General features: G+C 42.8%; 1 protein-coding gene across 2 annotated transcripts; it reads left to right on the top strand.

Annotated features, from left to right (window-relative positions):
* The first annotated feature begins 34,847 nt into the window (after positions 1–34,847).
* KLF7 (KLF transcription factor 7) lies at positions 34,848–122,073 on the top strand. 2 transcript variants are annotated; one of them, XM_015085417.3, is made up of 4 exons: positions 34,848–35,572; positions 78,140–78,770; positions 112,316–112,439; positions 119,810–122,073. In XM_015085417.3, the coding sequence occupies exons 1-4, from the start codon at positions 35,471–35,473 to the stop codon at positions 119,859–119,861; spliced, it is 909 nt and encodes a 302-aa protein (XP_014940903.1). In that variant the 5' UTR covers positions 34,848–35,470; the 3' UTR covers positions 119,862–122,073. The 2 variants fall into 2 exon arrangements, with proteins under 2 accessions (XP_014940903.1, XP_053071666.1); XM_053215691.1 differs by having other exon boundaries at positions 35,021–35,572; positions 78,140–78,568.
* Positions 122,074–144,179: the final 22,106 nt, after the last annotated feature.

Below are 144,179 nucleotides of genomic sequence, written 5' to 3'. Positions count from 1 at the left end.
ACATGGAACTTAGGAGCTAGGAGGAACCAATTACATCATCTACTCTACCTTGTTGTGAATGAGGAGACTGAAGTTCCAAGAAGTTAGGCGACACTGTATGAGGCAATTCAGTGAATGGACAAAGCTGGTGTTACAATCTGGGTTTTTTTTTTTTTTTTTTTTTTTTTTTAATTTCTCAAGGATTTCATGAGCCTGCTGGAACTATATCAGAGGTGTTTTGAATTTAGTTTTTAAAAAAAAAAACCTTTTTTTTTTTTAAACCACCTTTTCACAGTTTTCCATGGAAGGAGGGAAACACAGTGGAAGAAGAAGAACCATCTTCTTTTTAAAGCTATCAGTTAATATGGAAGGGAATCTCCATAATGTTTGTGGTGTAAACCTGAATTTTAGGGCCGGTTCCCAGCTTTGGATTTGGACACGGTTGGGATCCCGACTCCGTGATTTGTAATCTCTGTGACCTCGAGCAAGTCACTCAACCCGTATGAGCCTGAGCATGTCTCATCTGTGAGGTTAATTATTATACAGACTCAAAAAGTTGTCATGAGGAGGATTAAAGGAAATATTGTGACTAGAGCACTTGGTACAGTTCTGGCACAGAGTAAGTTCTGATTAAGTGGTAGCCATTATTGTGGATCGGGTTGATTTTTTTCTATGGAAGTTCTCGCTTAACTATTTCTTGTGGGGGTCCCATCCTAGTATAGTTCCTGAATCTACTACTGCTGTAATACCTCATTTCTCCCCTCTTTATGCCCTACGACATATGGCTCCTAGCTTTGTTAAATACTCTCCCAAACTGTCCATTGGTCCTGAAGTTTCATCTCTACATAATTTAGACCTTCTGACTTGTTTCTTACTTTTATTTTCAAAATCTTTTAATTTAAATTTTATTTTTGTTAATTTAAATTCAAATTATTTAACGTATAGTATACTACTGGTTTCAGGAGTAGAATTTAGTGATCACTTACATATAATACCCAGTGCTCATCCTAACAAGTGTCCTCCTTAATTACCATTTAGCGCCTCCCCCCCACCCACCTCCCCTACAGCAACCCTTAGTTTATTCTCTGTATTTAAGAGTCTCTTATGGTTTGCCTCCCTCTCTGTTTTTATCTTATTTTTTCCTTCCCTTTCCCTATGTTCATCTGTTTTCATTCTCAAATTCCACATATGAGTGAAATCATATAAAATTTGTCTTTCTCTGACTGACTTATTTCACTTAGCATAATACATTCTAGTTCCATCGATGCTGTTGCAATTGACAAGATTTAATTCTTTTTGTTGGCTGAGTAATATTCCATTGTGTGTGTATGTCTGTGTGTGTGTGTGTGTGTGTGTGTGTGTGTGTACCACATCTTCTTTATATGTTCATCAGTCGATGGGCATTTGGGCTCTTTCCATACTTTGGCTACTGTCGATAGTGCTGCTATAAACATTGGGGTGCATGTGCCCCTTCAAAACAGCACACCTGTATCCTTTGGATAAATATCTAGTAGTCCAATTGCTGTGTCACAGGGTAGTTCCATTTTTAATTTTTTGAGGAATCTCCATACTGTTTTCCAGAGTGGCTGCACAAGTTTACATTTCCACCAACAGTACAAAAGTGTTCCCCTTGCTCCACACCCTTGCCAACACCTGTTGCTGTTGCCTGAGTTAATCTTAGCCAATCTGACTGGTGTGAGGTGGTATTTCATTATGGTTTTGATTTGTATTTCCCTGATGATGAATAATGTTGAGCACCTTTTCATGTGTCTATTAACCATCTGTATGTCTTCTTTGGAAAAGTGTCTATTCATGTCTTTTGCCCATTTCTTCACTGGATTATTTGTTGTTTGCGTGTTGAGTTTGATAAGTTCTTTACCTGATATGTCATTTACAAATATCTTCTCCCATTCCATTGGTTGCATTTTAGTTTTGTTGATTGTTTCCTTCACTGTGAAGAAGCTTCTGATCTTGATGAGGTCCCAATAGTTCACTTTTGCTTTTGTTTCCCTTGCCTCTGGAGACATGTCTAGTAAGAAGCTGCTGCTGATTTATTTTTTAAAATCCTCGTCGTAAAGCCTCTCTTTGCCTCTCTTACCTCTTCTTGCTACTCCTTTCCAAGTGTATTTTTCCATTGGCCCATCTCTGCTCTGTCCGTGGTCCTGACTTCTCAGGTTCACATTCTTGGCTTCTCCCCTCTTTTAGGCTATCCAAATCCTCTTTATGTTTCAAGAAACAGCTGCAGTGCCAGCTCCTCCAAGAAACCTTCTCTGATTATTCCAGTCTTCATTGTATTGCTATTTTGAGTCCTGACAGTGCTTTTGAAACCTGTTAGGATAGTGCCTGATTTTCCCTGCAATGGGTGATCATCAACTGTGACTGAAGGTAAATTACTGTAAAGTTTTAAGTGCAGTGTTGTATTTGCCAGTTGCGTCTGATCAAGAACTACAACAAATATATTATTTTAATACCAATCGATCATATTGACATAATAATATGTCAGTAAATTATACAGAATAATAGTAAATATAGGCATGAATTTCTGTAAAATAGGTAAAGATGAATACCTGACATTAATTTGCTGAAAGGAATTTGTAAATATTTAAATAAAGGTACTCAAGAAAGTACATTTTTTTCTTATTAAAATATTCATGTCAGTGGGAAAAATGTACAGAGATTTTTTGGTAGCAGTGTTTAAGATGTCAAAACATTGAAAACACTCTAAGTATATGTCAATAAGGCTTGAAGTTATGATATATCTATACACAATGCTACGCACTTATTGAAAAGAACAAAATAGATCTCTATATATTGATAAGGAATGATACCTTTGGCACAGTATGTACAAACAGCAAGCTGTAGACTAGTCCATATGACTAAATTTTTGTGATACAAACATATATTTCATATATATTTTATCTTTATGGGTAGGAAAAAATCTAGGTACACGATAAACTGTTAAAAGTGCTTATCTGTGAGAAGTTAGATATTGGAAATTGATTGGGGAAGCTGGAAGAATAGTTACTGTATTTTTTAAGTATCTATACAACAAATAAAAAATCTAAGGTCTCTATGTCCTAAGTTTAGACCAAAGCACAAGCCAATTATAATAGGTTCCAAAATTTTTATACAGGGGCAAATGGATGGCTCAGTTGGTTAAGCGTCTGAATCTTGATTTTGGCTTAGGTCGTGATCTCACTGTTTGTGGGTTCAAGCCCCATGTTGGGCTCTGTACTGGCAGTGTGGGCCTACTTGGGATTCCCTCTCCCTCTCTGTCTGCCCCTCCCCTCATTCATGTGCACGTGCATGCTTTCTCTCTCTCTCTCTCTCTCTCAAAATAAATAAACTTTTTAATATAAATAAATTTTTTATTAAATAAAATTTTTATATAAACCTTAAAATAAATGAAGTATATAAACTATTTAACTAAAAGAATTAGCTTTTCCTTGGTATAAATTTTCTCCTAGCAAAGAGTGTTATTCATATTGCCTTCCTTTAACCTTAGAGCTGCTTTCAGATTTGACATTATTCTTCTGAAAAAACAATATTCAGCATCCACAAATTTCAGGGACCCAGTAAGTAGTTAAGGGAGATGATATTTTAAAATATGTCACATCCTCAATGACTTTTGAACTGACCAGTTAGGACAGATGCAGACTGGTATGCTGGACTGGGGTATCCTGACAGAAGACAAGCCCTGGCCAGAGCTTTGAGCAGTGGTAGAAGGTAGTCCCTTGAATATGTTTTTCACCTTTGTCTTCTTGTGTTGATCTCTCCTTTTTCCCACCCCACCCAGAATCAGGGGCCATTTTGAAGAAGACTATTCACAGGCAAGGTGGAGGTGACAACAGGTATAGGCATGATTTGGTCAAGATGATAGAAGATATGATGGGGGCAGTGACAACTGGAAAGAGTGTGAGCTTTGGAGCAGACAGATCTGGGTTTGAGTCCTGGCTCATCTTCTGGTTGTGTGGCCTGGGGCAAGGCAAGTAATCTCTCTGAGCTGCTACTTCTTTATGTGTAAAATGATGATGTTGATCCCTATAGAGCCCATGTTAAGGGAAAATGTGGTCACCTGTGAAGTGGCTGGAGATATACTTGGAATTTATAAATGTCAGTAATTCCTTATCTCTTCTCTTCTCCCCGGTCCTCCTTCTCATATGCCCTTAATTTACTCTAAGCATGTAAGGTCAGGTTTTTTCGGCATCTGCTGATAAATCCACTCTTTGTCCTGCTATGCACTACCTATCTGAGTTATTGCTCGGTGTCAGGTGTAACGCTGAGTGAGGTACAGGTGTTTATCAGGCAGCTTTGAATGTATGATTATCAAACAGTCCAGAGCACCAACCTAGCAATTTAGCCATAAATACACATGGGTTCACATGGGTCAGTTTCACCTCTTCTAACTCAAACAGAAGCTCCTTGAAGGCAGAAGCCAACTATTATCCTACATCTACAAAAATGCCTTGCACAATTATGAGCACATTTACCAATTCTTTGTTGGCTGACTGGTCCAGGGGTAGCTGAGTCTCCTTAGGTGTGGACAAAGCAGCTTCCAAACTGGTTAACTGGGCTTGATAAGAAATAAAGCCCAAATCTGACTGTTGGAGCTTAATTACACTTTATAAGCAAACACATCTACACCTGCATCATTGCAAAGTGGGGAAAATCTTCCATCTGTAGCTATTTTTCATTTTCTCATTGGCTTTGTAGCAGCTCATTAGTGTAATGGAGATGCCTTAAGGCAAGCTTCGATAGCCTTAGAACACAAGCAGACATCCCTGAGCTCAGGAAAGTACCTGGACAGGCCCTGAAAGCATGAGGGAAAGCTTTGGAAAAGGCAATTGAGAAACCTCCCGGCGAGACATTGTCTGCAGATCACTGGCCCGATATCACATAAAGGCCCCATCTGAGCCATTACAGCCTATTGTGTCAATGTGTTTTCTGGGAGGCTGTCATCCATAGATCACAGTCGGCAGTGAAGGTAATGCCTCCACGGGAACTGTTACTATTTCCCATTGGTGAATTCTATTAGAGGTCCGTGGGTTACTGCCACTGGAGTTCATATTAACTCGGTCAAAGGGATGGTGATTGATTCTGTGGAATTTTGTGAATACACACAAAATACATTTCATACTGTCATCTGAGTTTTGTATTGCACTTCCATGATCCTTGCTACATGGTAAATCCAATATCATCTACTCCAATTGCCACAGAGAAAAAAACAAATTTCCCATGCCATTTTAAAGCTAAAATACCTGCCCATTTCTTTTCTTCTCCAGTCAGAAAAGATTTAGACCTGGCTATAAACCACTGACTTCTCTTCTGACTTAACTACTTGATCTGATGGGAAGGGCATTTATAGAATGCCCACTGTGTACCAAGAAATAGCAGTGGTTACTACAGGATGATGTCAGAAAATTGATACAGTGGGTTTGTGTCCCCAGGGAATTTACAATATAGTTAGACAGAAGGCACTTACAAAATGATTAAAGAATGTAATTACGAAACAAATAACAGGAAGTACCAGATTAATACATATTGTATCACAAACATAGGGCAACAGCCATATTCTTGAAAAGATAAATTGTTACTGAAGCTTGTGAAGCACTGAAACAAAAAATAGCTATTTATAGGGGTCCTTTGTGGTAAACTGTGATTATTTTATAGCCTAATTTATTGATATTAAAATTTCTAAAGTTTGTGAAACTCCCTGTTCTTTGAAGTAGGTTATGTACTTTAGACTCCTGGGCCAGGAAAAACACCAAGTTTAGGAGTAACCTGAGAAAGTTTCCTAGATAAAGTGAATTTCAGTTGAGATGCTGAAAGTGAAGGACATGAACTGGTAGTGATTTGAGAGAGGATCCACCTTCTCATATGCTCAAAGCAGAAAAAAGCACGTCAGGTCTCCCTTTCCTTCCTGAATGGATGCTGCTCAACATAGGAAAAGCTAGTGCTGAAATGCTCATGCTACGTGCAGTGGAGTTTTGTAACTGATGTATGAGTCCTTTTACGAGCCTTTCTGAACTGCATTCTGACATATTCTATGTTCAGTGCCTTGACCACCTGAGACCTTATGTGTACCTTATGGATAGATAGTTGGTGGTCCATTGACCCCATATCTGGACTCCTAAAGGAGAGGCAGTTACTCTCAGGGCATCCTGTGTTATTGTAATCGGTGGCACACTGAATGGAAGGGCCCAAGGATCTCATTCATTACGGAAATTCTTTTGTTTGCATGATCCCTCTCTCTGAAGGTCTTCAAAAACAGCCGTACTGGTGGGAGCTTCATTAGATTGAGGTCTCCATTTGGAAAATGGAATGATGATCTGGGTGGATAAAGTTCCTTTTAATTCCTTCATAACAATTCCTACAATATCCCTTGAGTTTGTACCTCCTTTTAATTTTCAAACTCTTTGTTGTTTGGGCTTTCTTTGCCAGATAGATAGATAGCCGATAGATAGCTGATAGGTAGCTGATAGGTAGGTAAGTAGGTGATAAGAGAAAGGTAGGTGAATAGATAGGTATATAGATAGATAGCAACAGCTCTTAGATTATTCTAACATTCATCTCTCCTTTGTCCAACCCATTCTAAAGTCAGCTGGAATGCAACTGTCCTCAAGTTCAGAAACCACCATGTTACTCCACTGACCAAGAATTCCCTATTGCTTATATTGATGGGTCCAAGTTCTTCACTCAAACACCAAGGTCTCTCACAAACTCCCTCTCAGTGCAACTAAACCCCTCTCTCTATCCCTCTCTTTAATCACCAGCATCTTTCCTTCCTTTGTACTCTCTGCTATCTCCAAGTAAAGTTGGTTCCTTCCTCTTCTGTTGTTTTCTGGGAGGTATCCCACGGCTCAAAAGCCCCATTCACTTCTCCCTTCCAAGCCACATCCTTTGAAGCACAGGTTTGTTTTGTTTTGTTTTATTTTGTTTTGTTTTTTAATAAATTTAAAGAACTGCTTGGCAGGTAGACACCTTATTTCCATGACACAATGGTTGTGCAGCCTGAAGAGACAGGATCATGGAGGACTGAGGAATGCTTCTGCAGCAGTCCGAGACTTGGGGAGCATGGGATCCAATCTCCAAACATCTGCTTTGAAGGGAGCCCGCATTGGCCAAATGCAGACATTAGTTCTGCAGAGCTAACAAAGAATAGGGGATAGCTGCCTCAGGCAAGACCAAAAGCTGAGAGCAACGGACAGGGGAATGATTTAAGCTTGCAAATTACAGGAAAGCTGGGGCTCAAGCCCCAAACAAAATCCCAACAACCAGGTCTGCGGTCAGAGGGCAAGGTTCACACAGCTGAGAGTTCAGAGGCAAGAGGAAGTCAGCCACAGAGTCTGCAGGAGCTTATGGCATCTTTCAGTGGAAGTGGTGGGGCCAGGAGAACGAGGTGTTGGCAGGTGTGTGGTATGGGAGAACTCAACTTCTGTCTCCCAAGGGCAGTGGAAGCAAGGAACAGAGTAGTGGGAGGTTCCCTCTCTCTTGGCCTCTGGGGATTGGAGTGCTCCCCTGACACAGACAACATTTGTTCAGGGCATGTAAGCATTCATCATAGGCATTATTACATCTACCTGCATATAGCTAAGGGAGCTTAGCTCTATGAGAGTAAGGGCAGATCTGTTTTGTTCGCTATGTCTACATAGCTTAGCGGGCTGCCTGGAACCATTTCGAGGTAGGATATAGCTGCTGAATGGGTAAGCGTGTTGAGGAAATTAAATGAAGTAATATGTAGAAATTGGCTGAGTGTTTGTATTCCCTCAAAATTCATACACTGAAGCCCTAACCCCCAATGTGATGGTGTTTGGAGATGGGGCCTATGGGAGGTAGTTGGTTTGGATGACATCATGGGACCAGAGCTCTCACAAGAGGATTAGTGCCCTTATAAAGGGAAGAAGAGACTAGATCTCCCCTGCCCCCCCCCATCTCTCTGTCGCTCTCTCTTTCTCTCCCTCTCTCTTCCCTTCTCTTCCTCTGCCCTGTAAGGATACAGTAAGAAGGCAGCTGTCTATAAACCAGGAAGCAGTTTCTCACCAGATACCAGATCTGCTATTATTGTTATAGCAGTGTGAATTGACTAAATCCAAAGGACTTAGCCAAAAGTGAATCATATATTGCAAGGCTGATTTAATTATACTAATTAATTGGTGAAAAGATCTAACTTGAAATCCTGCATCCATATCATAATAAGGGGTAAAACACTTTTGCTGTAATATGATATGCATATGCCTGAAAAAACAACAAAAAAGCTTGTGTTCTGCAAAAGCCCACACTGAAAACAGCAGAACCTTTGGTAAAAATAATATTGAGGCAGACCAACTAACACTGAGACAATATTGTAAACAGAGTACCGAAGAAACAACAATTTCAATTAAATTCTCATATTTTTAGGGGCTCCTGGGGGGCTCAGTTGGTTGAGTGTCTGACTTTGGCTCAGGTCATGATCTCACAGTTCATGAGTTCAAGCCCTGCGTCAGGCTCTGTGTTGAGAGCTCGGGGCCTGGAGCCTGCTTCGGATTCTGTGTCTCCTCTCTCTCTGTCCTTCCCCCATTTGCGCGTGTGCGCTCTCTCTCTCTCAAAAATAAATTAACGTTAAAAAATGTTTTTAAAATTCTCATACTTTAAAAAATCAAATCACATCAATTTCTTAATAAATACATACTATGGTATTATATATAAGACTTTAAAAATAAGGTGGCTTGATAAAAGGGATATTAAAGGAAACATTGAGTCTGCAGATGATGGAGACAAGGCCAAGCAAGATACAAAAAGATTGGGGGAAATTGTGTAAATGATCACTTCTAAGACAGAGCGGGGTGAACAGAACAATGCTGTATTCCTCTGTGATTTGCTGCACTGAGCTAGGCGGATGTGCTTTGTATCCAACTGCCATTGCTTTATGACACAAAGCATCCATGCACTGGCAGAAAACTCTGTGTGAACCAACGTGTCGTTTATGTTAACACAGTTCTTTTATTTTCCAATCATAGATTAGGTCTGTTACATTCTGGAAACATGTTTAGAAGTAAAACAGACAAGGTTTCACATTCTGAATAAAGATGATCTAGAGAATTATTCCTTTTGAATATCCTGAGTTCCTCCGCCGAAGAAGGTTCATGACGATTATAGAAGTCTTCCGTGTGGCTTATGCAGTATGTTTAAGAATTTTGAATTCGTGTGTTCAAATTCAAATATTCAGAGGTTTTTTTTTTAAAATAAAAATGTGGTTTTATGCTTCTTATTCCCACATGGCAATAATTTGGTGGCCTGCCTAGTGGCTTTCTCCATTTAGAGACTGGTTGTATTCATTTATGTTACCTGCATGTTCCTATAGGTATTGGGGTTAGCAAGACTGGTTATACTTTTCCTTTGCCGGGGCTCTGCTCTTATGTATGTGTATTCATAAGTTGGATATTTGTAATTTAGGGAATGCCTGCATTTTATTTATATCCACAGTCCTTTTGTGGACTTCTCATTACCCTAAAATGCATACTCTTCAATTTAAAAGTGACCTAGATCCATACTAAACAGGTCACAGGTAAGAAAGATAAATGAATCCCAGAAATAGAATAAGAAATAATGAGTTTTATGGGCAAATCAAACATTACCCTCCTAATTATCACAGTTAGCTGCTTAAGGAAGATCTGTTGATCACCTTTGAATAGTATTTTAGTAACTTCTTCTAAATTTAATTTGATTTGATTGCTGTGGTTCTTCTGGAAAGACAAGTATATATAATGTCAATGTAATTTTATTAGCTACCTCCCACATAATTGCTTTAAAATAAGATAATTTTTCATTGCTACACCTTGAGGTTCTATTATTATTATTATAAACATAAACAGAACATAAAACCTTTAATTTTGGTGTGACAACTCTCTAGTAGTTTTACTATTGATCTTGTTATTGAGGTGAAATCAATACACATTTACATATTAGGTCTTTGTTTTTTCAAAGAAGATGATGAATATTTCTTTATATTGATCTAGAAAATATGACTGGTACCAGGCTACTCCTCAATGTAATTTTTATGTTTAGAATGTTTTGCTTTGGAATTTGGCATTTCTTTACATCTGAGTCCCATGGTATGTAATCACTCCCCCACATACACTCTAATGAAGTGAATAATTAAGAGCTTTGTTCCTGTGTTTGACCATGGAAGGGTTTGTGTTATGCATAAGCTTCATTTAAAACAGTTCATATTCCTTGACTTGGCATTTAATGGATGTGTGCTCACTGCCTCAAATTCACCCTGTCCTGTTCCAACAATGATTGACAGCCTTGATTTAAGACCAGTGAGTTAAAGGCAGATTGTTCAAAGGACGGCTACCATTCCCTATCAGGATGTGAATGGTCTGCAGACAGTACACAGTCCACAAACTTAGAGCTTCTCAAACAAAGAGCGGGAAATATAAGTGTATGAAACTATTAACGTAATAGGTTCTCTTCTCCTTATGATTTTACTTGGTTGAAAGATTATCGACACTAGGGGCACCTGGGTGGCTCAGTGGGTTAAGCGTCTGACTTCAGCTCAGGTCATGATCTCACAGGTTTGTGATTTCGAGCCAGGCATCAGGCTCTGTGTTAACAGCTCAGAGCCTGGAGACTGCTTCGGATTCTGTGTCTCCCTGTCTCTCTGCCCCTCCCTTACTCTTGCTCTGTCTCTCTGTTTCTCTCTCTCTCTCTCTCTCTCAAAAAAAAAAAAAAAAAAAGATTATTTACACCAATCATGAGCAGTCATCTAGCATGAGATAATTAAGTGAACTATAACTGAATTGTTAGAAGTCATCGTTAATTTCACATCCTACCAGACCTGGAAGCTCAACTTACTGCTCCTTTTGGTGCTATTGCTAATTAATTATGTTTTCACGGTCAGAAATATTCAGTGTATTTTTTCCTGTCCTTCTACCACTCAAGTGTTACATAGATAAATATTTTTATGGGGTTTAGTTGTTCATTCTCTAGTCAGTCAAAGACCTTGTGCTGTTCTACCTCCCTGTCTTTCTGATAGAGTGGTGTATTTTCATGGAAAGTTGTAGAAGATCAAGAAATAGAAGGTTCTTTTCACGTCCCAGAAAATGATCTCGCTTACCTCCTCTGCCTCACCTACTGTATCTACTGTGGTTGTTGTCTCAGACAATCTTTACGAATGTTTATTTTTTATTATTTTTTATTTTTTATTAAAAATTTTGTTTCAATGTTTATTTATTTTTGACAGAGAGAGAGACAGAGCATGAGTGGGGGAGGGGCAGAGAGAGAAGGAGACACAGAATCTGAAGCAGGCTCCAGGCTCTGAACTGTCAGCACAGAGCCCAACGCGGGGCTCGAACCCATAGACCGCGAGATCATGACCTGAGCCGAAGTCGGATGCTCAACCGACTGAGCCACCCAGGCGCCCCGAATGTTTCTTTATTAGCTTTTATCTCTGAGTTCCTAAGTCAACACAAAACTACTTCACACAAATCCCCCTGCCCCCAAATAGGTGCTTATTTTTCATTCTCCAAAGCTTCCAATTGTCATGGTACCTACCAAGGATTTCTACTCTCACCTTTGGTAATTTTTATTCATCATTATTAGATAAGTTACTGAATAGACACATGAATTGCCTCGGTTTTTACCTGCAAAAACATTTTAAAAATTCATTTTCAAGGAGTTTCCAGTTAGGAAGGAAGCCTGTAAGCGTGCACAGCATGCTGCCCCACTACTGCCAGTGTTCGTGGCCCTGGGGACCCGGCAGACGTTGTCAATGACCGTGAAGGAACAGTGAGCCTCAGGCTTCTGACACGCTACCTTCTTTGGAAGGAGCACTGGGATTGGGGGTTAGGAGAGCTGTCCTGACCTTTACAGTATAAATATTTAGCCCCCCACCTCTTACTACAAATGGTTTAAGACCACTTATAACAATATCGCAAGATTAGTGAAGCCATGAATGGAAGTAATAAGGCAGGATAAACGCGAAGAGAACCAGAAATATGCCAAGCCTACAGTCACGAGGGTTGCTGTGGAGCTTGCGGCCAGGGCAAGGTTACAGTCCAGGGTCTATCTCTAACATCCTGGTGACGTTTTTTTGTTTTTTTTTTTTTTCCAACGTGTGTTTATTTTTGGGACAGAGAGAGACAGAGCATGAATGGGGGAGGGGCAGAGAGAGAGGGAGACACAGTATCAGAAACAGGCTCCAGGCTCTGAGCCATCAGCCCAGAGCCCGAGGCGGGGCTCGAACTCACGGACCGCGAGATCGTAACATCCTGGTGACCTTGAGCAAGATGCTGCATCTCTCTGGAAAGTACAGGGATTACATTATAGGATGATTTCTGAAATATCCTCCATCTTTGAAATTCCAGATTTCTACAGTTTGGGGCTTGCACGAATCAGTCATCTGAATATAAAGAAAAAATGGTTTTAGGGCCAATGGAGTGTCTAGTAAGTCTAGCTAGTTATCTTGGAGATGGGGTTTCTCTTGCTTATGGTGTAGACAGTGCAAGAAAATGCAGAAAACAACAGCCTGTCTCCACTGAGGGGTTGGAGGGTGAGCCTCAAAGCTGACCATGTTTTTATTTTCATAGGGATAGCCTATGCAGTTAACCCCCAAAGTACAGTATTTTCTACTGTCTTCTTCTCTGCAAAGTGTCCCTTCAGCTTTAGACACAACCAATTTTTCAGATTTATTCATTCATTCACTTATATATGAATCTGACATTTCTTTTAAAGGAAAATTACTTTATAGTTTTTACACAATATATCTTTTTACAGCACAAAGAGATTTTAAACAATCAGGAGAGTAAAAGCAGAAGGCTGAAACGGAACCAAACAGCAAAGAAAAACCAGACTAAATCCTACAACCCAGAAATCATCATCACTGATTGTTCAAATGAAGCTACTTTGAGAGAATAGGTAAATAGAAATGTTTTTATAAAACTGGGTAATATTACACTTACTGTTTTAAACCCCTTGAATTGATTTTAGGGGCACCTGGGTAGCTCAGTCGGTTAAGTGTCTGACTTTTGATTTCAGCTCAGGTCATGATCTCATGGTCGTGAGATCGAGTCCCACGTCGGCTCTGCACTGGGCGTGAACCCTGCTTAACATTCTCCCTCTCCCTCTGCCCCTCCTCTGCTTGAGCATGTGTGCTCTCTCTCAAAAGAAAGTTGATTTTAATTCAATTTCAAATGCAATATAAATAAATGTAAACTGAAGTGAAACTAAAGGAATTACCTAGTTTAAAATAAACGCGTGCTCCCCATCTGTTGTGGCAAGATGACTTTCATCGCATACATTTATCCCACACATTTATGTTCACTTACAAGGGGGTACGGAGACCAAAACATTTAATGCCGAGCTCATTCTCATAACTTTATCATTTTCTTCTACTGTGATAGTTAAGTGCAACATATGTCTCTACCTTAGAGTGTAATTCCAGTTAAACTTGAGTATTTGGACCAATGGTTCCATGGGATAGGTACTGCTTAGCCAAAAGAAAAGAAAAAAGTCCACGTGTTTGTGTTTAATGGCTAATCCGCAGGGAGTTTCTAGAGAGATGATGCTGTGGCCCTGAGTATAAGCAGTGCATGGCATGAGCTCCTTTGCACCCTCAGAAGTGCATACTTCTTAAAACTGGAGAGAGGCAGGATGACCATATAGATGTGTGGAAGGCAGCCCAAGGATCTGGCCCCCACTCCCACACCGCCGTCAATCATCCAGTGGTTTCCAAAGCAGAGAGAACGCAGCCTAATCCGTGAGAAGAGAACAAATTTTAAACTCGTCCTTTCCCAATGTCTATTTTTGGTGTATGCTTTACAATGTACCTCGTGCATTACTGCGGTAGTACAAGTATATCACTTACAAAGAAATGAATACAAAGGTATACTTTGAGGGCACGTGCTTAAAATTTGCGTAGCGATAGGAGTGCCCAGTCACGACTTAGAGATCCTGCATTAAATGGAAGTCTCCATTCATAGGTTGCAGTTCCTCTCCCCTCTGTTCCCGCCACCTCCTTTTCAGAGAAGTTGGGAGGTCCAGAGAGAACTCTGTTGCCCTAAAGAGCAAAAATGCCATAAACATTCTGCATGAACTGGGGTGATTTAATTCAGATTTAAAAAATCGTTTCATAGGACTTATTTTAGATCGTATGTTAATGGTTTTCACTTCCTATGTTTAATTCATGCTTGTGGGCATTCTCCCAAACATATATTCTGAATTAAATTAAGAAGCCAAAAAAAGAAAAATGTCTGGAAGAAGCTTTTGACTATACCTGACAGATTCAAACTGAATCCCCGTGCCTTAATAGACAACTGAGGGGTATAACGTAAGCGGACTCGGAATTTCTCCCATGTAGCTCATTTACGAGAGTACCTCGGCTGCTGAGAATCTGCCTCTTGTTGGCCATCAGAACACTTACTGGGATATTTATTAGTTATTAACACGGAAAGTGTGTTTGCATGTGTGTGTGCACATGCTGAAAGAAATGTCGCTCTCCAGCTGCTTACTGTTCGGGCTAGTTTAGATTATAATATGTTATATGTGGTGGTGGTGGGGGGGGGAACAACAACTAGATCCAAGAGTGAATGGAGCTGAGACTCAGGAAGAGAGGGTGATGGGCTGATGGGGGCAAAAGCAGAGAGACCCTCTCTGTATTTCTGGGATTCAGAGGCGCAGTCCCCTGTAAATCTAGCTGCAGAGCTCTTTCTGCCTAACACTGTGGCTGTACCAATCTGCTTGGGCTACTTTGCAAAGCACCTCGGGCTGGGTGGCTTCCATGTCAGAAATTTATTTTCTCACAGTTCTCTGGAGGCTGGAGGGCTGAGACCAAGCTGTCAGTAGGGTTGTTTTCTTCTGAAGCCTCTCTCCTAAACTTGTAGATGGCTACCTTCCTCCTATGTCTGTACGTAGTCTTTACTCTGTGTGTACCTGTGTCCTAATCCCCTCTTCTTATGAGGGCATATATAAGGACATACCAGACATATGGAAGTAAGGTCCACCCTAGCGGTCTCATTTTATCTCTCCTTTCACCTGTTTAAAAGCCTCATCTCCAAATACAGTCATTATGAGATACTCAGAGTGAAGACTTCAACATACGAACTTCAGGGGCCACAATTCAACCCACAAATAGTGACATTCCCCAAGGTGATGGCCGGACAGTCATCCTAACATGCCAGGTAAGTTACAGCTAAATGCACACTGGACAGTAGCTTTCCCTGGCTTGGACTATCTTTACTTACTATTGTGAAATGCTTTATTGTGTAGCTGTTAAATAACGTTTGTTGCTTTCCATGTCAGAAGTGGCTATATTCCGGATATGAATGAAATGTTTCCTGTGCTTTTTCTGTAATGAGAGATGGTGAGAAGAGAAAATTGGGGACATTAGTACTGTCAATTATTTTCATAAGTGTTCAGGAGTGCATGTTTTAATCTTATTTGTAGGTTTCATTTTCATGGAAAGAATTTGATTTATAAATCAACATAAATTTGGTTTATTTTCCTCCTGATTCAATTCCGCTTGAAGAGACCTGAACTTGAATTCTTCAGAAGAGAGAAGAGGGTCAAAATGCAATTGGTTTGCTAAGCTGCCACACAAGATTCTCTTGTTAACATTGGCAGTATTTTCCTTGGCTGACCAAACACTTTTCTCCCTGGAAAGTAAACAGCAAACAGCTATTTATGAAACAGGTCAGAGCAAATATATTTGGTCAGGTGCAGGATAAATAGATCATAGATTGACTAAAATAGTCCTAAACAAAACAGAACAAAACAAATCTCTAAGCCACACAGATCCAACCTGAAGGCTTTCAAAGTTAAAATAGGCAAACAAAACATCTAATATATTCACGATCAGTTCATATTTCTATTAAAGGTATGTTTCCTAAAGCTTTATTCTGTTAACTATAGATGACCAGAGTACCAATGAACCAACCAAAAACCATGAGCTTAACAGAATTTTTAGTCTATGGTATCTCATGATGTGGTAGACCAGAGAGGTGGTCTAAAGATTCTGGAACTTTCAAAATCATAGAGAATGGAATGATTGCTGCCTCAAAAGATAGGAGAATATAAGAAGTTATAATGAAGCCGGATATTCCGGATAATGATGAGTATTCTTTTAATGCCCAGGAGAGCCTATGAGGAGCTATATGGACAGAATTTATAGGGAAAAAAAATACTCAACTTGTAAAACAAAATAAACAAAATCTATCACCTCCACCAAAAATAATTCAGACAATGAGACATTTAACTAATCTGTGAGATATTGACTTTCAAAGACTTTTGGATTTTTCCTGTTCTATGTCAATTACATCAGTCCCTTAGCAAAACCCAATATCATTACAACTGTCAATGGGGATCACAGAATTCTAGATTTCAGTGGGAAATTAGAGATATTCCTTCCTTAAAACTCCCTTGGTTTTGACAATATTGCTCTAACTTGGCTTTTCTTCCACATTTCTAGTTGATTTTTCTTAGTCTTCTGTGCAACCTCTTCATGCTCTGTCCATCCTCAGGTTTTGGTGGTTTAGTCCTTTGTGTTTTTCTCACTCCATCTGGGTGATCTTAATCACTCCTGTGTTTTCAGCTGCCATCTTTGTGCTGATGACCACAGGGCACATCTCTCTTCTGAATCACAGTTCACAAATCTAGCTCTCTGCTGTGCATCTCCACCCACCTTGACACTACATAAGTACTTTATGTTCAAACCTGAACACCCCAGATTGAAACCTTCACTGTCCTCAGTTGAGATAGCCAGCTGACAGAATGACCTCCCTATGATCCCTGCCTCTTGGTTTTTATGCCTTGTTGTATCCCTTCTCACATTAGATAGGGCTGACCTGTGTAACCAAGAGAAAATTGTGGAAATGATGAAGTGTGGATTTCAAGGCTTAGTCATAAAACTGTGGCTTCTTTATTGCTCTCTCTTGGATTGTATGCTCAAGGGAAAGCCTGCTGCTATGTCATGAGGACACTAAACAACCCTAGGAAGAAGACCATGTGGCATGGACGATGCCTCCTACCAACGACCAGCACTAACTTGTTAGGCCTCTGAGTGAGCCAAACTAGGAGCAAATCTCCAGCCCCAGTCAAGCCTTCAGATGACTGCAGCCCCACCCAACATTTTGACAGACACTTCTTGAGAGACCCTGAAGCAGAACCATCTAGCTAAGTTACTCTCGAACACTGAACCATAGAAATGGTGTGAAAAAAATAAATGTTTACTGTCATTTTGGACCACTAAGTTTGGCAGTCATGCAGCAAATATATGACCAATATTCCAACCAAACCTAAAACTCCTCCCGTGTTTCCTTCTTCAGACATGTATGCCAGCGTATAATTTCAACACATCATGCAAGGAATAATGAGGACCTGGTTTAACGTAGTGATAATGGATATGGCAAGAAGTGAATGGACTATGTAGACATAAAGGAAGCATCGGTAACAGGAGGTGGGGGGTAAGAGAGTGATAGGCATTTATTCACTTGGTTTTATGTTTTGCTGAATTCAGTTCCAAAGGAATGAAAGAAAAATTAAGCCAAATAACCTTCAATGAGTTAGGTCTTCTTTCATAAATCAGTTTGCCCAATTTCTTCACAGGAATCAGATTTTAAATATCATGACTGAAAAGAGAAAATGGCAAGAGGAGGGTACCTTTATGGTCAGCCAACGATGATCTTCTAGGGGCACCTGGGTGGCTCAGTTGGTTAAGCATCTGACCTCGGCTCAGGTCATGATCTCACGGTCTGTGAGTTCGAGCCCCGCGTCGGGCTCTGTGCTGACAGCTCAGAGCCTGGAGCCTGCTTCGGATTCTGTGTCTCCCTCTCTCTCTCTGCCCCTTTCCTACTCACGCTCTGTCTCTCTCTCTCTCAAAAGTAAATAAACATTAAACAATGATCTTTTATGCTTTCATATTTCTGTTTATACTCTTGAAATTTCCTTTATATGCATTAGCTCATTTGCTGTTTACAACAATATTATGTATTAGCTCACTCAGTGTTTATGCAAATAGAAGCAGTGAGAAAAAAATGAGATAATGTGCCAGTTAGTGCATTTTTTATTGAAATTATGGCACAAGACTCAACTCAAACTGGCTTAAGCTAAAAAGAGAGTTTATTACTAAATTTGTAGGAATAGATACAGCTTCAGATCAGTGTGAGTCATTCCTCAATGAGGCCACCAGCATCCGTTTCTTGGCTCTGCTTTATTTCTTCCTCTGGGATTGCTCCTTCTTAGGCTCTGTGTAGTGTGGCTCAGTGACATAGGCTCCCAACGGTCAGACTGATAGAGCTAGAACAAGTCTCTTCATGTCACTTCTGGTAAAGTCCCAAGATTCACTTTGATTGGCTGTTTACCTCTGAATCATCCACATAAATCCAAGGAAATATGAAATGCTGACGGGGCAGGCTTAATGCACATGCTTCACTCCTAGACCTGAGAAAGGATTTACTCCATCCTGAAGCTCAGAAGAAAACCAGAGTGGGGTTAGCAAAGCAAGCGACTCAGGATGCTGGAACAGAAACCAGTAACTGCCTAATAGTAATATTACATGGAAAAGCCGGGAACATGTACCCAATGCATAGTCATTATCAAGAAAAAAAGTTGTTAGGTCTAAATGTGGAAATTGAAGCGAAGGATGCACCTAAGTAAAACTAGAAACCGGAGAGCCTGAGTGTTAGATTGATTTGAGCTACTCGTACCCGGCCACTGCTGAGATGAGTGTTAGCTGTCGCCCAGGTTGCACATAGTGGATGGTTGCTCTCGTAATGCCAGCACCCCGCCTCCCATCTTCTCATTTCTTAGCTGGGCTGAGTTATCCCATATTCTTAATGCTGACAGTGGAGGTCATGGCCATGCCCATATATTGTCTGAGCCTCCTTTGACTGCAAAGATCCCTGAGACTCGCAGAACAGAACCAAAGCTGGGGCGGGAGGGCGGGGGGGTGGCACCAATGAATCAAGCAGCAAACTGCAGAGAAGGGACACCTCTACCCAAAGCAGGAAATCGGGCCAGATAGCAGAGCAATAGACATATTGAGCATCCTTCATTGGCGCGGAGACCACTTCCGGCTTGGAGTCCTGTGGGAGGGAAGCTTTCCCTCTAGCCCCACAGCGGGGACGCCGTGTCAAGTGGGGACACTGCAGCAGAGTTGCAGCAAAACCTCTCAAGTACTGTGGGCAAGTATGTTTCCAAGGAGGGGCCAAAGTGAGTCTTCATAAACAAAGTGCTGAGAAAATGTGAGTAAGAGGCAGATGAAGCAGTCAAGGCATGATCACTTAGTCATGGCATCATAAGAATGCTACTCAAGAGTCCTTAAAAGGTTGTCCACTAAATTCCCTGACTCAGGTAGGTCAGCTTTGAAATCATCCAAATAGCCGATCTTCTGTGTTATGTTTAAAGGCATTTGGAAAGGAAGATCCCTAGTTTGGAAACGTGTTCTTACACTGAAGCACCGTCTCAACCAAAAATTCCTCCTTACATATTACTATATTCCATTTCTGGTCTCTAAAGAGAGCTAAATAATTCGAATCTGGGAAGTGAGTTGAAGGACCAACTTTTCACGACTATTTGACCTCACATTTTGTCCTCTTGCTTTCCAGTGCCATAATTTTTACATCTATAAATCAGAAATGATAAATAACCTCCTTTGTAGGAACATAATGAAGATGAGAAGATACAATATGAAAAGTATATTGAGCCAGAAATACAAAAAGCTCTATTTAAACAAGTGTATTATTCTAACCTGAATTACCACTAACAATGATAGTTGTAGTAATATGCCTCTGTGCAGAAAAAAGAGAATTGAGTATTTTCTGGTTTGGTAAACACATGCCCTTGAATTAAGAAAAGAGGAGCAGTAATATTTACCTATCACTTGATTTTCCATTTGTTGTAAGAAAACAATTGAGAATTTCTCTGAGAGAGAGAGAGAGAGAGAGAGAGAGAGAGAGAGAGGGAACCATACAAAGAATAAGCAATATTTTGCATTGGAGGCTGAAATTGGAAATCAGTATGGCTTCAAGTTTTGTTCATTAATTTTCATACCTTTCTACAATAGCCCCCAGATATGTTAAAACCAACCTTTTCCTTTCTAATCTGGGGGCATTTTTGGGTGCAGATGGTCATAAATCTCGAAAGGAGTCCTGCTCACTTCTTGTAAGAATTACTGGCGATTTCTAGGTGGGAGCACACAGTCATGTATCATGCCCATGAGCATTAAGATTTTCCCAGCAGAGATGCTCAGCAGAAGTCTGGCAGCTTTCGTAGCTGCCAGCAATTTCACGGTTACTGTCCGAAGCAGAAAGGGCACATCATCAAATTCTTCCTTCTAATGCAATCTTGTCTTCCTGGAATTTGTAATAGTTTTCTAATATGAATAGGGAATATTTTTTTGAGAGTGCACAGTCATGTTAAAGTAAATACCCCGGAGAAATACTTTCAATTAAAATTCAGAAGGTTTAAGAATCCAGGCTAGAGAGGATTTCCCTGACCTACAAAACCTAATAAGATTTTTCCTTTCCATTTCCTCCCGCCCCGTCCCCTCTAAGTGTGTGGAGCCGTCCTGCTTTTTTACCTGGTGGCCCCATTTAGCTCTGCCCTCTAGACATTTAAGTCAGAATATGGCTTTAAAGAATGTTTTGAGAAAACTTGACATACTGATCTACTCTCAAACTCAATGAATTTTTTTTTTTAAGCTGGAAAAGAGGAAGAAACCGCAAAAGCAAAGCAACAATAATATCTTTTAGTTAAGTAAGAAAAATCTGACCAGGAGACGAAGAGGTAGAATTTGTGGTGATTGAGGGAATTAAAGTAAGAGAAACAGAGAGGGGAGATTTTTAGGCCTGAAGGGAGGGCAGGATGCAGGCAGTGAACGTAGGAGTGGAACAAGGTGGGGGGCCAGGCGTCAGTCATTTCATCTGTCTTGGTCTCAGCTGCAAAGTGGGACCCGGATGGTGCCTGCGTTGCAGAATTTCTTAGTATTACAGATAGTACATGCACAATACCTATACAGTTTGAGTACATAGGTACTTGCTTGTTTGAGGTATCACTGTAAGAAATGAAATGCCTGGCTATGAGGGGGAGAAAATCTCGTTTTCTGTGAATGTGTTCTTATTAAGAGTATAGCTATTCAACTGAAAGTAATAACAGATCATAGTGTCGATTGAAGATCATTCTTAGCCAAAGGCAGGGCGAACACAGGAGAAATGCCCAGGGTGAAACTTACGAGGTGCTGGCCCTGTACTGCACGGCACAGAGAGTGAGCGCCTGCTTCAGTTTCACTCCCGAGGAGACTCTCCTGCTTTCCCCGAGTCCCCGTCCTGTTCAGAGGACATCCTCCCTGGTTCATCGGCAACTGCCTTACTTTCCTCCCCGGCACTTTCCTTCCTACTTACAATATCTGGAGTCACAATAGCCACTTGTTGTCAGACTCCTTTGGCTCCCCAAAGGGCCCCAAAGAGATCATTACAAGGCACAGCACGTGAAAGGGAACCTAGGTGCATTTAAGACTATAAATTTTAACTGCAGAGAGGATCCCACGTTCAGTCGTCAAAGAAGTACATGGAGGGACTTACTAAAATTTCCACTGTTGAGGGCAACAAGTCATGACCTCATTCTCTCACGCCAGGACCTTGCTATAAATGCTAGGAATAGCAAGCAGGATCTTTTTTATTGGCTTGTCCAGAACAGCATTGGAGGGTGGGAGACGCCCGTCTCCTTCGAGAACTAGAGACAAAGGGGAGCTTGAAGGCCATTGGTGGACAGCCTCCAACACACATATTCTTCTTAGACGTTGTTTGCAAAATGTCTAAAAAGACACGATAACTTCCACTATTCAATTCCTTCAACCTCCTTCTCCATCTAAATCGTTTATAAGCATAGCCTGTAATAATTAGCTCTTTTACTCTGGCTTATTGTATAATTTGATAAAATCATGTAATGCCAGTTATTGGAGAGTGGTAAAGTATACTAAGAACGTGTTTGGCTATAAGCCAGGGAAAGCCCCACTACAAGGACTTTTAGCAAAGGGGTTAATTTTCCTCCTGTAACAGATATGAAGAGTCAGGCACCTCCTAATGTCGGTTCAACTCCGTAGTTCTCTTGGTCTTTCTCTCCTAATCCCAATAAGGCAGAGCAGCTCCAGCTATGGAGGCAGAATATAAAGCAGAAAGGACAGTGGAAGGAGAGCACCCCGTGGCTGTCCCCTTTTGTGAGAGAAGCCAAAGCGCCCCAAGAACACCATACTCCTCCCGTGTGCTGGGGTTGAATTGTGTTTTTCCTCCCAACCCCCCCAAGAATATGTTGGAATATTAACCCTCTAGTACCTCAGAGCGTGATCTTATTTGGAGATAGGGGCTTTACAGAGGTAGTCAAGTGCAAACGGGGTCACTGGTGTGGGCCCTAGTCCAGTATGACCGGTGTCTTTATAAGAAGGTGAAATTTGGATACAGAAACGTGCACACAGGGGGAATGCCATGTGAACGGGGCACAGCCATTGACAAGTCAAGGAGAGATGCGGGGAACAGACCTTTCCTTCGGGAAAGGAACTGACCTTGCATCCACCTTGATCTCAGACTTCAGCCACCAGAGCTGTGAGACAATACGTTTCTGTTGTTTACAAGCTATCGCTTGTGACACTTTGTTACCACAGCCCCAGCAAGCTCATACCTCCCACACACTTCCATTTACAGCTCACTGACCAGAATTGCCATGGGCCACCCCTAGCTACAAGGAGCAAGTATGTATATAGCTGAACATATTCTAACGGAAACATTAGGTTTCTGGTAGCAAATTTAAAAAGGAGTTGGCTGGGCAACTAAGAGCATTTTCCACAGAGGAGCAAGTGTTTGCGCTTGGTAAATGGTGCTAGGATGGGTCGCTCTCCCTCCAGCACTGCTCAGAAATTTGGAGCAATACATTGGAGATAGAGTTGTGCGGTGGAAAGAAAGCAAAGGGTCTGGATGCTACCACGGATATTGCCACTAGTTACTATATGATTTCACCAAGGTTGCTTTAAGCTGTAAGCCTCAGCTTTCTCACCCGACAAATGGGAATAATAAGCTATGCTCTGATAGGAATACAAATTTATATAAATATAAGTGTAGGAAGCCATTTATAACAAGTTCAGAAACAGAGAGGTCACGAGCCCTTGGCCTATGACAATGCTTCTCAAGCTTTGTATGCACATAGATCCCATGGGCATTTTGTTAAAATGCATATTGGAGTTCAGCAGGTCTGGGGTGTGGTTCGCCAATGTGCAATTCTAACAAGCTTCAGCTATATCAAGATAGCTGGTCCAAGGAGCACACTTTTAATAGCAAGGTCTGTATCGCTGAAAGAGAAACTGAACCCAAGAGTAGGAACCTTTCAGAACTGAAACTCTCACAATGTATTGATGAATGACTCTACTGAGGAAAATATGTAAAGTATCTAAAGACTCTGCCCTGTTTGGGGGATATCTTCAATAAACTTAGCTTCTAGAAGAACGTATAAAAGTTGGAAGCAGAGACATAAGACCAGGGGCAATTACAAACAGTGTAGACTTGTCTAGAAGGTATTAGAACAGAGTAAGCTATGTTATCTATAAATTACTTAAATTTATAAAGCAATGGGAGGGATGCCTAGGAGGTTGGCCTGTGGCTAAGAATCCTATTTTTCTTATAGTAACATCTTGTTATCCTTATAACAATCTATTTGGGGGCCCACCAAAATCCCCTCCTGGGTCAGGTTGTATTTTGATTCTTGACATCATTTCTTAGTCAAATCCCAGACTTAATTATTAAACTGATGACTTCCACGGTCCCCAAAAGGGAAGCCACCGTCCCCAGGATCCAGCATCCATGCCACAAGATGGAGTCAGGCCAAGCCAGACCAAACAATATCCCTGTTTGGGGGATGACCTGGCCGGAGGCAAAGGGCTCGTGGACATGGTTCATCTAAGCAAAGCAGCCAGCGAGAACTTTCATGGTATCCTCGTGGACAAGCTGACAAGATATAGAATGTGTAGAATGTGCGACAAGTAGTCCATCGACTTCATGGTCCCCTCCCCCCAATAAAGACTCAACTTGGAAGGTAGTCTTTAGAAGGGTTCGGCATTTTAGTCTCATCTATATAAATTGCCCTTAGAAATCTGAAAGGACAAAGCATGAAAGTTAAGCTGAAAGTTAAGCATGCAGGCTTTGTGTTTGATTACTTGGCCCGTCACCTAGAAGCTGTGTAGCCCACAGCTTCACCTATCTATGCCTCAGTTTTTAAGTGTGTATAATGGGTATATGATTAGTCCCTCACTCAGAGGGTGGTCGTGAGTATGAAATAATGCATGCAGACACTCAGAATGGGGCCCGGTATATAGGAAGGTTTACACACATAAGCGGTTATTATTAGGCCTATCCAATTTGTAGGTGACATGTAATTGAGAGGGAAGGAAGCGTGTTACATGGCAAAATCAGGAGCCTAAAAAGATTTTTGACACAAGGGAAATCTGAGCTGAAAGTAACAAAATTTTCCAGTGAATAACCATATACTCACTGTCTGTATTCTACCATTAGTATTTTACTATGCTTGCTTACATATCTGTCTACATACCATCTTCAAGTAGTTCAAAATATATTCAATTTTTTCCTGTGATATTCTCTTTAACTTACAGGCTATGTAGTAGTATATGTCTTCATTTCTGAATGCATGGGAACTTTACACTTATCTTTTCGTTAGTGATTTCTGGCTTAATTCCCACTACAGTGAAATCATCTATTTTGTCTAGTTTTCACTCTTTAGAATTTGCTGAGACTTGCGTATGGCACAATATATGATCCGTTTGGGTCAATTTTCTGCATGAAGTTGAAAATGCGTTTTCTATGAGCATTGTGTCAGGTTCTATATTTGATAATTAGGTAGACATCTTTGTGCTCAAATCTTTTATATCATTACTGATTTTTGTCTGTTCTGTCAGTTACAAAAAAAAAGTTAAACTCTATCAGTATGATGGTAGATTTTTCTAGTTCTCTCCTACTTCTTCCAGCTTACTTTACCATTTTGAGTCTATATCGATAGATCTAGAAGTGCTGTATCTTTTCGTGTACTCTATTGTATTATAAAATACCTCACTATCTGTACGGCGTTTACTAACCCAAATCTCATTTGTTGAGCATTCTTAGAGCTAAGCCAACTTTGTTTTAGTTATATTTGCATAATTTATCTTTTTTCTTCCTTTCATTCTCTCTATGTTTAATAAGTATCTTTTCTAAATAGCATTCATTTCTGATAAAAGTACTTCAAGCTGCCAGTATTAGACCATTTCCAATCTATAAAAATGGGAATTTCATTATACTTGAGTTTTGTTTTTTATTTAGTTATACACTGTCTTTTAATTGGATATTTTAGTCTGTTTGCAAAACTGAAATAACTGAAAATTTTGGGTTTAAATATGCCATCTTACTATTTATTCTCTATTTTTACATCTTATTTCTTTTGCTATCCTTTCCTAGATTAATAATTTTATTTCTCCCCTTTTACTAGCTTGTTATTTAAGATTCTTAAATTATTTTCTTTAGGTTGCCTTAGAAATGACAACATTTTTCTGATTTGTTAAAGCCTAATACATATTACTACTTTTCCATGTCTTGGGACAATGCAAGGGTATTAGACTATTTTAACTCTATTTCCCTATTTTTGTGTTATTTTATATTTCACATCATTTAAAACCTCATAGATCTTCTTATTATTGTCTTATACAATCAAGATTTATATTCCTTTCTCCCACCCATCACCATACCTTCTTCTGGTACCATTATCTTCCTGGTGAACATCTGTGCTTAGTATTACTTTAGAGTAGATCTGCCCCCAGCAATTTTTGGAGGATATTTTCACTGGGTATAGAAATCTAAATTGGCACTTATTTTCTTATGGCACTTTGAATATGTCATTCCATTGTCTTTTGCTTCCAATGTTTCTGATAAGAATGAAGCACTATGTCTTATCCAGGCTTGGTGAGTTTTTGTTGCATTGCTACTTCTCCAATACCTTCATGTAATTTTAATATTTTTTCTAGATTTCCTAGTTGTTCTGGGGATGGGGGGCACTCATCCAATACAGCTAGTCTACACTTGCTGGAAGCCATATCACTCGATGGTATTTTTTAAACTTTTTCTAATATACAGCCAGTGCTTGGAATATTGAGTTTAAGAGTGCTCTGTGCCAGAAGTGATGTTGAATCTCACTGTCACTTAGATTTTAGCCCAATGATTCCTTATTATCTTGTCCGCTCATCAGTGCTTAGGTCCCAGAATTTTGGCCATTTTTTACAAGGAGGAAGTATGTCTCAATAATCTAGTATGCCATATTATCCATATTATTTTTTATTTGTATCTCTCCTCATTTAACATATCAGATGTAGAAGCGTAAGAATCACCTCATTATCCTTATAGTCCCAGCCCCCAGCCTCCTGTTTGACAGAATAGGTGCTCAATAAATGTTAAGTAAATGAAATTATGTGGCTTTAAATAAGACTACCTGGGCATCTTAGTGGAGCCACCAGAACTGAAAAATATGAAGCTCAGTGTTGCCAGTTCATAAACCAAGTAACTTGTGCTCTGGGGGAATTGGTTCACACAAGGCAAGTTTACAAGGAAATAATATCTAAATAACAACATAGCTGGATCAGTGTTGACTAGGAGACACAGCTGGAATGATAATGGATCCTTATTACATTCCTTCTTCCCTCACCCTTGAGCACTTGACTTCTGTCTTTCAGTTAATGCTAATAGTTTTCTGTATTGTCATTCTCATATTTTATTGCCTTTATTCATACTTCCTCTCTGAACCTAGATGAAATAATAAAGGATGCAAATAAATAAAAAGAGACGCTACATGTTTACAAAAGGCAATATAAGTGAGTCCACTCAGAAGACCAAATTACAGGTGAGAAAGTTGCTATGGTAAAGGTAAGACAGAAAGAGGAAATTCAAGGTTACTGAACACTTACTTTCAAGTTGCTAACATAGATCTCTATTCTAAGTGATCTTTAAAGCCCTTTTAGCATCAGGACATCCTTTCATCCAGGTCGGTGTGAAAGAAACTTAAATTTAACAAATTCTTGTTCTCCAGCTTTCCTTTGGCTAAAGTTGTTACTAGTTCCCAGAAAAGTCTGTTATTACACCACTCTGTGAAATATTACAATATTCAGGATTACAGTCTCTCTTACAATGTAACAAATGTAACAGCCTCTGTTTCCTGATAGACTGGGAAGTACCTTATTTTAAAATATTTTTATGATCTCCAAATCAGTCTGGGAAATGGGTTCCTTGACAATGCATCTCATGTACTTTATGTAGATGTTGGTAATTTTAATTACAGACATTTTTGCTAAGTGCCTTAGATCTTCATTTTCTTTTAACCACATTTGACATCATTTGAGGTAATGCCATTTCCTCCTATTTAGGCCAGTCTCACAGAAACCTGCACAAATAATACAGTGTCCAAACAGTACTGGAGAATACTATTTTTAAAATTTACTAAAAATATTTTGTCTGATCTCTCTTAATTTGGGTTTAAAAACCTTTATGTATACTATAACAGATCTTGGATTCTCTATAGGGTGATCAGACAAACGTTCCCCAGAAATTTATCATCTCAAAAGGGCAACGATGCACATTGAACACGTGGAAAGGACGAAAATACTCGGGATCGGTTTAACATCGACATCCCTCGAAACTCAAGGATCGATATTGCAGAAAAGCAAAGGGTAGATTAATGTGGGAGGCAAAGAGAACTGGGTTAGAACTTCACGTTTGGACATGTCGGGGGGAGGGAGTGAGCCCCTTTCATTCTGCCCCCTTTTGGCCTTCGTCAGTGGCATTTCCCTACCTTCCCAAATAATGACGAGCACTGAAGCAAAACAGAAGAGTGTGTTGTATGTGGGACCCAGTCTGGGAGAGGCCCAAATGAAACGGCTCTCTGTAAAGCCTGACCACATTGGCATAGAATGGTCTTTGAGCATTGCAAAACAGTGGGGAGAGTGGAGAGAGGGTTGTGAGGCTGTGGTGGACCCTGAGGCATCCGCCCCGCACACCCATTTAGAAGGCATAAATGAAGGCTAGGGCATTGCCTTGCTTACTCCGGAGGAGAGCGGTAACCAAGATTCGAAACTAACTCAGCTGACTCTTCTAACCATGCAAAGGAGCATGCTTCCGGTAAAGAGAATTCAGTGAAATTCAAATGAGCAACCAGTCAGCAAAAAACTGCTGCTGACATTATTAATCTTCCAAACTACCCAGATCTATCATACACAGAAAAACTCATCATTGGGCACTTGTGGAATAGGTATCCCTCACTTAAAGGAATGGTCACTGTCAGCAAAGTTTGCAGCACAGAGACTTTCTATCAAATCAATCTGTTCTCCCATTGATTTCCATTACAAAATCTGAGATGCATTCTGCTGTTAAATCCCATGAAGCATGTACCAAACGCTTTGCAAATGGCATGTTTAAAAGAAAAATGATAATATTCGCATAAAACATTGACAGTGATGTTTAATATATTAATAGCAATGCTGGGCTACATTCAACATATCACTGCAAACAAATACTCAGGATGAAACATAACACAATTTTCCAAACTGTGCCTCACAGGCTGTAAGGGGTAATAATCCCTAAAACATCAGCAATTTGATTTCACACAGGCTTCAAACTGTCTTGGCATTCCTATCATTACATAGCCAAAGGAATTCTTTTATTATTTAAAAATCTTTCCTCGTTTTCTGCTGGCCTCTTTCCCAAAATCTTTGTCCAGAACCCCCAGAATAGCTTCTGATGCTATTCTTAGGTGGGGAAGGGAAAATGCGCCTGCTAGGTTCCATCACAGTGGTTTATCCCACTGCCTGCTGGGGTTTCCCCATCACTGAAGCAACTGGGCCTCTCCTGGAAGGAATGTTGCAGAAGGAAGCAGTGGGTCTGTGAAGGTTGGACCAGACACTTCAATGCCTTTTCAAACTTCTAAGATATAATACTACCAACATTGGTAATGTGTCTGTTTGCAATTCTGTTTTCAACATATGCACTCTGCTTAATATATGTTAAATGACCAAACGCTTTGCCTACTGTATGACAAATGACTGAATGTTTTGCATCATATATTTTTTTAAATTTTTTAATGTTTATTTATTTTTGAGAGAGAGAGACAGACAGACAGACAGACAGAGTGTGAGTAGGGGAGGGGCAGAGAGGGAAACACAATCTGAAACAGGCTCCAGGCTCTGAGCTGTCAGCACAGAGCCCAACACGGAGCTTGAACTCACACACCGTGAGACCATGACCTGAGCCGAAGTCGGTCGCTTGACCCACACTGAGCCACTCAGGCGCCACACATCATATTTGTTGAATAACTAATTGAATTTATGTGACGGTTTTGTTCTTCATTAGAGGATACTGACGCTTGTGAGTGCTGGTAGCTTAAGCTGGAAAAGTGACTACAAGGGTGCCTGGGTGGCTCAGTCAGTTAAGCATTTGACTTTGGCTTGGGTCATGATCTCGCGGTCCCTGAGTTCGAGCCCCGCGGCGGGCTCTGTGTTGACAGCTCAGAGCCTGGAGCCCGCTTCAGATTCTGTGTCTCTGGCTCCCTCTGCCCCTCCCCCACTTGCACTCTGTCTCTCTCAAAAATAAACATTAAAAAAAGTGACTGCAGATATTAATCACCACAGGAATAATGCACTACAGGTCATAATAACATTAAATGTTCAATTCTAAGGTCTGGGTAGGACATTCCTGACACTAAACTTTTAAAGAAATTTTTGAATGCCTTACCTTTATCACTCCGGTAGGTCAATTTTTGTTAAGCAAAAGACTACTTGAGTCAGAGCAACATGCCCATCACCAGCAATGCACCTTTATCCTGTTTGTATGACCGAATACAATGAAGAATTCAACATTCAGGGTTGGCTTTAACATTTCATGAAAAAAAAAAACATTTTGTTTTTTATTAAACTATAACATACCCGAAGAATTCTGACAAGCAATAGCAACATTGGCATGTTTTCTGGAGATCAGCAAACTATCTGCCAAGAGTTTTTGGTTAATTCGTTAAGACCAAGATTTCTTTCCTTCCTTCCTCCCTCCCTTCCTCCCTCTCTCCTTTCCCTCCCTCCCTCCCTCCCTCCCTCCCTCCCTCCCTCCCTCCCTCCCTTCCTTCCTTCCTTCCTTCCTTCCTTCCTTCCTTCCTTCCTTTTTTTAGCTCATCCTGTCCAGAAACCTCAACATGTCAGAGTGTCAAAACTGAACACATCCAGGGAGCCAAGCCCATGCTAACTATACTCCCAGAAAACACAATTATAACTAAAATGTCTTCGTATTGACAAAACAACCAAAACTGTCACGATGAGCACCGGGCTTCTGTGGTTGTAGCCAGTACATTCTTTCCCTGCAGGCAGAACAAGGGGGAAACCAAATTATGAGCAGATAGCAAGTACAGAATGAAAACAGAAGGTGATGTCTATCGGTGAGGAGTATTTTTTCCAGGACATGAGAGCCTGATTAAGGTGCCATTTTTTTTCAAGGATGAAACAACTCTTTGGTTATATGTATATACCTGTGTCATTCACTCTATGACACATACGATCATACTTTTTCTTCCAGATTCAAACCGTGTCTCTCAGTCTTGTTTACTAACCTCCACCTCCCCTGACATGCTTATTTTCTGTGACATCATCAAAACATGCTCCCTAAGTTCACACGTTCTTTCATTGTAGTGGGATTGTGAAGGGAAGCAACAATCCTAGGTATGTGGAAATATTTATTAATGACATGGCCACCTATAAATGAGTTCCCCATTCAAACATCTTTTGAACACAAGGCTCCCCTCCTCTACTCCCCATGGTGGTAAACATTTGTAATCCAATGCAAATAAATTTAGTTCTATTGCGAAGTGAAATTGCAAATCTTGCGAAAGGTATAAGGTTTCGTGATGTCAGTGAAAGTGAAATTGGTAAAGCAAGTAGCAAGTGAGGGTCTGTAAAGTTAAACAGACAACTGAAGGTAAAATCAACAGGGATGATGACTATGTTGATGCTTTAAAAGAAGAGAAGACGATACTTCGAATATCACAAAATTAATTGAGATCCTGGGAAAAACTGATGAAGCCCTCGAACATTTTAATAAAATGACCCTCCTTTTGATTATGGCATAAAAGTCAAAAATGGACTAAAGCATGTTGTAAGGCTCTTCACGTTTGGTCAAAACAAATGAAGCCAACGGTAATCTTGATTTATTGTTTATTCATTCTAAAATTAGCATAGTGGTACTTACAACATAAATTTTGTTCAATGAAAGAGTAAACGTATTCTAATAACGTCGAGTTTTATTTTCAGGTGAAGTCTACTTTTCACCAACTGCTCTGAGATTTGGCCCCTGCTTTAAGTAGATTTATTTTTAGGAGGCTTTACCAGTGCTAATCACACATGGCTAATAAGGACTTCCTATACTAACGAACGAGACTTTTCTAGTAGAAACAGTCTGATGTCTTGGTTGCGTCTATTTACATATCAAATTTTTACTATGTTGTTCATAAAACGTCCTCAATTCTTAGTTTTGTGGGGCGGGGGAGGCAAACATTATTTACTCTTAGGTGTTTCCTACGGGATAACTTCCAAAGGGTGATATTATTCGCAGTAGTATCAGTGTCTCCTAAGGCAACGTGTGTAGAGGTCACAGACTTTGGAGTCATCTTGGAATCAGACCTATATTTGAATCGGTTTGTACCACCTAACAGACATATGGAAATGGGCAAATTATGTACCCTCTGAATTTGCATACCTTCATCTGTGAAAATGGAGCAGGGACAGCTCCCTCACAAGATCGTGGTGAAGATCGGATGAGAACATGTCTAAAATGCCTGATCCAGAGAGGGCATTCAATATATGGTGTTTAGAGTGGTGATGTTTATTTTTGGTTTGTTTGACCGCCAAAGTTCCCTTGTGATCTTAATTTGTTGATTATTCTGTACATTCAGATTCTTTGTATGCGTTTTGCAATGTGAAACTAGGGTCTCTAGGCTATAAAAAGTAGCGTTTTGAAATGTGACTTTAGGGGTGCCTTGTGGCACAAATCTCTTAGAATGAATTCTAAAATGTTCCATAAAGTTTTGAAGAGAGTCATAATGAGGTCTTTCAGATTGACACTGTGAGATTTTGGTTGAGTTCTGTAAGTTGGACGGTTGATATTTACAAGGAGAAAAACCTCAGAGGAAGCCCCCCTTCTCCACACTGAAGCATTTTTGTAAACAAATCTTGACTTAAGACAAGAAACGTAAGTCTTTCACCGCACACAGACCCCCAGGCAAAGCAAAGTCTTGACAGTCGGATGCTCCTGGGTTTGAACCTCTGCTCAGTTCCTTCTCAGTTGTGTGACCTTGACCAACTATTTCTAAGCCTGTGTATTTTCATCTACAAAGCTGGAGATGCAAAAATACTTCCGTCAGGTTGTCGTGAGGATGAAATGAAGAACTGCATATAAAAATCGTTTGTGCGCCCATACAGCCTGGCATACTGAAAGTGTTCAACTAGTTAACTACTATCTGTATAATCTTTGAACTCACAGGTTAACAAGAATGTCGTATTTTGTTCAAAAATGGCAAGAGGGTAATGCACAAAACAGAAATGAAGTTCACTTGAGTTCAGACATCAAATTACATGCTTTGGCCTTGCCTTGCCTTTGGCTTCTTGAGTTTCCCTGGGTCTAAGTTCTTTTCCTTCCCCTATTTACTGGAGGACTTGTTTTCTGCCTCAGGGCTTTTCAATGGTCTCTTCCCCATCCCCCCACACAATAGGAACATTACACTCGTAATACTTATTACAAATTGGCAAGGGGCTTATACCGCTCCTCTTAGTCTCTAAGACTTTGGTATGTCCCTTCCCACCACCCCTCCATGGGTCTCATTAGTTCAGATATCTTATTTGGTCTACTTAGCCAAAGCCAGGAGATAATGACGGTTAACACTTAGCATCTACCTAATAGCACCAGATACTATGCTAGGTGAGTTGCAAACCTTACTTTGATTCTTCCCAACATCCAGGCGAGGCAGATACCATTATTTCTATTTCTGAGATGGGTAATCAGAGGGTCTGAGCTAGGAAGCTCAGTCACAGGGCCAGTAAGCAGCAGCACCAGTGACCATAAGGATCAAGTTAACGCATTAACTGGGATGTGATGGCTCCAAGTGGTTTTCTACTTCTGGGAAAGGTCCATCTGGCCTTTCAAAGAGAGGCCTTCATGAGAAGTATGCCCTGTGCTAACACATATGTGTGCTATCATGATATCATCTTATTCATGTGGCCGTTTAACCTTTCTGTACCATCATTCCCCTAGCACTACTAATGTGTATATACCTAATACTAAATGCACTAAGATCCTTGCACGTCTTATATACACTCCAGTAACTCTGCCAATTATTCTCCTACAACGGATGCTGTAGGTCTAACCAACAGAACTCCAGACATCACAAAGCGAATAAATTAGACTTTCCTCAAGCCCAGTAATTTGTTTCATTTCCCCTGGCAAGGACTAAATTTCAAATCATGCTCGTTCTATAAAGCAGAATCTTACAAATATTATGATATGGAGTCCCACAGAGTCAGAAGGAGAGAAGGCTGAGAAGGGCGACTAAGGTGGATGGGTTTCTTTTCTTAGGAGTAAAATTAAGTTTCTCATCTGAAGAAGTACCGAATTCTGCAGTCGTTCCAAAGGTGTAGGCTTGGCTCATGGTACATTTCAGGGAAACGTGAATCACACTGACCACGGAAGGTCAAGCAAACAACTGGTCGACCCTAGAAACGTGCGTGTGCAGGGTTTGCATCTAAGAGAGGAGTATCTCTGGATATTTCTACGTGCCAGTTCCAGAGCCGGATCCGGTTCCGACTCTTCACCACCGCAGCTCGCTAGACACCTCTCTCCCTAAGCCACATAGGGAGACACGGAAGCTGCCTGCGCCCCGCGTCGGTGCGGGCGCCTTCCATTCTGACTCCCACTCCCGCGAAATGTCCCCTTTCGATCAACGTTAACTGGGCGTCTGCCTCCCGACGCTGACCCCGCGTGGGGTCCCAGCGAGGGGAGGACGGCTGGCGGCGCGCACCGGGGCGGGGACTGCGTGCGGGGGGCGGGCGCCGGTCGTTGCCTCCGCGCCGCTCCCCTTTGTTCGGTTCCATTGTGTGCCACTTCCTCCTCGGGCGCCTCTTCCTGCGCCCTGGCAGCCTGTGGGCAATTTGTGAAAGGGCTTTGGGGACCTTTTTCTTTCTTTCTCGGCTTATTTTTTAGTGAGCCCCCCCTCCCCCCCCCCTTTGCACGCCTCTCCCTCGCGGCTCTCCGCCCCCGGGTCCCGGAGCCGGGCGGAGTGGGAAATGTCACTGCCTCCTCCCCCACCCCCCGACGGCAGCTCCGCCGGGCTCCCGCCCCGCTCCTCCTCCAGGAGGCATCCTAACCCCGCATTCTGGACTTTCACCTCCTGACCGGCCGCGTCACCGCCAGGAAGGCGACACGCGACCCCGCCCCTCCGAGGGGCGCAGGCTCCCGGCGCCCGGGGCTCCGCCAGGCACCGAAGCGAAGGTCGGAGGCCGGCGCGCGGCCCAAGCCCGGCCGCCTCGGCGTCCCGGGAGCCGGCGCGAGTGTCGCCGCGGCCCTCCCCGTCCCTCGCGCTCGCGCTCCCCGGCCGCCGCGCGGCCGCCTCAGCCCCCTTATATAGCCCTCTAAAAATAGCTCGCCTCGCACCGCCTTGTAAGGCAGCAGGGAGATCCGCAGCCCGCCAATCCGCGCTCGCCGCCAGAGCCGAGCCCCGCCCCGGACCCCGCTCCGCGCTCCCCATTGGTCCTCAGTGACTTCATGAGCCCCCTGTTTACCTTACATGGTCACACGCGGCCTAATGGACGCCCTCCTCCGAGATCCCACGGCTGCGCGGAGAGCCAGGCGGAGGGGGGGAGTTTGGGGAGGGGGAAGAGCAGGAGGAGGAGAAAAGGAGGGGGGAGAGACTACAAACTAGCAAGGATGGGGTGGGGGGTGGGGAGGGAAGGGACGGGGGGGGGGGGGGAGAGAAGCGATCGCGAGAAAAAAAAAATGCAACCTCCCAAAATAAAGAGCAAAGATTGCATTAGGAGCGAACAGCGCTGCAGAAATAGATGGCAGCTTCGTGTCAGTGAGTTTGCATCCCCCTTCCTGATCCACGAGCTGGAGTGATTAGAGCCCTGGAAGGGAATTGTTACTCCCGTGGAGAAGTCCCCTTTTCCTGGCAGCGGTCTGCACTTGTACACGCTGGATGCCTCTCTCCATCCACCCCACTCACTCTCTCCTCTCTCACCTCCTCTCTTCCTCTCTCCTGCATTGATTTTTTTTTTCCTTTTTAGTTGACTGAAACAAAACAAAACAAAAGGGCCACTGGATGTCTGCCTTCTTGGGGGGTGAGCCAGACAGACTGACAAACAAACAGACCCAACTGTGTTCGGGGGAGGGTTTCTCCTCCCGTTTTGCCCGGCAGCAGCAGCATGGACGTGTTGGCTAGTTATAGTATATTCCAGGAGCTACAACTTGTCCACGACACCGGCTACTTCTCAGCTTTGCCATCCCTGGAGGAGACCTGGCAGCAGGTGAATGATTTAAATTACTTGTGTAAATCGTGTGGTGGCGGCGGAGGCACAGGGGCTGCGTTGGTGTGGGCTCGGGGTTGAATTTTTTGTTTGTTTGTTTTATTCCCCCCACCCTTTTTTGGCTGTTTGTTGGTTAAAATGTTTTCGGAAACAGTCATCTGCGCTTACCTCTCCACCCACCCTCTAACCCCTTAGCGTGCTGAGCTGTGCAGCCGGTCTGAGCTGCCTGCGTTTCAGTCACCACCACACATCCTTGCGCACACGTTGTCGGGCTCACTGTCCCCAGCACAGACCTGCGTAACTTCTGGGGTTCGGAGGAACCGGGTGGAAAGGTGGTTTGGGGCTCGATGAGCCATTAATGCCAGGATACTGCGTCCCTACATGCTCGAGCTCTACCTGCTTGGTACCTTAAATCGGGTTCAGTTCTTTCAACTGGTGCTGACGACCGTCAGATGGGGGTCAGGAGGTAGGAGCATAGCGGAGTGTTTTCCCAGTAATTAGCCAGTGTCAAGACAAGAGAGAAACTTGATTTTGAGATTGAGAAGGTGGGCAGAGGGGAGAGGAGCCCAGTGACAAAAGATATTCCAGGATATCTAGGAGGAGCACGGGAAGATGTATCTACCTAACGCTGACCATGCATTGTAGGTTTCCCCAGTGCGATGCCTCTGTATGTGTCCCTGTTTCTCTTTTTTTGTTTGGGGTCCCTCCCTAGTTAGACAGCACAACCTCTGACAAAGGGTGGTATGTGCTTCCGTGCCTCTGACTTTGTCTTAGAGGACTAGTTAAGAAACTCCTATGATGCTGAAGGGCACCGATGCCAAGTTGGCTAGGCGTCCCACTGAGGGCAAAGTGGGTCTGGTGACAAGTTCACCGGGCTTTGTGAAGTGGAATAAAGAAAGTGCTGGTCAGTGGAAAGTGCTAGATCTGCTGCGGAAACAGTGGTTTTCTCAGCATGGATTAGGAGCTGCTGAAGGGACACTCTGCAGGAAAGATGGTGGGTGGGGGGCGGGGGGTTGGGGTATCCTTTAAAAATACTACACTGTGCCCCATGGAACGTCCAAGAACACAGGCTGGGTTTGCACATCGGACGTGTGAACTCGCACAGTCCGTCCTGGAGAAACCAGCCTGCCCTTGGGGAAGACTGAGAGAGGCTCGGTGTGTGGCTGCTCATGTAACTTCGCTCCATGACAGCAGCTTGTTAAGGCTAATGAACGGCTGAATTTCTCCTGCCAGGATCCAAAGCGGGATTTGCCAGCTCGAGGCTGGGAAGTAACAGTTGCCACTTTCGCGGGTGAGGTTTGGCTTTTGGTGTAGGGTGAAGAGGGGCAAAGCCGATCCTCTGACTGTACCTTTGTTACTAGTACTGTTCTCCCCTGGTTAGAGGCTGTGAGTTCTCCTCCAGGTACCGGCCCCTGTGTCCACATGTATGTTGCTGCCCAGGGATGCTGGCAGATACACTCGACTTTGTCTCTCAGTGCGCACATAGTTCATACGTTTTTAGCGCAAGGCATTTCTTCAGTGCATCCTTCCTCCGCCCCCCCCCCCCATCCTTAATGAGACTGTCTCATGAAGGGTCTCGATAGATCTTTTCCTCCTTTTATTTCACATGCTAATTAAGCCAAAATGTGGCCAGAATTTCATTTTCCGAAATAGCCTCCATTTCACATTGTCAGCCCACTGGTGTCAAACCGGTTGCGTATTAACGACTGTCTAGACAGGTTAGGGTAGGGAATCTGTTGATTTAGTCAGCCTGCCCAAGGCAGCCCTTGTTTGTGACTAACTGTTAAGCAGTGTTGGAGGGAAGAAAGTTGGCTTTATTTGTTACGGCGTTCCCTCCTGATGAATCACACAACTTTGTTTTGGTTTAAGTTTTCACAGTAGTAAAGCCTGCTTCGGGGGAAGGCTGCTCCAGAGGAAACCTGCTTTTCTAGATCTGGTTTAGAGCGTCCAGGAGAAAGTCTGGATATGTAAAGAAGCATCACTGGTTTGATAATTCGGGGATGTGTTAGGTCTATTGTTTCCTCAGAAGCCTTCTCTGCTTTTCCTTCCCCCTCCTCTCTCTACCCGTCTCCACTCACCTCCTTCAAGGAACCTCTAGCTTAGTTTCTACCGCAGGCCAAGGAATATCACCCCCCCCCCCCCCACACACACACCTCCCTCCTTACTTCTTGCCTTAACCCTCTCCAACTGGCAACTACTCTTACCTTAAGACCCTTTGCCAAGCTGTTTGAGAAGCATGCTCCTAGTCTATGCCGAAACATAACTTGTGGGGAAGCACTACTAAATAAGATATCACTCCAAGGACCTTTCTGCCCTGCTCTCTATAGTCACAACTGCTCTCTTTAAAGGTGACTATGACTCTTAAGTTCATGCTGATGACAAAACCTCCAACCTCCATCTCTTCCTTCCTCCCTCTCCTTGGCCCTCCCCTCCCCCACCCTTTGCTGCTTCTGTGTGTAAGGAGAGGGGGATGGTTATATGCAACTGCTGGGGCCAAATCAACCATCAGATGGTGAAATTTTGAGACTCCTTTGCTCAAAATGGCTTAAGAAGGTTGTTGCAAAGAACCCCAGGCAGGAGGAAGTTTCCTGATGCTCTGGGGTAATCAGATTTTGGAGGTCAAATGGGGAGCAATTATTAGATGTTCTCTGCAAGTGAACAGTGTACCTGGCCTTGAGATGAATGAAATACAGAGATTCTAATAATCTGATTTGGTTTGTAGAGAAAGAGTGGCTTGGATGATAAACCCAAGAACATCTGTACCTTTGAAAATTAAAGATGGACTATTTGGGGATGTTATTTTAAACTGGGGTCTGGGATCATCGTCCTGCTTAACCGTCAGTGAGCTTGGGATGGTCCTGCTGTCACAGGGGTCGTCATTTTGACATTGGGCTTTCAGGCAGTGATGTCTATAGCAACATACAGCTCCAACTCTGAAAATCATTGCCGGTGTAATTTTAAAACCCAGATGGACATCCTACATTAACAGCTCTCCATTCCCCGGCTCTGACTGCATACTTAAGCACTTGGCCCAAGTAACATCATCTCTGCCTGTCATATAACTGTAAATTACACTGTGCTTCTGTGGTCTATTATTTTATGGAATTCAGCTGACGCACAACTCTTAAGGCTACTAGCCTTAAGTTCTTTGGAAACTTGCAGGAAATTTTCCAAGAGCTGTCTGAGCAAAAGTAGGAAAAAGTCAAAGGTAGGACAGAAGCTGGAGTAGCGTATAGGGTACCACTTGCTGATGGATAAAAGGAAACACATTCATGAGTTTTGTTGCCAATAGAAATCATGATTTTTCTGGACCCGCTGTTGCCTTGGAAAATAAAAAGGATTTGATATGATACACTTGGTTATTTTTCTCCGAGAAGCTACAAAGACTTTTAGAATCTGGATATATTTTCCATACCTCGCCTGCTCTTTCAGGAGTGCGGGTCAAGTAATGAAGTTCTAAGTTGTTATTTGCACTTAGCTTTGCTTCATGTCATTGAGGAGCATGGTATGTTTGCTTGAAAACTCTTATGGAATTATGCTTGTCATTAATGCTGATTCATAATTGGCAGATGGGGTCAGTTTCAGGCCTCCTTTTTGCTCAGAGAAAATTTTCCACTGCTACTGGAAACAAATAAATAAATCATAGAACATTCCTCCCTCCTCCCCCCATCCCCCCATTGTTTTAAACTAATGGCACTTTAGTAAGAACTAAAGTGTCCCCATAACACTGCAATTTCATCTTGGTTTCAGGCACCCTGTAACGCTTGTTACAAGGGCTTTTGATACGAGGCATCTCTAGGGGACAACCTACAAAAATGGTTGCCTTCCAAGAACAGCCTCATGATACCAGGGATGGGATTTGTTCTCTGAGCTACATTGCTGCTTCCTCTTTTTGGTGCCCTGGCCTGTGCACTGCCTTCTACAGGCCTGAGCGGCCAGGTGCTGTCTCAGCCGGAAAGACAAAGCAAACTGTAGGGTCCCTGCATCTGTAGGTTTGCCTCTGTCCCCAATTTGCAGAAAACCTTGTCATGAATTAGAATTTCTTGGCAACAGCACCACCCAGGGAAATTTGTAGACACAAAGGAGCCTAGCTAACCACACTGAAAGGATAAACTAGCTGGCTTTTTTGCCTTTTTGTATGTTATGTGGGTGCTCTTTAGTTACCATCAATCTATTTTTTTTTTTAATTTGAAATAATGACTTGGGAGATGAAAAAAAAAAAAAAAAGGAAAAGAAAACTGTCCTGTAATTCAGATGTTCTTCATAAGGATGCAGTCACTAAGTAAATGTAGCTTTACAAATGAAAGCACATGTGTATGCAATCAATCACACACTTAGCCTTTCTTTAATAGATTCTTTCCATGTTCTTTTTAATGGAGACATCTTTGTGTCGATTTAGGGGTCACGAACACGATCATTCCATCTACCTGTTTGTAGTTTAGTATGTTAAAGGGAGTGGATGCTACACTGCAGATACTCTCATTACATCTGTCTTCCGTGGGGGGATAAAGGAAATGGTGACTTCTTTGTTCTCCATGCAACTCCCACCACCCCCCCCCTACCCTGAGGAGAATGTGATGTTGGGGTCCAGTCCATTTAAAGGGCAGAGCAGAAGATGCACTGTGACAGCCTCACCCTGAAATGATTTATGTGTGGGTATGTCAGAGACCTTCAGTGTTCAGATGTGGGTTCTTCCTCTCTTCCAGCCCATTTTAAATATAAATGCCAGTGGGGGCTCTTTGCCTCTCCACTTAAATGGGACTAGTTTAGAGAGGGTCCTAATGGGGCTTTTAGTAGCCACTCTTATAAATCTTCAGATTCTTCTCCCTTCGGAGAATTCCTGTATTTTAACTTTTTGAGTCCAAGAAGGCATTGCAGTCTTCTTTAATCACTCTGTGCCCGTGGGGCAAAGGAAAATACAGTTTACTCTGGCCAGCCCCAACTGGCTCGTGTTGATCGAATGGCTGACGCCCCCTATCTCTGCAGTTTGTAGTAGTGGGCAAGGAGTTCTTTATCTTCTATGCTGGACCCTGTGACTGGTGAACGCAGACTACTCTGTGATTCTGTTCACTCAGTACGTCAGTTAGCATGTATGTTGGAATTAGGATTTGCTGAAAGTTTAGGACAGCTCCCCGATTTAACCTGAGTGGTGCCAGGAGAGTGAGGGGTGGAAATTTGGTCTCTGCAAAGAAATCCCTTTGTTTTCCTGAATCATCTGAATGCTTACTTAGCATAAACAAGTAGAAACATTTTAACCCAAACTGCTGAATCTTAACAAGTACAGAGATTAGGAAGCTCTACAACTACTAATAGCTTAAAATCCGTGGAACGATTTGCAGTACCTAATCATGAGCATTTCATGTAACGTGGGCAACTTAAGAAACACCCCTCTACCCTGTTACATCGTGTGCTCGCCCTAGAGCATCCACCTGAGAAACTGTCCTTTCCCAATTTAGTGTAAGAGTTCCCCAAATAAATGAAGCATTGCCTTTACCAGGATATGCTTTCACTTAAACACGGTCATGATCGTGTTCCTTCCCCTTCCTTGCCTTTATCTGTTGCTGCTCATTTGGAGGGTTATTTCTACCATCTTGACTCCTTTTTGTTTTCCTCCCTTGGTATTTTGGCGTGCCGGAGAACTTGCTAAGCGTCCTGCTAAGGGTGTTGTGTCCATTTCTCCCTGCAATAGAGCAGCTTCTAGCTGTCCTCGCCATCACATGCGTCGTAACGTTGGTATCACAGCCAAGAGTCCGCAGCAGTCTTGGTTAGGGGTCCAGTATCAGCCTGCTTGAGGTGTGGGTGACTTCTGATTTCATGGCGATACCGTTCCTGATTGAGCTGGTGAATGAAGTCGGTCACACCTTGTGAGATTCTCTTTATTTATATTAAAATATGGAAAATATGTCACAGTAAAGACTTAGTCCTTTCTTAATGCTGGTTAGGTGCAAAGAGACTCTTGGGGTGATGCAGAGTTGACTTGGATATAAGCTTGTGAGTGAAGGTTACACTGCAGGTACTTTTTACTACATATCTGCCCTCTAAGCTGGACTCCCGGTAGGGGAAAGTCAACATGTTCAAAATTCAGTAGTACAGAATCAGAACATAACTGCCAGAAAAAGAAATTGTAAGTCTTGTGAGTTTTTGAGTACTGCCCTATGCCTATCTGTGTTTCCCCACTTTGCTACAACCTTGTTCATAACGTGTGCCTTAGATTTACTACTTCCTGTTGCTCTTTTAGCTAATGGCCTGTCGGGGCTGGTGGCCCTTGTAGGACAGATGAGTATACAGTGTGAATACACATGTCCATAATGGCCAGGAAACAGCATCCATGTCTGTGTCATTCGGAAATGATTAGAGGTAATTAAAATAATTAATGTAGAGCCACATGCGATATCTATTTCTGAATTTGGGTTTATTGACATTCCCTGAGGGTCCATATTGAAAGTCAGGCCCCAGGCCTCGTACCAAACCTAGGAACATAGAATCTTGGAATTTCAAATCCTGAAAAGGGTCTTGGTTTCTTCAGTTCAAAGACTGTAGTGTTGGACCAAGTGGTTGTTAAAGCAGATGAGGCATTGAACCCTCCAAGGTCATACACCTGTGGTTAACAGCGCTGGTGGTTCCAGGGCTCAGGACCCTTTTGGATGCCCACATCAGTTTGCTTGCTTTTTGTTACACTGTCTGAATATAATTTGAGTCACTTCTCATTTTTTCTTCCTCTCTCTTTTCCTCTCTCCCCTTTAAGGGAACAAGAAAATGCCCTTTTTACTTAGAACAGGACTAGTACATGGAATTTTGGAATTATCTGGGGCCTAAACCAAGCTCTTGGTTTTCTTGGCTAAGGCTTATGTGTATGATTTAATCCCTTTTCCACTTTTAATAATGTGTGCTAACCTGGAAAATGTACACTGTCCTGAAGAAAACGAACAAAAGCCCCCAATTATATGTGTAGGTTTGTTTACAAAAGGACTGTCACTTAAATGATAACACGTAGAGTGGGAGTAAGGAGGGTGTAGGATGTAGGCAGTAGGGGGGTTGGATGGACCATAGAACTGGGGTTTTATGTCAAAAGCATCGAATGTTCAATGGCTTTGTCGCTGACACCAGGCCAACAAAGGGACTGAACAAAACTGTAACAGCAATCATGTGCCAATTCAGGAAAAAAAAATATGAAGTGTTTCTAAGTTTCTAGAGCAGGTTGGATGGGCAGTGAGGTTGTAATGTTCTACAAATTTAAACAACAACAACAGCAAAATACTCCATATTGGGATAAGCAGTTGGGAAGAAAGTCAACTTCTGTGACCTTTCAGAATGTCCTTTTGGGGCTGGTGGATGAAGCAGGCTTGATTCCACATGGCCATCCTGAGCAAAGGAAATGAAGGGTGCTCTTTGCCCCTGTGCCTGATGATTTTTTCCCTTCTCAACCCAATCTTGGGATACTGTCTGTGGGAACGCATCTCACTGATGTTAGAAGTCGCAGTTTCCTCTCTAAAGGGGACTTCTTTATTTTCTCAAAGCTGTGACCTCCATCTCCAACTCCAGATATGTTCTTGAATTTCAGGCCCCACTTTTGGATTGAAAACATGGGACTGACCATAAAGCCCTTAGGGGTTGTCCCAGGATCATCCCAGTTGAATGTGTTCCAAAGCTTGAACTCAGCAACTTCTTTTCCCCTCTTCCTGGCTGCCCAGTTTCTTTTTTGAGATGACCTTCTTTTTTGTGGTCTAGGTTTGAAAGCTCTAGTCATCTTTGGCTCCTCTCTTCCCTTGAATCCAATCAGGTGGAAAATCCCACTGATTTGGCCCCTGACATACTACACCGTGCTCTTCAACTTCCTGCTCCCTCTGCCATTGCCCCAGAGCAGCCCCTTGCACTTCCCCTGGACTGACTTTCTACCTCCATCACCATGTTTTCAAGCTGTCGATGGCTTTTTCTCTCTTGCACATAGGATGAGGCCAAACTTTAAGGACTTAGGATATTCTAAGATGTTCCAGTTCCCGGCCTGGGTAATAGTCACATTTCCCCCTCTTGAGTGCAGTAAATGCCATCCAAACTGGATGACTGTGCCTTTCCTGCTTCTGTCTTTATTTCTGTCATTTCCTTTAGCCTTTTCCTTCTTCCTCCCTCTTCCCTTCTGATTCTGTTTGTCCAAATTCTACCCATCCTTTAAGTTTCAGATGGTTGCCACATCTTCCAGGACACTCCTTTCCCTTCCCTTGGCCGATAGTGATTGCTACTATTTGTACGCTCTTGTGTAGAGCTTTTTAATTTTTCATGATGCTTTTTAGTTTTGTCTTATAGTACAATTTTCCTTTCTTTTTCTTTTCTTTTTTCCCGCTGACTTAGTTTTCCAATGAGGTGGTATATTTTAGAGCAGAGTTGATGCCTTGATTATAATTTTGATAGTAAACTTTTTTTAAGGTTTATTTATTTATTTTGAGAGAGAGAGAAAGAGAGGGAGAGAGAGAGAGAGAGAGAGAGAGAGAGAGAATCCCAAGCAGGCTCCCCACTGTCAGGGCAGAGCCCGATGTGGAGCTCGAACTCATGAAAAAGGAGATCGTGACCTGAGCCAAAACCAAAAGTCAGATGCTTAACTGACTGAGTCACCCAGGTGCACTGCCAATAAACTTTTAATATGTAACCCTTCAGGTTCATAGAGAGCTTTGCACACAGTAGGCATTCAATACATATGTAGCGATTATGATATGACAGGAGTTAACATTTGACTATGTCTGCAGCAAATAGTTCTCAATCATGGGTACACCCCAGACGAATTAAGTCAGTATCCCTTTGAGCGGAAGCCAGGCATGGTTGTTTTTGTTGTTGTTGTTGCTGGTTTTTAAGCTTCCAGGTGATTCCAATAGGTAGCCAAGGCTTTGAGCCATTAAGCTTTAGAGAGTTAATATCAGGTGTATCAGAGTCGTCGGTGCCTGCTGCTTATATGGAAATACCTGATTTCTTGTGTAACTTGGAGTCCAAGTGTAACAGAGGTATAGAATAAAGCAGGACAGTGCCGGTGGATGCACTTCATCCAGCTCACTGGTTAATAGCGACTGCCCAAGCGTTGTTTCATCCTTCTTGTTTTGCTTTCCCTCACCTTAAAGTGTCAAGCGTGGTCCCATTTGGCTCACATTCCTGTGACCCTCTACAGGTTTACTTAACCTGGTCAAACTCCGTTTCTGGTACCTTTGTGGTGTTGGGCGTTCAACTGCCGCCATGCCGTACTTCAAATAATTCATTCGCGGCAGGCCCTTGACCATGATTTTCCACTTACCTCAGCCTGCTCTGTGGTTTCACAGGGATGGATGCATGCATGAACATCTGTTGGATGATGCCAGATAGACGTTAGGAAGCAGCTCCCCATATTTCTTACTGACCTCACTGTTTGGAAGTAGATTCTGTTTATAAAGGATTTCAAAGGGCCCATGTCTCTAGTAAGAGGAGCAAAAATAAACTGTGGAAAAATTGCCACGGAGGACATCCAGGCAAGGAGGCTGCCTCCTTGTCCGTGGAAGGCTTAGCTCTTGTGGTAATGACCGTGGCATGTGGTGATCTTCACAAAGAAGCCTTAGAAGTGCCTCTGTTTCACACTGTGATGTTTGCAAAAATGTATGTACTGTAGCTACATCCTTTTATCTATAAACTGCCTTTGATGGGGGTACGGGTTGGGGAGAAAGAACATCATGAGAGGAGCTCAGAGCTTAGGGTTGAAGGATGCCTTTTGGAAAGCTCAACCCAGCTGTGAAAACGGCAATTAGCTGTGGAGCAGTTGCTGTGCAAGGGAGTGCCTGCCTGTTCCTGACCCCGCTCCATGGGCTCATCTTCCGGAGCTCGGGTAGCAGGAATGCAACGGAGTGCTCACGGTGCTGGCTCTTATTTTTGGAGAGGCGGCACATTTGTTAGCGCGCAAAGGAGTAGAAATAGATTGCCCCCGTCCCATACCTTTTGAGCTTTTGATGTTTGTTCATATGGCCACCATAGATCCCGATAACAGAGCACAGTCCCTGCGTATGGTGATAGAAGATGTCTTCTGGGAAGAGGCCCCGTGTGGAGCTGATTCTCCCGTAAGCCCCTGGGGATGCTGCTCCGTGTCAAATTGAGTCGTTGGGTTCACTTCTGTGTTCTTAAGATTGTTCAGCCCCCACCTGTGCATTTGCCTCTCTCACTCAGTGTTCAGTATGGACCAGGACATAATTTCCTCTGTGATGGGGATTTTCTCACTGCTTTTGAGCGTCTAACAAACATCTGTATTAAGCTTTTGTTCAGAAGGTATCAGGGTGTTTTGCTCATGGTCTCTTGTCGTTAGCACGTTCCTCCTGTGGCCAAGGAGCGGGCAGATATTACAGAACTTCCCGTTCAGAGGTGGGAAAATGGAAGCAGAGGAAGATTGAGCAAGTTGTCTTCTTGTGGCTGCGAAGTAAATGAGTTGCAAGACCAGTGGTGGAACACGTTTTCCTCTTCCCTCTTTCCACTCGGTGACTCTTCCTATCGCCAAGTAAGCATTACAATAATATCTAATATATGTCTAACATCTTCATTCCTGCGGATGATCTCACTGGAGCACCTTATCTGCAGCATTTCATTTAGTCCTTCCAACCCTGTGAGATACAGATTCTGTGTATCTCCATTTTACGGAGGGAGACCTCGAGGTTGGAGGTATTAAGTGGCTTGGAAGCGATTGAGCCAGGATCCAAACTCAGGCAGTCTGCTCGACACTCTGAATTTTTAACATTTATGCAGACTCTTGATTAGATAGGAGACACCAGGGCAGAAGCTAAAGACGATGGCCTGGCAACCAATGGACCTGTATGGATTTGAACCGTTCTCTGGTATGGCTTCTTTCTGGGGCTTGGTTTTGTCATCTCTAAGAGGACTGGATTGTGCTACATCTCCTTGAGGTCACAGTGTTTGGTGGTAGCCAAATTACACGGAGGTGTTGGAATAAGGCAGAGCTGAAACCTTGAGACAGCGTCTCTGAGCCTCATTCTGGCGTCTGTGGAATGGAGTTAATAATGCCCATGTAAGGGCAGGCACGTTGGCTCTCTGGCCCACGGTCTGGCATGTAGCATCCACTTAACAAATTCCCTTTCCTTCTCCATTTTCAACCATCCTCCCTCTCCCCAATTACAGTGCAAAGCGACACGATGCTCTTTTCTCTAAATGGTATCACCGGAATGGCTAGGGAAAGGTGAATGGTGGAAGGCAGGGCGAGAGTGAGGGCTGGGCATCGGGCATGGCATTCCTTCATCCATCCCACAGGGGAAGCTCTTGTGAAGTCTCTTATACTTAGACCTGGGGCAGGACTGGCCTGACCGGGGGCCTACATGATGGGCTGGCCCACTCATGCATGTGCCAAAGCCATTCCCCTTTCTTTCTCTCCAGTCTTACTTAGGACTTACTTCTCTTAAGTTTTTCCAGCATGTGGTTATGTTTTAAGAGCCAGAATTAGGCATATATAACATAATACAGTGCTGGTTACTACACCTGCCATTTCTGCCTTACCTGATGACTGAGCTTACAGCAGCTTATGAGAGTGAATCAGGTTTTATGAGATCTATAAATATCTCAGATAGGATTTTTATTTCATTTTCCTCCTTCAAATAAGACATAATGGAAGCACTCACATACACAAGGAATATTCTTTCTGTGATAAAGTGGGGCGTTTTTGAATTGGCCTCTGAAAAGCAATAATTTGATGTGGTTGTTCGTGTTGGGAGTTTTATGGGGGAGGGGGAAGAATCATGCACATGCTGCTATAAAACGCCAAGATTATTTCCTCATACTGAAGGTTTAGCCCAGCACCTATGGAGAGATTCATTTCAGGGATGCCAGCTCTGTGTGCAGACTGCCTTCCCTCCTTCTGTGGAGTGTGTACATTTGTGTTTTCTCAGATACGTAGAAGCCAGAGAAGGAAGGTCCCGTTGGTTGGCAGGAGGGGGGCTCCTTGAAAGAACATTTCCAGTTCTTTGTCTAGTCTGCTTCCGGCTGTCTCGAGAGAAAATGTTCTCATCCTTCTCCCCACTTCATAGATTTCCTGGGAAGACTTCATACGACTTACTATATCCATGAGATCTTTTTCCTGGCATTTCACTTTTAAAAAAGTTCTCAAGTGGATCGCCTGGGTGGCTCAGTTGGTTAAGCGTCTGACTCTTGATTTTGGTTCAAGTCATGATCTCATGGTTGTAAGGTTCAGCTCCATGTGGGGCTCTGTGCTGACAGCGTGGAGCCTGCTTTGGGATTCTCTCTCTCCCTCTCTCTGCCCCTCTCCTTTCTCTCTCTCTCTCTCTCTCTCTCTCTCTCACTCTCAAAATAAATGAACATTTTTAAAAGTCCCACATTTATCCAATCTTGTAAAAATATACATTAGCCAATACCAGGAATGGATAGGAATTTTCTTATATTGCTCTTTGAGACGTATTTCGAAGGAACCTTGAACATGTAACTTAGAAAAATATTTTTAAAAACAAGATGTAAGGATTCTAAGTACCCCACTTTTTCTGCCTGGAACATGGAAGTCAGAGCTCCATTTGCCGCTAATCCAGGTCCATTGTGACAAATCTAACTACAGATTTAACTACCTGAGTCTCTGGTTGCTTAGGTGTTGTTTCGTACAGCCTCTCTCTGCATACATCCTCCCCCGCTTCTCAGTAGCTTTGTGTTTAACTGGATGGTAATTTGTTTTCATGTGAACTTAGTATATCCAAACCCAAGACATGCAGAAGATTTTTGCTTTAATATCATTTAGTTTTTTTCTATTTAACGTCATTTTAGTCTGCAACATAATCCTGCCATTTTGGCTCACATATACCCAGTGTTTTGCGCTTGTCATCAAATGTTGTGACCCCTCTGGTCCTTAGGTGTTAGTATGTTTCCTTGTGCGTTACACCATGGGGTAGAGCTAGGGAAAGTTAGATTATCAGTGATACAAGCAGGAAGCTTCTAGGTTGAACTGGCTTGAAGAGGTGTTTTATTTGACCAGCACACCTATTTCAATTTTCTTTTTAGTTTGAATGCTTTTAGACAGATCAGGCACTCTTCAATTAACCTTGTACCGATTATTTCTACCTAGCTTCCTTTCTGATCTCTGACCTGGTGAGCATGCGTCTGGATTTGTGACCCTTAGACTGGCAGCTCTTGAAGGCACCTTCCCCTCCAAAATGCTATGACTGGGGGACAACCTTTATTCCCCCGCTCCGCCCAGTGTCAAACCGGTTGGCTTTCTGCTCTTGCCCAGAACCCATTTTCATTGCATCTTAGACTTCTTTGCCTTGTTGAGTGCCTTTGTTTAGGATTCTGTCTTATAAAGCAGCTTCCAAATTGCATCTGAATTTCTCCGAGTCATCCAGGTTCTGTTGTAGATCTTCAAAATCTGGGATGGAGAAGACCATCTGGTTTACCCCTCTCCCTGCCTGCACCGAGCAGTTGCTCCAGAGCATGTTCATTCCAATTTGGAAACGGAGCTTCCTGAGCGTGCAGCCTCCCCTTGGTCTAAGTGAGAGCAAAAGGGACAATCCGAACTAAACATATTTTTTGGTCAGATAGCCCTCCTTACCAAATGACTGTTTCTTTTGTCACTCCCAGAGACCCGATGGGTCAGTGGTGGGAAAAACTCCTTTTGTGGAAGAAAAACATATAGCCAGTTCTGAGGTTTCTTAGTCTGACATAGAGACATGTTGTACAGAATCCTATTGACTGCTTTAACGGCTGATTTTTTTGTTGTTGTTGTTGAGGTGGATTTTAGACGACTTGTTTCACTGAGGAAGTGATGCTTTTTGTGTGAAGAACCCCAGGGCATTATAATAAAGTACTTTCCTGAGAATCCAGTAATTTGCTTTCTTCCTACCCTTGGCACGCAAATACTGCCAGCAAGGCACTTGGCCTTCATTTTCTAATGCTTTCAGGATGCTGTTCTACATTAAAGGTATTTAAAAAAATATATTATGTTATAGTGGCTCCCTTATATTAGTAAGGATATCACTTAGGTTGACCAGATGGTGATTTTCAGGGTCATTCTTTTTCTGTTTAAAAAAGCCATTCCTTTCAATTACTTGATGCTGGGGGTTTCTCCTCCTTTTCTCCAATCTCCAGTTCCTTTTCCTTTTTAAAAATTTCTGAGTGCTAAGTAAAGGTCGAGGGTCATTATCTTGTTCATATATATATATTCATTACTTTTAACCTAATAACTATTTACCTTCCTGTGTGAATTAGCTACCATTAAAACATTTCTGAAAAAATATTTCTAGGAAGGAAGGAAAGAGAGAGAGGAAGAAGGAAGGAAGGAGAGAAAGAGAGAGAGAAAGAAAGAAGGAAAGAAAGAAAAATGTAGACGTTATGTGAACTTAAAATGTTCTGACACAGCTTTCCATGAAAGAGAAGCAGAATGCAGAAAAACCTTTGTCTTTCTACCCAAGATGTGTCTGCCTACTTCTCCTCCTGCTTTTGCCCCCATGATCTCCTTTTTGTGCTCCTTATTCATAGAGACTAGGATTTTACAAATATTAGAATTTGAGGACCATGGGACACCTGATTGCAATTCCTCTCTCTCCTCCTCAATTTGCAGATAACCTGTCCGAGCCTTAGAGATCGTTAGGTAAGTCCAAGCCAGTATTGGGCCTTCAAGAATTGTGAGTCCCTTTTCAATATTTTAAATGCATTCCCATGTTAACGCAATGCATGGTGCAGCACAGCTGAAGACCATGCCTCTTAAAGGGCTGGCTGCACTTCTTGAGCTTCAAGAACACTGTTAAATAACAAGGAATCACCACGGAAGGTAATCTTTTCCCCTTTTCAGTTTTTTTTTTCCTTCCAGTCCCATGACCAACTCAAGGAGAAAGACTCAGCTTTGTAGTGGTATGTTTTTAACAACAAAGGCTTGATAATCTTTCCTTTTTTTCCGCCTCCATCTTCTCTTTTCCTTTTCTTGCATTCTCACTTTCTCTTTCTCTCTTTCCTGCCCTCCCCTCCCTCCTCCATCTCCCTCCTTCTTCTCCTCCTTTTCTTCTTCTCCTTCCCATCTCCTTCTCCTTCTTCTTCTTCTCACAAAAAAGAGAACAGATCTCAGACCCAGAACTATTGGCAGGCGAACACCTAGCTAAAAGTTACTATCATTTTGCTTCTCTTGTTTTTAATTTTATGGTTAGCTTTTATGGACGGACATTTACAGGACAAGTATTTAAAAATACATGTAGCCTTAATGCATGCATAATGCCTTAGTGAGGCAATGAAAAAAGAAAACGATAGGGAAATGGTTGTACAGATGGAACGCTGTTTTGGTAAAAATACAGAAAGGTAGAATGCAAATGGAGTTTGAGAAATCCTAGTGTGGTAGGAAAGTCAAGGGATTTGGAGTCAGAAAACCTGGAATTTTGTCCTGACTTTGTAAGTATAAACCAGGGCAAATTGCAAAGTTGCATTTTCCCATCTGCAATATGGGGATTATAATAATAGGATTGTTATAATCAAATGATACATGGATGTGAAAGTGACTTGTAAACTGTCACATGCCATACGGTGTTATTATTTTCTCTTCTTCGGCAGGGAAGGCTTTTGTTTCAAGCCTTGGACTAGCACTTCTTGTTTGCTTTCTTCCTCCTTAGGATTTCTGTTCAGTTTTCTGAGCAGGGATATAGTTGCTTCTTATTGGCTCAAATAGGGCTGTTATTTGTGCCTTACTCATGGCACTTTGAAAGAATTTTCCTACTGGCTGTCTAAAAGCAGGGACACAAAACTTTCTACTTTGTGTGTGTGTGTGTGTGTGTGTGTGTGTGTGTGTTGGCTTTTCACATAAATTTTGAAAAAGTAAACTTAGTTTATAGTCGATAGTATGTCAAAACTTCTGGATAAAGATGACACATTTGAGTTAATTTTTAAGATAAATTTTTAAAGATTAAAGTATTTTACCATTCACAAAACAGTTGTGTGCGTGTGTGTGTGTGTGTGTGTGTGTGTGTGTGTGCGTGTGTGTGTGTGTGTGTGTGTGTGCGTGCGTTTGTACCCAGAGATGAAGGAAGTTTGGGGTTTGTGTAGAAGTAAGAATTCTGGGGACAGTTTGCTTCTGAAAGTGGAAGACTGTGTGACTCATTAACAATGTACTGTCACATGTTGATAGATGATAAGAGGATGGGGACTTACCTGGGTAGGAAGTCCTAGACTTACCGTGACCTCTTAGCTTGACTTCCAGGGAAACCCAGCTTACGTTACATAGGGATTGGAGTGACAGTATGCTCCTCATAGGAGGTAACTATAGATAAAAAGGGAGGTTGATCTCTACGACGTGAGGGCCACACCGACTCCACTAAGGATGCTCAGATCTCCAAGCTACTTAAGACAGGTGCCATACTGATGAGGACTTAGGAGGCCAGTGTCGGGTCCAAAGGTCCAGTCGCAGACTGCCTCACCTGGAGCACTGGTGGAAATGGGAGCACACCTCCTCTGTCGATGAGGAGCCACCAGGGTTTTAGCCTCTCTCTCTTTCGGGCTTGAGTGGCTCTGTCTTTCTATATCCATTAGAAGCGGATGGAAGTTTGCACCTGGGATGGCCCTGGGGACCAGCCTGTGTGGTGGCTCGGCACGGGCCGCTCTTGCTCTGTCTGCTGGGTCCGATGGCAGATATGGTTCCTCCCTCGGTGTAGGTAGACTGGGATGGGGCCCCTGAGGCTCTCAGCTTCCAGTTTGCTGAAGCTCCAGACCTTCAACGTAAAGTGGAGACGAAGAGGGCCAGAATGTCAGCCTCTCACTCCACCTCTGTAGGGATTTGTCAGGACACCCCTTTGGCACAACCTCCCGCATGAGAAATCTGATTCCGGGGTCAGGAATGTGGCAAAACACTTGACTATGCAGCTGGGTTTTTGCCATCAGTGTGATTTGCAGGGAAGTGGGGCCATAAAATGCTTGAGATCATGAATTGGACGGGCTCCCCATCTGGAGAACCATACCTTTCTCTACAAAATTAAATATTTATATACTTTTAGGGTTTAGTTTTGAGTTTTTAAAAGAGGATAGAAATACGCTCAACTATTTAAAAAAAAAAAACCCACAACATGCTCCAGATCTAGTGGTAACATTTCTAAGTTCACGACAAATAGCTTTATTGGAAAGCATTGTTTTGTTTTTTTAAGGAAAATCAAACCAGTCCTAAGACATTTAAAAAGCTGGCTCATCTGCAGGCCTGGCCAGCAGGCACCACGTGGGCAGCAGGGGCTAAGGGCTGGTGTTGGCCTTCAGCACATTCTGTTAGCAGAGAGCTTGGCCATTGTCGCTTCCTCCTCTGCCTCCCGCTTGAGGGTTCCTCCACAGTAACTTTCCCCATCAGGCACTGACTTAGTTTCCCTTTTAAAAACATTTTTTATTTTCGAAATAATTGTAGACTCAGCAATGAGTTGCAAATCTAACCGAGTCCCTTGCGCCCTCCACCCAGCTTCCCCCAAAGGAGACGTCTTATTATATAGCTATCAGATGGCTTAGTTCCTTCTGAGGCACTTGCTCGGAGTTAGTGGGGGTAGGTGTGGCAGAAACAAACACCTAGAAAAGGAGGGGCAAATGTGGTTGTGGGCAGGGATAGAGCAGTGAGCTAGAAGGAATCAGGTCTCCCAACCCCAGCCTCTTTGCAACGGGGTTCTCTTGGCTGTTAAAACGAAAAGCCAATTGTCTTCTGTGTAAATGAGAAAAAAGAGTAAATACAAATGTCTATTATATATGCTGATATGCCTACCATTTCAAATAGAAGGATACGTGTAAGTACTTGTCGACAATTTGGGGGAGAAGGAGGAGAGAATGATGGGGGGTGAGGAAAAAGAAATTTTTACTTTCTATACCCTTTGTGTTCCATTTAAATGTTTTTTACTTGGGGCACCTGGGTGGCTCAGTCGGTTGAGCGGTTGAGCGTCGACTTCGGCTCAGGTCATGATCTCAATGGCCCATGAGTTTGAGCCCCGCCTCAGGCTGTGTTCTGACAGCTCAGAGCCTGGAGCCTGCTTCGGATTCTGTGTCTCCTTCTCTCTCTGCCCCTCCCCCGTTTACGCTTTGTCTCAGTCTGTTTCTCAAAAATAAATAAACGTTAAAAAAAAAAAAATTTAAAAAAAATAAATGTTTTTTACTTTCACATATGTTCATTGCTTTAATTTTTTTTAAAGAGCAATCCAGGTGATGGAATAATGGGCCACTTGTGTTTTCCTCATTGTATGTTTTTTTTAAGTCTTATATGTTAGTTTAAAAATTACCAAGCTTCTTGAGAGGCTCAATAATTTGGACTGTTAATAGTGGTCTATAATTATAGCACGACTGCTGTTCTTTTAGTGCAGTCAGTAAATTAAGCCCACTTCTCCTGCCCTTAATGTATTTGAGAAAATAGAGTCAAGAATCAGCGAGACAGAGGTTGAGTATCAGGTTTATCATTGATAAAGCTGGAGTTAGATCCAGTTGGGAAGTACTGTTTCATTCTGGCTTCCCAGTGTTTACCTGTCCCCATCTCCTGCTAAGCTTCTGGGCTGGCCCATCCAGGTAAGTATCTGATCCACTAAAAAGCAGCTCACCAGGGATTCACCAGGCCAACCTGTCCCCAGGGTGCTTCCCTCATGGCAGGGGGTAGAGTCAAGCCCTCTAGGGAGGGGTCAGGGTAAAGAGAGATGATGTGAGCACTACACTGTTTTTCTTTCCTCTCCTCTCCTGTCCTCTCCTGTCCTCTCCTGTCCTCTCCTGTCCTCTCCTCTTCTCTCCCTTCCCCTCCCCTCCACTCCCTTCCCCTATCCACTTTTCCTTCTGTTATCACCAATTACTTTCTTTGCTGAGCAGGCATGAGTGAAGTAAGTAAAAGGAAGTTTGGAAGCTTTACTTTCAGGATCTTCTGGGAGGTATTTATTTCTGGGGGAGGAGGGCCCTCAGGGAAACAAAAAACAAGGGAAAGGCTTCCCTCTACCCAGAATGAAGTCTGAGGAAGAAGGAATACCTTGCCTCCAGAGGAGGGGAGGGGGAGCCCAACAAAGCAAGTGGGAGGCCTCAGGGCTGCAGGAAAGAAGACAGGAGTCAGCAGTGATGGTTTTACATTGGTCTGTCTGACTTGGGGAAGGGGTCAAGGGTACACTATCCTTGGCCCTGGTACTTAAGGAACACTGGCCAGAGAGAGAATGTTCAGGGAGTAGGCAGGGAAGGGGAATGATGCAAGGTGTGTTTGGTTCTAGTGGATCTTGAATTCCCCAACCTCACCTACAAGTAAAAATGGAAAAAATTTGAGGACTTTGGACCAGCAGCCTTAATGTAAGAGTGGTATAGGTGGAGAGAAGAGAACAGAAGAATCCCATGTCTCTATTAACTCTCTGGCTGTGGGGACTGCTTTGTCCTTTACCTGTCCACTTGTCCACCTACTTCTTCTTGGCCACTTCAGAGCAGAACTCACTCCTAGTCTCTGAAGTCAACTGGCCCTTGCTCATCAGAGTATGCCATTCATTAACAAGGGATGAAGACATTAGGACAAGGGATGAAGACTGGTCCGTAATAAACCATTGAGATTATCGAAAGGGAAGTAGAGAGTGCTTAATTTTGTAGCTGTGCTTCATTTCTCTTCTGTGATTTGTCGGGGGAGGGTTCTCTTTCTTGAGTTTCTCAGTGGTGCCTTGTTTATGAATCGTTGTTAGTGGCTCATCTTATGAGAGGAAGTGGAGTCAAGAATGAACCGTGTTGCCACCTTGGTGACATCACTCTCCTGGTTTTCTCTTTCATTCATTCATTTAAGTCTTCCCTCTCTTTGTCCTTCCCTTCCTCCTTTCTTCCTTTTGTTGAGGGTTTTCAATATGCTAAGCACTGATTTAGGTGCTAAGGATGCAGTAGTGACCCAGGTGGGCATCGTCCCTGCTCTTATGGAGTTTAGAGTCTGGAAGTAGAACCCAAAGATAAATGAATACACACAGAAGTTTGCATCATGACCGAGATATAAGGAAAAGGACAGGGTGCCAAGACAGAATATTTCTTCAGTGACTTGCCCAGTCCCATCTGAAATAGTCAAGGAATTTTCCTGTTCATCTGACAGCTCTTTGGTATACTTCCCCAACATGTTCCCAGAACTTTTTCCTGAAAGTTTACAGTTACCACTCAAAAGGAATCTAAAATGGAACAGATACTCGGGGTTGACAAAACTTAGAGCCTTTAGATACTTTTATTTCATGTACGACTAGCCTCTTGGGTTTATAACTTCCCTGCTATGTTTGTGGCCAGAGTTTTAGTCTTGCTAAGCAAAGAAGTCATCACATCCCATATTCTGTAGATATTGCTGGCATTGAGTACATGTATTACTGTTTAAAGATTTTGGTTTTAACCTTAACTTATTTTCTAATAGATGCATAGTATTCCTTACATAGAAAAGAAAATGAGGGAAGTGAAGGAGAGGAAAAGTTAAAGGTCTTTCCATATTACATAGCAAAGCAGAGCAGGTGAGAGATTTTGCCTCTGCGTGTCCGTGAAGGCCTTCCTTTGTAACAAAGTCTGTGCATGTAAAAGCAGGAGGTGTTTTATGGTCATCAATGGTGCCGGTTTTTAAAAATGTAGCTATGATGAGTATTCCTTTTCTTACGTTCTGCTCCAGAACTGATTGGCAAGTTGCCATTGTCCCCTGTTGAGTGATGTGAACAGTGACAATGAGTATATCAAGCTATATTTCTCCTAATTCTGCCTTGGTATGTAGTTAAAGGGAAAAACGTTTCTGGGAAGTGTGATACTTCTTTAACAGAAAATGGATTGAATTGATGTAGGTATGATTTGCGACGGGGGATGCTTAAGCTATTGTCTAGAGTTGGAGAAGCTGAAGGCATTAATGACTTTACAAAGATAAGACATTTGCTTAATCTGCGGGGTTGGAGGAAGGATTTTGGGATTAAGACATATCTGAAAATTTACTTTGCTTACCTTTAATGTCTGCCAGTTTGCAGCCCTGCAATGCCAGTTACTGTCACTATTGAGGGTTGGGGGCAGGATAAAGGAGAGACCAAAGCATACTTCATATGAAAGGAAAGATGAAATGAACCCCTCTTTGGTCATTAGGTGTGCACAAGATTTGTTGGTAACACTGACTTGGTCCTAGAGACAGTGGGATTGGCTCCTTGGATCTGAGAATGGGAAGTGGTGAGCCAGCCCGATGGGAGTTCTAGGCAAATCGGAGAGGGCATAAGGATAGAGTTGGTGGTTTCCTTTTCATTCAGGTATAACAATAGCTCTGCACTTTCTTCTGGTGAAAACAAAGTATTTATTTGGATACTTGCAGGTAACCCAGGAAAAGTGAGTGAAAAATTAGCAACAGTGGGATGCTTTAAAATTCGACACTGCCATTGAAAGAGTGTTACATTTGAATGATGTGTTTAAAATTTTGTTTTTGGCTAGCCCCCTGGCATGACCTTCTGGAAGTCTGTACCGTACAAAAACTCTTGGCCATTCAGACCTTGCTCCAGCTTTACTTTCTTCCACGTAACTCCTGGATCGAGGGCAAGACTTTTCTGGGAGGCTGTCAACACCAGGTTCATCTGTTGAGCTTACGTGGCAGCTGCCTCCCTAGAGTTAAGACTTTAATGAAGCATCCTTTCCCTTGGAGCCAGCCTGCTTCTCCCAGTCTTTCCCCTCCACCCAGGCAGAGAGTGAAGCCTTCTCTTATGATATTGCAAAGTTAATAATGCTGCTCTATTGATTTTGTGAGCCTTTCAGTCACTGGGGAATGCGTGGGGGATGGGCCCAGCACTCACAGCATGCTTCCTCCAACTCTTTTTCCAGCCCTGGAGCTTTTGTTTTGAATCTGGAAGCTTCCAACGAGGGCTGCATTTCCAAAGGTCAAATGTGCCTGCACATTTTGTCCTTAATGACTTAGCTCTGCCCTGAAGCCCTCACTGAACTCGCCAGCGTTCAACCTGAGCAGTAGGAGCAGTCGCTTCATAACCAGATCCAACTGCTGACACTCCACCCTTGAGAAGTGCCTCAAGGAGCCACGGAGGGTTATTGGCCAGGAGAATGTGGTCATAAATGCATGTCTACAGGAATGGGCGAGGTTTCCTCTTTGCTTAGAAAGCCAGAAAAACATCAACAGAGAGAGACTACAAAGGAGAAAAACATATCCAGGCACTAAACCTTTGGTCCCCTCACCAACAAAACATTTGATGGTTTTTAATGAGGGAATTTTGCCTTTATTTTTTTTTTTAAAGAGGGGGAGATATGTTTTTAAATCCTCTCTTTTCCTCCTTTGTTCTTTTGTCTCTTCCACATTTTCTTTTCCTCTTCTCCTCTTGGTAAACCTGGTGTGCACAGATCAACTATCTCTAAGGAACTGATGCTTCTTTTATTTGCTGCTGAGAATTTCTTAACTCATTCTTGATCTTTTTGCCTTGCCTACCAGGCTACTCAGGGCTAAATTTAATTCTGCGCTTGATTCAGTAGCTTTCTTTTTTAAGCTAAGATTTTTTTGGTAATATTTATTCCTGTCTTCTTTTATTCTCATTTGAAGAAGTGTTACATGTGTGCTTTAAATTAGGAGTATAAATCTGTAAAGGAAATTCCTGAGATGATTGTCTAAAACATTTACATTCAGGAATATTAGTTGGCAACATTAATATGACCACTGGGCCTCACTACTGTCTTTTCAGCTCTTAGTTTTTCCCTGAGCTACCACTGAGCAGCTAGAGAAACAGCCACTGCTATTCATAAGTATAAAGGCTGAGGCCAGAGCAAATGGGGGTGTTGAGGAGGGAGGCCTGAGGCCAGAGCATTGTCAGACAAAAATATTTGGCATTTTCTAGGACCCAGGGATGCATTTCTTGCTACCCTATAACATGTACCCCATGCTCAGAACCCCTAGGCTGTTCCTCCCTTTCCAAATACACAGGGCGGGGGGTGGCTTTCATGTGTCTACACTATCTCTCATGTCATATGCTTTTTCTAGAATGTCATTGCTCCTTTTCCCTCAGTCATTTTGCAAGGTCTAGCTCAAATGTGATTTCTTCACATGGCCTTCACTGACCTCTCCAAGAGAGTGAATTGTTCCTTTTCTGTTGCCATAACATTTTGTTCATTCTGTTTCCTAGTCGCCCGTACACCTTGTTATCTTTAAGTTGTATGCATTTCAGTCCCTCTTTCCCTACTATATACCATGGGCAACTTGTAGGAGGATATTGAACCCTAGGATTCCCTGAAGTCTCTAGCAAAGCATCAGGTAGAAGGTAGAAGCTCAGTAAATACTGTTTAAGTAATTTAAAAGAGATATAAGATATAGTACCTTCCCCTGAAAGGCCAGCAAAATTCAAATGGGTGTAACCTGCTTATCCTAGCAGAGTTCTTGCTCTCTGGTCATTATCCTGTTGGATAAATCTATCAGTCTGACCCAGTCACCCCAGGGAAGAGCATGCAATGAGAAGTAATAGTGGCTCTTAATTAAGATTTTTTAAAAATCATTTAAGAAGTATTTATTGAGCAGTTGATTATGCCAAACACTGTGCTTTAGCCCAAGGGAAGTTTAAAACTTGGTGCCAGACCTCCAAGCTTTTGTAGATTTGTCACAGTTCTCACTGTCTTCTGTGTGACATTTCATGGTGCCGCCTCTGCAGCTTTCCATTCTGGTGACGAGATTCTTGTTGAGAGCAGGGGTTTAGGCTGAGTGGTGCTGGGCAAGAGTAGCTGAGCAGAAGACTATCAAAAGCTGAGTCTCTCCTTAAATAAGGAGTTTCATGGAAAATTGTGGGAACCGTTTATCATGGTCTCCACCAGGCCCTACAGTCACACTCCTTGACTATTTTACTAATGTATGTGATCCTCCAGGTCCCTGTAGGTATTTGAGTTTGTGAATCCCCACGTAGATTTATCAGGAATGGCATTGTTAACTTCTGGAGTAAAACATCGGTAGAAACAATACTTGTCTACTCCAGCGCCTCAAGGACGGCCATGTGGCCTTGTATGATGGGTCCTCATCTAAGAGATAGGATAGAAACTGCAGTCCAGAGTCTGAAATTGAGATACTTGGAGGCATGGTACTTCTTTAGGCAGGGGGATCAGGGTAGTATATTCCATCTTCCTCATGCCTTGCTTCCCTTAGGCAAGCAAGATTTGATCATGAGAAGCCAAAGACCAAAGGGGAACTGACTTGAGGAAGGGCAAAGCTAATTACAGAGGAAGAGCTGGTAGAAGGCCTCCCGACTTTAGTCTGTATTCTTTCCATGCCACTGCATTGCCTTTGACTTTATATATCCACAAAAAGTCCCAAAGTTGAAGGATTTTGATATCTAAGATTGGTTAGGCACAATATCCCAGTGCAACACCTGGTTTTTAAACAAAGAAGGTTTTCTACCACACATTTCTTAATCACGGTCATGTTATTCACCCACTGACCATGTTCCTCTCTAGTTTGTTGCTACCAGATGATTATAAACAAAACCACTTTAAAATTAATGTTTAGGCTTCATGTAGGGAGCAGGGCCAAGTGTCAGTTATGCCCTTGAGCTGCTCTGCTGCCCAGAGTCTGATGGATTCCCTTGGTTAGAGGTGCGTAATCTGATAAGAGCTGTTGGCATCCAGGATTCATACACAGAAATGAGATGCTCACTGTTCATCTATTTTCCATTTTTTCCATCTATTTTCCATTTCCCCCCTCTTCTTTTTGCTGCTTCTCTTCCTTCCATGTCCTTTTTAAAGCTGCATTTTCTATTTGACTCTTGAACAAAAGAAAAGAGTGATTGATAACACTCGTGTTGAAATGGGCCAATAGCCACGATTCTGAACAGCATTGGTTGGGGGAAATGTTGAATCTGGTTTACTTAAATATGAATTTTAATATTTATTACAACCGGGAAATTTTTTTTAATGTTGGATAGCAGGTTCAAGTTTCCCTTTAAAACTGTATTATTTCTAGTTTTCATATATTTGACATTAATCCAATAAACAAGTAAAATTAGGTTCTCAGTAACAGTTATGATAAGTTTTCTTAATGCAGATCTTAAAAAATGATACTAGCTTCATATCTTCCTATCTCAACAGTGACTCTTTATATGGACATGTTGGAATGATTGAAATCCTATTTACTTTTAACAGCCCAAGCAAGATATGGAGCAATCAGAGAAACCCCAGGAATCTCTCAGTAAAGGGTGGTGTCAAAACCAAGACTCTTCTTCCAGTCTCACCAGGAGAAATTACACAGAGATATGTAGTTGAAAAGCTTGTGAAGTTTGAGATAAGGTGTGGCGTTTCCAGTTTGGGAAGATCCTGAGCTTTTGTTCGGAATCCTATTCCTTCATCCTGAGGGATGATGACTTGTTGAATTTTTAGAAGTCTTTTAATTTAAGTTTATTTGTTTATTTTGAGAGAGACAGAGACTGCAAGTGGGGGAGGGACAGAGAAAGAAAGAGTCAGAAATCCCAAGCAGGCTCGGCACCATCAGCACGGAGGAGCCTGACAACGGGGCTCGAACCCACAAAACTATGAGATCGTGACCTGAGCCAAAACCAAGAGTTGGATGCTTAACCCTACTGAGCCACCCAGGAACCCCTGTTGAATTTTTAGAATGTTTGAGATCCTGGTAGAAGATTTAGAGTCGGACCAAAAAAAGCCTAATAGCCAAGAAACTTTTAGCTCTGTTTCTGTATGGCTACAGAACTATGGAAAGCCCAGTTTTCTTTACTAGGTTGGGCTCCCCATAAATAGGATGGGGATTTTAATCCTTTGCTGCCTAGATAGTCTCATGGGGGAACTCCAAAGTCACATGATCAATATTGATAAGCATTTTTAGAATCTGTACACAAAGGAATTCTCTGTAAAAAAGTATACATCATTTCGTGTGGATTGCATTTAAAAAGTCCCAGTTTCATCTGGCTGCTGTAGTTATGACTCTGTTCCTGATGCTGTTAGCCTGTTTGTGTGTGTGTGTGTGTGTGTGTGTGTGTGTGTGTGTGTGTGTGTTTAGAGATAATGGCAGGTTTCTCTAGATCTCTGATTTAGTGGATCATAGGTTGAGAGCTCAGACTGCTTTTAAGAACAGCACAGATAAAGCACTCCTACCTTAGCAAAAGTGATCCTTTCATTCCCATAGTTGTTTGCACACCCTGATAGTGTGGATGACAGTTCCATTTTCTTCTTCCAGAAAGCACATTCAAGAACTCACGTTACTGACGATCAAGCCAAGTATGACCAAATTTCATGGCAATCGCAGATAGAGACACGACATCAAAATATCTCCTTCATTAAGGCAGTGGCACTGCTGGGGCCCACATTCCAGGATTCTGAGTAGAAAAAACATGTTTTCTTTATAGGGGAGTTTTATTAGCAGCAATGTTCCGGTATGTGGTTCAGGTTAATTAATGATGTAGTCACACTGCTGTCTTGCATGAGTTTATTCCAGCAAGTAGGGCACTAGGAAATTGTATTGGCATAGCCTGTCATGCCAAAAAGGAATCCTTAATTTGGACCATCTCAGTGTTTAGAATATGTCTTAGGAAGCTCTGTCAGCAAAGTAGTTTAAGAATTCTTAAGGTGGGTACTGCCTCACACCGAGAATTCATTCTCCATAATCTACTAAGTAGCAAGTCCATTGGTTTCAATGAATATATACCGTTCTAAAATATTTTGTTGGCTGAGATGATTGAGACCTCAAAGACACAGACCACCCACAAGCTCTGGGTAGAGCTGACCCTCATCGTGTAAGGAGATTTGTACCAAGAACCACCTTTTTCCCATGAGAGTTTTTATTAATCGTGAATCGCGGTGGTGTTTTAAAACTTAATTTACGTTGTGCATATGTAGGAACCTTCCTCAGAGGTTGAAACAACAAAGCAACCGGATTGGAAATTAGATTTTCCCCCTTATGCTGCTAATGTAGTTCTTGTTCCATTGGGATTTCCCCTTTGCATGGGCTGATGATTTCTTTGAAACTGTATGGAAATTGGTTCAGACAGGAACAAAGGGGAGAGGGGATGGCAGTGATGATTCAAATTAGTGTCTCTTCTTCAATGAGAGTCTGGTGTGCCTGCGAGTGCATGTCGTCCGATATCAGCTGAGCCACCTGAGGTTAAGCGAGGTCCCCGAGCTACTGGAATCCAAACTTCAGGGCCCCAGCACTAGATTCTTCCCTGTCAACTTTGGTTGAATTGTTAATTTGAAATCTGTACATCGTAATGTGGCTCAGAAATGGGCCAAGCACAATTTTACTTCTCTTTACATCATGGAAAACCTTCTCTTCATTTCTCCCTCGTCTTTGTGCAGCCAGCATGTGAAAGATTCCTACTGCCTGACCTAATGAACAAGAAAGGGAACAGCTTTGTGGCTCTGGAACAACGATAGGTTTAGAGAAAGGCATCGGAAATACATGAAAAAGAATCTACATTTCATTGTCGGTGACACACGCGCGAACGCGCGCGCGCGCGCACACACACACACACACACACACACACACACACCCAGTACAGCTATATTCAACATTTTCACCCTTAGCTCTTGCCTAGTTCAAACGCCATACCCTCTTAATTGGATTTTGGCTTACTTCCAGGTTCAGTGTTTGAGGGCTCTGTATCTGTGAAATAATGATCCCGAAATAAATAGCACCTCTCAGTAGAGATATCTTTTTATGTAAAATTCTTAAAGGGAATGGAGAGAAACGAAATGCTTCTGTGTTTAGGAATTTATGGGAAAGTCACCAGAATGGGCCCAAATAGGGATTTCTGGGGGCCTCGCCTATGTAAATGGAGTGTGGCACTATTTAGGGTGACAGAAAACACAAGCCCTTGATGACTGCTAAAGTTGAATGAACTTTTTCATTTAAGAGCCTTTCATTTAAGGACTGATGATAGTAAGGATGCCAATGTTGGGGACCCAACTGATGTGACCCTCAAGAGCTTTGAAGACCAGTGGCCAGAATTACTTTTTTCAGGGAGGTCTTTCAAGGTGAAAGAAATGGGAATAAATGATATAATGTGGGTTGAGCCTCTACCTTTAATCTATTCCCTCAAGGCACCAGTTAATAAGCACCTGGTGCAGAGGCCTGGAGAGGGGTGGGTTTTGTTCATCTGAGCGACACTCAGAGCATATGATGCAATATACACTGCTGAGAAGAAATGCCCTTTTGGCATCTGTGTGAACTGGGCAGATCTGAGGAGCCAAGACTGATCTGTCTTGAGAAGAGGCTCCATTTTACTTCTGTTTGATGAATGTGCATCGAGTGTGCATCGAGGAGGAATGACGATGAAGCCTTAGACCTGATAAGGTAGACATTGTAGGCCAGCTTTAGGATAGACCAGTTATTCTTCCCTAGAATTCCAGGACTGATGAATGGCTTTGCTGATTCATTTGTTTATTCATTCAACTCGTATGTTTTGGATGCCTTTTCCAGGTGCTGCGCTAGGTCCCGGAGATTCATTGACTTATGAGACTAAGTCCTACTCTCTTGGAACTTCCAGCCTGGTAGAGAAAGATAGACCATAAGCATGAAAACCAATAATTTAGATCTTTCCAGGACTTGGTAAATACTAAAAAGCAAATAAAATGAGGTATCCTGATGAAGAACAAATAGGGTGTTTGGGCTAGTTTATCTAAGCAGATCAAAGGACACTGAATAGGTGACAATTAAGCCCACTAGATTTAAAAGAGAGCAGGTGTGCAGTCTGCATCTGGGGCGTGGGAACAGTGGCGCTGTAGCTCTGAGACAAGGTATGAGCCTGGTGTGTTTGTGTGAATGGGACAGGGGTAAGAGAGGAGGGAAGCAAGGCTAGATCCTAGAGGAGCTGATGTGTTGCGGTAAGGAGGTCCACGTGATGGCAGGCCATGGAAGGATTGGCAGCAAGTATTTTGAGCTGGAAGGGGCTTATGAGAGTGTGGTTCACTCATTTTATGGAGAAGGAAGTGGAATGCCTGCTCAAGTTCAGTAGCTTAGTGAGTGGGGAGGAGAGAGAGAGTGTGGGGAAAGCAGGGGATTGAATCTGATTCCTAGGTCAGGTTCTTTTCATCAGTAAAGAACAAGAGTTGAAAATAGCATCTTATCCACTTGTCTTTATTGCTTCTCTTTCTGGTGGCTTCTAGAGGTCAGAGGAGAAAAAAAAGCAAGTGGCAGAAGAGGGAGACACTGTCCCAGGTGAGAAAATGGTTCTTACTTCCTACCCAGGTACATATTCCCAGGGTTGTCCTGTGGCCTTTTGTGAACCTAAATGTGCCTCACAGTTGAGAATACTGGATGTAGCTCAGACAGGAAACATTGAACTATTTCTTTTTCAAATAAAAAATACTGTAGAGACAAGTAAATATCACCTATAGCTAGATCCTAAAATACTGACATATCCTGTAGGAAATGTTGGTAGTAAATGCATACACAGTGTTTCTGATGTTCTTTGTTCTAAGAAGGAAGAATTTTTGGCTTTCATCATACTGTTGTACTCCCGCCTGCTCAGGATTGTGATCACCATTGACTTTTGACTGGCTTGTTTGGGAGTTGCTTCATTCATTCATTCATTCATTCATCTGACAAATGCTCGAGACAGGCCATGATGATTCAGGGACTGCTCCAAGTGTCTTTGCATAGCCCCCATTCTAGTGAAGTTTACATTTAGATGTGAGGCTGATATCCATGGTGAACCAGAGAATTAGTTTCACAGCATCCTTTGCAGAACAGAGTCCAAGGACCATTTTCTTCCAGAGTCTCCAACCTCCTTCCTCTCACCCCCCGCCCCGCGGGGCAGCAGAGCCATGGGTCAGTTCCTTCGAACCTGCTCTGAAGGAGCCATTCTCACGTTTCACCTTCTACCCTTCCACTATGATTTCACAGCATCATAGAACTCCAGACTAGTATGGTAGGTTCCTTATAAGTCCAACCCATTCACTTGGTAGAAGAGAAAACTGAGCCCCCAGGGAGGCAAGTTGCCCAGCTAGAGTCCCTTGCTTTGCTTAACCTTTTATACGCCACAGGTTTATTTTACTTTGAGAATTATTTGGTGTTTTTTATTTTCCCTTTCTCTGCCATTGTTATATTTGTTTATATTTACCGTCTTCTTGGAAGTGTAGTGAAAATAACACTAGTCAGAGAATAACTACAACATACATAGTGTATGTTTCAGGCCCTGTTCTAAGCACTTGACATATGTCAAGTGATTGGGACTTACACATACTCCTGTGTGGTGGTTGCTACTGTTAGCTATTTTACAGATGAGGAAACTGAGGCACAGAGGGGTTAAGTAACTTGCCCAACAATGATGCAAGCCAGTAAGTAGTTTAACCTGATTTTTGACCCAGGCAGTCTAGCTCCAGGGCCAATATTCTTAATCCTTTGTCTTCTGCCCCTCAGTGTGCACAGGGCTGTCTATTTCCTTAACTGGGGTGGGCAGTACAGTGGCACATATATGCAGTCACCTTAAATATTTTGGGGAGTTGATTCTGTGTACCTCAACTTAAGTAAATGTACAACCATCCATGTCAGGAAAAGTGACTTAGGGCTTGTTTTTGTTATATTTTTGGCTGCCATTTTACACCATCTGAGGAGTAGAGTAAATACCCCTCCTAGTGCTCCCAGGTCATTCCACAATGGAAGTTCCTGAAAACTCTCTTGGATTTGAAAATATCCTCCATGATCACCAGCCACTAAATCGTGTCTGCCATAAGGGGCCCTATGGGATTTGAACCTGTTGTTTTTGGGATTCAAGCTTTGTGTGTGTGTGTGTGTGTGTGTGTGTGTGTGTGTGAGAGAGAGAGAGAGAGAGAGAGAGAGAGAGAGAGAGAGAGAATGTGTGTACACACGCATGTTTCTGTACATTGTACATGTGTGCAACTGTGCTTTTTGGGTAAAAGAAACACTCATACATGGATTTTCAAGGGGGATTAGGGGTAAGGTATATTTAATCCAAATGAAAAGGATAAAGCAGTGTTCCAGAAGGGAGTCAATGAAATGAGTTTGCTTTAACAAAAAAAATCCCAGTAGCCTGAGTCAGCCTGTGCGAGTGATTTGGGAGAGGCAGGGGAGATGATGTAATGGGTTCGGCATGTTCCCATCTTGGCCACTCAGTGCAAAGGGGCCCCGGGAGTTTGGGGAGGGTGTGTGCATGTGAGTGCAAAGTTAATGGGAGCGGGCGGGGGTTGGGTAAGAGTGGGTTGTAAAACAGGATTAATAGCCCCTTGTCAGACCTTTCCCTGTTACTGTGTTTTTCAGTAATTTTGGTTTGAATGAAGGCTCTCTAGCCAATTAATGTTTATTTGTTTCCTTTGGCAAGACCCGTTGGGGGAAGGGATGAGATTGGTGAGTTAAAATTTTTTTTTTGTTTGTTTTTGTGTTTTGGAAGAAGAGGCAAGTAATGTGAGTTTGGGTTTTCAATGAAGGCTCCCCTACCCCTCCACCCCACCCCCTTAAGAGGCAGGAGGCAAGACACGACCAGCTGGTGCCTTGAACTGACACAGGTGCAGAGGCTGTGGGGGGTGGGGAGCCAAGAATAATTACAGGTTTCTGAAGCATCAGGCCCTGCCTGACACAAGCGCTCATCGAGAAAACTGCTCTTTATGGAAAATTAATGGTGAAGCTGAAAAACTGTCAGGGCCATTGTTGTTCTTGGGAAGCCATCACTCCTCAGAGGGGAAGCCTTCTCCCAAGGCCTTGGGCTGTCATCAGCAGCGGGGACAGTGGGCCTCCCTTCCTGAGTAAGGCCTGGCTGGCACTCTTCTGTACAGTGATGGGTTTTTCCTTTAGGAGTGCCTCCTCTGCATTTTTCTTCTTTCTTAAACCTCCCTGTCAGCCCAAATCTAGATCTTTGGCCCAGTGTAGGATGATTCTTCATTGACTGTTAAAGCACGAATTTCATTTCGTCCATGAAAGTGTAATGACCAAAGCAGGGGCGTCTAATGAAACTTGTTTTCAAGCTGTAAATGAACACACGGGGTTTCCTCCCGTGTATGTCGAACTGAGTACGGGCTTGGTTTGGTAGCATAGCCACACATCTCATGGGATCCAGCTGTACGTGAGCCATGGTGTCTCTTGACCACTCATGAGTTTGAATTTAGTTCTAGCCCAGCAGCCAAGTAATAGCGAGTGACTCTTCTTAAGGGCTGGTGGAGGGTAGGTGCAGCAATTGTGGGTAGAGGCCAGTGTGACGGACTTTGGATCAGTATGTTGAAACAGGTGACATCTGGAGAAACAACTCTGAAGCAAGGTAGGAAGCCTTCTCAGGGCATGGGCCATCCTGTCCCTTGCGGACACTTATTTCTGAGGATCATAGACATTCTGAAGGAGGGAGTCCTTTTCCAAGTTGTTGGAGGTGTGGGGGACTCCAGTGCCTTCCTTCAAGGAGCGTAAGACCTGGGCCCCCGCTCTGCGCAGGTTATGTGATTTTACAACTCACCTTAACATTTAATTTGGCTTTGAGTTGTTTTGGGGATTTCTTTTATGCGCTGCAACTAAGGAATCCTTGGAAGATGAAAGGGGTATTGGAGGCGGCCTATTTCAAAGTCAGCACCCTCTCCCCAGGCCTTTAATCTTCTCTCTTTCCTCCCCCACCTCCCCAAGGAAGAATATACAAACAAATATTTTCTTTGTATGTTTAAAATAATTTTTTTTGGTTATTTATTTTGAGAGAGAGAGAGAGAGAGAGAGCAAGTGGGGAAGAGAGAGAGGGAGAGACAGATTCTGAAGCAAGCTCTACACTGTCACTGTGGAGCCCGATGTGGGGCTAGAACTCATGAACGATGAGATCATGACCTGAGCTGAAATCAAGAGTCAGCCGCTTCACCGACTGAGCCACCCAGGCGTCCCTGTATGTGGAAAATAGTTTGGGAGAGGAGAGATGCTGAAGAAGTTTTGGTACACATTTCCTAACTTTCATGTTGGTTTAGAATTCAATTAATTTTCACTGCATTGTCTGTCAGAATTTACACATTACCAGAGGGAAATACTTAATTTGGTTTCATCTCCAGCAACCGGTTGATGTAAGAAACAGAGGGAAGGAATGCGATCTGACATTGTAGTCCCATGGTTGTTTCGTGGAATTCAGCAGTTCTGACAATGATGTGTAATGCTGTTGCACCTCTGGGGTGTGCTATTGATGTAGCTTTGGGGCGGTTGGTTTTTTTTTTAGCCTAATAACTAAAAAATTCAGGAGGAGATTTTTACTTGTACTATATATTTACTTACCTTTATTTTCTAGACAAAATCATTCTCTCCTAGCCTTCCACCTTAATATTTCCTGGCAATGAAAGTCAACAAAGAGTGAATATTTGTTTAAAAGGAATCATTTTTTGGGTCTTATGTGGTTGATTCTTGTCACTGGCTCATACACAGTCTCTACCATGGGTTAAACTTAATATTACATTCTCCTCCTCAAACCCGCTTTAAAATGTTGAAACCCAGGAAGATGTGCAATAAAGTCCAACTACTTGGTGTCTGAGGTTCTCCAGTGGGCTTAAATGAACTTATTAATCATAATCATGGTGCTTCCTATCTCTCCACTCACTCCTAAGAAAAATGGTACCAGAACTCTCTGACGGTGCTGTCCACTTCCTTTCCCATCTTTCAACTCTGACTTAATTTAAAAAAACTTGAAACATGTCAGAACCATTACATCATATCATCCTTTAAAGGGAAAAAAAAATCACAAAATTCCCATGCATATCAAGCTTTGCAGTCCTACAGAGTTGGTTTCAGGAGCCAGAGGAATACAGATTTTGCTAAAAAGTATAAAGTATACATAAAGCATAAAGTATATCTAAGAAGGAATTAGGAAAAAAAAAAGAGTATTTTAGAAGATAATTTTTAAAAAGAAGCTCAAATTACCCCACTATCACTGGCTTATCTTGTGTCACTTTTATTTCCATTCTGGGATGTGTGTGAAGATTTTAAAGTGCAAAAAAGTAATTAAGCTTTGGGACAATCCCAGGAGAAAGGTAAGGGATTCATCTCCCTGTTTCTGCACTTCACGCTCTTTGGGGATGGTGGTACCATGGTTAATAGCACGTGACAAAACCACACATAATAAATATCGGAAGGGGCTCCCATGGGTAGCCGGATGCAGTTACTTGCATGTGCAATTACCTGGGTGAGCATTCTTTCTGGGAACAGAGTTCACCTCTTCCTTGCTAGAAGCATCGTCACTGTTAATATCATCACCATCACCATCATCATCATCATCATCAATATCATCATCATCAGGTCCAGGTCTGATCTCAGAAGAACATGACTTTGCAAGTTTCCATGAAATAGAAAACAATATATCCTTATATTTTTGCATCTGTATTCTTTCCCCAGTTTGCTTGATCTCTTTGCCCTTTTAACTCTTGGATCTTTTAGGTGAATGAAATAGGTAGAATGATTGGGATTAAGGGTAGCTGGCTAAAGGGACCACAAATGACTGACAATTAATTATAAACATAGGTAGTCGTAGGTGGCATTTTATTTAATTGACTCTATACTATTCCAGAAAAAAATAATTCACAAAATGTGATTTCTTTTCTTTTCTATCTTGTGTTTGATTCACCAACTTGAGTATTCATGGATACAAAGACTCCAAATAATTAATCATAAGGACACAGTAATGAGTGATGGCAAAAATATTGGACCAATGGCTTTATCTTATGTTCACATTAAAAGACACAGAAATGAAAACAAGAACTTTTTATGTTCGAAACACTTTGTTTGTAAAGGGATGACATTGAGGAGACTGGACTAGAGTGTGCCCAACTGACTCTGGATGTAGTTATGGTGGTGGTTATGGATGGGGGTTGTAAGGAGATTTTAGCTCATTCTTTTAGAAAGTTCTAACTCTTACAACTTTACACCACTTCGAACACTTAGATATCTTTGCCATCTGAGATAATAAGGGAGAAGTTTATTTCTGAAATATTACTGTTATTGTTTGAGTACTCATGTAACTTAAGGAATATGATCATTGCTTTTAAGAAGATTGTAATTTTTAAAAATTAATTTATTAAATTTTCTTTCTTATTGAGAAATAATTCACATGCATTGCTGTGTAAGTTCAAGGTGCACAGCATGATGGTTTGACCTACGTATATTATTACCACAGTAGGTTCACCCATTATCCATCTTCTCATATAGATACAATAAAAAGAAAGAAATGAGAAGGAGAACACTTGTGATGAGAACACTTAGGATTTACTCTCTTAAAAACTTTTCTGTATATCACACAGCAGCGTTAGCTGTAGTCATCATGTTTTACATTACATCTGTAGTTCTTATATATCTCATATACCTTTTGACCACCTTTTCTAATATCCTCTCCCCCGACCCTCTGCCTTCAGTAACCACAAGTCTGATCTCTTTTTCTATGAGTTTTGTTGTTGTTTTGTTTGTTTTCAGATTCCATATATGAGATCATACAGCATATTTCTTTCTCTGTCTGACTTATTTCACTTAGCATAATTTTTGCGAGGGCCACCCATTTGCCACAAATGGTAGGATTTCCTTGTTTTTAGTTAATGTTTACCTATTTATTTTGAGAGAGAGAGAGAGAGAGAGAGAGAGAGAGAGAGAATCCCAAGCAGGCTCTGCGCTGTAAGCCCAGAGTCCAACACATGACTCATTAGCACATACCGTGAGATCATATCCTGAACCAAACTAAGAGTCAGACACCTGACCAACTGAGCCACCCAGGCGCCCCGTATTTCCTTGTTTTTTAACGGCTGAATAATATTCCATTGTATATATACTCTACAACTCCTTTATCCATTCATCCAGTAATGGACACTTAGGTTGTTTCCTTATCTCAGCTATTAAAAATAATGTTGCTATCAACACGGGGGTGCAGATATCTTTTTGACTTAGTGCTTTTGTTTCCTTTGGATATAGTCCCAGAAGTGGAATTGCTGGATCATATGGTAGTTCTATTTTTAATTTTTTTTAGGCTCCTCCATACTGGTTTTTTATAGTGGCTGTACCAATTTATGATCCACCAACAGTGTACAAGGGTTCCCTTTCCTTTGCACCCATGTCATGCTGGCATGGGTGTAAAGAAAACATTCGAGAAGGAAGCATAGGAATAAAGCTCTTTGACGTGGGCTTTGGTAATGATTTTTTGGATATGACATCTAAAGCAGAAGCAACAAAATAAAAAATGAAGAAGTGGGACTACCTCAAACTAAAAGCCTCCTGCACAGCAAAAGAAATCATCAATAAAGTAAAAAGAAAACCTGTGGAGTGGGGTAAAAATACTTGCAAACCTTGTACTCAAGGAGTTAATACCCAAAATATATGAAGAACTCGTACAACTCAATAGCGTGAAAACAAATAATCCAGTTTAAAAATGAGCAGAGGACCTTAATAGGTGAACAGGTACATGAAAAGATGCTCAACATCACTAGCCATTAGAAAAATGCAAACTAAAATCACAAGGAGATTATGATCTTAATAAACCAGGCATACCATCAGTCTATGGACTCATAGATTCATTTTGGAGATACTGTTTATTTGTCCAGGATTGAGGAGGTGTGTATTTCAACACTTGGCAGTCAGCATATTTTCTTAACTCCATTTTTTTTTTCTAGACCAAGGTTCCTGAAGAAGATAGACTATGTTGAACTTTGAATGAAAGAATGATTAGTGGGAGGGAAGTTGAAAGATTATATCAAGCATATGAATACGAGGGAAAGTAAAGAGTGGAAAAATGGTAAAGAGAATCTTTAGGGGAGGGTTGTAGGGGAAATGGCAAAAGTGACTGGAGATGTTTGCAATCCTGAATGACAAATTTCATTTATGATGAGAGAAGGACAGGTTTAATGAAAACCATTTGGTAACCTTGGCATCATCATGCCCATATATGGCCAAGTTTCTTACATATTTCTTGATCCCATTAAAGTAACTACCTCTTGCCAACATTGGGAGATTTGGGGGAACTTAATTTGTGCTACAAGACTTGGGTTATTCTGTTCTCTGTCAATTTCTGCCTCCAGAACCTGTCACAGAAGTTGTAGGCATGGCAGTAATAGGTTTGAATTTTTTTTCTTTTTAAACTAAGGCTTGGGTTATCACTTTTAATAAGCATGTTTCAGTAAGTACTATGAACAAAATGGAGAGAGTATTAAAAAAGATTTCAGGATGATCAAATTTTAAGATGACTTCAAAACCAATTTCAGTTGATCTTATGAAACTAGGAGAAGAAACCACACATTTTGAAGTTGAGATGTTGGAGTGTCTTCACAAAGCTCATTTGGACCTCATAAATAATAAGAAAATCACTTGGTACTTGGGTACATTTCCTTCCCGTTGCTGACTGTAATGGATTTTTGAGGGAGTGGAAGTTGATCCAGCGGCTCAAGTCTTAAGTTGTATTGTTAGGTCAGGTTGAGGGAAGTCTCATATCTCCCACATGAAGTATTGGAAAGGCATAATTTATGTAATTAAATTGACATCTGCTGTCTCAGAGTTGGGGTTTGCTAGCTACAGTGTCATTGGGACAGAGTAAATCTCTGGTTCTGGTAGATAAACAAATATTTGAACTTTACATCCAAATTTGCAATCTGGAGACACTCCTAGTTTGCTAATGGTCATTTCTTTTTTTATTCTCTTTCTCTTTTGAAATTATTTGAACTTACAGAAAAGTTGCAAAAATTGTGCATGAGTTCCTGTATACATTTGCCCAGCTTCCCCTAATGTTTCATGACCATAGTACAATGATCAGAACCAGGAAATTAACATTGATAAAATGCCATTAACTAATCTGTTTACTTTATTTGAATTAAATGATTTTTCCCATCCAAGTCTTTTTCCTATCCAAAGTCCATTGCATTTAGTTATCATATCTTTTTAGTCCCCTCATCAGGGACAGCTTCTCAGTCTCCTTTGTTCTTCATGATCTTGATATATTTTTTAAAGTTTTTATTTATTTATTTTGAGAGAGACAAAGACAGTGCAAGTGGGGGAGGGGCTGAGAGAGAGGGAGAGAGAGAATCCCAAGCAGGCTCTGCATTGTCAGTGCAGAGCCTGATGGGGGCTCAAACTCACAAAACCATGAGACCATGATCAGAGCAGAAACCAAGAGTCAGATGCTTAACTGACTAAGCCACCCAGGCACCCTTGATCTTGATATGGTTTAAAGAATACTAGCCAGTTATTTTGTAGCATGGCGCTCTGTTTGGGTTGTTCTGATGTTTTCTCACGATTACACCGAGGTTATATGTTTTTGGCAGGAATGGAATAGAATAATTTTGTGCCCTTTGCAGCCTATCATACCAGGGTACAAAATATGATTATGTTTTATTACTGGTGCTGCTGACTTTGATCATATATTTAAAGTGGTGCATGCCAGGCTTCCCTACTGTTAAATTATTATTTTTGTTTATGTAGTCAAAATATATCCACCTTGTTGGGGGGGGGGATACTTTGAGACTGGCAAATATCTTGCTTCTCATTATAGTTTCATGTACTAATTTTAGCATCCATTGGTGATTCTTGCCTGTAGTCATTATTACTTTTTTGTTTGCTTAATGGTGATTTTCTATTTCCATCATCACTTCTATGTTTATTAATTATAGTTTTATTAGAAGGAGAAGCTAACCCTTTCCATTTGTTTATTGATTCAACTATTTATTTCTATCACTATGGATTCATAGATATTAATTTTATTCCATGTGTTAAAAATACATTATCACTATTCATTGCTATTGCTCATATTGTCCAGATTTGGCCACTGAGAGCTCCTTCAAATTGGCTCCTGAGTCTTTCTGACATATATCTACCACTTTATGAACACTTCCTTACCTTCCAGTACCACAAGATAGTCTAGGCTCATCTTTTATTTACTTTGCCCCACACTTTGAATCAACTGTTTCTCCAATATGCCCTGGTTCCCTTTATTGGATGATGATATTTAGAAACCAAGATCTGTATAGTAGGTGTGCTCACTGCTACCAAGGTGTCTTTGCTTGTAGACTCTTCCTATAGACAGAACTAGGAAATATGTATGTAAACCCCCACACACATATACATGTTTATTTCTATATAAACCTCTCTCTCTGTATATATGTATTTACATCTATGAGTAAATTCCAATTAAACATCAGAGTCATTTCTTAAGGGAGTCCTTGTAATCATTAAAGAAAAACATTGGAGATAAACTTTCTCTTTGGCTTATAAATAATCTAACATTAAAATTCTCATTCTTGACATTTTATTTCCCAGCACTTCTGATGAGTTTCTGATTAACAAAATCTTCTCATCTCTCTAAGTAGAATATTATAAGAAGTGGATTTCTCAAGACAAAAACCATTACAAAATGATTTCATAGGGTTATCCAGCACATCCTGGTGGGTACTCCTGCTTCTCCGATTCTCAGATGGAATAAGAATGCCCTGCATTAGAGTTGCAAATGATAGCTGCTCTTAAGTGGTCCAGCATTTCCCACATTTTAGTAGATGTATCTCTATCTTTAGATCATTAGTGTGACCTGTGTGCCCCTGGGATTTAAACTAGGGCATACTGGGTAGATTTTTTTTTTAACTTCCCAGAAAAGTATGTAAATGTGTTTAGAATCTCTCAGTTGCCCACAACTCTGAATATGAAGAGATCTGAGCTTCCTAACGATCACAACAATTTCTTAGTGGCTTTCAAATCTTCGAGCTAGAAAGTATGTAAGAAGACATGACATACAGAAACTCTATCAAAAGACAGAGGTGACTATGTTGTGAAATAATCTTTGTGTGTGAAGCAAAAAACTGCCTCAAGGACGGACAACTTATCATCCATGATTCAGCTGATTTTTACCCAGAACATATCTGTGTCTCAAAGATCTGGTTCATCAGTTTTGGGCAAAGCTGAAGAAGCATTACAGTTACGTTCCAGAAGACATGTATTAGTGTTCATTTCTAAGATTGCTGGCCTCAGCATGGTCCAGGATAGGGTGTCAGGAGATGACTTCTGTGGAGTGGAGGAGATAGAATAATCAAAGTAAGAGTATAAAGTTGATTTTGTCCTTGTTTGATAGATATTATATACCTGCTGGGTGCCAGGCACTGTGCTTGGTAGGTGAGGGTTTTAAAAGAGAAGAGGAGCTTAAAGGGAGGTTTTAGGAGTAAGATTCAGAAGTGAATTCATTGGAGCTAAGCCTGAGGGTTTCATTATTGGAGAGAGATAAATGGCAATTTCTAGCAATGAGATGGAAAAAGGAAAAGAAATTTTTGAGACCTGGAATTCAGAAAAGGGGTAACTGAAGATAATGCAGATTTCTAGACCTGAGAAGGTGGCAGTGTTGGTTTCAAATATGAAGTGATGGGAAGCTACTCAACCAGAGCTATTATTTAATCAATAAGTAAAACAGAATCAAAACTTACTTTTCCCACAAGCTTTTCTTGATTAATACCATTATATTATAGAATGTAGAATTCATTGTCCACTCATCCCCTAAGAACTCATCAATATACTTTATGTTATGTTATTTGGTATCACTTTGCTTTGTAAATTCATGTCATTTTTAGCTTGTAATTTCTTATTCCGCACCTACCTCGCATGGATCTATTAATATCTGCTTCCAACACACAGAAAGCCTTGTACCTTGCTGTGAACACAGTAGTTGAGTGAAAACTTGTGACATGAGTGTTGAATGGAGATTAGACTCGTTCATTAGTTTATACTATTAAAAGTCAACAGTGAAAGCCAAAGTTAATTCATACTTAACAATCTTATTTTGTCTTATTCGCTAATGCAGAGTTTTACCATAAGGCTGATTAAAAACCAATCTTTTTGGTAACCAGACTTACTGTGGTGATCATTTTGCAGTGTATACAAGTATTGAATCATTATGTTATACACCTGAAAATGATACAATGTGATAGGTCAATTATACCGCAATAAAAAACACTAACAAAAAATAAACAGAAGACACAAGACAAATAAATGTATAACCAGTGAGAGACCATAAGTAGTGATTCAAAGATTTTGAAGTTTAAAGTTTATACGATGGTATTAGATACTTTGGCAAATAGGAAAGAAAACTTCACAGGTAGAGCTTGGGTTATTCAGAGAGGAGGAGTGGAGTGAGACAAGCAAGGAGGAGAAGTTGGGCATGAGATGTCACGAGGATACAGATGGGGACTGGAAGCCCTGAAGGGCAGGCTGGCAGAGAATATACCAAAGGCAGTGACCATCAATGGATTCTGATTTAGAGGTTAAGTACTAAGCCTAGTGCAAATGCAGCTAGAACCTTGTCAAAATAGGGAAGCAATGGCAATGGCTATTTCATGCAGTCTAAGAAAAACAGGTAAAATGCTGACATATGCACATGGTAAAGAAGCACAGTCTATATAAAATCCAGACAAAGAGCTCTGAAACTCCATGGTTCTATGATTCTATATCCGGGGAAAGGTAAACCCCAATGATAGTGCATCTCTGTTACAAATATATGGGAGAATAAATGGGATAAGAGAAAAACAAAGACAAAAACAAAAACAACCTTTTGAAATGTCACCAAAATAAAATCCTTAACATATACAGCACAATGAGGCATATCATTAAAATCTATTCTTAACAGAATAAAAGCCTAGATTCTGAACACTGGTTGAAATTGAAGATGCTCTACGGAGGCAGTAAATTAGGAGCTGGTCTCATTTTAAATTGGTCATCAGTGTTTCTTTGTCGGAGCCCAGAAACCAGAGCAAATTGAGCTGATGGTGCAAGTTAGTGCCATCGTTTTACACAAGATTTTGGAAAAGCGGGATTTGTAAGTGAGGAGAGCTTTCTAGTACAAACTTAAATATCCACACTGTTGCCGCAACAGCGTTTCCACCACCTTACAAAGTCTGAGGAGCACCATGGGTGAAGATTTGTTGCAACTCTGAACTCTTCAGTTTGCTCTATTTCTTTACCAGGTGAAAGCTTTACGTTGAAATCTATTGGGTCCTATCTTTTAGCAAGTCAAGTAGCTGTGTTTGAACCTATTCTTATCACATAGTCAGAGATACTAAACCATTGTAATGGGACTCATGCTTCTTGCCACAAAATAGGTAGCAATCGTATTTTGAATAACTTGCTGTAGACAATGGGAGTTTTGTCTTATATATCAAAGATTCTGTGAGAGGCATTCTTGAGAACAGTGTCTGTTCCTGCCAGCTAGGGAATCCGAGGCAGAGCTTGCTGTTGGCTCATCGTGGCCCAGGTCACCTGTTAGTTTGGGTGGGTATGGTTTGTTCTTCAGGGCAGGTTGGAAAATTGACTTATTTTTGTGGCTTGCCCCCGTCTATTTGAAAAATGAACGTGGAGTACGGGAAGTCTTGTTTTGGTATGAAAAACTTTGTGTGATTCTATTTGCCTCTTGCTTACGCGGGAACTCCTGGGGCTGCTTGGAGCATCTCACCTGCCGACTTGGGTTGTAGGGCAGGAGATGACTTTAACCCCGAATATTCTCTGGGATCCCGACGGGGCGAGACAGCCCTTCTGGGCCTCTAGCTCCCCTTCATTAAACTCACATGATGTGGCCCTTAGGAACCCTTCAGAAGCCTTCAGGGAGTAAATAACAAGGTCAGACCTTCCACCAAGAGAATTTCAGACTCCGGCCGCGAAACCATTCTCTGTGTCTCCCTGCTCTGCCTGTCAACATGTGGCCTCATGGTGTTCTTTGCCTCTGATGGCTGTTTCTCTCCCTCCCGCCTTCCCCCCTGCAGACATGCCTTGAATTGGAACGCTACCTACAGACGGAGCCCAGGAGGATCTCGGAGACCTTCGGTGAGGACTTGGACTGTTTCCTCCACGCTTCTCCTCCCCCGTGCATTGAGGAGAGCTTCCGGCGCTTGGACCCGCTGCTGCTCCCCGTGGAAGCCACCATCTGCGAGAAGAGCTCGGCCGTGGACATTCTGCTCTCTCGGGACAAGTTGCTCTCTGAGACCTGCCTCAGCCTCCAGCCAACCAGCTCTTCTCTCGACAGCTACACGGCCGTCAACCAGGCCCAGCTCAACGCAGTGACCTCATTAACGCCCCCCTCGTCCCCTGAGCTCAGCCGCCATCTGGTCAAAACCTCACAGACTCTCTCAGCCGTGGATGGCACGGTGACGTTGAAACTGGTGGCCAAGAAGGCTGCGCTCGGCTCAGTAAAGGTGGGAGGGGTGGCGACGGCGGCGGCGGCCGTGGCGGCAGCGGGGACAGTTAAGAGCGGACAGAGCGACAGCGAGCAAGGAGGGGTGGGGGCCGAGGCGTGCCCCGAAAACAAGAAGAGGGTTCACCGCTGTCAGTTTAACGGGTGCCGGAAAGTTTATACAAAAAGCTCCCACCTAAAGGCCCACCAGAGGACTCACACAGGTAGTGGTACAAGTTGGCCGCACGTGGTTTCTTCTTCCTCCTCCTCTAGCCTCGCGGTGGGAAGGGCGTCGGGGCTCTGAGGAGCGGCCTCGTGCTGCCTCGGGGGGTGGGAGCCAGGCCCGAGGGCCGGGGGGCGGGGCAGCCGAGGGACGCACGCGTGACCTTGAGCCCCCGCAGACGCCCCGGGTGCAGGCCCCGGGCTGGCCGTGCCAACCACGGCGTGGAACCAGGCGGTTCCAAGGATGCCCCAATGGGGGGGCTCCGGCCGTCCGGGCACTTGTCACCTCCCGACACTCCTCGGTGTTTCAGGAGTGTAGTTCTGCAGCCTTGATCAACCGTGGAATCTGAGGAGGCCCATTTGAAAGAATTCACAGTTACGCAAGGTAGTCGGGGCGTCCCTGATTTTTCGTCAAAGTCACCAACAGCAGGAGGGTTTCAGAGTTCATTAGATGTGATCATTCTATAATTAATTGGCATCTCCTCTTTTGCATTGTTCTCTGGCGCGTGCTTTATGGGGAGATGGCAGAATTGCTTTTTAATGAGCTTGTTACCGAGAAGTTGCTAAAGTGATTACATTGCTATGTGTGTGGTAGGGGAGGGCAGGGACTGGCGGGGACTGTATATTTTTCTCAGGACTATCTGCGTGATTCCCAGGAATCGTAGTGATCTTTGGAGCAATGGGATAATTTGGAAGAGTGGGGTTTATAGAGAAAAGAGTGAGATTGGCATTTTCCTTGACACCTGGTCTTCGTCGTGTGCTTTGAGACGCAAGCTTAGGGATGGTGTTTCTTCTTGGCGTTAGCATCCTAGGAGCAATTACTGTCATTGGTGGCTTTTAAATGAGTCCCGGCTGTATCGCCTGTGTGGTTGTGCATACTGCTTGTACATTGCAACTGAGTAGGGAAGAGCTCCAGAAGCAGAAGCAGCAGAGTGAGAGTGTAGCCAGAGAGAAATGCGTGATTGGATTTGAGCCAGGAGAAGTGGCTGGCGGGAGTTCTTTTTGGTCTTGTACCTCGTCTTCCTGGTGCTCTGCGGCAGGTTTTGGTCTGTGCCACCAAGGACGTGTGCAGTGAAAAGTTCATTGGCTGGAAAATCAGAAAAACGAACTAGCTAGTTCTGGTTCTAACCCTGCCACTAACTAGCTCTGTGACCTTGAGAGTGTCCCTTTACCTCACCGGGCCCCGTTTGCCACGTCTGTCACGCAGACTGGCCTAAGGCCCCTTGCGGCTCTGGTGCGCTGGGGTGGGGGGGCGTGAAATGCCTTTGTGCAGGACAGGAGTACTTCCCTGAAGTAAGATGCAGCATACATGTCCAGAAGAAATCACCATTTTGAACCTCAAAACCATTCCCATGGGAGCATGAGAATACATTGCTTCCTTGCTATACAGGACTGAGGCACGTACTCCTCCAGTTCTGCACTTTACTGCCTATGTAGCTCCTGCTCGGTTCATGGGACGGTCTCCTAACGTGACTCTTGAACCCCACAGCTCAGGCCCACTTAGGGTTCCCCGTGAGGGTTTGGGTCTGAGTTGTCCACTCCACAGACACCAAGGCTAACATCCCCTGCGAGAGTCAGCTTTCTTTCCCTCCCTGAGAGTGTCCTGAAGGTCATCATTGTTCATATTTCTTTCTTCTCAAGTCAATGAGGAAAGTAATGGCAAGACATTGCAGTGCTCCCGGGCTTTCATTGGTGACTCACTTCCTGTTCTCCCCAGGAAACCCGAGAAAGCAGGATGAGGCAAGAATGTTGAGCTTCGTTGGGGGTGTGGAATTCTTGAGTATGGACACATTGTTGAATTATTGACTTTGAGACGGGCTACATCCTGCCTAGTATGGAGGCTGGAAGGCTCTGGGGAAGCAGGATTCTTTTTTCCAAGGGGGAGTCCAGAGCATTTCCTCCTTTTTCCTATCCCCTTTGCCCAACGGACGTGTCAGAAGGAGACCTCTTAGGAGTGATCCCTTATTCGGTGCTTTGTTTTTTGGGCATCGTCTACTCGGAACGATTACCAAGGTGGAGCTCATTATGTTCCCCAGCACCTGCAACCAACCACTTGCCGTAGGGTGGACTTTAGTGGAAAGACTCCTCTCCGCGGGGGATTTATCCAAGGAGGCACCATGCATTACTGAAAGGCAGTACTGCAGAGTGGTGAAGAGCGGGGCTTTGTGGTTTGGTGCACTTCGGTCTGAATTCTGGCTCCTCTGCTTCTTAGATCTGTGACCTGGTTAAGTGCTTTGTCTTCCCTAAGTCTCAGTGTCGCCGTCTGTAAAGTACAGGGATAATTTTGTCTACATTCTGGATTGTTTTGAAGGCTTAATGAATAAACGTATGTAAGAGACTTGGCAGACCGTGAGAGCTCATGAAAGATGGTAGTGGAGTTGGTTGTAGTTAGTAGGATTGCTGTTGCCATTGATTAGTGATGATCGTGTGAAAAAACAGCTCTATGTATACTGGAAATAAGGCCGTTGCCAAAGTTAAATACCATCGAAAAGCAAGAAGCCTTTTTCGTCACCCTGTGCAGGGGGTGACGATGCTCGTGGACACCAGTTGAGGAAAGTGCATCTGGATGTGCAGCCGTCGGCTCATTGAAGGTGGAAGCACCGTAGAGCTCGGCTTTCCTAAGACAATGCAGAAAGCAATCACCTTGCATCCTCCGGAAGCCTTTTGCCTGTAAAACCTCCCTCCTAGATAAGCATGGAAGGAAAAGTAGGTGCCACAAGAGAAATAGGAGGGGAGGTGGAGGTGGGGGATGGGGAGAGAGAGTGTGAATTAATTTGGATCAAATGGATGAGAATCAGAAGTATTTATTTGGAATTGGTGTGAATGGGGCACATGGGGAACTGAACACAAAGGTGATAATTTATGTGGTGTGGATGAACTAAGAATAATGAAAAAACCATGAAGGATGGAATCAAATTAAGTGCAAACATATAAAAGCAATGGACTAGTACAAGCTTGAGGGCAAAGGTATATGGCGATGGGAATTCTGGTTGGAGGAGTCGCCGATATAAGCGAGTGAAAGGGCAGAACTGCCGACCCAATGTTGAAATGGAGTTTAACAGAAATGGGCTCTGGTTGGATTCGGGCAAGCTCTTTTAACACAGGGCTCACTTTAATCCAGTGGAAGCATTTCTTTATCTTTCAGATAGGTAAGTGTTTGGGGACAGAAAAAAAAAAAAAAAAGAAGAAGATGAGGAAACAATTGGTAAAAAGAGGGAAACCATTGGCCTCCTTTTCTCTAGAGTTCTGTATATGCTGTATCTCTTCTATACGGTAATATGTTGAAAAGGAGACACAGTTGGAAAAATGAAATAAAATAAAACGTGTGGGTCTCCCTCTATGCATAAGAAAGACAATACATTGTTGGTAACATGGATTTGCTTGCACTGAAGAATTTTTAAAATGTTATTCATTTAATCTTTATATAGATAGAATTTACTGAGCTGGAAAAGATATGCCTCCCCGCCCCCCTCCCCCCCCAGCCCCCCTTCTGTGGCTGTTCTTTTGAGGATGCTGAATCCTTCAAACTTTTTGCCCTGGAGCATGTTAGGCAATGAGGTGATTTTTTTTTTTTTTTTTTTTAAGGTAGCAGATGTTCAAGTTGGTAGCTAGGGCACAAATATTGTTTGCCCAAGGAGGTGAAGTTAGGGATGGGGGAACCGAGGGAGGGGGAAGACAAGGCAGGGACTGGGACAAAGGGAATATTGTGAAGTCTCAGGATCTTAGGGAAAGGAAGCATATAAAAATGGACATATGGTTTATTCATCGCGAAGAGCACTTAGTGCTGGCATGTGCGTAAAAATGTCCTTTAGCAGCCAACCATTACAGACCTTTCTCTCTCACTCCGTCTTCTGGTCTTTGTGTAACGGATTTTTCTTGCTCAATAATTCAATTATCATGATCATAGTTTTATTCATTTTCTTGGAGTCAGCTAAATTGTCCTTATATTTTGATGCAAAGGAAATCTTCACTTTCAGTTGAAAAAAAATCACTTTATTATGCGCATGTTCCGCACAAGTCAGTTTGTTAAAATGTTAGTAGTTTCTATGCAAAAAGAGAAAGAATTGTTTTCCACGTTTCTTCTTGGTCACTTCTGAGAAGAAGAAAAAAAAAAAAAGCTTGGGATTGAAATGGCACTTTGTGTTAATTGATCAGACTTGCCTAATATGGAAATTAAAATAAAATTTTCTAATATGGAGATTCACGTACACTATGCAGAGTGAGTCATGTTGACAAAGTCAGGACAAAGGCCAGGAATGAAATCTTTGATTGCTGGTCACAGAGGAGGGTAAAAAAGAAGGCCATGTTCTCACATGTTCTACCTGGAGGATTCTTTCTATGGACAGGGGGTTGCTTTAGACTAATCAACGGGTGTTGATAAGGACATTCTGGATTTTTGTGCCAAAGAACGTAAAGGGGTGCTTTTTAGGTGGAAAGATAACACAAGTGTGCAATTTACTTAACTGTTTATGTCTGCTTTGGGACAGGTCTCACTGAATCACGGGGTGGCACCATTTCTAAGCTTAACTTGGATCTGGGGAAATAGTTTGTTTTCAAATGAAAAGGTAGCTAAAAATATTATAAACGAAAAGACGAGCGTTGTGTTTAACAGGTGAATAAAAGTGCTTAATTTACATAATGAAAGTTCTTCAAAGTTTGAAATATGATTTATTTTGTTTATTCAACAAAGATAAAGCGGGTGTTACATCCTAGACATTGTTCTAAGTGTTTTACAAATTTAATCCGTTTAGTCCTCGTATTAATCTAATGACATAGGTGCTATTCTTATAATATAGAGGGAATGAGGCCCAGAGAGGTCAGGTAACTTGCCCAATGTCACACAGCTCCTAGGTGGTTGGGCCAGGATTCAAACCAAACAGTATTGCTCAAATCTGATCTCTTAACTTCTATGCTAACTAACAAGAGGAAAAGAAATCAAGTAGATTATTTTTTCTTAATAACTCATTATTAAGAGGAAATGAGAGACATAGTTTAAATACAAATTGACAATGAAAACTACTTTCAGTGTCTTCTAAATAGAATAAAGTTGGGAGGGTCCTTAAACATATTGCCTCATCAAGTGACTAAGTACCAGAACAAGGAAATTACAAAAGAATGGTCTTCCGTTTCTAGGCCCATTATTGTTACTGTTATAGTTACTATCATTATGGTCATTACTATTAAACCATTTTTTTTTTCACCTTAGGATTAAAGAGAGACTTCTTCTAACAGTCCCAATGCACTCATTAAAATGACAAATGTTAATACTCTATCCCTATGAAATCAGGCAAGCATTATCACGTGTTGGGGGAAACTGAGCACCAACAGTGTAAAAATGCCCCAGCCCGGGTTCTATGACCTGTCATTGGCAGAATTAAAACTTGACCCAGGCCTCCTGTCCCTTGGGCTTACGTGCTATTTAATGGATCATCCTCTTAGTCACTTTGTTTGTTCTATCAGTCATTCCTCAAATGGGGTAGTAAGTGCCCAGAGATGTCGGGCTCTGTGCCACTGAGTAAGCAGTGCTGGGGGCAGCCCTTCCAAGAAAGAGTGCAAAGGGAGACATAGCATGGCATGAGAGTAGGGGTGCCTATCAGAGGTCAGAAGTAGCGAGCATGATTCAGAAAAAGTCGCTTTTCTCTTTTTGAACAGGGTGTTTATTAATGCTGTTCATCGTTTCAAATGATGCCAATGTGATAATACACCCATTTGTATAAATAGAAGCCCTAATTCAAGGTCAGGCGTATCAGCGGGGATAAAATTAAATACCTCAGTCTGGAACTGTAGGGGGCCCATCGACCACTTTCAACCTCCTCAGCCCCATAGATAAGAATTCTTTGAATTTATACAATAGCAACTGAAATAGGGCAATTTTAAGACATTAAAGGGCCTTTAATATGCTGAGACACATGGCTGCTAATGAAGTTTATCCATGTGTTGAGGCAGAAACTCATTAAACCCCTATTATGGGATGGAAACTGGAATAAGGGTTAACTGTTCAGTTCACAAGGTGGAGACAGTTTAATAGGAGGGTGTGATAGTTTGGGTTTAGCATATTCAAGAGCTTAAGAGAAAGTGTTTGAAAAGAACGGGTGTGAATGAGATGATGGAAAACAATTGATGGGAGAATTTTATGATTCAAGAAATTCTTAGAGCTTCACCACATGGTAATTTAGCAATATGCTGGCTGTTAACATTTATGAAGATAAATTTAGGTAAACATATACTGGCTGAAATGGCATAAACCTCGGCATATACACAGCAAGCACGTTTATTTTATTATTTTAATATGGTAATAAATGTAGGCTTCACGGGATGCCTATTCCAGATGTCCTTTTAATGGATAATTGGTAGTCACAAAGTAAATAAGCAGGTTAAAACAAGAATGGAAGGAAAAGAAAAAAGTATGAAATTAATAAGTATTTCATCATAAATGATATTTCTTGAACACCCATTATACTAGACTCTGTTCCTTCCCCCAGCCCTGGGGACTTTGCTTTTTGATGCAAAAGCCTGAAATGTGGTTTTACAAAGTCACTATATTTGGAAGCTGATCTCAAAAGAGAAGATGGCATGGATTGGGGGTGGGAGGTGGGAATGAGGGAAGAGAAAAGAGGAATCTCATTTCAGAAAAGGCAGTTGAAGTAATAGAATTTTATAAATTCTCAGACTTAAAGGTTGGGCCAGCTCTGTTTGATAGAGAAAAGAAAAAGAAGGTCATGAGAAGTCTGTGCAAATGAAGGAATGACACTGAGAAGGCCAAATATGAACTTCAAAAAAAAGTAACTGTTCTGTTTAATAAATAGATAATGTACAGAGCTGTTTGTATTATAATAAGAATGTTAATGACTGTGAGGAGTGTGGTTGTCCTATACGTATTACATTGGGAGGTTTGAGGAGATTAAATGAAGCTTTGTAAAGAGTACAGGCTAAGTGATAGTATAAGAATTAGCTGGGGCGCCTGGGTGGCGCAGTCGGTTAAGCGTCCGACTTCGGCCAGGTCACGATCTCGCGGTCCGTGAGTTCGAACCCCGCGTCGGGCTCTGGGCTGATGGCTCGGAGCCTGGAGCCTGTTTCCGATTCTGTGTCTCCCTCTCTCTCTGCCCCTCCCCCCCCCGTTCATGCTCTGTCTCTCTCTGTCCCAAAAATAAATAAACGTTGAAGAATTAGCTGGGGGTAGACAATACTTAATGTCTTATGTCTTCTGAAATTAAAACAAAAATGGAGTGATTCTGTTTGAATCAGACAAAAAAAAAAAAGGAGTTGAAGAAGGTAGTGTGTAATAAAAAAAGCAAAACAAAACTTTTTTTTTTAAACTTTGGAATATCTTTTTTTAAAAAGTTAGAATATAAGGATAGATGAAAATGTATTTGTAAAATGATTGTCTTTCTTTGAAAGATACCTGGCTTGAATTTAGTAGAAATTATGGTGGAAGCCTTGAAAATGGATCAAGAGAAAACAAACTTCTCGTGTAAGGAAGTTAGTTCTGGTAAGCAAATGGAACTCTCTGGGGACCGAGCCTATGCTGGGCATACGTGCAGTGGGACTGAGAGTTCTGCCAGGTGACTCAGGTAGTAATGGTGAGAGTCTGGCTCTTTCCAGCCAGGTGATTTCTGTCTGTCCCCACCCTAATGGAGGTGAACTGGATGGCCGTGGGCAAACCTGTTTCCTAAAATCTCAGTTCCTTCTTCAGGCCCCACCTAAGAACCTTACACCTGATGCTTTCTTGCACTGAGTCACTTCCTGCCTTTGAAGCCTTCCTTTATTACCCTTCTTTACGTCACAATGACATTTCTTCTTGTTATTATTTTTCTAATCTTCGATTACGGGAGGCAGTTAGTGGAATTTCAGGAATCTTCAAGCAAGCAGGGAGACAAGATGGGGGCGTTTTGGAAGCTGGGACAGCATTTTCCACCTTCCATCTTCTGCTCCTGGATGTTCTACATTTTCTAAAAGTAACTTCTTTTCAACCGTTTTTAAAAATCCTATTGACATGACAGTTATCGAGCTAAATGTTAGTAGAAGCAAGATTGTTCAAGGTAATCAAAAGTTAGTGACTTTTTAATGTGCTAGTTATTTGGCCAACCAATGACAAGAGTTATTCCTCATTCCTGCAGTGTCTCTATGTTTGGTAGCCAATGTTGGACTCTGACTAGCTTATATAATGGAGGTCAACCCGCTTAAATTATTTAAGAGTGTCTGCAGTGAGAATAAGCTTTTCATGGTTTGTCCCATATTTCTGTTCACCTTTCTTTCTCCTTCACCATCTGTGCTTATTGAGGTGGAGAGTTAGGGACTGACCTGGGATTGGACCCCCTGAATTAGGCTTAGTTGGCAGACTGCCCCCGCCCCTTTTTTTTAGACCCTGAGTCTTTTGCCTTCTTCCCTTCAAAAGTTACCTGCATTCAGGTTAGACCCCTTTTATTTTGTTTGCAAAATAAAATGGATTTATAATTTAAAACCCATTTTATATTGCAAACCACTCATCCAGTATCATAAAACGTAGAGTTAGGCTTCTTTTGTTGTTTCTGCCTTTGGAATGTATCCTTTCTCTATTCATTACCATAATTGACACTTAACTTAGGGAGTTCAGTAAAGTAAAACAGTATTACACATACTGTCTTCAGGCAAACAATACAATTGTTCAAAATCCCAACTTTGTTGGGACAGAACAGTCTCAACTGTTTCACTAGGTTAAGCTAAAGTTGATAAAAGCAATCAATCCTTTTGTTTTAAGGGAAGGAAGCCAGAAACCATCTTCAGTTGAGAAAAAACTTTCCCTTCATGGTAGATTATTATCGCCCAGTTCAGTGTGTTATGGTATATAATGTCTTCCTTTGGAGCCCTTGCTATTTTCATATCAGGGAAATTTTGTAAAAAGGACTATAAATTGTTCCAAAAACGAAGGCACTGTTAAGTGAGGAAGGTTCTAGGCATCTAATGGATGCCCTAAAAAACGTAAAATTATATAATCTATGCCCTGATGAATAGAACCCAAGAAAAAGCTTGACTGGTACATATTCTAGTATCCGAGGGCAGCACGATGCAGTAGGAGTAGCAGAGGATAGCTGTGCAGCAGTCATTTTTAAACGTTTTCGGTCTTCATTTTGCATGTTCACGTGGTTAATGTCACCTTACTGGAATTCATTACAGGGATTAGGAACTTACGGTGTCTGTATCTCCTTGCCGTGGGGAACGCACACTCTTTACCCACACTCGAGTTCTGTTGTAGAAAGGAAATAATGATTGTTCATACTGAATTCTCCATTGGCCACGAGCTTGTTGAAACTAGTATTGGTATTTTAAAAAGAAAACAAAAGATACATCTCCCTTCTCTGATATAGGTAATAAGACATCTTACGTTTCTGGTGTTCAGGAGAGAGTGTCAGAAAATCAATATGAATAAATTCAAGTACACAGAGGATTCAGCCTATTCGGAAGTGTAGCGTATGGCAAAATGACATTATGCATTATTAAATATTTTTTGCTTCACCCACATGTAAATATTAGCATATAGAAAAGGTACCATAGGCTACTTACAAATTTAGGCAGAAGGCGATTTGCTGGCTTTTTTTTTTTTTTTCATTCTTTGTTGTTGTTGTTGTTTGGTGTCTCAAGGCTTACAGCTAATCTAAATTTGAAACTAAATACTGTCATTACAGAAGATTTTTTCCTGAGTTCTTCCAATTTCTCTGGGGACAAAATAATGGCCGCTCGAAGCAGTGGAGAAACAGTAATTAGGGCAAATAGTAATACTGTGCATGATTGAGGAAAATGTGAGGAAGGGAGGGAGAAAACGCAACAGACAGACTTGTACAGCCTGTTACTAGGAAACCACATCAGCATTAAATACAGTGTGCTAATTGGCTATCCTGTTTCTGCCTGGGTACCAGCCTGGGCCTGCTACACAGCTGTTTCTGCTCTTTCTGGTTGCTAGGTAACTGCATCATTTTTTTTTACCCCCTCTTTGTATTCTGGAGGCTAATTGGCTACTTCTGCTCCTGGTGTTGCTGCTGGGTACCAGTCTGGGCCTGCTGCTCTGCTGTTCTCCAAAGGGATTTGGGGGGCGGGGGAGGGGAGGAAAAAGGAAAAGGAAGATATGCTGGCAATTAATGGAGCATAAGTGCAAATTCTACACAATGTCTGGCACCTGCGTCCCCTCATCCTGCTTTCTCAACTAGATCCTTTAGCTGTGAAAATAGATTCGAATCTTGGAGTCTTTCTTTTCTCTGCATACCTTTTGATTAGAACTTGAAAGAAATAAGACATTTGACGACTACTACTTAAATGGTGGATTTGGTCTTCTTTAGAAAGAACTGGCAAATTATTACACATTTATACTTGATATGGGCACTAAGAGCATTTGCACAACGTTAAAATCACTAACTTAATAACAAAGCAGGATCTTTAACATCTTAAAGGTAGTGGCTCTTTATCTCTTAAATGGACCAGAGTCTTTTGTAGCTGTTCTTCTTGGTATCCTACAGAGTATAAAGTAAGAAATAAAATGGACTAAAGGCAATCATCGGATTTTCCCAACTGTTTTATTCATTAAGGAGTAAAAGGAGACTTCTAGACACACGACTTTACGTTATGGATTTCATTCCTCTGATAAGCATAGCGAAGGTCTCAAATGCTTTTTGGTGGGACATTGCTTTCCACAGAAGGAATGCATGTTTCGCACACCTTATTTTCGTTCCTTATAGCAAATGAACAAATGGGGTGCGAGAGAAACCTAAAATTGGTTTTGTGATGTACAAAAAAGTCTAATCGCTTTCCATATAGTTGCATCTCCTATTGAAGTAGAGGTTTCCATTTCCTCATTATCGAAATCCTCCTTGGAAGTATGGGGACGAAGGTTCTTCAGAAGTGAAGTGATGTTTCAAGGGGGTTCCACTGTGAATGGTTGAGAAGGTGTATGCAAATTGAGGCCCCTTGAAGAGGCAGCTTCATTGCTCTAGAAAGGAGCTGTTTTAGTGAGAAGACTCGGCCCACCGTTGTGTGACCGTGCTCAGAAATAGTTAGCAAAGGCAACTCTTATTCGATGTGAATAGCGGACACTGGTTCTCCATACTAATGAGATGTACCACTCCCTCTCGAAAGTGAAAAAGGAGAAGTTCTATTCAAAGCAACAAGCCACTTATAAGACCAGATCAGGCTCTGTGGAATCTTTTCTGCTTAAAGTATCCTTAAAATAGGTGGGAGACCTCAAACTAGTCTAGGATGACGGAGAGAATATTATAATGTTCCATAGGCCTTAAACCCGCTAACCATTAGTAGCATTCAAACTGCAAAAGAAAACCTTATCATCAGAGGATAACTACAGAGCGGGCAAAATATTATTCCTGCCCTTTCTGTTCAAAGGACCAGTTGTTAATCACTCAGGAGTATTTCCCCATGGAAAGACTTGGCCGTTTGGTTATGGGGAGTCATCAGATGTTGGAACATTCCTTCATCGCTCGACAGGTTTTATATTCTGACTTTGGGAGGGAGCGGTTTTAACTGCTTGAGTGTTTAGTCTTTGTTGAGGGAGATCGTCAGAATAACAACTTTCCATGTGTATGATGGATCGTCCCTAGTCAACCGAAGCAGGATGTGGAGTGAACCGTCCAAAGATGGCCTGGTGTCTGTCTTTTCCACCGTTCCTTCACCCGTCCATTGGGTGCCGTTACATGTCTACACTCGGGCTCTGGTAAGATCTGTGAAACAGGGGGTTTCGAAAACTGGCATAGTCATGGGTAGCCTCAGCCCCGAGTGAACACCAGTTCCCAATTCCGAGCTTCCTATCTTCATACTCTTGTGGGTGGGCAATCTTTATTCTTTGGATGAAAGCAGTCGGGGGCATGCAGGCATGCTTGGGGGGTTGAGGAAAGGAGGTAGTCCTCAACCTCACTGCTTCAACCTTTCCATTCTCCTCAGTCACCTGCTTTGCTCATTCTCATCTGCATGCAGTACTACTGATCCTTATATGAGGTAAATCAGTTGACAAAGCTAGCAAAGAGGAATCTGAGGGGTCGGGGCTGCCCAGCAGGGCTGCTGCTAACCCATATTCTGCCTGTGTGGGAATCAGAAAAAAAGTGCCCCTTTTAGGGGGCAGATAGCAGCCCCGTGCTGAAGAAGAACTGGAGGCAGTCCTCAGCCCTTCAGCTGCACGCTCTGTGCTCACGTCACATGGCCGCCTGCTCACCACAGGTGCTGATCCACTCCAGCGGGCCTGCCCTGACCCTTCAAGAACTTGTGAGGCTAATGAGGTTCCAGCAGGAACGGGAAAGTCGTGACTGTTGAAGGCGGGTGGGGGCGGGGGGGGAGGGTGGTGGTGGTTCTGGGGCCTGCTCTCCATGGCTAAAGAGGCCATTATACATGAGAGCAAACCTTTTAGCCCAGCCGTTCTCCCAAATGTGAGGTCATTAGTTGACTAATGCGGTGATTCTCAACTTGGACTGATTTTGCCCCTCAGGGGACGTTTGACCATGTCTGGAGACATTTTTGGTTGTCCATCTTGGAAGGGGGGGTGTTGCTCCTGGCATCTGGTAAAGGGAGGTCAGGGATGTTGCTAAGCATCCTGTAGTGTGTAGGACGGCCCGCAACAAAGAATCATCGCCCCCTGAAGGTCCGCGGTGCCAAGGTTGAGAAACCCTGGCCCAGTGCAACCTCGGCTATCCTTTTCTTCTCTTTGTGTTACTCTTCACCACTTGCAAAGTATTTCCTCATCCTCTTAAGACTACGCCCCAGGTCTTGGTTCCCTTTTATGATCTTTAAAAAATTGACTAAGTATAAATACTGTATGATTTATTATTTCTGTCAGGACTTAGATGTGCTGGTTCCCCCTCCCCCCCCCCCTTCCTTATAACATGAGAGAACTCTCTCCACCTCCGCGAGACGCTCAGCTTTCTAGATTTAACGTTTGTGATTGGGACTCTTCGCAAGTGACATCCCCTCCCCTCTTGCTGACTGACGGCTCCTGACCTGTAATAATTTGAGGTTTTGCTGAGGCAGGGATTTGAATCACATGAGCTGCCAGGCTGGTGTGTGGGAGGGAGGCTTTTAGCCAAGTGGGCCTCGCCGACTGGGCACTGACGATCATATTCTACCTGTCCTCTGGCATCCGGCAGCCTCACTGGATAATAACAATTGTTTCCTTGTTATTAAAAAGAAGTTCGAGGGGCGCCTGGGTGGCTCAGTCGGTTAAGCGTCCGACTTCAGCTCAGGTTACGATCTCGCGGTCCGTGAGTTCGAGCCCCGCGTCGGGCTCTGGGTTGATGGCTCGGAGCCTGGAGCCTGCTTCTGATTCTGTGTCTCCCTCTCTCTCTGCCCCTCCCCCGTTCATGCTCTGTCTCTCTCTGTCTCAAAAATAAATAAACGTTTAAAAAAAAACATTTTAAAAAGAAGTTCGACTGTTGGTGCAGAAAGAGGTGTCTGAGTCAGAAAATAGAAACCTCTGTTAGGAAAACCGTATTGCATTTCTATGTGCCACTGCAGCGCCTTTCCCGTCGCTCACGATTCCATTTTGCACCAACACCGCGTGGAAAGTACTGTGAAGCAGTTTGAGTTCTCAGGGAGAAAGGTGCCATCGAAGGTAAAAAGATTTAAGTGGCAGTATCTAACGGACACATACTTTATGCTTGCATTTTTGTGGGGAGATGTGAGTCATGCATCGGCCCTTTCAGCTACGCTCGCACGCATAGAAAATAACATTGTCAGAAGTGTCGTCCCCCGATACAATGGACAATATGCTATTAGAATTGTATGGCATTGTCCTTGCTGTTTGGAGATAATACCGCTGACATTATTCCCCTCATACATGTGAATGTGGCTGTAGGGAATACGTGACATCTGTGTCTTTCACACAGATTAGCTTATCCCTTGCCTCTTGGAGGGATTGCGATTAGTGGGCCGGCCTCCTGGGGTCACGGCAAGTGCCATGTTTTGGATCACAGTTGTTATCGGACCTTAGTTTTAGGCACAATAGGGAATTAGCAATATTTAGCTCCATGACCTGAAGAGGCAGTGGTTATTTAGACAGCTCCCCAGCGCAGATGGGCTAAAGAAAGGGTAGGCTGAGGCATTCCTACTCAGATTGGCTTTGGGAAGGAGAAGGCAATTGGGTCCCGAGCCTGGGAATGGCTGCCTCCACATTATTGCTTTTTCCGAGTAAACAGGCAATAATATAACTTGCCTTAGCCGTTAGAGTTTACCAAGTGCTTTCACACACCTCATTTCATTTCACCTTCGCTTACCTACGGGACAGATATTCTCATTGTTCCCACTTAATAGATGAGGAAACTGAGGCTCAGAGGGTGATTTGTCACAGGTTTCTCTGCTGGGCTGTAGAGCCTGCCTTATGCTGTTTTTCCTGTAGAAATCAGGTGTGGTTTTTTTGTTTGTTTGTTTTGTTTTTGTTTTGCAAGAGTGCCTGAATTAAAATAGGATATAAATGAATGCAGGGTGTATTGTTATAGTTGAGTAAAATAAGTGGCCTACTGTTTGCCATTCTACTTATTTCACACATATGCTAAGTAACACGAGTCATTATCGTACTTGTCCAACAGGACGGCAAATTCAGAAGAGCTAAGAGGACAGAATGATGTAATGTATAGGAATATTGTATGTTCCTATATCCTGTCTAGTTTGATTGAATTTAAAAACCCTTGATCTTAGGGGTTTTTTTTTTTTCCATTTTAAGAAAGCTGGTTTCGAAGATGCAAACACATGCAAGGGATTGATTCTCAAAACGTTGTCTCAGTACTCGTGCATTTGCACGTTGTAGAAAATTTGTGGAGAGAAATCGTGAACAGAGACACTTCCCCCTGACCCCTTACAAGAATGCACCTTAACAGCCCTCATTTATTACTAAATGGGCAAATCCAAATGGAGGTGCCTTCGGGAAGTCAGAAGAAGCTAGGGGTGGATGGATCTTGCTGCACAAGTTGCACATTGCTGTCTTAGGTACACTGGAGCTTTGCTAGGGGAGTGCAAACAAATAATTTGCGCTTTTATTTTTATTTGTACGATAAATGTCCACTCAGGATAATCTTGCGTTAGCCCCCTTTCCCCCCACTTTTTGGAGGATATTTGTGGATGTATTCAATGTCTTATGGAGAAGAATCCTCGTGCGATACAGGGATTCTCGATCCCCTAATGGGCAGCGATCCCAAGCTCAGGTTAAGATTCTGCTGCTGTGTGCAGCAGTCTCTCCTCCGTATTCACAAAAGCACACGGTGAGGAAGAATAGCTGGTGTCTAACATTCTGCCGAAAGGATCTACGGGAACCGCCAAGCGACAGGCACTTGCATTGTCTTCCAGAGATCTGCAGAAAGGAAAGGTTTTCACACCAAGAGACAAATCCCTGGAAGGTGCTAGGAACAGCGCGCATGACCCATGTGGGTTCCTGAGGATTGTTTGCCTACATATATATATTTTTTTATCTGATCCTACGTTCCTGTCTATCTTTGTATTTTCAAATCTACTTTCCCCTTTTATTTATTCTACCTGCTAGAGAAATAACCTTCATGAATCGTTGTATATTCGGCAGGGCCCCCATCCGCATTTGATACTCACCTTTTGCTTGCGACTGAGTTCACTGCCAAGCGTGTAGAACGCTTCCCACCCACCTGTGAGTCTTCCCCTCACCACAGTCAGGTCTTGAAGTTTTCCTGTGGTTTTCTTTGGTATCCGTCTTCTCCACAAAGCATGTTTAATAAGCAAAGGCAGAGACTGAAAACAATCCTTTCATACCTCCTTCCCTCTACTGCCCTTCCCGGAGCTAGAAGGACCCTGGGCACAAAGCTTATGGGATCAATTACCACGAGCTCCCTGTTAACCTTTTTTTTTTTTTTTTTTTACTCTGTTGTGGGAAGAATAAAGCAATAATTAAAATTAACTGAACAGCTTTTGCTCTATTGAGGCGTTAAATCTTTGTGTAAACACAATCACATTGTGCAAACATAGGTCCTTTCAGCGGGCTGATTCAGACAGCGAAACCGCCGAAGTTTTGAGGTCTCTGGGTCAAGGGCCCGTTTTGACACGGTTGGAAAGGTCACCTGCTCATTTGTGTCTCTGCCGCGCTGCACCGAGTGCCGTGAGCGGGTGGGCTCCCTTGCCCGCCGCCTCAGCACAAAGAGGAGCCGGCTGGCATTCGGCAGATAGCGGGCCGAGCCGAGGGGGCAGGCAATCTGCGCACAAAGCAGGACTGCGGGCGCGCACGGGGCGGGTGGGGAGCGCTTGCGAGCCCCTGGGGCCCAGGCAGTGAGACGGCTCGAATGCGGAGAAAACAGCGGTTATAAAATATAAATGTGTTTATTATTACACTGGGCCCATGCTATATAATTTTACACACGCTCATATCCGTGATTTATGGCCGCAGCTCCCTACGGAGGAGAAGCGTGCTAATTTACCCAAATTGATAGGGAGACCTCTGAAATGATCAGAATTGAAGAAGCAGTAACTGAGGGGGGGGGGGGAGGTCTCCTAAAACCACAGCAACAACAAAAAGTGGCTGCTGTGTCAGAGGCACCCTTTGTTCATTCAGTTAGATAAGCAGAGCTTCGCTTTAATTATTCACGGTAATGCTTGCCCTGCAAGGAGCGTGCCTCCCTCGGCACCGCGTCCGGTCCGGTCCGGTCCTCGGTGCGGTGAACACCCAACCAGCCTGCCCGGCTTTTCGGGGAGCTGTGTTGTGCTCTCGCCCGCGACAGGTGAGCCGGCTAAAGGTTGGGGGGTTCGGGCAAGCCTGCCGCCCCTTTCTGGGGGGTGGGTGCTGAGCGCACTGCAGCGAAGGAGAAAGACCTAGTGGTCCCAGCCCGGGGTTCCGGGCAGTCCCTCCACTTAGCAGGAAGCGCGCTGGTGCTGTGCCTGCGTCCTTGTCCTGAGTCCTGCAGGTGGGGCTTTGCCCACGGAGGCAGGAGGAGATGTAACCCTGCAAGCGGCCCAGGGGTACCCAGAGAGTAAGGGGCGGACCTGACTTGTGAGTCCGGTCTGACTCCAAAGCCCGTTCTCCGGCAGCATTCTCCTGGAATTTCCTAGGAAAGAAGCCAGGAAGAGGCCTGGGAGCAAAGACCCCACCCCGCTTCCACTACAGCCCATCCCATGTGTTGTGCTTTCGGCTCATTTCCTGGTCTCAGCGGCAATTACCCTCATCGTTTCCGACAGCTTTCCAGGGTGTTTTTGTCTGAGCAGGATCTTGGGTTACTTGTTCTGGAGCTCTTCAGAAGGAAAGCACTTTGGGGCAGCATGCGCTGGTTCCAGAGTCCGGGAACACCCATGATTCATACCCCTTGCAGGGGAACTTCAGGTAGACAGCCTGCTGCAATCCCGGGATAACCTGATGGGCCATTTTTACCCGGATGCATGCTTGCTAGGGTGTGGAAGCTGAATGGCCACCCAGTCTTCATAGCAACCCCCCCCCCGGGGGGCATCCCGGATACACATCCTCGCCTTTTCCCCTTGTTCAGTCAACATCCGCATCGGGCTGGCACTACTTTGTAAGCATGTTTTGTATTTGTCCACTTCTCTCCATCTCTGCTGCTAGGGGCGATGACATCTGTGTTTCAGCCACTATCTTCTGTCTCTCAGAAGTCCTCTCACATCAGCTCATTTCCCTCAGCAGCCCGTTCTCCATTTTATAGCCAGAATGATACTGTGAGAATTCACATCTGATCACGTTATGGCTCTGCTTAAAAGTTCACAATGGCCACCATTGTGTTAAGGTCCAGATTCTTAAATGTGGCCGCTAAGATCACTGTCCCATAGAAATAAATAAATTATGTGAGCCATGTGTACACTTACATATACATCTTCTGGCAGCTTTGTTTATTTTCATTGGTTTATTTACTTTATTAATTATTCATTTATTAATTAGTTGTACTAATTAATTACTTTAATACTAGACTTTAACTCAATATCGCCAAGCTTTATTTCAACATGTAATCAATATAAACAATTGTTAATGAGCAGTTTTACGTCCTTTTTCTTTTTCCATACTAAGTCTTTGAAATTCAGTGTATATTTTACATTCAAAAGACATGTCAATGCAGACCGCCCACATTTCAAGTGCTCAGGAACCCCATGTGGCTGGTGGCCACCAGATCGGACAGAGCTCATCTTTAAGCCCTGTGGTCTAGCCCTGCCTGATTCTCCAGCCACATTGTGACTCTCTATCCCTGTGGGACATCTGGGCATCTGGGGTCGGTGTGGGACAGGATGTGGCAGAGGACCGGAGAAACTCACCCCTGCTAAGGAGTAGAAGACATAGCCCAGTACTGGGCCATCTTCACTTTACAGTTCTACTCTGCTGGGCTCTCAGGCAGCTGGAGGTGTGGGTTAAGGATGAAGCCTTGGCTTTGCTTTTGGCCTTGGGGGGGTTTCCATTTTTGGTTTATCTAAGGCGGTGTCAGGCTAAACAGATGTTTTTTGAGAAAGTGAAGGGAATTAAATGGAAAAACACTGGTAAAGTTGATATGTGGTATTCCTTTCTGAGGAAAATCAACTGCCTGTCCCACACAGAGGTCCTTTGGTGGGTAGCACTGTTCTGTGAGCTCAAGGTGGACCTAGGGGAGGAGGAGTGAATTGTAGTCCACACCCTTGGCTTCTAGTCTCAATAGATTACATTCCTTCACTTACTCAGTTTTAAAAAGTTACAACAGCTATTATATGGGTGCATCTAAATATTTTTGACATTCTTTCCAGTTGAAAGATTCACTTTATCAGAAAATATTTTCAAGGGGAATGTAAACATTTATTCTATTTTAATTGCTGGCATTTCGGTAAGAGTCAGAGTGACGTAGTGGTTAATTAAGCCTGTGGACTGAAGGCGCAGCTGCCTGAATTTAAATCTTGACTGGACCGCTTATAAGCTGGAGAACTTGGTGAGTGGTTTTATCCTCTGACCCTCAGTTTTCTCGTCTGTGGAATGGGAATGATGTGTCTCATAGTGCTATTGAGAGGATTAAAGGAGAGAATGTACATAAAGCCCTTAGTTTCCTGTAGTGCCCAGCACATAAGGAGAGCTCGCTAAATATTGCCTAATAGCCCATTGCCTCAGGACTTGTAAAACACTATCATTAATTGAGGATGGCTGGATTGGGCCACAGTCTTGGCTCAGGATGGTCATTCAAGGTGCTTTCTCTGAACAGATACATTCATTGTCTAGTTTGTGTATAACATTTTGTGTCTTTCTTTCACATTTAGTTTTCTACACTATGTATGTATCTGTGAGGAAGGAAAATATAGACATCTCATCATGGTTTGATTCTGTCATCTATATCTCCACTAGAAAAAGCCAAATATATTTTAGTGCATGATACATAAGGCATGGTGAGATACATACCATATTTTATTGGTACACAGGCTTTGGGCTCCCTTTCTATATGTGGTGTTGGGTTTGTGCAGTTGGGTCTAAATTCTTTGGCTTTCTAATCAATGACATGTTGCCGGTTGAGGCACTGAGGCCTGGAGCATTGAATTAAATAAAAGGCCAGCCCCAGGAGGCTTCTGCTTCTAAGACTGGCACACAGATCTCTACTCATCTTGACTGAAAACAGTGACGGCAGGCCCTTTATTCACTAGGAAAGTATGTTCAGGCACTAGGTGTTTTTACGAGCCACCTTGCATAAAGAAGGATTTTTGTTTGGAATGTTTTAATAATCACCATGCCTATAACTGCTTTACAATATACAAAGCATTAACACAGATATTATCTCTCGTCATACTTCACAATGGTCCTATAAGGCCAACATCAAAGAAGCGGTCAGCCCCACTTTGCAGAGGAAGAAAGTGAGACTCAAAGAGTTTGTCACTTTCCTAAGATCATATACTAAGTAGTGAGAATGGGGACTAGAACCCAGGTCTCCTGATTGTGAGCCATGTGTGTGCGTGTGTACGTGTGTGTGTTCTACTAAATTGTACTTGCACACATGAGACACCATTTACAGGAGCTCAGGTAACCTTTCTGAGTAAAAGAAGTGATTGAGATATGAAATAATGTTTACACTGCAAGTATGGGCCATTTAGGCATGTATTGTTTTCATTCATCAGTTTCCGTTACCCTTTGAATTATTAAGAACATAAATGAAGCTATTTGTAATAGAGACACAGGCTAGCAGGGGCTTAAAAAGATATCAGATTTTTTGCTCTTTCACATAAAAATCCAGAATCTCAGACGGCTGTACTCTGAGAAGTTGTCAGCAGCCCAAACTCCTTCTGTCCTGTTTGTCCCCCATCCCTAGGTTTTCTGCCCTTCAGGAATTGCCTGTGTCCACACAATTCAAGATGGCTGCCACCAGGCTTGCTTTCCAGGAACCTAGTTTTCATACAGCTATTTTGAAAATGGGAAGGGGAGAGGATGTCCCAACCTTTGAAAGTACAGCTTGAAATTGCACTTGTCACTTGCACTCACATCTCATCAGCCAGAACTTAGTCATATGTCAACAAGTCACTGCAAAGGAGCTGAGAAATAGTCTTTATTCTGGGTAGCAGTGAGCCCAACTAAAATTTGGGGGTTCTCTTATAGAGAAAGGGAAAATGAATATGGAAAGTCACCTGGCCATTGTGCTATGCTCTTTGTCTTAAGAATAGTTCCATTTTAGCTTGTAATGCAGGCATTTGAACATGAAACACTTGAGTTCTGAAAGTCTAAATGTATAATACAGTAAGGGAAAAATTTTAGTATATTCTAGCTCATGGCACATTGCAAAATCAAAATAACTTCATGAGAACTAGGTGTCTGTGGAATGCCAAAAGTTTTGAATGGAAACTTAATTTACATTTTGCATTTTATGAGGATAGCCCATTACTGGAATAATATGAAGTGAATGGGAAATTAATAACTTGGGAGAGCAAGCTTAAAGTGTCAGAATAACCACGTCTTAATATTTCTTGCATCCCCCCCCCAAAAGGTAAAGGGTAAAGTCACATCGCCTTGACATTTTCCCAGGATGAAAATTAAGTAGAAGAATACAGAGAAAGTATTTTGTGGCTGTGAGTTTAGCACAGACAAAATCAAGGCTGTTTCAGGTTAGAGGTATGTAGGCTGACAGATTGTGTGGGGGTGTTTCTATATATGTGGGTGTCAATATGTTTATGCTGAATTGTTTGCAGATTTGGGGGGGATGTCATGTGTGTGTGTGCGTGTGTGTGTGTGTGTGTGTGTGTGTGTGTGTATGTGTATGTGTGAATATAGATTCCATGGGTGGCTTCAACCATTGGTTTTCTTCCTAATTATTCATATTACAGAGAAGCAGAAAGAGGATGTAGGAGAATCTAGGTTGCGGTGTTTCAAGTAGTTTTGAAGGACTAATAACGTATGCGCATGTTCATCCAGTCAAGTTAGTCGAGGGTCTTTGACCTGTCTTCAGCGTTCTGAGTGTTGGAAACACTAAAGTGAATAAACCTGGTCTCTGTCCATGACGGAACCATTTGGTTTTGTGAGGCCACAGCAGGTAAAAAATTATTCAAGCAATATGATAACACTCTTTGGAAGGAAGTTATGGGACCAAAGAGGAAGGAGCACCCAACTCTATCAGAGTTGGTCTAGAACCACTTCGCACAGGATATGTTCTTTAAAGTACTAATGCCACGTGTTGGGAGAGGCTCTGAGGCATCAGACATGCAGAGGCATGGGTTCTGACCTCAAGGCAGTCAGTCTCCTGGGGGGATAGCATGTCATCAAGACCCCACAAGGGTCTTGCCATCTCTTCAGCCAGTCTTGAAATTCCTCCTTATAAACTCGTCCTTGGCCTCAGCTATGACAAACCACTGTCTCTCATTTCTAGCCTTTGCACATGCTGTTCCTTCCCCCTGAGATGCCTGCCATAATGTTCTTACAGAGTGTTAGGGCTTCCCTCCTCCACATGTCCATGCACACACATTTACCAGATATATCAGGCCTCGTGTTGTTGTATGCATCCACGGAGCCTCCCCACCCGGGAACTCCTCTAATGCAGGGACCCTTTGCTTTTACCTTTAATCTCCAGCACTGTCATTGCTCAGTACATAAGAGACCAATAATTAATGTAGATTGAATCCACCTTGTCACATTAAAGAGGCTGTATTTTCACCCTCAGTGAATGAGACCAGAAGTCTAGACATTTGACTTTGCCTGCTCACCCGTGGACAGAGATGAGGTATTTCAGAGATAATGTGTGTTAGGGGTTTTGAATCTGGAAGGCAAGGTGGTAACAACTTTTGGGGCTGTTAATTTTTGATGGATCACCAATCTGTTAATTCGCAAGCCTTTTATTGATTCCGTATGACATGCCTGAGCCTGTGCTAGACGCTGCGGATGATGACACAGAAGCAAGTGAGACTCACCTTGCCCCTTTCCTGGACACACATTGGATTCTTAATCCCATTTATTGAATTGGAGGTGTAAGGCATTCCAATGTTAAAAGCACTTTCTATGTAATGTGGGTAGGGAAAGCAGGGCAAGGAATCAAGACGTAAGAAATTAAATATCTCACAGGACATAGTAAATAAATAAGTAGCCAAAGAGTGAAAACTCTGACAAGATTTCAGCTCTCTAAGCGGGAGAAATCCATTAGGCTGGGGTGACATGTGGAAGACAGATTAAATTCTGAGTACAGGACATTCTGGTAAGTGGGACAGGCTGGGGAGGGCTACTCAAGGATGATGGAGAGTGAGGGGTTTATATAAGGAGCAACGGGTAGATTAGGGTAGAAAAATAAGTGAGACGGTTTTGTGGACGTCTTTTTTGAGTACATAGGCAGTGGTATGTGAAGCATCTCTGTCTTAGGTTGTTATTTGTCAAAATAAGACGCTGAGCTTTCCCTTTTGAGTTACCCTTTCCTTATATTTCATATTCAGGTAAGGTACATATTTGGGTTGCCTTAGGTAATGAGGAAATTCAGTCTCTGAAAAACAGTGTTTGATCATCTTGGAAAAGAGTTACGCAGACAAATGGATGTTTTAAAGCTTGGCTGCTTTAATATTTACTTCTAAAAATCTCTGGAGAATTAGATCCATGCTTGAATAGTAGCTGGTCCAGGGGAGGGCCCATCTCTTTATCATTTCTATGTAAATTATCCAATTTGTGCTTCTTGAAGACTGATAAACTTACCTGGTTTTTTTTTCTTTTTAATTTTAGGGCAAATTGCCATATAAAATAATCATATGCTTGGGTCACTTCACCATCTGCATTTATATAATTAGGGAATAACAATATTAACTTTATCTTAATCAGAACAAATTCAGGATGCTGAAACCAATCATTTGCTAGCTTCTCAAATCATATCTGAGGTGGGTTTTGGATTGTCTACTCCCATGGGTTTTCTAGACCATCAATGTATTTCTTTTTTTTTTAATGTTTTTATTTATTTTTGAGACAGAGAGAGGGCATGAGCAGGGAAGGGGCAGAGAGAGAGGGAGACACAGAATCCGAAGCAGGCTCCAGGCTCTGAGCTGTCAGCACAGAGCCTGACGCGGGGCTCGAACTCACAGACTGTGGAATCATGACCTCAGCCGAAGTTGGACGCTTAACCGACTGAGCCACCCAGGCACCCTGATGTATTTCTTTTCATATTTATCAAATATGTAGCAGAAAGTTAACTTTCATCCTGATAGTAAATGCTTTGGGCTTGTATTTTCCAATTTTTATTTAGTAAAAAATTCAGTGTGCTCAGGGATAATAGATGAGGTATCTTCAACTACTGTGTATGTGCCATTGATGGCTACCATGGGTCCTGGGTCTGATGAGACTTGTTTCAGCCTTCCCCACCCTCCCCACCCACCTATACTGGACCTTCACGCACCCCCTGTTTCCATTACTCCCAGGTATAGTCCTCTCACAATGACCTCAGGCCCCCTCAAATCCTCCCCAGGAAGTGTCCAGTAAGCCTACCTTTCCTCAAAGCTGTGCACTCCACATTTGTTCTTTTCCTTACTACTACCCTCCGCGCAGAAGAATCAGTTTCTTGCAGTGCTCGCTGGGAGTTGTACACCTGAGTTGCCCACCTCTGCAATGAACTGTACCTTCGGGGGAAGCGTTCCCACCTGGGACTGGCTTGCTTCTGAGGGCGCCCGTCTGCATTTGGAGATGTCACTTTCTGAGTGGCTTGTTGATAACTTTGGATATTAACTAAACTTGGAACATGTGTGGAGCTAAAGTAACATTTCTTTCTCTTCATTCTTAAAATTACCTTTTTAGAAGTGATTCAGAAACTAGTAGTTTGGTCACGTGGTGGTCTTAGGCTGTGCCTGCATACATCCTCTGCAATATGACATTTGATATGCACAATCTTCACATTTGAATGCAAAAACGAAAGATTGGCCATGAGCTTAAAATTCATATTTTTAGGCAATCACGTTCCTATCTAAATACTTCAAATCGAATTGTGGGAAATTGGCTTACAGAATAGTACCTTTACTACTAAGTGGAAGAAGTCTCCTATAAATTCATTTTCAGTAAATTTACATGGTGTCATCATCTTCACAGGAAAAAAGATAAATGTTTTAACTTTCGTCTTCAAATTCAGTTTCTGTCTAGCTTTTAACTTTTTGTAACTTTGGCAATCACCAAAATATACTTAAGTTTCCAAATTGACATTAAACTTTCTTTGGCTTTATCTCTAAAAAAGCTGATACAAATAATTTTAAAAAATTAAAGCAACAAAGACAAAAAAGAATAAAGCCAAATAAGAAAAAATGCAAAAAAAAAAATTAACCTCAACGCCAGAAAAGCATGGAGTTTACCTACATAGTCATGCTTATCTGTGTCATGACTTGAGAACATATAACTTTAGGTATGAGTGTTGAAATCTAAATTTTTAAGTGAGTTTACAGTCTTTTGAGAATTACAATAATTCCTATCTTAAGCCTTGTGGGATTTTGTTTTGTTTTTGGGGGGAAGGGTATTAGCCCACTAAAAATATTAGAACACTGCATACATTTCTAATTAAATAAAGATTCAGTTTGACTTTGAGAATATTATGATGCCCCTTGGCCTAGGAGAAGCACACTATGGTTTCTGAAACACGCGTATTGGAATCATGGGTTGCACATTGAAAAAACTCCAATTGCCAACAGCTATACTTATTCCACCCTCTGGGATAGTTGCCAGTTTTCATGACCAACATTTCAAACATTCCTCAAACATTCCTCCAACATTTGAAACCAATTCACCAGGAACCTAACACATCCCTCCCAAAGAAACTTTTTGGTCAAAGTTGAGTCATTAAAAATGGAAGCTGGCCCCCAAAGATTTGTTTAATACTGTGTATTTCCTGGCTGTGCTTCGCAAGGTAAAGTGGGTCTGAGAAGTGATGCTTGGGCTCTAGTTTAAATCTCATGGAGAAGCCCTTGCGCCCATAGCCTTCTCTGGCCTCCACGCACCTGCACACTCCCTTCTGATGGGATATCATTGTGAGAACATCGTTCACGCGTTTGGGACTTTGTAATCGACCAGTCACTTTTATATGGTAAATGCCATCGCATCTTGATAACTAGAAGGGAAGTAGGACAGATTTTTTTTTTTCTGTTCCTTCCCTATACAGTTAAAAACAAGTCCCAAAGAAGTTTACTGACTCTACAAGGCCACACTGCTATTAGGCAGCAAAGGTGGTTTTGATGGCTAGTCCTTGTTTCTGATAACAAGTCCATTTTTCTCCAATAGAGCAATGATTCAAGTCTCATCAAGGCATCAAGGCATGGCTACCCTAATGTTTCTACAGAGCCTTAGGGATCCCCTCCTCCACATGTCATTCACACGCATTTATCAAACACATGGGCCTTGTGTTGTTTGTATGCATGCGTGGGACTTCCCCACATGGGAGTCACCTACTACAGAGACCCTGTGCTTTTCTTTAATCTCCAGCAGTGTCATTGCTCGGTACAGATTTGAGCCAACAATTAATGTAGATTGAATCCAACTTGTCACACGGAAGAGGCTGTATTTTCATCATCCATGAATGAGGCTTTGGTCTAGGTATTTGACCTTGCCTGCTCAGCTGTGGACAGAGATGAGGTGTTTTGGAGATAATGCATGCTAGGGTTCATGGATCTGGAAGGCAAGGTGGTAACAAGCTTTTTTGGACTGAGCGTGGGGAAAAGTTTAGGAAGGCTGAATCCTTATGCTTGAGGTGATGGTGGAGTTTCCACATAGAAAATGTATTTTAAACCAGTGCTGTCTAAAATAGAAAGCAAGCCATATATATATAATTTAAACTTTTCCAGTAGCCACCTTTTTTAAAAAGTGAAAAGGAATAGGTAAAATTAATTTTAATAATAATATTTTACCCCAAACCAATATATCCAAAATACAATCATTTCAACATAAAGTCAATATGGGAAAAATTAATAAGACATATTTTGCATTCTTTTCTAAAACTAAGTCTTTGAAATCCAGTGTGTATTATATATACTTACAGCATATTTAAATCCATATGCTAAATTTTCCACGGTTAAAGCTAAATGTAGTTAGCCCTACCAAAACAAGAGTATATAAATTATGCTTTATCATGGTTCAGTCTTTAACTTTTAATTAAAATTAAATTAGAAGTTCGATTCTTTAAGTCACCTTAGCCACATTTCAAGGGCTCGTAGCCACATGGGGCTAGTGGCTGGACACCAAGACGTCAGTATTTGTGGGGTTATGTCAGAATTCTTTCTTGCTCCTCTCCACATGCTGAAGTAGGAACCCTGCCTTACGGAGGGTATGGTTTAAATTTTAGGTTATACATTTTAAACAGCCATTTTAAGGTGGCGATCCAGGCTGTAAGGACTTATCCAGACCTCAGCCAGTTATTGTTTTATTAGTTGTTTCATGAACAAAAGAAAAAAAGAGGAAACGTGTGCTCCGTGCAGTGACCGCTGCTTTATGCAAATTGAACCACTCAGGTCCTAGCGCCTTATAGCTCCTGGGTGAGCAAGTAATGGATGAATGAAAAAACCAACATGGAACATGAACAAATGAGTACACATTTTCTTTTATGGTGTGGTTACAAATGCTTTTCAAGTTCTGGAAAAGAAAGCCTTGGTCTCGTTTTCCAACAATCACCTGACTAAAATTCCTTGGAAAAAGAAAATATTGAAGATTCAGCTGGAATCTAAGAGGAACTCTGAGCCAGTTTTCCAAAGCTGAGTTAATAACAGGGTTTTTCTACTTGCTGCTCATATACCCTCAGAAGGGATTGCCAAGCTGGGGAGTGATGTTTACTGCTTACTCTTTTTCCAGTGTTAAGAAAGCTTAGTGACAGTTTCTCTCTCGGTGTCTTTATTCCCCAGGTGGCTTAAATTCTCTGGTGCCGCCGAGTGTGATGTGAAAGCAATTGATGGGTTTTTGCTGATTTCCTCTTCATGTACTCAGTGGCAATACAAACCCATTACGAAGTATTCTTCCTCCTTTCCATTTTACTTTTTCATTTCCCGATCTGCAAAATTTCAAGTTCCTAATCCAAATTCTAAGGAGCCTAGGACCTTGACATGCCCAGATAACAGAAATCTAGTAACACTTTTTAAAAAGTAAAAAGCGGTAGATAAAATTAGTTTTAACAGAAATCTGGGCGCGTCAAGGTCTTAGTCTCTCTAGGAATTGGATTAGGGACTTGAAAATTTGCAGATCAGGAAATGAATGCAGAAAATTTGCATTAACGATGTTTATTTTCAAGGGACTTTTAACCTGGTATGCAAGATTCAGACATGTTCATATTTTATTCTACAATCTATATCTTAAAGGCAAATTTAGGGCGCAATACATTTGACATATCACTTATGCTCTCCCAAACACATATTCAGTGAGAACCTTTACAAATGAGTTCCATAAAATGACGCACTTGGCTTCCCAGAGGGGATGTTGCCCAGGAGACTGTGGTCCCAGGTGTTAGCTGAATATTACAGGGAGATTTTCAGGATATGCCTTTCTTTAGGCTCAGGCAGATAGAGAAGAAGAGTGACCTTTGATGGTGAAGGAATACTTAATCCATTGTAGCTCCATACTTTAGTCCCTGGAGTAGAGGATTAGCCAGCAAACAAACATCTTCTACTCTTAGGCCAGTTCAATGTATAGAAAGACAGGGACTGAAATCACACGGGCTGCCCTGCTCCTCTGGGTGCACTCGGTTCTTTGTTGTAGATCAGGATGTCGTATTCGAATATTCACTGTATTCTACAGGATTGAGCCAGGCCCTGCCTTAGTGCTGTTGGTATCACAGTGAACGAAACAGGTGCCCGCCCAAAACTTACGTTCCAGTAGGGGAAGCAGGCAGTAAAACACACAAACAATATGCAATCTAATTTCAAAGCGATTGAGTGGAGAAGGTGACAGAACCTGTTGTTTTATGGAGGACGATGAGGGTAGGTCTCTCTGAGGAGGAGACATTGGAGCAAGGACCTGAATGGCATGAGGGAGCATGTATTCCAGGCTGAGGGTTTAGTAAGTGCAAAGGCCCTGAGATGGGGGTAGGAGATGAGATTAAAAAGGGGCCAGATCACGTGGAGTCTATACGGCAGGGCTGCACAGGCTTTTGACCTGGATTCTGAGAATGACAGGAAGCCAGTGCAGCATTTATACTTTAATTTCTTCTTAACCTTGTTTGGGTCAGGAACTTCTTTGGCAGTCTGGTAAAATCTGTAGAAGGTTTCATAGAATGTTTTCAAATGCACAAAGTAAAATCCAGGGGATGTCAGAGAAACCAATTTATGGCAATATAAAGACCAAAATCCCCTATAAACAACCCACCTGCTCTGATTTATATTTTCAAAGGGTTTGTCTGAGTGTTGTGGGGAGAATGGACTGCAGAGACCGAGTATGGAAGCACCAGGACCAATGGGCTGGGAGCCAAGCTGCTTCCAATTATTCTATGGGGCACTGGTCTCTAAAGTAGGGTGTGCAACATAGTCTTTTTGAGCACAGGAAGAAAAATGCGTACCTCCTATTTATATTTAATTTACTCTCATTCTTTTTAGTTTCTATAGTGAATGCATATTTTATAATATCCTAATGTATTAGGACATCAGTAAACTTATATAATTCATGAATAAACCTACTTATATCGGAGATGCATGTTCAAAAGTATTTACGTGCATTGGACCAATCACATTTGATGATCGTGATGTAGAGAGAGTTACTCTGTAAGAAACTAAAAGAAAAAAAAAAAAAGCCATACTGGTTTAGCCCACATTCCATCTCAGAGGCCATTCTGTGGGAGAGCATGAATTCTTGCCATGATTCAACCTTGCTAAATGTCAAGTCCTGTTTCTCAAGCATCCTTAGCTCTCCTTAAGAGCCCTTGTATGGCTATAAATCCATTTACACCTGATTAGACCTACTATCACCTCTGAGGGAAGCACATCTCCTGGGGCTAATTTCCAGATAGGAAAAGTAGATCTTGATATTCCCCCTGCAATTCAGGGGGTTCTGACCGAGCCCTCACTTGTGGCCCTGTGAGCTGTGCAGGCCCTGGCACGCTCCCTCGTCCATCCGGTTTGTAGGCCGCCTTCATCCACATACTCCTTCCAGACCTGGGTCCTCGTGTTTTAAGCCTCTCTCCATCTTCCTGTCTCATAGAGACCCCTCCCGAACATTTGTGATCGCTATTGAGTTGCAGTGAGCTGAGTGGTGGGCATTAGTGCAGGTGCCATACCAGATAGCGTTGGCAAGGGCATGCCATTTTCTGCTTTCTGCCCCGAACTAGTACCTGGAGTGGAGCAGGGGGAGAAAGAGAGTGAAAGAGAGGGCAGGATGAAGGAGATAAGCTGATTTTGCATGAGGTCTGCTCCAGTTACAACTGAACGACCCTTTTTTCTTTTTTCCTTCCCTCCTTACTTTCTTTCTCCTTTCCTCCTTCCCTCTGGCCCCTTTCTCTTCCTTTCTGCCTGTCTTTTAGAAAGAAAGCTATTCTTTTACAAAGAAAGAAAGCCAAGCTTTTTATGAAATGCACAGAAATCTTTAGGTAGGCTGTTCGGATGAAAACTAATGCATCGTGGATTACAGATGGTTTGCTCCCTGCCCCGCCGCCCCAACCCCGAGATCAAGCAGTAGGTGCTGGTGTCCAGGGAGGTGTAATCTTGACCATGCAAAGTACTGACAGAGGGTTTTCACGGCTGTCTTTCAAGTAGACATTGGTTGAGAGAAGCCGATATGGAACCCAGAAATGAGGCCAGCCTAACCCCGCTATTTCTGAGCCCTAAATAAAGAAGTCTTATTCCCGATTCTTTAAACGTTTTTTTGCTCCTCTGATTTCTGAACTCTGCCCTGTATCAGGCACTGCTCCTTCACTTGGTTGAGTTCTTTCTTGGTTATTTTTAAATTTCGCATTATTGAGCATTTGCAGAAATGGCAGCTTGTAGGTAAATGAATCAGACGCTGGAAAAATAGCTTGATGAGACACAATAATATAACTTGGGTAAACTATCAGGGCACAAAGGGACTTGTTCTGGGTGCAAGCAGGAAACTGTGTTAGGTGATACAATTCAAAGCCAAGTCAAACTATCTGCAGTTTCTGTCTGAACACGGGCGAAAGGGACACTGAAAAGCTACTGGATAGGATAGTTGGTTTGTGCCAGAATTAATTAAAAGTCGACATTATTTTCTAGGAAGTGAATAGATCCTTCATATTATTTGTCAAAATAAAAGGAAACCAAACTATTTTTAAAAATTCACCAAGAGGAAAACCAAACAGTTTGAAATAATAATTTTAAAAAAAAAAATACCCAAAGACATCCATTTGAACCTCCATTTTCTCTCTGTCCTTCCTGTGTCCTTCAAAATGTGGTTGCTTATGATGGATGGGTTAGTTCGATTGCGGGATTGATTTTGGGGACTGGAGGAAGTCTCTGCTTGGTGCTGTAGAATGTCATGGGATTTCCAGATGCCTTGTTGCATTTGGGGTGTGTTTGCTTCCCCTGGGTGCCAGGAAACCCCAATTTTACTTGCATTTGAGGGCCTTGGGGGGGGAGGGCATTGTGAATCTCTAACACCTTTGGTGCCTCGTTCTGTTTGTTTGTTTGTGCCAGATTTCCTTGAAGTAACAGAGCCTGGTTGGTAATCAATCACATTAAGTGAATGATGCCAACACACCTCTCAAAGAGGGCACACCTCTCCCCAACTAAGGTCTCCAATTTCCCCTTCAGCATTTCACTCGTTCAGAGTAGATCTAGAGAACACGCCACTGTTCTGGTGAATTTTCCATCTATACACGGAGAAAATATTTAGAACTGAAATACACACTACTTTCCAATATTTAGGTTGCCCAGAGTGATTCCAGGCTCAGCTGTCTGGAGCCTGAGCTCTGAAAGTTTTGGGTGACAGCCGTTAGACAGCTTCTGAGAACACAGGTAAACGTGGGAGGAAGAGAAGTTGAAATTGATTGAATACTTACCTCGTGTCAGGCTTCAGGATATGTGTCTTATATTTGACAACATATTTAAACCTCACAACAAACATGGGAAGCTCAGCCCCATTTGACAGAGAAGGACACTGAGGCATAGGGTCTGTAATTAACTCAGCTTCCAGGTGTGTTAACCCCAAAGTTGACTTGATAGCCCCATTCTGCTACCTTCTCTTCAGCAGGTGCAATTTTCTAAAATTTCGGCTTTAAGGATTCAGAAGGTGAACTTTTAACACTGCTCAGTGATTCTTTTTTTTTTTTTTTCTGGTTTCCAAAACCGAATGGGTTTCCTCCTGTGCTTCTAGCCCTCCTTCATGTCCTCTTGGTTCCCTTTAAAAGAAATGCCTGTGTTTCTCATTCCTCTTCTCTATGGGTCTTATAGAGCAGTGGCTCACTGGGGCATCGATTTAATGAAATAAAATTTTCAATCATGTTTGGTTCAATTCTAGGTGATACAAATAAAGAATCGTGAACACTTTGTAGTCCGGTATAAAGGGAAGGAGAAAGGTGAAAGAAGAAAGTGGGTCAAGTATAGTACCTGGGCAATGTCTCCTTAAGCGCTGCCTAGTGAAGGTCTAGCTGTTAAAAATAGAGATATAATGGAGCAGCCATAGGACTACTTGGGCACCTGTGTGTGTATCCTGAAGTTGTGGGTTTGGCAATTTGTAATATTTACCAGTGACGTCAACATCGAGTGTGCTGGGCGCTGTTCTAATTAACATATAATACATATGTGTATTAAGTTATGCTCTTCAAACACTTTGAGGTCCGTGCTGTTATTATCTCTAGAAAGACAGAGGCACAGGCAAGTTTCTTAACTTGCCCCAAGTTAGACAGTTAGGGGCAGCATTGAAAGCTGAACCCTGGAAGGTTGACCTCAGAGCTCATGACCACTGTGCTAACCTACCTGTCAGTTATGAGGGCTCGGTAACTCTCATGATTTCATCGTGTTGTAAAGATTATTTCTTCTTCTTCTTCTTCTTCTTCTTCTTCTTCTTCTTCTTCTTCTTCTTTTTTAATGTTTTATTTATTTTTGAGAGAGAGAGAGAGAGCATGAGCAGGGGAGGGGCAGAGAGAGAGAGAGAGAGGGAGAGGGAGAGGGAAAGGGAGAGGGAGACACAGAATCCAAAGCAGGCTCCAGGCTCTGAGCTGTCAGCACAGAGCCCGATGCAGGGCTCGAACCCACGGACCGTGAGATCATGACCTGAGCCGAAGTCAGATGCTTCACCGACTGAGCCACCCAGGTGCCCCAAGATTATTTTTCTTCGTAATCAGAACCAGCCCACCATACAGTTGGAAGGGTAAATATTTGCCATGTTTGGTGACAGACGTTGATGGGTTAAAAGAAAAGGTCTAGGGAAAAATCGTGTCTTTCTCTTGCATATCCCTCCATCTGTATTTACTGTGCGAAAAGGTCACTTGAGCACAAGAGCTCGAATTTCGTACTTACAAGCAGCTTCACTGTGGCTAAAACCTTGCTCTGCAAATTGGCTTTAAAAATATTTTGTAATACTCTGTATCTCTCTCTACTATGAAAGCTCTGGAAACATTAAGTTATGGCCTTCTTAAATAGGACTTTGTGACTGTATTTTACATAAATGGCAGGAATCGTCAAGGGATTTCTGTTTTACTCTCAAACTGTAGCCCTTTCTCCTGACTGTCCATCCACTCCCGTTTACTGGAAAGCACAGTGGTTCTGGGAGACCTGAGCTGTTTGCCTTGTCAGTCAGGTCCCTGGCTCCAGTTTGTGGTAGGAGGGAAGAGGAGGGAGAAAGCTAAAAAGGCTGAAATGGTAAATTACTGTAGGTACTGGAGAAAAATAGAATTAGAAGCATTTGCGGTTCGGACGAAAATAGCGCATTTCCTTTCTGTTTGGACAGTGGGGGTCAAAGTGCTCCAGGGAATAGAAAATAAATAAAAATTGATCCCTCACCAGTTGAAGGAAATGCTCTGACTCTGTGAACTGAAATGACAGCTCCAGATTAGAGGATTCTGTGAGACCACTTTTGAAGGTTAAAAACAACAACAGCAACAGCAACAACACCACACCAGGAGACTAAAGAAAATGTGACACAGCGTATTAGGCAATGTAGTCTTTCGAGAATGATTTCTACGGTCCTTTCTCAAGACGGTGGCTAGAGAGCAGAACCTGATCAGGTATGTGGCCATTTTGTTCCCGTTGTTGACCATGGTCGTTCCGTCTCTTCTTGCAGGTGAGAAGCCTTATAAGTGCTCATGGGAAGGGTGTGAATGGCGTTTTGCACGAAGCGATGAGCTCACGAGGCACTACAGGAAACACACAGGTGCAAAGCCCTTTAAATGCAACCACTGCGACAGGTAAAGAAACGAGGAAGCTTCCGGGATGGGGAGGGGAGAAGGTGAGGCGGGTTGGGGGTGGACTGCCCATATGCTTCTGGGGTTATCCCAAGCCTCTGTCCCAGAGACTCAGGCCTGGGAATGCCTTTTACTTGGCCACTGAGAAAACCGAGGAGATAAGGGTGCCTTTCAGGGTAAAATCAAGAGATGATATGGACTCGTGGTCTGGTAACATGGGTAATTAGCGAATGCCAGCTTTGGGCCAGGAATCGTGTTCGTCACTGAATGGCAATAAGACACAGTTCCTACCCTCAAGGAGATGATGTGGCAAATGATTTTACTGTAATATGAAAAGTAATAAGCTAGAGAATGGTCACCTGTAGCTGCTCCTTCTGATCTTTTTATTAGCATCAATACCAGTTTTCCTCACGCTTAATAACATGAAAGAATAGAAAGCCTGCTGAACGGAAGGAAGGCTACTCCTAAGGCTCTCCTCTGAAGCGTTAGTAGACATGAATTTACCGGAGAGAGTCCCCGTTCTTTGGGGGCCTGAATCACTCGTTCTCCTTTGAAAATAGGGACTAAAGTCTAAAAGATGGCGAGGCTTTGAGAACTTATCCTATAATTCAGTTTCAAACCTTCAGCATTTGATAGTGGAAGAAAGAGCACGTAGCAACAGATACTTCACAAGTAATAGTATCTGACAGCCTTGGCATTATCAACCAATAAACCCCAAAATGGAGACTCTGCAGGCCAAGGTGAAGGCAGGATTAGGTTTAGACATAATCAAATAATGGGCTTGCATCTGAGCATGTTATCCTTCTAATCCTATTTCTGTGTTTAAAAGGAAGCTTAAGAAAATTAACCATCTTTTTAATGCAATACTAAAGGTCTCAGTTATGATGAGAAAAATGCTCCTAATACGATAAAAGCCCTGAAAGCCTCAGGGTTCCCCAGCCCGCAGGATGTCCGTAGAGGCCTGGCTCTCCGTGGGAGGAAATGCGATCGCTTTCACATCCTGCCTCCCCGCGCCTGTGCTGGCACCTCCCCTCACCAGGCCTTCCTCTGGAGTCGTGTGTGTGTGTGTGTGTGTGTGTGTGTGTGTGTGTGTGTGTGTTCGTGTGTGCGCGCGCGCGCGTGTGTGTGTTTGGAGAGCAGAGCAGTAGTAGCCAGTCTCATGGGTGGCCGGTTGGCTTGGTGCTCCTTTAAGATGCTTGTAAAGGAGCATTCATGTTTTTCCTCCTTTTTTTCCTTCTTCCTGAAGAGGCTATTTTCCTCTTATCTTCATTCTTTAAGCACTAAATAAAGCCCCCATGCCTCCTGGAACCCAGAGATAACCTCCCACCCCAGGGCCGGCCGAGGAAGTCCACTTTACGAAGCTATTGTCCTTCATTCCCTTGGAGTTCTCTTCTGCTCCCCAAGAACAGAACCTGATTTTTAATTTCTATCCCTTACCGCCAAGGCCTCCTGAATTTATGTGCATCGGCTGCTTTTCTACAGATTATACTTCAGTAATGTTTCTCACTTGACATCTTCCCTCAACTGCCATCTCAAGTTCATTTCTCTCTAGTCCTGGCTGCTAATAAAGAAGCTGCATAGCGTGTGGCTCTTTGCCCACAGTTCTCTGAGGGAGAGGATTATATCAACTGGGATGAAGATGAATCCTCTGTGAGCTGTCCAAGTGTGGTGGTAGCAGGCATACACAAAAGACGCCCATCCCTGAAGAGTGGTGTGGCCGTGGCTCAGATTGTGCACTGTGGACTGCATTCATCCTTAGAAATGGATGAACAATTCTTATTGGGAAATGGCCAGAGTTAGTATTCCTCTCTTCAGATCAACTGACTTCTTAAGAAATTTACAACTGTCCAGCAGTCGACATGCTAGGACTAACTCTGACCGTTTGTATGATTTCTGTGGAGAGATAACTTCAAGCCATTCAAGCCTTCAAGGGTATTTCAGTGAAGGAGATGTCAGAGATGGGTAATTTGGTTAGTCTTTTGCTTTATTTTCTTCTCCAAAATATATGCTTTCTGGAGCTAGAAATTCACTGGGCAGATGGTACAAGTTCTGTGACACAGTATTTGGGGGAGATTGCGATTTGGGAGAGGTCTGGGTCAAAGTCCCGTGGCATTGGCCAATAGTGCATTCTCAACAATGTCCGGAATAAGGGGTTGGATTCTCATTTAGTGTCTCACGATAGGCAGCACCTTATGTTTCAATGGTGGCGATTGTGCTAAGAATAGAGCAGGTCTGGGAGGTGGCATTGGGGGATTGGAGTGGTCCCAAAGCAGATGAAAGGCAAGCCTGGTATGACTGGGGAGCAGGCATTCCTAAAGGACTTTTACCTTCAGAAAAGAGGGCATCTGTAGCCCTTAGCGGGACTGTGAGTCCCGCTGGTACCACAGCGTGGATAAATGTAAGAAACCTCCCTCTTGCTTCTTGTAATTTGAGAAAGCAGACCACTCCATAGGCTAAGCTTGGAATGGGGCTTCCTGTCTGCAAAGCGTGTACCAAGTCTAATTTAGACTTTTATTTTGCCGATTGGGGAAGTTGAAAAAATAAATGAGTTTTTCTTTGTGTATTTGCTTTGCTTACATTTAAAATTACCAGATGCCACAAAAATGTCTGCATCGCTGGCTTTGTCCGGAAAAATCAGAAGATCCGGTCACGCTGGGCTTGCATTCCCATGTGGCCAGAACTCTCTGGAGCTAAATAGTCATCACTACGCATTTGTGGTGGCCACGTGCTCACTACTCTCTCACCGTTCCCACCACACCGCATGTCTCCCAGTGTGAAGCCAGACCACCAGTTGCCATGCATTCTCGCTTGCTCCGTTGTCTCCTCTTAGAGAAGAGCCGGATTGCTTCACAGCCATGCCTTATCACAAGTACAATCAGATAGTCAGTCCTTGGCCCATTGCACCTGTTCACTTTATCTGCCCGGCCCCTGAAGACTTTGGGTTTTGTGACCTCTGGCTTTAGGTGTGGGTTGGGGGAGAAAGCCGTGAGCCTCTGCCACTTGCTTGCCATCAGACTGAACAGGATAGCCCGTGGAGTGACCACTTGCTAGAGGGATGAGTCTTGTGTCTCAGTCCATGCGGCATGAGGCCGCTGGTGCTGGTAAACAGGGCTCTGTTTCCATGAGCCGTGATATATAGGCCATTGTTCTGCCAACTCAGCATAGTTATAACTCAGGGAGACTGCTATCAGGACAGTACCTTCGAGATCCTGGGCAGTGGAGAGGAAACATTGTGATCTTTGCGTCAGCCTACTTATAGGTGGTAACAAATACCAACCCATCTCTAGCCCCTTTGGTGCCTTAGAGGGTTGCCGTTGACTTCATGCCCTCATGACTTTACTGTGCCTTTTTCATAAGCAGGCAAAATGACAATAGTGGTTTGACTAATCCTCTGTAATGAACAAATTTCAATCATTAAGGACCTTCTTATTTAAGGTCATCTGACTGCTGTATAGTCATAAATACCCTCTGGGGGTATATTACCCTTAGAATCATTTGATTCTGCATTTCTAGATGGTGAGTTTATGCATTACCTTTTTCTATTCCTATGTGGCTCTCTGTAAGTATAAATTAATAAATATAAATTAATCACGACTAAGTATCTTGCTGGTATATTGAATTTAAATACAACCCCAATGGTGAGGGACCTCGTCTGAATTCTAAGCACCATACACTTACAAGAATTTGCACAAATAATGAGGCTGGTTTGATTCAGGAAGAGTGCAGTTACATTTCATATCACGTGAAAGACTTGGTTTGTTTTTTCACTTTTCTTTTTCCCTGAAAGATCTCGAAGCGTAAAGATAGATGCTTGCGCATATATCGCTGGATGCCCAGCACATAGTGGTAGGCAGTTGGTAAAGGCAGAATAAAAATCTGAACGTGTGCATCACTGAGGGGTTTCTTCAGATGAAGCTCCGTATCAAGATTACCATTTTCCCTTAGGTTCTCAGGATATAGAAAGGAAAGAGGTTCCGTCCACAGGCCAAGACCTGTCTTTTACCGCCACCATCTCCAATCCCCGTGTTCCTCTTTCAGACAGCCAGCATTTTCCTGGTGCCTGCTTTACTGCTTTCTCACGGGTGCTCACCACTCAGGCCTGACCGCATGCGCTTCTGGATTCATTTTCTAGTTGCTGCCATTACCAATTGCCACAAATTTAGTATCATCTTTATTTAACTTTATAAGTGCATTTTCTCATAGGCACCCTCTTACGAGTAACCTTCCGTGGGTTAGAAGGTGACACTGGGTTACAATCAAGCTGTCAGCAGGGCTGCATTTTTTTGCTAGAAGCTAGACTTCATCTCCTCATCTTTTCCAGCTTCTGGGGGTGGCCCATATTTCTTCCCTACTCACTCATCCCCTCCTCATCCAAGCCATTGAGTTCTTGTCCGCTGCCATCTCTCTGTCTTCTCTTTCAATTCCCTCTTGCATTTTTGAAGATATCCGGGATGGCATTGGCCCTACCCAGATAATCCGGAATAATCTCCCTATTTTAGAATCAGCTGATCAGCAAATTAATTCCATCCACAATCTCAATTCCCCTTTGCCACGTAACCTACCATGTTTACAGTTTCTAGGGGTTCAGTGTAGACATTTGGTGGGGGGCAAACCCATTACTCTTCTTGCTACAAACTCCTCAAATTGACAGCTCAGCTTTCCCTTCATCTCAGTCTAAACAGCAGGTGTGGCTAGAGCATGGGCTCTGGAGTCACACTACTTGGGTTCAAATTTTGGCTTTGCCTCCTTCTGATGACTGTCTCAGCTGGTGGAGGAGATAAGAATGGCATCTTCTTTATAGAATCTTTATTGAGGATGTTAACTTTTTTTTTTAATTTTTTTTTCAACGTTTATTTATTTTTGGGACAGAGAGAGACAGAGCATTAACGGGCGAGGGGCAGAGAGAGAGGGAGACACAGAATCGGAAACAGGCTCCAGGCTCTGAGCCATCAGCCCAGAGCCCGACGCGGGGCTCGAACTCACGGACCGCGAGATCGTGACCTGGCTGAAGTCGGACGCTTAACCAACTGCGCCACCCAGGCGCCCTGAGGATGTTAACTTTTTAAAAAATGCCTACAAAAAGAACTTCCCAACTTAGATCCTCTTTCCCTAGGCTGTTGGGATGAAAGAAGGAAGGAAGGAGGGAGGGAAGAAAGGAGGACGGGAGGGAGGGAGGGAGGAAAGAGAATAGGCAGGCAGTGGTCAACACTGAGTATGCCCTCAGGATAAGACAAAGTCTTGGAAATTAACTGCTGAATTCCCTATAGGCTGTATTGCTAATCTGTATACCAGGAACATCAAGCACTTACTTTTAAAGAATATTTATCCCTATTTTATAGTAAGTTAAATCCCCTTTAGATGGCACTCTAAGGGATTATCCAAATATCTCGCTCATATTAAATTAGGGCTTGAAATAAGTGGGTGTGATTAGAATTAGAATTATTATTATTCAATACATTATTGGATTCGATTATTTTCTACTGCACTTTTCCCATTTTTACATGTTTTCCATTTTGGCCTTTGTTCTGTTTTGCTTCATTTCCTTGGGGTTATATCCTGCATGTGTACCTATTTAAAAAATCAACACAGAGTGGGTAGAGTGGGTTCACTCAACACAGGAGGTAGGGTGGGTTTTTTGTTTGTTTGTTTGTTTTTTCGAAGAATGAACAAACACTGGGAAATCCTGCCCCAAACAGGAAATCTTGCTAACCTGATCAGGGCAGCTTGCTAACATCCTAACAAGAATGTTGGACTGTGAGCATGTTTTGGGCCTCAGGAGAGCCTGGGAATATTCTCACAGGTAAGAGAGTGGCCAGTTTCAAGAGAAGAATCCAGAGGGAGAGCACACACTCAGAACTCAGAATGATTGCTGTCTTGGGTGCTGACTGTACTGAGATTCTAGCCAGAACCTTAGATTGATTGTAGGCTGCAGGCATATGGAAATGCCCACTCTGTTAGGTATATGATACAGAAACCTGACTCAGACTGATGTTAGCTTCTAAGGGGATTTTGTAGCTCAACTGACTAAGAAGACAAAAGTTAGATTGGTCTTTAGGTTTGGCTGGATCCAGGGTCTCAGATGTGGTCATCAGGACTCTTTCTCTCTCTTTCTCTTCTCCTGCCCATTTTTCCCCGTTGACTTCATTCTTAAGCAGGCTGTTTCCCACGTGGCCAAATGGACACCAGCAGCTCCAGCTTCAATCTTAGTAGCTCAGCAGCCCGAGTGGGAAAAGAGCTTCTGTCTTCCAATTGTTTCAGCAAGTGTTCCAGGACTGGCTCTCATGAATCTTCATGGGTCACGTGACTGTCGGCCCACTGTGGCTGTAGCTTTAGCCTTAGGAGGAGGGTCAGCCCCGTACTCCTGGGAGTGCAGAAGCGTGGCTAGCCAAGAGAAGATAAAGTTGCTGGGACCAGAGGAAAGGGGGAGGAGTGAAGATGACCACTGTGCCGGATCTGAGCCTGAGGAGGGCACTTAGTGGTGGACCTCAGGCAACAAGAAACCGGGCATTCGAAAGAGTGGGCATTTGAAAGAGTGGGCTTGCCGATCTACCTAGGTTCTAATCCCAAGTCTGCCGCTTGCTAGCTACAGGACCCTTGCCTCAGTTTCCTTACCACACACACACACACACGCACACACACACAAGAGGTGTGAACACTTACCACGGAAGGTTGCTGAGAATGTTACTGGATAATACTGGGGAAATACCAAGCACATGCCTGCGTGTTTTCTCATTCTCAATAAATGTGAGCTCACTTCTCCGTTCTTGTTCTTGACTTACTATGTAATAGAGTGTCTGTACAGACCCGTAGGTATCACAGGCAGCATTTCTGTGCTTTCGCTGTAAAGCTCAAGACTAAAATCTGGGCGTTGAACTGTTAGAGTTCCACCATTCAATGACACAAGCTAATCACTTTCTGCCGTACTACGGGCAGCATACGGGCATGTCCCATGTTTCCGAAGCACTTTCTCGTTAGTTTCTTCTTTAATAATGACAACTATGATAATAGTTAACATTCATTGACATCTTCCTATGTGCCAGTTAATATTCTAAGCACTTTACGTAGATCATCTCATTTAATCCCCCAAACAAACCTGTGAGGTAAGTACTATAATTATCGCCATTTTACTGAGGAAGAATTAAGGCCCAGAGAGGTTAACATGCTCAGAGTCACTCACACAAAGAGTAGAAGAGCTGGGATTTGAACCCACGCAGTCTGACCTCGAGCTCACCTTCCCTACACACTGCCTTATTTCTCGATACGTATGTACCGGGTCCCTTTAAGGTAGGGCTAATCGTTTTCTAAGGGGTGCTGGAAGTTGGGTTTGTTACCTGGACCCCTCTTATATCCTTATTGTTGTTTATATTTCCTAGGTGTTTTTCCAGGTCTGACCATCTTGCCCTCCATATGAAGAGACATATCTAAAAACCCTAAAGGCCAGAGTTGCCATGGCGTCGGCCGTTGTCTAAAGGAAATGCCGTGAGGCAGGGGGCTGGACTTCAGGCGGGGAGCCATTGCCTCGCAGAAGAAAGTTCTCACGTATAAACCTCTGTGTACACACGCACACACACACACACACACACACAGACACGCGCTCACATAGACCCACACACACGCACTGTCATGCACTCAGCTATATTTAAAATATATACGTCTATTCTTTATGCCTTGCCCTTGCCAGATGGTAGAAGACGAAGAAGAAGGAAACCAGGTGAACTGAGCAAGGCAGACTGGCTGCTTACTTCAGCACTATTGGAATTATTTCCCGCTGTTGCCAATGGAAATCAAAGAAAATGGATGTGACGTCTCTGCAGGTGGACGGCAGTAAGAGGGGCTTATTTAACTTGCTTCTCAGTGCAACTTGATAGAGAATACAACGTCTTAAAGTTGCATATGTGTAGCACTGATGTTTCTTTTTAAATAGTTGGGGGAAAATGACCTAGAAAACCAAATTGCAGTTTGGTAGCCAAAATTAACTCTTGGTTTATTTGTCCTTTGTGTGTGAAAAGTCCTACTATTCCGTGCGTCCGACTTCCTCCCAGAACTGTTGATCGGTTTTGGTTCTTCTTAGTACTATTGAGATCTTTCGAGTCAATACCAACGGCCTTAGCGGCGGCAGACTCTGGAATAACACCTTACACCTTTCTGGCCTGCATTTCTCTAGACTTCACTCTCAAGGGAGGAGTTTTCTTTTCTTACTTTTTGACTCTTGCACACCATATGCACTAGGGATTCTGGAAACTTCTAGCATGACTGCAAAGTGGCCAAGAGAATAAAGTCCTTGATGATAAATCACAGTATATCCCTTGAGCCTCACCTTATTGCCAGTGCTAGATTGTTTCTTTTTAATCTCTCTGTTTTTGCTAACGAAAACTTGAAAAAGCTTATTTGGAAGCTTAAATGTTTTATCTTTTCTCCATGGACTAAACCTCTCCAGGACTCTCTCGGCACCTGGATGTCCAGCTCTCGAAGCAGCCAATCAGATGGGACATCACAGTTCTCTCATCCCCCTTGAGGCATCATGACCTCAGCTCATAGTGACCAACCCCGTGCTGTGTGTCATTGCCACCTTAGAACCACTTTCAGCATAGATGTCGCTAGTCTCAAAGGGCAGCTGCATATTTAGCCTAACTCTGGGTTCTGACCTGACAAAAAGCCAAAAATATCACTCTTTCCAGGAGTGGGGAGAATTGAGGATGCCTCCCGAGTCTAGTGGCTTCCGAAAACATCATCCTATCTTCCTCTCTCATACCCACTGAGCTCATATTCCCCCACTTGTTAAAACACACAATTCGAAATGCCATTGTGGGAACGAAGGGTGGACATTTAAGGAAAGGGTCGAGAAGTTTCTCTCATGGTCTGTCTGAAAGGAGAGACATATTTCTAATTCTTTCTGGCTAGACCCCCCCATGACTCGTGACCTAGAGCACCCAGGATCAACAGAGGCCTCACACGTACTCTGCAAGCTGACTCCAAGGGGGCATACATTCCTCATTTTCAGCCCACACACATCCAATATCGGTCTCTATCTACCCGCATTCTTAGCTAGCTGGCCCTGGCCTCAACTCCAAAGACTGCCTTTAGGACCATTAAATGGCCTATGCAAGCAAGCGGGGTGGTTATTAGGACAGATTGTATATTTTGTATATTCTGGGACCATCCCTTCAAGACACGTCTAAAAAAAAAAAACAAAAATGGCGTTTGGTCCGCACATGGTTGCTGCTCCCTCATACCAGCTGGCTCCCCTTCTGCCCTCCTTTGACTGTTTGACTCATTGACTGTTAAAATGCCGCCCCATATCTATTTGGGATGCAACACTGAAGTCTTTAAAAGGAAATAATAATCTAAGCAACACAAATACATTTCTGACAGCAACCTTCAAGATCCTTGGCATTTGGTTTCTCAGCTTTCTGCAACCTTTGATTTCACTGAGATGTTGAAACTATTCGTCTAAGGGTAAAGGAGCCTCCTTATCACAAATGCTATAACTGCCAGTTGGACACTTGGGCGTTCTGAGGTCTGGCCCTTAAAGTTTTCTTTCTCTTTTTCGTTTTTTTTCGATGTAGACCAAAAACAAAACAACAGCAACAACAGCAACAACAACAAAAACCAACAACAGCAACAACAACAACAACAACAAAGAAAAGAAAAAGAAAAACCACCCTAAAACACACACACACACACACATAAAATAAAATCTGCCCATTTGCCGGAGGCAATTCTGTATATGTTAGTTGGAGGGTATTTAAAAAAAAAAAAATCAGTTTTATTCCAAAGATTTAAAACTAGACATGACTTAGAAACATTTTCTGGAGCACTGCTTGCTGACAATCTTCTAGTTCTCTACTGCATTTGAGTGCATTTTGTGGCCAGTCCATCAGGGCGTATCATGGGATTCTATTTGAATGTGTGGTGCATCCTTTCTGGATGAAGGATGTGTGAGGGACCCTTAAACCTCAGCTGTATTAAACTGTAGCGCCTCCAGTCAGTGCACTAGATGAAACTTTAGACACCCCAGATTTTGTTGGTTCGTTGATTTCCCTTTCTATAGCAGCCTCCAGCATGAATGCACGCACAGACCAGTGATGGCATTAGCCGTGGCTGCCACGATTTACAAATGTTCTCTCCCCTGCTGGAGCTGCTCTTGCCTCTCGAAATGCTATTATTAAGGGTTTATAATACTGAATTTAATTTTTGAACTGACCAATGCAAGGCTCTATTAAAAAGAAAGTTTAAAAAAAAAAGAACGCAAAAGAGTAATCATTGCTTGTTTGCTCCCTGTTGTCATCTGTGGTCTTGAAAAGTTCTCATTTGAATGTGGCGGAACAAAGGCCCTTTTGGTCCTCATCAGTGTCTGAAATGTTCAGTAATTCCTCTCTCTTTTGTATCAGTGAGGTCCTTTGTAATCTGCTCCTGACCTTGGTCGGAGCAGGGCGCGCTGAACCACGATGGTGAGGCTTACTTGCTTCAGAGTCCTTTGTGGGCTGTGAGAATTGGCCTGAAATTCGGTGGGTGCTAAGTGTATGGCTTTGAAACTGTTCTTCTCTAGCCTGGTTGACACCTGTGATCGGTGACCTAGCCACAAAAGCGAGGGTAACACCCCATCATTTTGGAAACGGATTCGTGATAAAATGTCCATCGTCTCTGAAATGGCAGAGATGGTTGGTAAGAGCCTGTGAGCGGGAGCAGGCTTTCCAGGAAATAACCATCTGAAGATGCTTTGCCCCCCAAGAGGACAGGTTATTTAAAACCGTGCTTTAATGGACATTTAAAACACATTAAACCGCTTTCTCATTTAAATCGTTACCTCCTGACATTCCCGGGGATCCCAAATTTGGAAGGAAAAACCTGGCATGGTGTTTCCTGCGGTTGTCCTCTCGAGCACATTTTATCCAGGGTTCAGAGCTTGATGTTCAGAGGAAGAGTGTTTCTAAGCCATTGACCATTTCCTTTCTTTCAAGTTGTGCTTCTGCCACATGGCTGTGAGTCAAAGATGTGGAAACGTGAAATTATCATGCTTCTCCTAGCTACTGGCCTCCTGCCCCACTAACAGTTAATTGGCCCAGCCTAAAGCCTGGTGGTGATGAGTCCTATGTCCAGAAAAAGAAATGTTCAGATTCCATGACAAAGCTGCATTTTATAAAAATATCGGAAACCCCAAAATGAACTCATGCTGGCCATTTCGTCCTCCTCTCTATGTGCTTTCCCTTGCAAAGCCCTTCAGACACCCCATCTCCTCCCTTCCTGCACCTCTTGTGCCCTTTTTACATCTTCGATTGCCTGATTATAACAGGGTAAAAAGACAGCCAACCTCACGCATGATTAGCAGAACTGATTCCTATCTTTAAAAAAAAAAATCTTCTTTGAATCCAGAAGCCAGAGAAGATTTTTTTAAGGACTTTCCTTTGGGATAAGCTTCCAGATTAGCCATGTCTATTTGCATCAAAAGGGGAAATAAATGGGACTTTCAGGGCAGCTCACCTAGTGCATTCAGAACATTCCGCCCATAGCCCCCATGCCTGAATTGTATGGCAAAGTCAAAAGGAATGAACTCAAATGGCAAGAACAACCACCTCTAGTGATCAGTTTCATTGGTTCAAAATGATTTCCGCCATGGAAGTCGCTTCATAAAATATAAACTACAGTGCAGAGTACTTTTGTCTTCTCTTTTGCACAAGTTGGTTTTAGGAGAAGGAAGAAGGTAGGGAAAGTCAGAGAGATGCGACGTATTTAACTGCAAAAATCAGGTTTGTCGTTTCTTTCTTTTTAAAAGATCTCATGAGGGCCAGCGTTTCTGGCCATAATTTTGCACCCAGATCTTTGCCAAAGTGAAAATTCGTCAAGCAGAGCCTGTTTGAAATGTACATGTGGAAGCTTTCCCTGGCATCTTCCGGAAGTGGCCACCTGCCAAGTGTTGGGGGGGTGGGTGGTCGTGGGAGGGTAGGGGCTGGAGGAGAGAATTCAAATTCTGAGTTTGGGTTAAATTTCGGTAAACATGGTGATCTCTCAGTTTGGAAACTAGAGGGGCTGGCCTGAGCATACACCAATGCCTCTTTGACGGCCTCCTTTCCTCAGTGAGGATCTTCGGGGATACTTGAGACGGAATAACAAAAATGCGTCCAAGGAAACAAAAACTGCTTGTAAACATGAGATCCCCTGACTAATGGCCTGAGGCTTCAGGGTTTTCTCTTGCTTTTAACACTCTTAACCCCCCCTCTGTTGGTTCCTGATAAATAGATCCCGGAAAAGGGGGGAAGAATAAAGCTGCAATTCACTTTTCTTCTGTGCGCCCTTCCAATATAGTACTGTATTCTTCAGGTGTTTTGCATTTACGTTTTTAAGTCCTCGGGAAACAGGTATCAAAAATGGAGAGCGAAATCCTAGGCGGTCACTTCACTAATATCCCCAACCAGATACTCTTTTCAAACAGGGCTCCCTCTCAGCGGGCATGAGGGAAGGGTGATACGTTCTTTGTTGGGGACTGTTTATACAATTTTTTTCAACTGTAAGCTTTGGAATCGTAAACTGCTTTGACTCCAGCTTCTGTCTACTGCCATAAAACGGACCCCACGTCAGAATAATGAGGGTGGTATGTGTGCCCACGCCTAGACAGGCGTGCAGATGTACCTATTGTACCTTCGCAGAAGGAAAACAGGCTACTGACGTTTAAGAGGAGTAGCCACCAGTGCCTAATATCTTTTGGGGGGGACGGATGCTTATAATGCCAGTATATTGAAACCACACTGGGAGCTCCACGTGGAGGGGAGGGGCGGCGGGTGGGGAGAGGGGACATTTTAATCCTAGGCCTTGGGACCGGAGGCAGAATGATTTCTGCAAATCTAGGTTCCAAAAGGCTTTGGGGCTCATTGGCTGGTTCTCAACCGTTTTCTTTCCTTTCCTTTCCTTTTCTTTTTTCTTTCTTCCTTTCTTTCTTTCTTTCTTTCTTTCTTTCTTTCTTTCTTTCTTCTTTTTCTTTTTTTTTTTTCCAGCATGCATTTCCTATCTAAACCCAGACTTGCTTTAATTTCCTTATCTTTCACTTCTGCTTCATTCCAGGGAGGAAAAATACACCTATTATGGCCAAGATCTCCTTGCTAACACAGAGGCAAAAATAAATGTTGAATGTTTTTGCAGCCTGCCCTTCCTTTCCATGAATCGCCCCAAACTCCTTCTCTCTCATCACCCTGTCCCCATACCCAGCACACAACTTCCCGACCACCACCACTTTTCTTTCAAATCTCTATTATCCTCTTAACAGTTGCTTGAAGAAATTTATTTTTGCACTATACATTTTCTTTTTGCCAGATGTGTCTAACAAGTGTGTTAGGAGAGACCTACTCCCAGCCCCCTCCTATCCCCCGCCTCCCCCCAGGTCACATTCTCTCAGGCCTTCTCTGGTATTTATAATATATCACAGAAGTACCCAGTCTTATAGCCCTCGGTTATGCCTTTTTTTGACATTTTATTTTTTTTAAGCTTTTTATATATATATATAAATATATTACTTTGTCAAGTTTTTTTGCTGTACAAAAGTCTTAAGATTTAAAACTATTATTTGTATTATATGATGGTGGTATGTTAATGTTACAAAATTATTAATGAAGAAAAAATTTATTTTTGTTACTGGTCTGTTTCATAATTCTTTTTTAAATTGGTATATTGTAAGATATCTATGCAAAAAATGTTATGTGACGCATTTTTATTTAAGAATGTAATATGTGTAATAAACAGTAGAATGTGTTTGGCCTTGGAATGCCTTACTGTAGTTCTCCTTAGCTCATTTCGTCGGGAAGAAGGAAATCCTCAAAGGGACCCAAATGGGCCCTTATACACCTCACGAGAGTTTTCTTTCTCAGAGAGAGAAAGGGAAGGCGAGATTATATTAGGTCATTTGTCTTTGTTTGGGAGGCTGTTGGTCGTGTGTGTGTGTGTGTGTGTGTGTGTGTTTTATGGTTTCACCGAGGTAGCTCAGTGCCCAATAAGAAGGAACTCTGAAAACTGTTTCTCTGAGAGGAGGGGAACAAACGGTTGGAGGTTATGAAAAGCAATATCTCAGAACGAGGTGGGTTACGGGATGTTATTTGTTTGGGGGGGGGGGTAGGAGAGGCTTATTGAAAGCAGTTTGTTTGGTGAGAGAAGGCGAGAGTTTATTCCGGGGCAGCGTGAAATAGGAGCTTATTTGGAAAGGCTACCCGGAAGCAGTTTGTGGAGGAGGGAAAAGAGGCAGAGGTCGGAGGGAATAACTGAGGTGAGGGTTGGGGGGAGTCGACGCCCAGGAGAGAGTTGGGAACAAAGTGGGGAAGAGGTGACTAACCAGAGGTGGAGACCTTCAGGTGGCCAGACATAGGGCGGGGAGGGAGATGCAAATATAAGCAGCCTCAAACATGGAGGAGGGGGGGGGGGTGGGGTGCAACGCCTCGGGAAATTCTTCAGAGCTGAAAAGAACACTCACTAAAATCTTGTCTCCCACGCCCGACCTCCAGGAAAGAACAACCGAGTGAGGAGGAAGGTAGGGAATCGAACCCGTGTTGTTATCCCAGCATCCCCTGCAGGGCGTTTCCCCCAGAGAAGTGGTACCGTTAACTGGAACCGACAGTAAGCACCTTTCTCACTTATGGGGGACGTGTCACTACTCAAGCTTTCTTTTCACGCTTTGGATTTGGAACCGGCTAGAGCGGTGAGTAACCTCAGTTCCTCGTCAAATGAATCCAGCAAGAAACTCTTCAAATTTGCACAGAGGAAAAAGAGAAAAACTGTGGAGCGGTGACCAAACTTAGTCCATTGGCACAGACATGTTCCAGTCTCTGAAGAGGAGAGCAGGAGAAAGGATGATGGCGGTGGGTTGGGAAGGGAAGCTGAGTGATTGTGTCCTCACCCTGATAAAATTTAGGCTACCAGGAAAAGGAGGAGCTGCGGGGGCCAGAAAAGGGTCTTGAAAATTGTATCAGCTGCCACACCTCCGGAGCAGACAAGTGAGCTGGGCAACAGGGCAACCCAATGTTGACTGGGGAGAAACCTTGAGATCTGGGCGGGGGGGGGGGGGGGGAACCACGGACCTGTCTCCTGGTTCCCGGTCCTTCAGTAGCTCTGTAACCAGATGAGTGATTTAATTCTCATAACCAAAGTCATTTGCCTAGATGTTTCTTTGCAGGAGGAAGGATAAGATAGCTTTGCAGTATGACTTGGAACAAAGGTTATTTTTCTGTACCAAGAAGCTGACTGATAAAAAAGAGATCGAATTGGATATTTTAGGTGGGGGACGACCAGCATTGTGCTGAAAGGAGGAGCGGGTAGTAAGTCTGATTGTTTCACATAAGGAGACGAGATGGTTTACATAAGGGGATATTCTAGACAACTGAAGCTTCCACATTTAGAGACTTAACTTTTGCTTAAAATATGGCTAAAAATACATTACCCACTTTACAACCTTTTTGAGCATCCATTTTTGCAATATAATACAAGTTCAGGGAGGACTCCAGACTTTGGGATTCCTGAGCTCACCCTAAATGACTCCTGACTTTATACTGGGTGCCTCTCCCTTCTCTGCTGTGTCCTCCCTGTCTTTGTGTCAGCTTCCAGCAATATTTCTCTCCTCGTCCACTGGCAGACTGGAGAAGCAAGCTTGGTAACTAGCGAGTGCAAACATAAGGATAATTGTAACTCAACAGGCTGTCGTCTGAAAGCGTAACCTGGCTCTCCTAGGGGAGAGAAGTGCATAAGCCTCGTGACAGTTGTAATCTGAGGTTGCCTACCCAGTGGGGTACTCTGTGCTAATGGAAAGGAGCCTCATAAAAAGCAGAGCTCAGTGCAATTGATAAATAATTTAGTCAATTATCAAATAATGTAGCTCGTCTTCCGCTTACGAGTAGAGGCTTAAAAGAGGAGATGGATGGTTAAAACTTTTAACTGAAACAAGATTTCGAGGTGACGGCTACATGACGGTTTGCAGGGTTATCCATGAGGAGCCAATTCATGATTCCTTCTCCAACATTAAACGTTTTATCTGCGCTATCAAAGACAATCAATATTTTGCCTGCTTGAACTTGACCTATTTCTTTTTAAGAAATTCTGTCTTATAATATAGTTATACATACCACCATACTGTTTAAAAGTAACAGAAAGAAACAGACAGGTACAAAAGGGTGGTAGAACAAGACGTATGTCTGTATAGAATTTTCTCCTCAACAAGCGCTGCATTTAAGCTGTCCAGCAAGACTGCATGGTAATGGAATAGGTATCATTCATTGCCATGACCCTTTGCCCTCACAAATAGAGAACCCGGGGCTCAAAGAGGGTAAGCGAATTGTGGAGGCCCAGGGGGCAGAGTAAGTGACAGAGCTGGCTCCTACGTCCCCTGATTCTCAATCCAGTGGACAATTAGCCAGAAAGAGGTAACTCTAGAATGTACTGCTTCTGGATAATCCAGGAGCTAACTTGATGCTTGTGTGTGTGGCTTAGCCATGGCATCACCGCTGACAACGCTGACTTTATTTCCATTTCCTCCCCGATTCATTACAAAAGGTACTTTTGAATATGAGTAAGTCATCACACGCTAGAATTGAAAGGGAAGTTGGAGATCTCTTTCAAGGCCACCGTTGTACTTGAGTAAACTGTGGCTCAGAGAGGTTGTAGCTTGCCCACGGCGATACGGCACATCCTTTGCAGAACAGGAGTCAACCCAGGGTTGTTGACATGCGGTAATGCTAAACTAAGATCGGCAGTGTTTCTCCAGATTTAGTCACTTGCGTACGAACTTCAAGATTCTTGCGATATCCTTGCGCTATTATTTCCTTAATATGTATTTTTTTAGAGACACTGTTCTGTGCCATAGTCTGAGATCTATTCTGTTCCATTTCTCTTTAGCTAATTATTTAGTCCATATGATGCTCCTTGGAGCACATTTCAAATTGAATCTAAAACTAAGTGCATGTGAAAATTTAATAAAGACTGATTTGATGACTGGGAAGTTACTTAAGGACCCAGAGGTCTCTTAGGAGGAAGCAGATAATGTGACCGTGAGTGAAGTGTGCATGCATTCTCTGCCTTGTTTTCCCATCCTTGGAACACCCATCTTCCCTCAGGGAGAAGCGTGCTCAGTGGATGGGCTCATGGCCAGGTCATACCATTATCCTGGAAATGGTGCCCTGGACATTAGGCATTGACTGAATCCAGGAAATCACCTTTTCCTTGTGTCCCCCGTCAATAGTCAATGCCTAGAAATAAATGTATATGCTGTAAGATACAACTGCAAAAAAATGTGCTCACCTCCGCGGCCTGTTTTCTGAAATTCCCAGACCACCATCTGTACGTGTACACATATACACAATGTGACCCTCCAAATATTTTTCCAACCAGTTTCCAGGCACTTGATAGTCTACTCCTAAATATTTATTTTTTGCCTAGTGGCTTTCCTGTATTTAAACTACAGCTAGGCAGAAAGAGGTGACTATGCCTTATCCATCATGTGTACCTTACTGGGCTCAAGTTTATTCTATCCTTTCAAAGGAAAGGCTTCAAGTGCAAGGTGGATGGGAGATATGGGGATCATGGATAGAAAAAAAAAAATCACAGATACAGGTGGCTAACTTTGGGACTCGGGAGATAGAGAGAGGTTAGCACTCAGGCAGGCACTTCTTTGCCCATCACTACAGAACCACGGGAGAGTCAAACGAGTTCATAAAGGGACTTAAACAATATTTTGTTGCTGGCAAAGTCTGCTACATGATCAAAATAAGAGTTTCCAGGAAGCTGGCCTGCGGAGCTTATCACAGGAAACAGCTACCAGCAAATGGGTGGCTTCTAGTTAGATAATAATGGCAATGACAGACCCTCAGTTGCCAGGCTGGTTCTGTTCCTTGAAGCAACAACTTCCTGGGTCCTGGTCTTACAAGAGGAAGGTCAGGTTCCCTCTGTAAAAATGGGAATGTGCTTGAGTGTTTGGGGGAATAAAGGGTCATCACCGAAGGACTCTAAATAATATCAAAACCAAAGCAAGAGGATATATTTCCTGCAGCATCACTGGGGGGTTAAGTTCGCAGACTGTTCTCAGAAGCACATGACCCAGGATCATGGGATTGCCAGTCAAAGAACCCAGGCTATAAGAAATAAACACCCTGATCTTATTTACATGCTCTGGAGGACTCACGGAAACGAAAACAGGAAGACTTGTCACTTGAAACCTTACCTGAATGGATTCAGTGTCGAATTTGTCACAAAATCATTTTCCATCCCTGCTTGGAAATGGCTAATCCCACCCTAATGTATATAGTGTGCAATGACAATATTAATGAACGACTATAATTTGAATCTTCTCTTTGGCCCTGGGGACTCTTAACACCTTTCTGTTCCCAATCTTGATTTTTTTTTCCCACTTGTGGTCCCATTTATTCTCTTTTCCTCTTTTCTCCCTCCCTGCTCTCTGCCTCCTGGTGTCTTCAGAAAATCACTGTGAGGAACTCGCCCCAAAGCCCACATTGGGCCCCCTTCTCTGGTATTGTCCCAGTGAGCTGGCCTCATCTTCCCAGGTGCCTTTTCTTCCTCTTCTGTCTCGTTATAGCATCCCTATTTCCCTGTGGAAGGGTGTGTGCGTTTTTCAGCATAACTTAAAAAGATGCCACTAAGACAATGCTTTGAGTTGTTCTCCTGGTTTCCCTAGGCACAGTTAGAAATCTGCGGGACGACACAGAGGATTCGAACGCATCTTCGTTTGCTAAACACCGATCTCCAGGCAGGAGGGCTGCCTGGATATGTGCGTTGTAGAAGATTTGTCAGCTACACGCATACCTGTTTGAACGTTTCTCAAGACACATAAGCAGTCATAAAGTAATAACAATAAAATGAATCTTAGAGAGTCAGGATTGTAAAATGCCCAATGGCAATTTTCTCTCTTAGCTCACCGTCCTGTCCATTACAACATAGGTGGGTTTTGATTTATGTGACATATTTGACCCCCACATAGCAATTGATTTCGGTTTCAATGCATACAAAGGCCAGGTGTGTGCAGTGTTTTACAGAGGGCAGACCAATGACCACGTACATCAGAATCATCAAAGGTTCTTTTCAAAAATGCAGTTTCCTGAGTCTCATCCCAAATCTGAATCAGATTCTTTGGGGGTGGGGCCTAGACCCACCTAGGTCCTAGGACCGAGCATGTTCTCTCGGGGTCATTTTCAGAGCATCTCAGAGCCTGAGAAACACTCACGTGTAAAGCAAAGGAACATTTTAAAATTTCATGTAAGTGTTTTCTAGTTTTTATTCGGTGGAAATATGGATTTTCATGTGCACCTGTGATTTGCTGAGAGGACAGTGTGTCTGTTCATCAGACCGTATTGTTTAGGATCTGTCACTATGAGAGTTGCCTTTCCACCAGTGACTACTGGGGGACCTCCAACAGGGCAGTTGATCAGGTGAAGTCCCGGGGACCTTCCCCTGAATGTATGCTGAAACAGATGGCCTCTGGGTCTTTTCTTAGAAAAGAACTCTGGTGGTAACTCCTTGGGGATAGTAAGGTTCATCTTTGTTGGTTTTGATTCAATCTTCTTATATGGTTCATGCCCTGTGCAGAGATGATCTCTGGCAGAGCCCTAACCTGGGCATAGAAATGCCAGCCTATTACCCGGCCTTAATGACCCATCCCCTCTGGGCATAAGACCAAAGTCTGGGCCCTGTCCTTGGCTTCTGAGATGCCAACAACAACGTCTCTGTGTCAAGTCCTATTTGTTTTTTATACCTTTGCCTCCTTCATCACTGCCCCTTGATTCCCCTGAAGTTCATCTTTTAAGCAGAAGTCCCCCGGCCCTAAGAGCTTGAGGACCCCAGAGGAGTCCGCTGTCTGTCAAGCAGCCCTTGAGCTAAGCCTGGTTTTACCTCCAGGTTTTACCAACTAAACTAGAGGACGAAATCCATGCCACAGTTGGAGAATGTGGGTTTTTCTATATTCTGAGAAAGCCATTCCCAAAATAGGCCTGTGGAAGACCGAACAGGGAAAACTAGGAGGAAAGGGGAATTTTCAAAATGATTGCAAAAGCTCTCCTTGAAAATGTGGACACAGCTTCCTGCTTATCTCCTTCCTCTGACCCGTACTGCCCCAGAGATGAGGTGATTGGCTCAGGGAACAGGAAGGGAATCGCCATAAATCTGAGCTAATTTGGAAAGGGAAGGATGAAGCAGATACTCAGCAATCAATAGAGCGTCGTCTTGTTTTGTGGTAAATGTTTACGGCTCTGTTGCTGGAATGTAATGCCTCTGCATCAGAACATGGGCCATTAGAGGTGAAATGAGTTCACCTAATGCCCTCCTGTGTAATTGGTACGCATTGCTCTTCCATGTACAGGAGCCAAAGTCCCTTGCTTCCACCTAGAGAAAAGGTTTTAGATGATTCTCCACGTCCTCTCTACGTTTTATGACTTCACGATTCCCAGGAAAAGGGGAAAATGACCCATTTCTCTCTTTCTCTGAGTTCCTCACGTTTGCGGGACCGGAGGTACACGCGCCACTCAATGTTCCCTTCCACTCCTGAAAGTGCTGTTGGGAGAGCAAGCAAGGAAACAGAGCCGCGAGAGAACAGGGACTAGATTGTTCCTTGGCTAAGCTTTGAGGAGTGATGCGCGGGCCCCAGCCGCCCCAGCACGTGCTTCCTTGTCATGGAAAGGAGAGGGCATAAAAAAACGCTTTGACTGAAAAGCGAGTTCACTAATTGGTGGCTAATGACTAGGCAGCCCGAAATGTCTGGAATTTGGTTTCGATTCAATGTAATTTGACATTTGCCAACCATTATTAAATCCCTTTGATGCTCTCCCTGCGCAGCGGCGAGGAGCCGCTGATTGGCTCTTGGGGATGCAAAGTGAGTCTGGCTGGGCACCGAGTCTGTGGGGGATCTGGAAGGCAGCCATCGTCACCCCTCTCCCCTCGGCTCCGCCAGGCCTTGGTCTTGCCCGTCCCAGTCCCTGTGTCCGTCGGCTCTCTGCCCTTCGGCCTCATTCTCTGAGTGCTATTCCCCTTCTAGCACCGGCTCACCTGCCCCTTTCCTCTCCTGACTCTTCTCAGAAGTCACCCTCTCTTTGCAAAGGACGCGACTTCACTACAATTGTCTCAAGATGAATTTCAAGGGAATTTGGGTCAGCTGTCCCTGAGGGAATTTGAGAGTCATCGGGTCCCCCACTCCCACCCCCATATTGAATTCCACTTTCCCTGAGCTGTTGCTCTGCCCTTCCTCCCACAAATAAGCTTCTTCGCTTTCTCACTCACTGCACACAGTCCGGATACCTTCCCTTCAGCGGCCCCCAAATAACTCCTCTAGTTCCAACCTCTGCAGGGCCTGTCGCCTGGTTACCCTCAGGAACGGACACAGTCTCTGGGCCCCAGATGTCAAAACACCAGCAGCTCTAATGATCTTCCTCGGGACAACGTAAAAGGCCTTGTCCTCTGTCAGGCGTCTTAGAATATCCAACACGGCCTTGCAAATAGTTTTGGTTTTCTTTCCGGTTCCTCATTTATCCTCTACTCCAACACTTGCACTGATACACTCACTCTGCCAGAACCTCCAGCTCCTCCCCATTCACATTTCTGCTACATCTCCTTTCAAGAGATTGAGTGAGGAGGGAAAAAAAAAAAAAATCAGAGCATCAGGAGAACCAAGAGAGACACTGCAACAACGGGGAAAAACATAGAATTCTATTAAGGACAAAGACGAGTTTCCCTATTACTTCACATGTGAGGCAGTGAAGGCAGGAAAAAAACCAAAAACCAAAAACCAAAAACCCCAAAACAGTGGATAAGGAGTCGGGAACTACTTTCCTACCTCTAATGATGCCTCTGGTGAGCTGTGGGACCTGAGGCAAAGCACTGAGCCTTTCTGGGCCTCGTTTTCTCTTCCTCAGTAGAGAACAGATTAGATGTATCGGCAAGTCCTTCCTTATTCTTAAATTCTGTGATAATACAATTTCGAGAAATGTACAATACAAAATTTATAGGACAGCAGGTGTAGAGTGGTCGCCAAGAATGGTTCCTCTTTTCATCCACTCTTTTCATTCCTTAAACAAAACTTTATTGAGAACGTTTGAGTGCTAGCTCATCTCTGTCCCATCTCTGTCTTCCTAACGAAGCTTCATTTTCAGGTTTGGAATAAGTTCTAAAAACACCAGAAGCCTTTATATCCAAAGACAAATGTAAAAGGATTGTGAAACACGATCACATGTTGATTATGAATCGCCCCCCACGTTGACTGGCTGAGCCTCTGTTAGCAACTTGAAGGTGGCTTTAAGAATTATGAGTTAAGGGGCACTGGGGCGGCTCAGTCGGCCGAGCGTTCGGCTTCAGCTCAGGTCATGATCTCATGGTTCGTGGGTTCGAGCCCCACACCCGGCTCTGGGCTGACAGCTCAGAGCCCAGAGCCAGCTTCGGATTCTGTGTCCCCCTCTCTCTCTGCCCCTCCCCCGCTCTCACTTTGTCCCACTCTGTCTCTCAAAGGTAAATAAATGTAAAAAAAATTTTTTTTTTAATTAAAAAAAGAATCATGAGTTACTACATGGAAATGATGAGACTGGCGCATGTTACATGCTCAGCCAAGTACTTACGTGTTGCGTGCTACATGTTACACATTAATACATAGAAATGATGGGACTGGCGTATGTCACATGCTCAGTAAGTTCTGGCTGTCATTATTATTACTAATAGCAAGCTTAAACATTTCAGAGAACAGTTTCCTGGATCTGAATCTAATCATTGTCCTTGAGAAATTGGATGTGCTGCTCACATGCACCCCAAGTCTTAGACTGGCAGCCTCTGCTTTGGGCTCAGAGAAGGAGAGACCACAAGAGGATCTCCATTCATAGCACACAGTCTCTCTTTTCCCTCCTCTCCTGCAGCCACCCCAACTGCTGTGCCCACCCCCGGCCCCCACCTCTCCTCACACGTCTCAGATTCTCCTTGACTTTGAAATCGCCAGAGAAGAAGCTAGGGGGAATGGCAGGCGGGGGTTGGGGCGGGGGGTGGTGGGGAAGGTTGAGTGTTTTCCAAGTTCAATCCTTCTCTTTCTCCAGAGACTTCAGCCCCGAAAAGCCAATCGGTGTGTTCTCACAAAACACTACCCCGGTGGAAATGTTTGCCATTTTCTTTGCTAAGTGTTATTTTTTCCATATTAGAGGTCCGATTTCCTGCAATTCTTGGAGAGTACCAGGAGGAAGAGGGGTCAGGAAACTCAGCACAGAGGGGAGCAGTGATTAAGTGCCCACTCATTTCCATCCTTTTCCTTCACGACGGCAGGAAAGGGTTTTGAGATGTTCTTGTATTGGTTATTTTTGTATAGAAAGAACAGGGCCTTTGTTTAACGGACCCCAGATGATATGAGCAGAAGATTCAGCATTTTCCCTTCAGTTTTGTCACTCACCAGCAGTGGCTTTCCAAGAGCCATGTCTCATTGGGCTAGTTTCTTCAGCCCCTAAACAGAGACAATATGTGCTTGATAAATGATTTGCATTTCCCTCCAGATAAGATGGCAGGCAAGTCTAGCTTAATATTATTGTTGTAAAAGGCTTCTGTCTTGGGAGGTAGCACTCAGTGAGAGGTGAAGAAAGGACATCTTCAAAAGGGAAAGGCACCAAAGAGAGTTATAGAAAAATACGTTGAGATATTCTCTACATGCCCCCCCCCCCCCCGCGCCTCTCTTTAAAAATAACTTTGTAGAGGTTTTCACCAGCTAATCACAGGTCACAGTGCTTATAGTACAGCAGTCATAGGATTGCGGGATTGATTGATTTGACTTGATTATTTAGATTTTTGATGTCAGCTCTCCATAAGCACAGAAAGAAGGAAAACGACTTATCCAAGTATTCACTAGTGACATACTAGGATAAGAGCAAAAGTTATCTTCCACTGCAGCTATTATTTAAATAGCTTGCCCATAGCTTGAATATACTAATCACTTAATATTCACAACACCAGTTGTGCAGTCAAGAGGGTAGATATTATGTAAGCCTAACTCCCTGCCCCTTCTTTGCTTTTGAATGAGGAAAGTAAAGCCCAGGGGGGTTGGGTGGTTTGTCCGAAGTCACAAAAGTGCTAAGCTCTAGAGCTGACATGATAACATCTCTCTTCTCTTAATTCTCTCTCTCATCTACCATGGGCCCATCAGCACTTTATGAAGCAAACGTTACCCAAAGATGTGGTTCATTTAATAGATACTTATGCTTATAATTAAGTTATCCTAATATTTTGGAAGTTTATTCAAAAATGAGTTTTGCTATATTTTTATTAAGTAACTGGTCCATATTTAAAGATTAAAAACACAGCTGCATTATTACATTTGGTTATTTATAAGATCGGGCATTTTTACTTAGGATTGTGAAAATGGTATGACACAGGAATTCAAACAAGGATTAATTATTGACTAGCTCATCTGATGGGTACAATAAGCTAAAGACTGTGTTCAACACTGAAGATTCAACGGTGCCCAGGCAAATATTTTAGAATTGTGTTTTTATGTTTACTTATTTATGTTAGGTAATGACAGAAATTCAACCTGAAATGGTCTATGCCCCAAAGGGAATACATTATAAGGATTGGGGTATAATTCACTATAGGGATCTTAGAGTATATTTGTGGAAACCCTAGGTGTAGAATATGGCTTCTAAAACAACTAGAAATGGTAATTCCAACACTCAGGACCCTCTGTCTCAGCTCTATTCCTCTCGGCCCATTTATTTCATTCTTGTCTTTCTAAACATTCCCCTTCTTTTGCCCTCATGTCAGATAACATGGCTGCTGATAACTCTGGAGTTTATTACTTTCAAACCAAGAGACTGGGCTCCTTTCCTTAGTTCCAATCCCCAAATTGGACCAGAAGCTCACCCTAGGTCATATGACTTTGCCCCTTGGAGTAGGATACTCTGCTTTGGTCAGGTACTCACTCCTAACCAATTGGTTGGGGGTAGGGATGATATTACACTGGACCAGCAGGATGGGTCATATGATAACCATGTGGGTGAAGGTGAAAATGAGCTGCCACTAGAGGAGGGGTGTGAAGAAGACAATCCTCTGAAGAGTGGACAATCCCAACTCTCATGAAACTCCCAATGTCATGACATATAAACAAATAATGGCACTATAATTACATGAACTCAATAAAAGAAATCTATCAGATCACTCTAAAAACACACAAGGACTCTGCCAAAGAGGAAATCAGGAACAAAGAAAGTAAGACTCCAGATGGGTTTCAAAATATGACACAAAAGAATGATCAGTGAGGAAAGGACGTTCCAGGCAGAGGGAAGCAGCATAGAACCATAACGTATAGGAGTGAAAAATGAGGCTGGAGAGGGGAGTGGCACTCTATGTCCCTTTGTGCATAGATGTATGACCCATCCACCTTCCCCATCCTCTAAGGAGCAGATAAGGTCCTGAAATGATAGGAAGCACATCGTATAGCACTATTGGCTTCTCTGAGAACTTTTTTTGTAAGTTCATTAATTTATTTTGAGAGAGAGAGGGAGAGAGCGAGCACGAGTGCGGGCAGGGCAGAGAGAGGGAGAGAGAATCCCAAGTAGGCTCCATCCAGACTGTCAGCTCAGAGAGGCTCCATCTCACAAACTGTGAGATCATGACCTGAGCCAAAATCAAGAATCAGACGCTCAGCCGACTGAGCCACTCAGGCGGCCCCTCAGGGCACTTTTACATAAACTTTTTCATTGGATTCACACAATTTTGGCGTGATATAAACAGGACAGGCCTATCCCCCGCCTCCCCATTTTATTGATGAAGAGAGAAATATTTAGAGGACTGTGATTTGGCTAAGGTTAGTTTAGGGGAAGAAGTGCGAATAGAACTTGGGTTTTCAGTTCCCAACGGAGTGTTCTTTCTGCCCCTCCTTGGGTTTTACTTTAATGTCAACATAAGGGATCACATCTGTGTCACTAATAATTCAGTCTATTGTGACAAGCCACTTGGATGGTGCCAAATGAGCTCTGTATATTTTGTTTCGGTCAGTTATTAAAATATCTTGTGGGGTGCCTGGGTGGCTCAGTTGGTGAAGCATCCAACTCTTGATTTCAGCTCAGGTCATGATCTCACGGTTCATGAGTTCAAGCCCCACATCAGGCTCTGTGCTGGCAGCATGGAGGCTGCTTGGGATTCTCCTGTCCCCCCTCCCTCTCTCAAAATAAATAAATACACTTAAAAAAAAATATCTTGCAGGGCTGCCTGGGTGGCTCAGTCGGTTAAGTGTCTGACTTCAACTCAGGTCATGATCTCACAGCTTGTGAGTTCGAGCCCCGCATCAGGCTCTGTGCTGACAACTCAGAGCCTGGAGCCTGCTTCAGATTCTGTGTCTCCCTCTCTCTCTGCCCCTCCCCTGCTCATGCTCTGTCTCTGTCTCTCTCTCTCTCTCAATAAATAAATAAATATTTAAAAATTTTTAATTAAAAAACCTATCTTGCAAAACCTTCATTCCAGAAAATTACCTGAAAAAAAAGATTCTTCCCACCTGGAAGGGGAGGTGAGAGGGACAAAGAAATAACCTCTCAGGAACTGGCTTATTTCTATGATTCTTTTGTTATAATCAATACATGCAGATTTAAGCACATCAGGTAAATATGTAAAATAAACTGGTGATTATTTTTCACCTCACAAAAGAATTGCCTGCTAGATTTTAAGCTACATGAAGACACATTTTTGAAGAGCCAGAATTTGCTCAGAGTATCCTGCTGTGATACTTTGTAAATGCTCAATAAATGTTTGATGAATGATGAATGAATCAACCAACACAGGGAACTTCAAAAATAAAGGCACAACACCGACCTTTGATTAAGAGCCTTGGTGTCAGATGTCTTTGGGATCAGTTGTGGGCTGAACCGCCTACTAAATGTGAAACAATCAGTGAATTATTATCTAAGCCTTCACCTCCTTAGTTGTAAAATGAAAATAATAATGGAACTTACTCCCAAGGTTGTTTATTTACTGCATAAAAATTTATTGAGGATCCACTAGGAGCCAGGCACTGCTCAAGGTTCAGGAAGGTATTTCAGAAAACACAGGTGACTGGGTCCCTAGACAATAAACACGAAAATAAATAAGTAAATGAATTAATTAAAAATGTGATGCAGCGCTACGAAGGAAGTAAACAGAGTAATGTGGACTCAATCATGACCATGCGGGTGACTTTAGACAATGTGGTAAGAAGACACTTCTCTATGGGGCACCTGGGTGGCTCAGTTGGCTAAGCGTCCAACTCTTCATTTCAGCTCAGGTCATGATCTCATGGTTCATGAGTTCAAGCCCCACATCGGGCTCTGTGCTGGCAGTGCAGAGCCTGCTTGGGACACTCTCTCTCTCTCTCTCTCTCTCTCTCTCTCTCCCTCCCTCCCTCTGCCCCACCCCCTCTCACACTATCTCTGTCTCTCTGAACATAAATAAATAAACTTAAAAAAACGTTTAAAAAAAGAAAGGAAGAGGCTTCTCTAAGGAGGTGACATTTGAGCTAAGAGCTTGGAAGGGGAGAGTGTGAGCATCCTTGTGTAGAGCTAAGGAAGAGCTTTCTGGGCAGAGGAAGCAAGGGCAAAGCCCAGGGAGAGGCCAGGATTGCAGGGCTGAAAGAACAGAAAAAAGGCCCTGGGGCCAGAGCTTAGGAAGCAAACTAAGTACGAGGCAGGAGAGAGGCTGGACATTGGCAAAGTCATGAAGTGCTCTGTGGGGCAAGGTCAGGAACTGGGGCTTTGCTCTAAAAGCAGTGGGGATTCAACTGAGGAATTTAAACAGAGGGGTGTCCTTACCTGATTTACATTTTTTAACGAGCAGTCTGCCTCAGTAAAGAGCACCAGCATTTATCTAATTGCTCATGTGAAGAACCTAGGTCTTTGGTTGCTCAGTTTCCCTCTCCTGCTCCATCAACGAATTCAGTGAACTTGCTCCCTAAAATATATCCCAAGCATCTCAGTGTCTCTCCACTTCCACTAAAACTACCTCGGGCTTAGTTCTTTTGTCTTGTCTAGGCTATTGCAACGCCATTTTAGACACTGTCAGTTAGAGAACTTAGTGGATTTTCAAGGGGAGACGTCAAGTAGGTGGTTGGACCTTTAAGACTAAAGGTCAGGCTGGGGTTACATGAGATAATGCACATAAACACTTGACAGAGCACCTGGCTTCTTGAATGTTCTTAATACACATGATTTTTTTTTTTTTTTTTTTTTTGTAGTAGCGTCCATCCTCCTCGTGCTTTTCAACATGATGAAAAGATCAAGGGATTTGGAGCAGGAGGCTTGGGTTTACATCCTAGTTTTACAGGAGTGTGGCTCTGGACAAGTTCTCATGTCTCTGAACTGCTGTTTCCCCTTCTCGGAAGTGAAGATGTAAACACCTGTCTTTTCCGTCATACAGGACTGCTGTGAGCTTCAAATGTGATGACGGATGTGAACGCGCTTTGTAAGCTGAAGCGCCTCTCTTCATGAGCGATCAACTATATGAAATTATATTTAATTTAGTTTCCCTTTGTATGTGACCTCTCGGGTTCCTATATTGTAAGGCAGCATTACAAAATAAATTTTATTATAGGGCACTGGGGTCTTCAGCTTAGAACAAGACCGAGTCCCAGATTCTTCAACCTCTGCCTTGTATAGTTCTAAGCCAGTGCTGTCAATTGATTGCCGAGTGAAACACAATCCTGGAAGATGAACTACTTTAGAAACACATTCTCCCGGGAGTTGTATTTTGGTATGAAGTAGACTACTTGTTCCAAAGTTAGCGTTCCCCATTTCTCATTAAGAAAAGTCACTAGGAAAAAAAATATATTTGGAATTGAATAAATAAATGGATGGCTGCAGTCGAGATTGTTTATGTGAAGCTGACAGTTGTGAGGTCATCAGGGGTTTCCATGATGAAGCTGGCACTAATTCTGTCTCTACACACAAGGACTGTGTTTCCAATACTGAATATTTAGAACATGAGGTGAAATATCGGGAGAAATGGACAGGACAGGTAGGTGACGTGACTGAGGTGTTTCAGGCAAAAGTGAGAGCTCAGCAGAAAAGAAACCCAAGACAAGAGAAAGGACTAGAGACAGGGGATGGCAAGAAGTGAGAAAAGCTTTTGAAGCAGAGAAATGAATATGGAACTGAAATCAAGAAGACGGAGAGGGAACAGATGGGGGTAGGCGGGGTGAGGATCAGAGAAGAAATTCCAGATCCATTTGTGAACGACACCAGGAGCTGTCTGTGGGGGGAGAAAAATAAGGAGCAAAAATGAGGAAGACCAAAAAAAAATTACTTTGGAAAGAAAGAGAGTGACAAGGTAGTGAGGACAAGGAGGGACAGCTGTCATCTCATTTAATTAAGAAATTATTAATGGAACAGACGGGACAACCACACTGAGCCTTTACTGATGAGATGCTACTAAAATTCCAGATAATAGCAGCTGAAAGTTATTGAGAGCAAAAGTGGGGACGATGCTAATTTAGTTGATAATAACACACTTAGCACAGTGCTTAAGAATTTAAAAATCACACATCAAATAAATTTAAATGATTCTGGTTATCATCTAATTATGGTTGTTTAAATAATGTAATACAATTAACTGTTAAAAAAAAATAAAAAAGCCCTAATAATTTTAAGTGAGCACGCTTGTATTCTGAGTCCTCCTTTTAGGCAGTTTCTGTTCCACCCTGCAGTCCTGGTGGAGGGAATATTATCCTGATGGCCACACTTCTGCCAAACATAGATAGTTGTTGGGGCAGAAGAAGACAAATGGCAAGTAGGTTTTAAATGCCTTATTATTTTTTTTTTCCTCCTCTGTCCCTTACTTTTTCCATTATCAATATAGACAGCTTCTCTCCTGAAACAACTACTTTTTCTTTCTCCTCCCTCCCCTTGCTAGGCAGGTTCCCTGACAACACCTCCCTGCCTTCATCAGAAGAAAATATGGCATCATTGCCGTTGGGATCAATGTAATCTCGGCCCAGTAGGAGTTCTGTCACACAAGTTCACTCCACAAAAGAAAAAAAACCACTGCCTGGATCGCATAATTGGGGCCGAGAACTGTAGACTCGTGGCCATGACCATGTGGCTGACCGAGGCTGGAGGAGGGAAAGACCACATTGGCTCACCTGGCTCCTTTAGGGGAACGAGTCCAGAACTTCTCACTCTGAGTAATAGCCTCATAGTGGGTAGAAAGGAGAAATCAAAGCAACTGATTCATTTGAAAATAATCTTTATTTTTTCTTTTTTTCTTTTTTTTTTTTAATTTTTTTTTTTTAACGTTTATTTATTTTTGAGACCGGGAGAGACAGCATGAACGGGGGAGGGTCAGAGAGAGAGGGAGACACAGAATCTGAAACAGGCTCCAGGCTCTGAGCTGTCAGCACAGAGCCTGACACGGACGCTTGAACTCACGGACCATGAGATCATGACCTGAGCCAAAGTTGGACGCTTAACCGACTGAGCCACCCAGGCGCCCCTATTTTTTCTTAATAATAAAGAAGTGCAAATTATTTAAAAAAAAAAAAGTTAAAGCCTATCCAGATAATCTTATAACCCTACCCAGATAATCACCGTCAAGAATTTGATGCATGTTTCCAGAAATCAACACATATATAGCATCTCGGAATCTTCTCTATGCAGTGTTCTGTAGGAGCTTTGTTTAGCTTCACGTATGATGGCCATATTTCCATGTCAATATGCCATGCTTCAATGAGTGAAAGGCACTTCTGATTGTAAGGTTAGTATCTGTAAGAAAAAAAAAATGCTGCAGATTATAACCGTCAGGTCCCGTAGATGCTAAGACATACTGTAATTTCAGACACGTTAAAATATTTAAAAGGCATCTTATAAATGATGAAACAGAGATTTAAAAATCACCTTAACTTTTTGACGGCTGCAGAGTATTGCACTGTGCAGCCATATCATAAATTACTTAACAAATCCTTCATGAGTAGACATGTGTGTGGTTACCAATATTTTCAAATTTCTATGAACTTCCTTAATGTATATCTCTGCACACTCGTCGTATTGCTTAAGTCAAGGTGAATTCCTAGAAGTAGGATTGGTGGATTAAATAAGAGTGTTTAAAAAAAAAAAAAGAGTGCTGATCCTGTTTACACCACATGATATGGATCTGTACTCTTCGCAGTTGTGTCTCTCAGAATGCTCACTTCTGTAATTGATATATCATCTACTAAAACCTAGCCTGGACTTCAGGTAAGAAAAATCCAAACTATACACTTCATTTGCCATCCGCTGTCACTCTGATCTTTCTTCTTGGTGTTTCCAGTATTTCAAAAACTTCAGGAACTTGAAATGGTGATGTCCATCGATGATTCCCCAATAAGGGACAAAGCCTGGATCTACTTTGCTGCGGAGAGCCACCCGTAACAACAGGAGTGTATTCAATGATCAACTTGATTGCTTTTCATCTTTCTGCCAGTTGGGGACAAGGCCTAAGGCTCCTAGCTTTGGATATGACTTTGTATTAATAGCACCAGTAACTAGGAATTATACTGGGGCTACTTTCCTGAATTCTTTTGTTCATTTGATCTGAAATCCGTGAACCCACACTGTGCCCTAGGCAGTGGCGACACAAAGATGAACAGCTTACAGTCCCTGCCCAAAGAACCTACCGTCTAATGGGGGACATAGGATACACTCACATAAAGTTATAGAACAACAGAAGACAAGATCATCGATTTTATGAGCCAGGCTACGATTTCGCGTCAAATGTGCAGACGTTAAGTCCAGAATTTGAATGAAATCGGGAGACAATGCTCTT

This window comes from Acinonyx jubatus, chromosome C1 (genome assembly GCF_027475565.1).
Source record: "Acinonyx jubatus isolate Ajub_Pintada_27869175 chromosome C1, VMU_Ajub_asm_v1.0, whole genome shotgun sequence".
Lineage (NCBI taxonomy): Eukaryota > Metazoa > Chordata > Mammalia > Carnivora > Felidae > Acinonyx > Acinonyx jubatus.
This window is presented reverse-complemented; position numbering and strand designations above follow the sequence as displayed.

Bases quoted from the DNA above. Each gene is read 5' to 3' on its own strand.
- KLF7 (XM_015085417.3), top strand. From the start codon at position 35,471: ATGGACGTGTTGGCTAGTTATAGTATATTCCAGGAGCTACAACTTGTC. The intron at 35,573-78,139 runs GTGAATGATTTA...TCCCCCCTGCAG, and splicing joins TGGAGGAGACCTGGCAGCAG to ACATGCCTTGAATTGGAACG. The intron at 78,771-112,315 runs GTAGTGGTACAA...CTCTTCTTGCAG, and splicing joins CCACCAGAGGACTCACACAG to GTGAGAAGCCTTATAAGTGC.